The 144,179-nt window shown below is 48.0% G+C and overlaps 3 long non-coding RNA genes across 3 annotated transcripts; 1 reads left to right on the top strand and 2 right to left on the bottom strand.

The window, feature by feature from the left end:
- Window positions 1-75,278: 75,278 nt before the first annotated feature.
- LOC127481342 (uncharacterized) lies at window positions 75,279-79,526 on the bottom strand. Its single transcript, XR_007908197.1, has 3 exons — window positions 79,442-79,526; window positions 76,066-76,103; window positions 75,279-75,482 (listed from the first exon to the last, which is right to left on the bottom strand). It is a non-coding gene; the product is annotated as an uncharacterized LOC127481342 (long non-coding RNA).
- A 6,853-nt stretch (window positions 79,527-86,379) lies between these two features.
- On the top strand, window positions 86,380-131,653 carry LOC127481341 (uncharacterized). The gene is made up of 2 exons (XR_007908196.1): window positions 86,380-86,963; window positions 130,781-131,653. It is a non-coding gene; the product is annotated as an uncharacterized LOC127481341 (long non-coding RNA).
- Window positions 108,330-115,761, bottom strand: LOC127481338 (uncharacterized). Its single transcript, XR_007908193.1, has 3 exons — window positions 115,460-115,761; window positions 114,878-115,350; window positions 108,330-108,917 (listed from the first exon to the last, which is right to left on the bottom strand). It is a non-coding gene; the product is annotated as an uncharacterized LOC127481338 (long non-coding RNA).
- Window positions 131,654-144,179: the final 12,526 nt, after the last annotated feature.

The raw sequence follows: 144,179 nt of genomic DNA, 5'->3' as shown, positions 1-144,179 counted from the left end.
AGGGCCCCTACCCCACCCTTGGGGTCTTTTCCTGCCCCTCCCCCACCCTCAGGGACCCTCCTGCCCCTCCCAAACCTTCGAAGTCCCTCCCCCCCTCCGTGTCCTCGGGGTGACCTTGCGGGGGGAAGGGGATTGGCTCCTCCCAGTGGCTCCCAGTAGCTCCCAGTAAACCCAGTGACCCCCCCAGGAACCCCAGTTACTCACCTCAATCCCCCCAGTAACTCCCAGTAACCCCAGTGACCCCCCCAGTAGTTCCCAGTAACCCCAGTAACCCCAGTAACACCCCCGTATCTCCAGTGACCCCCCAATAACTCCACTGACCCTCCCAGTAACCCCAGTGACCCCCTCAGTAACCCCAGCGATCCTCCCAGTAACCCTAGTAACCCCCCCAGTAACCCCAGTTACTCCTCCAGTAGCTCCCAGTAACCCATGACCCTCCCAGTAACACCAGTAACCCCCTCAAACACCCCTCCAGTAGCTCCCAGTAACCCCCAGTGACCCTCCCAGTGACCCCCAGTGACCCCCCCAGTAACCCCAGTGACCCCCCCCAGTAACCCCAGTGACCCCCCCAGTAGCTCCCAGTAAACCCTCAGTGACCCCCCCTGTAGCTCCCAGTAACCCCAGTGACCCCCCCAGTAACTCCCAGTTACTCCACAAGTAGCTCCCAGTAACCCCAGTGACCCCCCCAGTAACTCCCAGTTACTCCACAAGTAGCTCCCAGTAACCCCAGTGACCCTCTCAGTAACTCCCAGTAACCCCAGTGACCCTCCCAGTAACTCCCAGTAACCCCAGTGACCCCTCCCAGTAACCCCAGTGACCCTCCCAGTGACCCTCCCAGTAGCTCTTAGTGACCCTCCCACTAACCCCAGTTACCCCTCCCAGTAACCCCAGTGACCCCCCCAGTAACCCCAGTGACCCCCCCCAGTAGCTCCCAGTAGCTCCCAGTAACCCCAATGTCCATCCCAGTAGCTCCCAGTAACTAGCAGTAACCCCAATGTCCATCCCAGTAGCTCCCAGTAACTAGCAGTAACCCCAATGTCCATCCCAGTAACTCCCAGTAACCCCAGTGTCCATCCCAGTAGCTCCCAGTAACTCCCAGTGTCCACCCCAGTGCCTCCCAGTATCTCCCAGGGCTCCCAGTAGCTCCCAGTAACTCCCAGTAACCCCCCAGTAGCTCCCAGTAACCCCCGTGTCCATCCCAGTGTCCATCCCAGTAACTCCCAGTAACCCTCCCAGTAGCTCCCAGTAACTCCCAGTAACCCCAGTGACCCCCCAGTATCTCCCAGTAACCCTAGTGTCCATCCCAGTAACCCCAGTGATCCCCCCCCCAGTAGCTCCCAGTAACTCCCAGTGTCCCCCCCAGTGCCTCCCAGTATGTCCCAGTTTAACCCAGTTCCCCCCCTGCGGGCCCTGGGCCGGGTGGGGGAGAGGTGGGCTCACGTTTCCATGGCAACGGCCCTTTCCCTCTGGCCCAGTTTCTCCCAGTTCCTCCCAGTTTAACCCAGTTTTTCCACATTTTTCCCCATTTTCCCAGATTTTTTCCCCATTTTCCTGGATTTTTCCCAATTTTCCCACATTTTCCCATTTTTTCCCTTTTCTCCCACTATCCCCGATTTTCCCCACATTTTTTCCACATTTTCCCACATTTTTTCCCACATTTTCCCACATTTTTCCTCATTTTTCCAAGAATTTCCCCATTTATCTGTTTTTTTCCCCATTTTCCCAGATTTTTTCCCATTTTTCCCACATTTTCCCACATTTTTCTCCAGATTTTCCCAGATTTTTCCTCATTTTTCCCTGAATTTCCCCCATTTTTCCCCCATTTTCCCAGATTTTTCCCATTTTTCCCCCATTTTTCCCAGATTTTCCCATTTTTTCCCCATTTCCCCCCCGATTTTTCCCCATTTTTCCCAGATTTTCCCACATTTCCCCCCATTTTTCCCCAATTTTCTGCATTTTTTCCTAATTTTTTCCATGTTTTCCCAGATTTCCCCCCATTTTTCCCAGAATTTCCCTCACACCAACTGCACCACAAAACCAAAGCTGGTAGGTTTTCTTTCCTGGCAATAAGGATGGTTGTTTCCTGTTTTCAGCCTTGCCTCCCATCTTCAAGCTCGACTCCCAAAATTGCATACGTACGAAGATCTTTCCCAAACCGAAGGTGCCAGCACAGAAAGCTCTTGCTGCCCAAGGAGTCCCCAGGTTGGCAAACCAACTGCACCACAAACCCAAAGCTTCCAGGCTTTCTTTCGTGGGGATAAGGGCTGGTGTTTTCTGTTTTCAGCCCTGCCTCCCAACTGCCAGCGCGACCCACCAAAATTGCATAAAAAGAAAGATACCTCACAGACGAAAGTTTCCAGCACAGAAAGCTTTTGCTTCTCGTGGTGTGCTCAGCGTGGCCCACCAACTGCACCACACAGCCAAAGATTCCAGGCTTTCTTTCTTGGGCATAAGGGCGGTTGTTTCCTGTTTTCAGCCCTGCCTCCCAAATACCAGCCAGACTCCCAAAACTGCATACGGACAAAGATTTCTCCCACACCAAAGGTGCTAACATGGAAAGCTCTTGCTTCCCAAAGAGTCTCCATACTGAAAAATCCACTACACCACAAAGTAAGTTTACAGGTTTTCTTTCCTGGTCAGAAGGGCTGTTGTTTCCTGTTTTCAATCCTGCCTCCCAGCTACCAGCCAGACTCCCAAAACTGCATATGGAATAAGATTCCTCCCACACGAAAAAAGGTGGCACCACAGAAAGCTCTTGCTGCTCGTGGAGTCACCAGGTGGACACACCAACTGCACCAGAAAGCCAGAGCTTCTAGTCTTTCTTTCCTGGCCAGAAGGGCTGTTGTTTCCTGCTTTCAGCCCCACCTCCCAACTCCCAGCCCTACCCCCAAAATTACATACGGAAGAAGATCTTTCCCACACCACTAGTGCCAGCACAGAAAGGTCTTCCTGCTCACGGAGTCCCCAGGTTGACACACCTTATGACCAGGAAAGAAAGACTGGAAGATTTTGAATTTGTTGCAGTTGGTTTGCCAGCCTGGAGACCCCTTGGGCAGCAAGAGCTTCCAATGTTGGTAACTCTGGTATGGGAGAAATCTTTGTCCGTATGCAGTTTTGAGAGTTGGGTTGGCAGTTAGGAGGCAGGGTTGAAAACAGGAAACAACAGCCTTTATCCCCAGGAAAGAAAGCCTGGAAACATTAGCTTTTTGTTGCAGTGGGTTTGTCAGCCTGGGCACTCATTGGGCAGCAAGAGATTTCCGTAGGACACTTTTCTTGTGGGTGGAATCTTTGTCCATATGCAAGTTTGGGAGTCTGGTTGGTAGTTGGGAGGCAGGACTGAAAAAAGGAAACAACAACCCTTATGGCCAGGAAAGAAATACTGGAAGATATGGTTTTGTTGTGCAGTGGGTGTGTCAGCCAGGGGACTCCATGATCAGAAAGAGGTTTCTGTGCTATCGCCTTTGATCTGGGAGGAATCTTTTTCTGTATGCAATTGTGGGAGTCGAGCTGGCATTTGGGAGACAGGGTTGAAAAGAGGAAACACCAGCCCTTATGGTCAGGAAAGAAAGCCTGAAAACTTTCGCTTTGTGTTGCAGTTGGTGAGCAAGGCTGGGCATTTTATGAGCACCAAGAGTTTTCTGTGCTATGACCTTTTTTCTGTGAGGAATCTTAGTCCGTATGCAATTTTGGGAGTCGGGCTGGCAGTTGGGAGGTGGGGCTGAAAACAGGAAACAACAGCCCTTATCCCAAGGAGAGAAAGCCTGGAAACATTAGCTTTTTGTTGCAGTGGGTTTGTCAATATGGAGATTCTTGGGAAGCAAAACCTGTCTGTGCTGGTACCTTTCTTGTGAAAGGAATCATCGTCTGTATGCAATTTTGGGAGTCTGGCTGGCAGCTGGGAGGCTGGGTTGAAAACAGGAAACAACAGCCCTTCTGGCCAGGAAAGGAAACCTGGAAACTTTGGCTTTTTGGTACAGTGAGTTTGTCAGCCTGGAGACCCCTTGGGTAGCCAGAGTTTTCTGTGTTATCACCTTTGTTCTGAGAGGAATCTTAGTCCGTATGCAATTTTGGGAGTTGGGCTGGTAGTTGGGAGGCAGGGCTGAAAACAGGAAACAGGAGCCCTTACTCCTAGGAGAGAAAGACTGGAAATTTTGGCTTTGTGTTACAGTGGGTTTTTCAACCTGGAGACCCCATGAGCATCAAGAGCTTTTTGTGCAGGCATCAGTGGTGTGGGAGGAATCTTTGTCAGTATGCAATTTCGGTTGTTTTGTTGGTAGTTGGGAGGCAGGGCTGAAAACAGGAAACAACAGCCCTTATCTCTAGGAAAGAAAGACTGGAAGCTTTCGCTTCGTGGTTCTGTTGGTTTGTCAGCCTGGAGACTCCATGGGCAGCAAGAGCTTTCAGTGGTGGCACCTTTGTTGTGGGAGGAATCTTCGTACGAAAGCAATTTTGGGAGTCTGGCTGGGAGTTGGGATGCAGGGCTGAAAACAGGGAACAGCAGCCCTTATCCCCACGAAAGAAAGACTGGAAGTTTTGGCTTTGTGTTACTGTTGGTGTGTCAACCTGAGACCTCCATGGGCAGCAAGAGCTTTCTGTGCTGGCACCTTTGGTGTGGCAGGAATCTTTGTTTGTATGCAATTTTGCGAGTCGGGCTGGGAGTCGGGAGGCAGGGTTGAAAACAGGAAACAACAGCCCTTATCCCCACAAAAGAAAAACTGGAAGCTTTTGCTTGGTGGTTGGGTTTGTTTGTCAACCTGGGTACTCGATTGACAGCAAGAACTTTCTGTGCTGGCACCTTTAGTGTGGGAGGAACGTTTTATTCAATTTTCTGAGTCAGGCTGGCATTGGGAGGCACGGTTGAAAACAGGAAACAATAGCCCTTATGCCAAGGAAAGAAGAACTGGAAACTATGGTTCTTTGTTGTAGTTGGGTTTTTCAGCCTGAAGACTCCATGGGCAGCAAGATCTTTCTGTGCTGGCACCTTTGGTGTGGCAGGAATCATCATCTGTATGCAATTTTTCAGGGTCTGGCTGGCTGTTGGGAGGCAGGTCTGAAACCAGGAAACAACAGCCCTTATCCCCAGGAAAGAGAGCCCGCAAGGTTTTGCTTGGTGGTCCGGTTGGTTTGTCAGCCTGGGTACTCTATTGGCAGGAAGAGCTTTCTGTGCAAGCACCTTTGGTGTGGGAGGAATCATCATCCGTATGAAATTTTTGGTGTAGGGCTGACATTTTAGAGGTAGGGCTGAAAAGAGAAACAGCAGCCCTTAATCCCAGAAAAGAGAGCCTGGAAGCTTTGGTATTGTTTTGCACTTGGTGAACCAGCCTGGAGACTCCATGGGCAGCAAGAGTTTTCTGTGGTGGCACCTTTGGTGTGGTAGCAATCTTTGTCTGTTTGCAATTTTTGGAGACAGGTTGGCAGTTGGGAGGCAGGGTTGAAAACATGGGAGAACCCTGATTCTTAGTCTTAGGAGAGAAAGAATCCAGGAGACTTTGAAGTTCAACTGATGTTTCTACAGTCTCCCAGCTTTCCTCACATTAATGAAAATTGGCTTATTGAGGATAATGAGGATGCAACTTCTGCTATGGGGAATTCTAAGCATTCTGGGATCAGTAAGACAACCTGGTAAGTAACACTTGAGCCAATGGGGGGTTGTCTTGGGGGCTTGTTTCCCTTCTTTTTTCTGTCTCTCGGTTTCTCATTTTGTTTGCTACTTTCTTTGGAATAAATGTTGTTTTGTTCAGCTTTCAACTGTGTACTGGTTTCAGTTTTGGCAATCTCCCTGCCACATGCAGACATAACAAACAAATGACAGCATCAACAGATGCCTTTCCATTCCTCTTTCCCTTCCCATTCCCCGTTCCTCTTCCCTTCCCATTCCCACAACCAACACACTATTTCACACTTTAACAAAGCTTTTTTCTCCTTCAAGGCCCTCAAAGGCGCCAAGGCCACATAGGAGGCCACACACAAACTGTACTCCTCTTCCCACTTGACTACACCTTCTCCCTCACTGTTCTACAGGGAACACCAGGAATCTGCTCGCAGAGGCCTCTCCTTTCCCATCAGTAGCTCAGCATAAGGAGCTAAAGGAGCTCAAGCCTTAGGCCACAAGAGCTGACAGCGAGGAAACTTGGGGAGCAAACTAATGCTGCTAACACGGACCCAGCTGAATCCAGCACACGATCACAGAATCCAAGAGTCCTTCAGCTTGGAAAAGACCTCCAAGCTCACTGAGTTTTGTGCAGCCCCTTCCTGACCACCTGCAGGGAGGGGATGATGCTTTGCACAAGCACCGAAAGGAATACTGTGAAAGCCATGACCTGCAGGAGGACACAGAGAAGGGCTTGGTTGGGGCTGGGAAGGAGGGAGCTGGCGCTAGGGGAGCGGGGATGGAGCCTCGGAGATGTGGTGCAGCAAGGACAGGGGCCCAGGCAGCTGGCAGGCGGCAAGGCCTCACCTCCTGCCCCAGCAGCAGCACCAGGCCCTGCCCAAGGCACTCCTGCCAGGGGCTGGGCCCTGCAGACAGGGGCGGAACCCACTCCCTGGGGCGGCCTTGCTGCCCTGGCCCTCGTCCGGCCCAGCCTCTCCCTGTGTGCGTGCTCCCCACAGCACAGGCTGCACTGACCAGCATCCCCTGATGGGCCCTGCCGAGCTGCCCCATGGGGACACTTCCCTTTAATGTCACAGGTGCCACAGCCTGTCCCAGTCAGCCCTGCCCATTGTCCCCACCCCGGCTCAGTGACTCACAGTGGCCCCTGGCAATCAAAGAACCAAAGCCCCACACCCCCAGAGTGCAGCCCCACCCATCTGCAAGGGGCCCCCAAGGCTTCCCTGCACAAAGCAGCCCCTCCAAACACTTGTCAGATAGAAAACTGGGGGACGTGACCCTTGGATGCTTTTAGTACAGAGATACAAGCTTTTCTTGAATAATGGAGGGGTTCACTTTTTTATTATTCATATTTACAGTTATCCATTTGGGGACAAGATGTCCTACAGACTAATGTGGTGTCACATTTGGAGTGAAAAGTACTTTTCAAAGAAACCCAGGGTGCATGGGTGATGCAGAGGAAGCTACCAAGTCACCCAATGTGAAGCTCAACACTGCTTTGCACCAACACTGCCCTTTCACACACATCTTTGGCAAAGGCAAAGATGTCAGGGTTTAGTTTCTAAATCAGTAACACTTGACAAGACCTCTTTATGAACTGACAGCAAGAGAACTTGGGAGCAGCTTAGGGTTGGCAAGTGTAGGAGCCCAGAAGAGAAGGGGCTGATGGGTATGTCGTGATTACTGACAGCTGGGTGGTCGTGGAGCCGACCAAGGACTGCTGGTAAAATAGAAAGAACAACATGTGACTGGGGAAGGGGCCATGTTTGGGAGCAGGGCAGCATCCTAGGGCAGCACTTTTCCTGGACAAACATCCTTGTTCCAGTTCCGACAGACACAAAAACAAGTGACAGCATCAGCATCAGCATCAGCTCCTCTTTGCCTTGCCTTGCCAGACACAAAAGACATCACCTGCTGGACTCTGCCCAAACACCAGCCCCCTCCTTACCCTTCTCAACCACAGCCTGCACACACCCACACCTGCCAGGGCCAACTGGCTGTTTCTCTTCTCTTTTCTGCCTGGGGGTGAAGGAAGGACAGGGAGGGCATTTGCCTTCAGGCCAGAGGGAAGGGGAAGGAGATCCCCCCAAATCCATCCCTGGTAGGATGGGGGCTGGGGGGGACATTGGGGGACCCCCAAGAGTATTTTCGAGGGGGGGAAGGATGGGGGCACCCACAGGGGGTTGGGGGGGAGGGACCCAGGAATCTCGTGGTGGGACACTGGGGGGTTCCCAGTAGTTTCTTGGGGGGGTTGACCCTCAGCAGTCCGGGGGGGAGAAATGGATGGAGGAATCCACCGTAAAGGCTTGGGGAGACCCAAAAGATTCTAGGATGGGGTCGGGAGGGACCCAGGAGTCCTGAAGAGGCTTTGGGGGTCCCCAGGAGGGAGTTTGGGGGTCTGAGGTGGTCCTAGGAGATTTTGAAGGGTTAAGGGGATGCACAGGAGATTTGGGGGGGAGGGGGAAAGGCGGAGGGCCAGCCCCCAGGAGGGGGGCTTTTGGAGGGTCCCCAGGATTCTTGGGGGGATCTGGGCAGTTCCTGAGAGTCTTGGGGGAGATTTGGAGGGGTCACCAGGAGCCCCCGAACTCACCCGACACCACCATGGCCTCGTTGGGGCCGCAAGTGAAAAACATCGAGGTGGGGGGAGACCCTGGGACCGGGATCGATCGGGACCGATCGGGGTCAATCGCGATCCTCCCCTCCCCTCCCCCCCCCCCGCCCCGCTCCCGGCAGCCCCCGCGGAAGTTTCGACGTTCTATTGGGTGACTCACCGGCACAAGGACAGGGGCCCAGCAGAATTTGGCAATGACGTCATTCCAGCAGAGCCGTTCTATTGGCTACGACCCACGAGGGAGCCCCAAAACCTGTCCGTGGCTTGAGGTCGAAGGAGAGCCGGCACGACTGGGATTGGGGGTGCAGAGGGTGTTCCAATGCCCAGGAAAGGGCAAAAAACTTTCCCCTCTCTCTCCCAGTGCCCCCCCAGTCCATCCCAGTGTCTCTCCCAGTGCACCCTCAGCCCATCCCGGTCCCTCCTCTCTCTCCCAGTGCCCCCTCAGCCCATCCCAGTGTCTCTCCCAGTGCCCCCTCGGCCCATCCCGATCTCTCCCCTGCTCTCCCAGTGCCCCCTCAGCCCATCCTGATCTCTCTCTCCCCTGCTCTCCCAGTGCCCCCTCAACCCATCCCAGTGTCTCCCCTCTCTCCCAGCGCCCCCTCAGTCCATCCCAGTGTCTCCCCTCTCTCCCAGTGCCCCCTAGGCCCATCCCAGTCTCTCCCCTGCTCTCCCAGTGCCCCCGTCCATCGAGGTCCGAGCCCGGCCCTGCCCCCTGCTCTGCTCCGGCCTGGATTTCTCCCCTGCAGGGGCAGCTGAGGTGACTCCAGGGCGGGCGGGAGCTTTCGGGGCAGGGGGTGGCTCCTGACATGCTGCTGGAACCGCCCCTGTCTGGGCGGGCCCGTCAGCCTGGGGCACCTCCTCACCCGAGCCTGGGGGACGGGCCGGCAACTGGGAGGGGCTTTGGGAAGGAATGGGGAGGCTGAGAAGGGCTTGGAGGTCGTGGAGGTAACTGGGAAGGTGTTTGGGGGAGTTTGGGGGTTTGGGAGGGAGGTTGGGGAGATTGGGGCAGGTGTGAGGGGTTTTGGGGAATCGTCGGGGATGTGGGAAGGAACTGGGAGAGAGTTTGGGGGCATACTCAAGGGGAAGGGGGCAACTAGGAGAGGGTTTGAAAGGTCCTGGGAGGGCTGGAGGTAACTGGGAGGGGTTTGGGGGCATCTTGTGGGGTTTTGTGGGTCTGGGAGGCAGTCTGGGGGCCTCGGAGAGTTTGAGGGCAAGTTGGGAGTGTCCTGTGGGACCGGGATGGGATTTGAGGGCTCCTGGAGGGGCTGGGATGGTTTTATGCCTTTATACGGCGGGCATTGTCTAGTATTGATGGGGGTAATCGGTGAACTGACTCTTTCATAATCATCCAAATTTTAACAAGACTTTGAAGGTGGTCAACCTCAGTTTGAAGCAGCTCATTTTTAGCAACAAGTTTATCCGATTTTTCTCCCGTTTCCCTCTCAAAGGCTAACCATGACTTCAACACCACATTTTCTGATTTCAAAACAGTAGACTCAACATCAGAAATCCATTCATGACTTCCCTGTCACCACTCCATCCGAATGTCTGTGCACTCGGCCTTAGAGAAACCTGCCTGTTTGCAGCGCACTGACTGGGCAACTTTTCTCTTTGCAGGTGGAAGAGGGCAGATCAAGAAAAAACAGATGGGTCCAGCAGAAGTGATGTTGCTTCTGTCAAAAGCAGAGCAGAGGCCGAAAGCACTTAAGGAAGTTGCTTGCAGAAGCACTGTGCATTCCAAGTTACAGCTCAGCAGTCTCAGTGACTTGTCCAACATGAGAGCTCCTTTTCCATTTCTCAACCCCCCGATTCCTCAGGAGTAGGAAACTGAAAACACTGACTCGGAAAAGCTCCTTTCCTTCCAAATAATTGTGCTTTGCCCTTCCCATTTGACAGTGCTCTTGGAAATGTGCTGGTGTGATCTGGATCTGGGAGCAGCCCTGACCTCCCACAGCATTCATCCAACGGCAGGAAGAACCTGCCTGGTTCCTGCTGGGGTTCTCGCCACCCACCGACAGCTTCTCCTTGCAGAGGTGTGGGCAACTACCGAGACAGGATGAGACCTGACCCCGGCAGGCAGCAAAGTCCCTGACACGACAGGAAGAACCCTGGAGCACAGGGACCCTGCTCTGCAGGACAGCCCCGGGCATCCCTGGCTGCACCCCCACCTTCCCAGCCCGCAGCCATCCCTGGGAGAAGGAGCCCACCTGCGCTGTCCCTCTGACGGTGCTGCAGGGAAGGCCTGCCCTGGAGAACATCCTCCTCCTGTGCAACAGAGAAACTGGGAGAGTCCTGACAGATGTGCAAGGTTGTAGGATGGGGTAGCTTTAGGAGATTCCTCCAGGAACACAAGCGACATTGCCCTGCACCTGTAGACTCACTCTGCAGAGGAGTGTGAAGTTGTGTCCCCTGGGGAAGTCTCAGCTGAACACCTCCCATCTTTCTGCTGCCTTAAAACTCTCTCTGCCTTGCTTCTCTTCTCTCATGCCCTTGGCCCTGCTGGCCTATGCAGAGGAGCTGCTCCTGGGCAGAACTGTCTCTCTGCTGTGCTGCCCGCTTGCCAGGAGCTCCCTGTGTGCCAGGAGCCCGACCCAGCTGAGCAGCACAGCAAGAGCCAAAGGCAACCCTTTCTCTGCCCCCCTGGGTTCCCCGCAGGTGTCCCTGGGGCTCCAGGGGAACCTGCTGTGGAACAGACTGAAGGAAACAATGATGTTCTCTCTTCTCCCCTCTTCACTGACACTTCTTTCCAGCAGTGAAATTTCTCCTCTTAGAAAATTAACGGGGTATGATGATCACCTTTTCTAGTTTCATCACTACACAGGACACCAGGAGGGTGACAGCAAAGGATCTGGTAACTCCCTGGCACAGTGGGGTTTTTCCTGGAGTCACACACAGAAATGTGTCAGGGCTCTGAGAGGTGTCCACTCCTGAACTAGACTGATACACGGCTCACACACACTGGGGTGTTCAGAGACACGAGTCCTTCCCTCGCACACACACAGGCAGTTCATTGCAGCAGGGACAGTGTCTCCCTGGGCTCCTGCTGCCACTCCCAGAGCCTGGAGCCACCTCAGCCCTGGAGTGCTCCCACCCTGCCCACTCCTACATTTCAGATGAACATTGGGGTTTTCTACTCACTGGAACTGCCCAGTCCAGCTCCTTCCCAGTCCCCCCATCTCCCTACCCCGCCCCAGCCCAGCAGAGCAGCACAGTCGTTTCTGGTCGTGCAACAAGAAAGGGAGGAAATAGAGGACAGGGACAGTGACTGCGTGTCTGGACTGCTCAGGAGATCATCAGCTCAGGCGATAGCTCCTGCAGCCCCAGGGCCAGACCCTCTTCCTAGTGGCCCAGCCAGCTGCTGCCAAGTGGGCACAAGCTCTGCTGCCCAGGAGGGTCCTGTAGTGCAGGGCTTTGCAGATGGACATGTAGCAGTCGTAGGACATGATGGTGAGAAGGGCAAGCTCCACTGTGATCAAGAAGAAAAGCAAAAAACACCTGTGCAGCTCATCCTGAGTAGGAGTTGCCCCTGGTGTTCCAGAGGGAATTGGCCATGGCTTTGGGGAGAGTGGTGCAGATGCAGCCCAGGTGCGTGGGGGAGAGGTAGAGCAGGAAGAAGTCCCTGGGGGTGTGCAGGTGGTGGTGACAGGCTACGGCGCTGAGGATGAGGCTGCCCAGGAGGGCAGCCAGGGAGATGCCCAGGAAGAAGCAGAAGTGCAAGAGCTGCAACCCTCGCGTGCCAGGAGGAGGAAGTGGGGGATGGAGCTGCTGTTGGACATGAGCTTCCTCCGGGCATCAGGAAGTGTCCAAGGAGGAAAAGGCAGTGAAAACTTTGGGGACAGATTTCCTAGAACAAAACCCACGAATTCCTCTGAGCATCTGCCCTCATCCCAAGTATCTGCAGTCACACGTGTAGATTCTGGACTGTAGAAGACAGGCTTAGCATGACTTTAAGATGATTTCTTCTGAAATTTTTGATTTATTTTTCTACTGCCACGTCTGAGAGCTGTATCACGGTGACACGGGGGCATCGTGGAACCAAACGAACCCTGAGACATTCCAGAATCCCACATGTGTTGGGTCTGTCTGAGGTGGAGTTCATTTTCTCACTGCAGCCATCACAGTGCTGTGCTTTGCATTGGGAGCTGCAAAGGGGTTAATCACACCAGTGCTTTGGCAACTGCTGAGCAGGGCTGGCACAAAATCCGCACTGTCAGATTCCTCCCTTGAATTGGGGGCAAGATCGTGGGAGGGGATACAGACAGGTCAGTTGAACCAAATGGACCAAAGGGATATTGCAGAATATATAGCATCAGCTGAGCTACAAGAGCTCAGGAAAGGAACAGGAAAGGGGGAATCCATTTTTTTACAATACTTGCCTTCTGAGTGGCCTCTCTGTGTGGTGAAACCCTGCTTCCCGTGAAGTGGCCAGGCATGGCTACTGACGGGAAGTAGAGAATAAATCTCTTTACTTTCCTCTTCACTTATGCATGCACAAACTTTGGCTTTTGCTTTAGTAAAGTGCCTGATCTTAAGGTAGAAGTAATTTTCCATCTTCTTCTGTCTCTCCTGTCTGACTGGGAAGGGCAGCGATAGAGCGGCTTGGTGGGCACCTGGCATCCAGACAAGGTCAACCCACTGCAACATGGCAGGGTCTCATGGAACCAAAGGACAGCTAGGACTCTGGGGAACTCATGGAATCAAGCGGCCGTCGTGACGCTGCCCTGCATCACGGAAGCAAATGTTCCCTGGGAATCTACAGAAAACCAGAGAATTAAGGGACGTCATTGGAACGTGCGGGACCTCATGGAATTAGACAAACCCTGGGATATCTTTGGAACTTCATGGAATCAAAGGGATAAAACAAAAAAATTAAATCCAATGACCAAAAATCATTGGATGGAACATTTCTTTAAGATGCCAGCTGGGGAATCATGGGGTACTCTGCCATGCATGAATCAAAGAATCAGTATAACTTTTGGAATATAAATACAGTGATACTTGAAAGACCCCCCCTTCACAAGCAGTCTATACTTATGATTTTGGGGTCAAATAGCATCTGGGATTTTATTCGTGGAGCAAGACTGCCATCTAGCGTCCATTTTTTTTTTTTTTCCGGGAGGGGCAGTCATTTTCGCAGAGTTGTCTTCTCGTTTAGCCAGGCCCCGTAAGCATCTCTGTTTGATCTATCCGACTCCTAACCCCTAAACTAAATGTTATAGGACCAGTTAAGACCTGTCTTAGAACTTCCCATTTGCTTAAACAATGTATAATTGACTTTCTTCTTTGCAGAACAATCTCTTATTAGAAAAGTTTTCTGAGGCATGTAAGCTAATTTCTTGAAGATGGGCATACGATACACTCTCTATTATATTCCATGTATCCTCTACATTCTCTCTCCTAAAATTAATTGTAGTCTTAAAAACTGCTACCATGCCAAGAAAGTAAATCCCTTTTTTGATTAGGATTTTTATCTAAGAAAAAAAATTCTGAATTACGAAGTCGTTTAGAAAGGATATCCTCTCTCATTTTTGTGCCTTGGTGACAATATGGGGCCTCATGTAACAAATGGAACACTGAACACTGCAGATTCCCATGGAATCAAGGGACCATTGTGACATTCTAGGACCTCATGGAAGAGGGAGGCCCTGCAGAGAGACCTCAAAGCAGAGGTTTGGGCAATCATCAACCAGAGGAAGTTCAACAAGGGGAAGTGCCGGATTATGTCCCTGGGATGGGGTAACCCCGGATGCACAGGCAGACTGGGAATGACATTCTGCATAGCAGTGCTGGAAAATGGCATCTGGGGTCCTGGTGAATGGTCAGTTGGCCAAGAGTCAATGGTGCCCTGGGGGGGCTCAGTGCTCAGTCACACGAGGGTTTTCAGGCACACTATTCCTTCGCTTGCACACACACGCAGAGTGTTCAGGGCAGCAGGGGCAGTATCTCCTGGGGTTGGGGTGCGGGTTGGTATCGCGGAGCTCAACATTGACAGCTCCTGTCACCGCCACCCTCTCATCCTTCACATCTCTTATCTTTGGCAGGTGGAGACACCTGAATTGTCCTCCAGGGCACGGGCTTGTGAGAATGGTCGAGGGGCACAAAAGGAAGAACATCCTTCCGGGCTCAGCGCCCCAGGTTTAACCTCTCCTGGCCTATCCCGGGGAGCATTCCTTCTGGCAGTAGGAGCACTTTTGCTGCGGAAAAAGACTACTTGGGGTTTTCTCGGGTGCTGTGGCGCCAGTGCTACGGCAAGGCAGTGCATGGGAGAAGCACCATCCCCACAGAAAGCTCGGACGTGGCGTGCCATCTCCCTCCTACTTTGGACTTCATGGAGATACAGTCTCCGTAAGTGAGCACTGTTGTGTCCCTCCTCCTGCTCCTCTTGCTCAGAGGACCAGGGAACAGCCTGTCACACCTGAAATAGAGGTGCTGGAACAAGCATATCTGCAGCAGGTTGAGGGGCACTCAGATGCACAGCCCAAAAGTTCATTCTCTTTCCCATCTCTGTCACCTCCGTAGGAGGACATGAAGGACCACTAGGACAGGGTGTGATCAATTGCCATGTGCACAGGAAAACCCAGGTCAACTCTCCAGGGCATGCGTTCCACACCTACCAACCACTCTTGGTTGGCACTCACAATAGAACCACTACTTCCAGCACTGGCTTCTCACCCAGCCCACAGAGGTTCGTTAACCTTCCTTGGAGAGACACTGAACTACTAAAGAGGGTGTCTCTGTTTGCATTGCAAAGACTAGTCTTGAGCACACACCTGGTGTTGGTGTGGGGAGATGACCCTGAACAAGTACAAATGCCATCAACCTCCTGGAGGTACCTTGAAGTTATGTGGGACAAAGAGTGTCATGGTGTCACTTTGCATTTATGGTACTAAATCCTGGCCGAGCCCCTGCATGCAACTGTGGGATGTGCTTCTCTGGACAGAGCTCCCCGTTTCGACCCCTGAAGCCTTGGGGCATCTCAGTAGCAGAGCAGTTGGCACCCCACAAGGGGTGAGGTGCATCCAGGTTCCGGGCGTGGCAGCAGAAGCCCCAGGAGATACTGCCCCTGCTGCCCTGAACACTCTGCGTGTGTGTGCAAGCGAAGGAATAGTGTGCCTGAAAACCCTCGTGTGACTGAGCACTGAGCCCCCCCAGGGCACCATTGACTCTTGGCCAACTGACCATTCACCAGGACCCCAGATGCCATTTTCCAGCACTGCTATGCAGAATGTCATTCCCAGTCTGCCTGTGCATCCAGGGTTACCCCATCCCAGGGACAGAATCCGGCACTTCCCCTTGTTGAACTTCCTCTGGTTGATGATTGCCCAAACCTCTGCTTTGAGGTCTCTCTGCAGGGCCTCCCTCTTCCATGAGGTCCTAGAATGTCACAATGGTCCCTTGATTCCATGGGAATCTGCAGTGTTCAGTGTTCCATTTGTTACATGAGGCCCCATATTGTCACCAAGGCACAAAAATGAGAGAGGATATCCTTTCTAAACGACTTTGTAATTCAGAATTTTTTTTCTTAGATAAAAATCCTAATCAAAAAAGGGATTTACTTTCTTGGCATGGTAGCAGTTTTTAAGACTACAATTAATTTTAGGAGAGAGAATGTAGAGGATACATGGAATATAATAGAGAGTGTATCGTATGCCCATCTTCAAGAAATTAGCTTACATGCCTCAGAAAACTTTTCTAATAAGAGATTGTTCTGCAAAGAAGAAAGTCAATTATACATTGTTTAAGCAAATGGGAAGTTCTAAGACAGGTCTTAACTGGTCCTATAACATTTAGTTTAGGGGTTAGGAGTCGGATAGATCAAACAGAGATGCTTACGGGGCCTGGCTAAACGAGAAGACAACTCTGCGAAAATGACTGCCCCTCCCGGAAAAAAAAAAAATGGACGCTAGATGGCAGTCTTGCTCCACGAATAAAATCCCAGATGCTATTTGACCCCAAAATCATAAGTATAGACTGCTTGTGAAGGGGGGGTCTTTCAAGTATCACTGTATTTATATTCCAAAAGTTATACTGATTCTTTGATTCATGCATGGCAGAGTACCCCATGATTCCCCAGCTGGCATCTTAAAGAAATGTTCCATCCAATGATTTTTGGTCATTGGATTTAATTTTTTTGTTTTATCCCTTTGATTCCATGAAGTTCCAAAGATATCCCAGGGTTTGTCTAATTCCATGAGGTCCCGCACGTTCCAATGACGTCCCTTAATTCTCTGGTTTTCTGTAGATTCCCAGGGAACATTTGCTTCCGTGATGCAGGGCAGCGTCACGACGGCCGCTTGATTCCATGAGTTCCCCAGAGTCCTAGCTGTCCTTTGGTTCCATGAGACCCTGCCATGTTGCAGTGGGTTGACCTTGTCTGGATGCCAGGTGCCCACCAAGCCGCTCTATCGCTGCCCTTCCCAGTCAGACAGGAGAGACAGAAGAAGATGGAAAATTACTTCTACCTTAAGATCAGGCACTTTACTAAAGCAAAAGCCAAAGTTTGTGCATGCATAAGTGAAGAGGAAAGTAAAGAGATTTATTCTCTACTTCCCGTCAGTAGCCATGCCTGGCCACTTCACGGGAAGCAGGGTTTCACCACACAGAGAGACCACTCAGAAGGCAAGTATTGTAAAAAAATGGATTCCCCCTTTCCTGTTCCTTTCCTGAGCTCTTGTAGCTCAGCTGATGCTATATATTCTGCAATATCCCTTTGGTCCATTTGGTTCAACTGACCTGTCTGTATCCCCTCCCACGATCTTGCCCCCAATTCAAGGGAGGAATCTGACAGTGCGGATTTTGTGCCAGCCCTGCTCAGCAGTTGCCAAAGCACTGGTGTGATTAACCCCTTTGCAGCTCCCAATGCAAAGCACAGCACTGTGATGGCTGCAGTGAGAAAATGAACTCCACCTCAGACAGACCCAACACATGTGGGATTCTGGAATGTCTCAGGGTTCGTTTGGTTCCACGATGCCCCCGTGTCACCGTGATACAGCTCTCAGACGTGGCAGTAGAAAAATAAATCAAAAATTTCAGAAGAAATCATCTTAAAGTCATGCTAAGCCTGTCTTCTACAGTCCAGAATCTACACGTGTGACTGCAGATACTTGGGATGAGGGCAGATGCTCAGAGGAATTCGTGGGTTTTGTTCTAGGAAATCTGTCCCCAAAGTTTTCACTGCCTTTTCCTCCTTGGACACTTCCTGATGCCCGGAGGAAGCTCATGTCCAACAGCAGCTCCATCCCCCACTTCCTCCTCCTGGCACGCGAGGGTTGCAGCTCTTGCACTTCTGCTTCTTCCTGGGCATCTCCCTGGCTGCCCTCCTGGGCAGCCTCATCCTCAGCGCCGTAGCCTGTCACCACCACCTGCACACCCCCAGGGACTTCTTCCTGCTCTACCTCTCCCCCACGCACCTGGGCTGCATCTGCACCACTCTCCCCAAAGCCATGGCCAATTCCCTCTGGAACACCAGGGGCAACTCCTACTCAGGATGAGCTGCACAGGTGTTTTTTGCTTTTCTTCTTGATCACAGTGGAGCTTGCCCTTCTCACCATCATGTCCTACGACTGCTACATGTCCATCTGCAAAGCCCTGCACTACAGGACCCTCCTGGGCAGCAGAGCTTGTGCCCACTTGGCAGCAGCTGGCTGGGCCACTAGGAAGAGGGTCTGGCCCTGGGGCTGCAGGAGCTATCGCCTGAGCTGATGATCTCCTGAGCAGTCCAGACACGCAGTCACTGTCCCTGTCCTCTATTTCCTCCCTTTCTTGTTGCACGACCAGAAACGACTGTGCTGCTCTGCTGGGCTGGGGCGGGGTAGGGAGATGGGGGGACTGGGAAGGAGCTGGACTGGGCAGTTCCAGTGAGTAGAAAACCCCAATGTTCATCTGAAATGTAGGAGTGGGCAGGGTGGGAGCACTCCAGGGCTGAGGTGGCTCCAGGCTCTGGGAGTGGCAGCAGGAGCCCAGGGAGACACTGTCCCTGCTGCAATGAACTGCCTGTGTGTGTGCGAGGGAAGGACTCGTGTCTCTGAACACCCCAGTGTGTGTGAGCCGTGTATCAGTCTAGTTCAGGAGTGGACACCTCTCAGAGCCCTGACACATTTCTGTGTGTGACTCCAGGAAAAACCCCACTGTGCCAGGGAGTTACCAGATCCTTTGCTGTCACCCTCCTGGTGTCCTGTGTAGTGATGAAACTAGAAAAGGTGATCATCATACCCCGTTAATTTTCTAAGAGGAGAAATTTCACTGCTGGAAAGAAGTGTCAGTGAAGAGGGGAGAAGAGAGAACATCATTGTTTCCTTCAGTCTGTTCCACAGCAGGTTCCCCTGGAGCCCCAGGGACACCTGCGGGGAACCCAGGGGGGCAGAGAAAGGGTTGCCTTTGGCTCTTGCTGTGCTGCTCAGCTGGGTCGGGCTCCTGGCACACAGGGAGCTCCTGGCAAGCGGGCAGCACAGCAGAGAGACAGTTCTGCCCAGGAGCAGCTCCTCTGCATAGGCCAGCAGGGCCAAGGGCATGAGAGAAGAGAAGCAAGGCAGAGAGAGTTTTAAGGCAGCAGAAAGATGGGAGGTGTTCAGCTGAGACTTCCCCAGGGGACACAACTTCACACTCCTCTGCAGAGTGAGTCTACAGGTGCAGGGCAATGTCGCTTGTGTTCCTGGAGGAATCTCCTAAAGCTACCCCATCCTACAACCTTGCACATCTGTCAGGACTCTCCCAGTTTCTCTGTTGCACAGGAGGAGGATGTTCTCCAGGGCAGGCCTTCCCTGCAGCACCGTCAGAGGGACAGTGCAGGTGGGCTCCTTCTCCCAGGGATGGTTGCGGGGTGGGAAGGTGGGGGTGCAGCCAGGGATGCCCGGGGCTGTCCTGCAGAGCAGGGTCCCTGTGCTCCGGGGTTCTTCCTGTCGTGTCAGGGACTTTGCTGCCTGCCGGGGTCAGGTCTCATCCTGTCTCGGTAGTTGCCCACACCTCTGCAAGGAGAAGCTGTCGGTGGGTGGCGAGAACCCCAGCAGGAACCAGGCAGGTTCTTCCTGCCGTTGGATGAATGCTGTGGGAGGTCAGGGCTGCTCCCAGATCCAGATCACACCAGCACATTTCCAAGAGCACTGTCAAATGGGAAGGGCAAAGCACAATTATTTGGAAGGAAAGGAGCTTTTCCGAGTCAGTGTTTTCAGTTTCCTACTCCTGAGGAATCGGGGGGTTGAGAAATGGAAAAGGAGCTCTCATGTTGGACAAGTCACTGAGACTGCTGAGCTGTAACTTGGAATGCACAGTGCTTCTGCAAGCAACTTCCTTAAGTGCTTTCGGCCTCTGCTCTGCTTTTGACAGAAGCAACATCACTTCTGCTGGACCCATCTGTTTTTTCTTGATCTGCCCTCTTCCACCTGCAAAGAGAAAAGTTGCCCAGTCAGTGCGCTGCAAACAGGCAGGTTTCTCTAAGGCCGAGTGCACAGACATTCGGATGGAGTGGTGACAGGGAAGTCATGAATGGATTTCTGATGTTGAGTCTACTGTTTTGAAATCAGAAAATGTGGTGTTGAAGTCATGGTTAGCCTTTGAGAGGGAAACGGGAGAAAAATCGGATAAATTTGTTGCTAAAAATGAGCTGCTTCAAACTGAGGTTGACCACCTTCAAAGTCTTGTTAAAATTTGGATGATTATGAAAGAGTCAGTTCACCGATTACCCCCATCAATACTAGACAATGCCCGCCGTATAAAGGCATAAAGCCCTCCCAGCCCCTCCAGGAGCCCTCAAATCCCATCCCGGTCCCACAGGACACTCCCAACTTGCCCTCAAACCCTCTGAGGCCCCCAGACTGCCTCCCAGACCCACAAAACCCCACAAGATGCCCCCAAACCCCTCCCAGTTACCTCCAGCCCTCTCAGGACCCCTCAAACCCTCTCCTAGTGGCCCCCTTCCCCTCGAGGATGCCCACAAACTCTCTCTCAGTCCCTTCCCAGACCCCCGACGATTCCCCAAAACCCCTCACAGTCGCCCCAATCTCCCCAACCTCCCTCCCAAACCCCCAAGCTCCCCCAAACCCCTTCCCAGTTACCCCCACGACCTCCAAGCCCTTCTCAGCCTCCCCATTCCTTCCCAAAGCCCCTCCCAGTTGCCGGCCCGTCCCCCAGGCTCGGGTGAGGAGGTGCCCCAGGCTGACGGGCCCGCCCAGGCAGGGGCGGTTCCAGCAGCATGTCAGGAGCCACCCCCTGCCCCGGAAGCTCCCGCCCGCCCTGGAGCCGCCTCAGCTGCCCCTGCAGGGGAGAAATCCAGGCCGGAGCAGAGCAGGGGGCAGGGCCGGGCTGGGACCTCGATGGATGGGGGCACTGGGAGAGCAGGGGAGAGACTGGGATGGGCTGAGGGGGCACTGGGAGAGACACTGGGATGGGCTGAGGGGGCACTGGGAGAGAGAGGAGGGACCGGGATGGGCTGAGGGGGCACTGGGAGAGACACTGGGATGGACTGAGGGGGCACTGGGAGAGAGAGGGGAAAGTTTTTTGCCCTTTCCTGGGCATTGGAACACCCTCTGCACCCCCAATCCCAGTCGTGCCGGCTCTCCTTCCCCCCCAAGCCACGAACATGTTCTGGGACTCCCTCGTGGGTCGCAGCCAATAGAACGGCTCTGCTGGAATGACGTCATTGCCAAATTCTGCTGGGCCCCTGTCCTTGTGCCGGTGAGTCACCCAATAGAACGTCGAAACTTCCGCGGGGGCTGCCGGGAGCAGGGCGGGGGGGGGGGAGGGGAGGGGAGGATCGCGATTGACCCCGATCGGTCCCGATCGATCCCGGCCCCAGGGTCTCCCCCTGTCGCGATATTTTTCACGTGCAGCCCCAACAAGGCCATGGTGGTGTCGGGTGAGTTCGGGGGTCCGGGGGCTCCTGGTGACCCCTCCAAATCTCCCCCAAGACTCTCAGGAACTGCCCAGATCCCTCCAAGAATCCTGGGGACCCTCCAAAAGCCCCCCTCCTGGGGGCCGGCCCCTGCACCTTTCCCCCTCCCCCCCAAATCTCCTGTGCATCCCCTTAACCCTTCAAAATCTCCTAGGACCACCTCAGACCCCCAAACTCCCTCCTGGGGACCCCCAAAGCCTCTTCAGGACTCCTGGGTCCCTCCCGACCCCATCCTAGAGTCTTTTGGGTCTCCCCAAGCCTTTACGGTGGATTCCTCCATCCATTTTTCCCCCCCGGACTGCTGAGGGTCAACCCCCCAAGAAACTACTGGGAACCCCCCAGTGTCCCACCACGAGATTCCTGGGTCCCTCCCCCCAAGCCCCCTGTGGGTGCCCCCATCCTTCCCCCCCTTGAAAATACTCTTGGGGGTCCCCCAATGTCCCCTCCAGCCCCCATCCTGCCAGGGATGGATTTGGGGGATCTCCTTCCCCTTCCCTCTGGTCCGAAGGCAAATGCCCTCCCTGTCCTTCTTCCTTCACCCCCAGGCAGAAAAGAGAAGAGAAACAGCCAGTTGGCCCTGGCAGGTGTGGGTGTGTGCAGGCTGTGGTTGAGAAGGGTAAGGAGGGGGCTGGTGTTTGGGCCAAGTCCAGCAGGTGATATCTTTTGTGTCTGGCAAGGCAAGGCAAAGAGGAGTTGATGCTGATGCTGATGCTGTCACTTGTTTTTGTGTCTGTCGGAACTGGAACAAGGATGTTTGTCCAGGAAAAGTGCTGCCCTAGGATGCTGCCCTGCTCCCAAACATGGCCCCTTCCCCAGTCACATGTTGTTCTTTCTATTTTACCAGCAGTCCTTGGTCGGCTCCACGACCACCCAGCTGTCAGTAATCACGACATACCCATCAGCCCCTTCTCTTCTGGGCTCCTACACTTGCCAACCCTAAGCTGCTCCTAAGTTCTCTTGCTGTCAGTTCATAAAGAGGTCTTGTCAAGTGTTACTGATTTAGAAACTAAACCCTGACATCTTTGCCTTTGCCAAAGATGTGTGTAAAAGGGCAGTGCTGGTGCAAAGCAGTGTTGAGCTTCACACTGGGTGACTTGACAGCTCGCTCTGCATCACCCATGCACCCTGGGTTTCTTTGAAAAGTACTTTTCACTCCAAATGTGACACCACATTAGTCTGTAGGACATCCTGTCCCCAAATGGATAACTGTAAATATGGATAATAAAAAAGTGAGCCCCTCCATTATTCAAGAAAAGCTTGTATCTCTGTACTAAAAGCATCCAAGGGTCACGTCCCCCAGTTTTCTATCTGACAAGTGGTTGGAGGGGCTGCTTTGTGCAGGGAAGCCTTGGGGGCCCCTTGCAGATGGGTGGGGCTGCACTCTGGGGGTGTGGGACTTTGGTTCTTTGGTTGCCAGGGGCCACTGTGAGTCACTGAGCCGGGGTGGGGACAATGGGCAGGGCTGACTGGGACAGGCTGTGGCACCTGTGACATAAAAGGGAAGTGTCCCCGTGGGGCAGCTCTGCAGGGCCCATCAGGGGATGCTGGCCAGTGCAGCCTGTGCTGTGGGGAGCACGCACACAGGGAGAGGCTGGGCCGGACGAGGGCCGGGGCAGCAAGGCCACCCCAGGGAGTGGGTTCTACCCCTGCCTGCAGGGCCCAGCCCCTGGCAGGAGTGCCTTGGGCAGGGCCTGGTGCTGCTGCTGGGGCAGGAGGTGAGGCCTTGCCGCCTGCCAGCTGCCTGGGCCCCTGTCCTTGCTGCGCCACATCTCCGAGGCTCCATCCCCGCTCCCCTAGCGCCAGCTCCCTCCTTCCCAACCCCAGCCAAACCCTTCTCTGTGTCCTCCTGCAGGTCATGGCTTTCACAGTATTCCTTTCGGTGCTTGTGCAAAGCATCATCCCCTCCCTGCAGGCGGTCAGGAAGGGGCTGCACAAAACTCAGTGAGCTTGGAGGTCTTTTCCAAGCTGAAGGACTCTTGGATTCTGTGATCGTGTGCTGGATTCAGCTGGGTCCGTGTTAGCAGCATTAGTTTGCTCCCCAAGTTTCCTCGCTGTCAGCTCTTGTGGCCTAAGGCTTGAGCTCCTTTAGCTCCTTATGCTGAGCTACTGATGGGAAAGGAGAGGCCTCTGCGAGCAGATTCCTGGTGTTCCCTGTAGAATAGTGAGGGGGAAGGTGGTGTCAAGTGGGAAGAGGAGTACAGTTTGTGTGTGGCCTCCTATGTGGCCTTGGCGCCTTTGAGGGCCTTGAAGGAGAAAAAAGCTTTGTTAAAGTGTGAAATAGTGTGTTGGTTGTGGGAATGGGAAGGGAAGAGGAACGGGGAATGGGAAGGGAAAGAGGAATGGAAAGGCATCTGCTGATGCTGTCATTTTTTTGTTATGTGGCAGGGAGATTGCCAAAACTGAAACCAGTACACAGTTGAAAGCTGAACAAAACAACATTTATTCCAAAGAAAGTAGCAAACAAAATGAGAAACCGAGAGATAGAAAAGAGAAAGGAAACAAGCCCCCAAGACAACCCCCCATTGGCTCAAGTGTTACTTACCAGGTTGTCTTACTGATCCCAGAATGCTTAGAATTCTCCATAGCAGAAATTGCATCCTCGTTATACTCATGAGCCAATTTTCATTAATGTGAGGAAAGCTGGGAGACTGTAGAAACATCAGTTGAACTTCAAAGTCTCCTGGATTCTTTCTCTCTTAAGACTTAGAATCAGGGTTCTGCCCTGTTTTCAGCCCTGCCTCCCAACTGCCAGCCTGACTCCCAAAATTGCATACAAACAAAGATTCCTCCCAGACCAAAGGTGCCAACACAGAAAGCTCTTGCTGCCTATGGAGTGCCAAGCCAGGTTCACCAAGTGTACCAGGAAGCCAAAGCTTCCAGGCTTTCTTTCCTGGGGGCAAAGGTTGTTTTCAGACCTACGTCCCAAATGCCATCCCGACTCTCAAAATTGCATTCGAATCAAGATTCCTCCCAGAACAAAGGTGCCAGAAGAGAAAACTCTTGCTGCCAATGGAGTCCCCAGGATCATACACATACTGCCCCAAAAAGCCAAAGCTTCCAGGCTTTCTTTCCTAGCAATAAGGGCTGTTGTTTTCTGTTTTCAGCCCTACCTCTAAACTGACAGCTCGACTCCGAAAACTGTATACAAAGATTCCTCCCACACCAAAAGTGCCAGGACAGAAAGCTCTTGCTGCCAATGGAGTTTCCAGGCTGACAAAACAACTGAACCACCAAGCCAAAGCTTCCAGACTTTCTTTCCTGGGGATATGGGTTCTTGTTTCCTGCTTTCAGACCTACCTCCTAGCTGCCAACCCTATTCTCAAACTTGCATACAGATGAAGATTCCTCCCAGAACAAAGGTGCCAGCACAGAAAGCTCTTGCTGCCCATAGAGTGCCCAGACTGACCCACCAAGTACACCAGAAAGCCAAAGCTTCCAGTCTTTCTTCTGTGATGTAATGACTGTTTTTTATTTTTCAGATCTGCCTCCCAACTGCCAGTCGAACTCCCAAAAATGCATACAAAGATTTCTCCCACACTAAAGGTGCCAGCACAGAAAGCTCTTGCTGCCCATAGTGTCCCCATGCTGTCCCACCAACTGCACCAAAAAGCCAAAGCTTCCAGTCTTTCTTTCCTGCAGATAAGGACCCTTGTTTACTCTTTTTGCTGTGCCTTCAAAATGACAGCCTGACTTCCAGAATTGAATACAAATGAAGATATCTCACAGACTAAAGTTTCCAGCACAGAAAGCTCTTGCTGCTCATGCAGTGCCCAGCCTTGCCAACCAAGTGCACCACAAAGCCAAAGCTTCCAGGCTTTCTTTCCTGGGGAGAAGGGCTGTTGTTTCCTGTTTTCAGACCTACCTCCAAATGCCAGCCTGACTCCCAAAATTGCATACAAACAAAGATTCCTCCCACTCAAATGTGCCGTCACAGAAAGCTCTTGCTGCCCATGGAATGCCCAGGCTGACAACCCAACTAAAACAAAAAACCATAGCTTCCAGGCTTTCTTTCCTGGAGATAAAGGCTGATGTTCCCTGTTTTCAGCCCTGCCTCTCAACTGACAACCAGAATCCCAAAATTGCATACAAACAAAGATTCCTGCCACAAAGGTGCCAGCACAGAAAGCTCTTGCTGCCCATGGAGTCTCCAGGATGAAAAACCCAATTACAACAAAAAACCATAGCTTCTAGTTGTTCTTTCCTGGGGATAAGGGCTTTTGTGTGTCTAGCCCTTATTCCATACCATTTACGTCATGCCTGCTCCCACCTTTTTCCAATACATTCCATCACCACCTTTCCTGTAATTTGATATAAACTCACAGATCTCATTGTTTAGTGTATGAACTATGTCTATAAAACTCTGTTGAGTTTGGGCTCCATCTGACAATACTCTGTCAGGACTGGAAAAATGGTGTCTGGTGTTGGATTCCTCCATGTTGAAAGCAGTTCTTGTTCCATCACCATTCTACTTCTCTGGTCACATCAAAGTTCATTGTTCATTACTCTCAGTGATTTTTATTGTAATACCCGTGACATGGCAAACAGCCAGCACAGAATTGAGAATGCATAGTGTTATTAACATTATACAGTTGTATGCATTGACTATTCTCACCCAAAATCAAATCCCCTTGAGGCACACACTGCATTTCCTATTCTCCTGAAATATCCACCAAGTGGACCCATGTCCTTGAACAACATCAATCCCATGGGTGGGTTTGCTTTTGCCTGAGGCAGGAATAACCCAGACTGTTTTCCCCAACATGTTTTTAATGTGCACTGCAGGAACTTTATCCCTTTATACGGTACATAAAAGTTTTGGCTGGCAGAGCCAGCTCAATGGCCAGATCCCCCAGAGTTGAGTGATCAGGTGGCCTTTGCTAAATGTGGATCCCAATGTTTGCAAGTCCCACCACCCACTACTCTCAGTCTCCTCTTTACCAGTCCACTGCATTATTCCATCTTTCCTGAGGCTGGTGCATGACAGGTGTGCTGGTTTTAACATCAGCAGGAAATTAAAATTCAAATAAGTCACTCCCCTTCTCCCACTCCTTTTGGTAAGGGATGGACAAAAAAGGAGAGACTGTGGGTTCAGATAACAATTTTCTGAAAGCACACAGCAATGGAATAAGACACACACAGTAACAACAGCAATATTAAGAGCAAAAGTATACAAAAAAAGAAAGTGTTTCACCCCCAAAATGTATTCACCACTGGGCACACAAACAAGATGGCAGGTGCTCCTCGTGGGATCTGTCTGCGTAGTGTCCCCAGACAAAGGCAATGTGGTGGGGGAGCTCCCGCATGCTGTGCCAAGTGGTATTTGGGAAATTAAGGCAATGTGCTCAGGGAGTTAACACAGCAATGTGCCAAGACTAACATTTCCCATCCCCTCAACCTGAAAACAACGAAAACAAGGACAAACCAAACCCCAGGAGCTGGGCCATCCTGGTAGTGCCACACAGCCGCGCAGGTCTCCTTTTCTCTCGCTTGAGAAGCTCAGTCTGAGGGGGGATCACCTTGTCACCACTCCATCCCTGCTGGCAGCTTCTCCACAGGAGCTGTTGGTTCAGCACTGTTGTCGATTATGTTTATCCTCTCTGTCCCTTTCAGCATCAGAGGTCCGTTGTCATGCTCTGGAGAAAGTGGGAGGGGGAACCAGTGGGGCAGAGGACAGGAAGCACAGGTCTGGTGCTGACAGTCCCTCCACCAGAGAGAGCAAAGCAGGATGGGGCACTTTGTGTCCAGAGCCCTGGCTTTTCCTGCCCAAACCACATTCCCAGCGATGACATGGATGTGGAATAAATACCTGGTCATCCCCACACTGCACTAAACTCCACCCCCTTCTCTGTAAGCAGGACACTGCAGTAACTGACCTTAGCAATGAGAATTTAGGATGGTTGCCATGGTAACTGACCTTCGCAATGAATCTCAGTGTCATTGTCCATGGCAATGGGCTGTAGTAAAGGGTTTGATGATGGTTGCCATGGCAACCAACCATAGCAACAGATGGAAGAGCAAGCTGTGATAGCACCAAGATTTTGTAATGGGGCTTTATGACAGTTGCCATGGTAACCAATCTGCATCAAGAAATTCAGTGCAGGTTGCCTTGCCACCCAACACCAGCCCTGGGTCTTTGTGCAGGTTGCCATGGCAACCACCCCTTGTAATTGGACCCAGTGGAACTCTCCGTAACAAAAGTCCTCAGCAACTAGAACTGGAGGAAGTTACCATGGCAAACCACCATCGTGACGGGTCATTTGCTGGTTGCCATGGAGACCACTGCCATAGCAATGGGTCTCTGTTTAATTGTTCATGGAACCAGTTTCCAGCAACAAGTCTTCTAATGGTTGCCATGCCAACTGATCATATCAAAGGGTTTCAGCTCACATCTCCATGGAAGTAGTTCCCAGTAATGGGTTTTAACTATGCCATGGCATAGTTGCCACGTTTAACTATGCCAGCTATAGCCACCAATCTCAGTGAATGTTCCCACAGTAACCCAACTCCAGTAACTGGACTGTGATTGTTTCTGACCTCAGCAACCAACTCGTGGGAATGTTGTCACAGCAACTGCCATAGCTATGGGTCATCAGATGGTTTCCATAGAAACCAACCACAGAATGGACCTGTATGGTGGTTGTCATGGCAACTGGCCCTGGCCATTGGTCTCAGTGCAGGTGTTCATGGAAACAGTCCCTGGCAATGGACTGAGGGATGGTTGCCATGGCAACAGTCCTAGGTCACGAGAAATGGTTCTGGTTGCCATGGCAAGAGTCCCTGGCAATGGACTGATAGTCCAAGTGCTGGTTGCTATGGCAACAATCCCTACCGATGTCTCTCTGTTTCTCCAGCACTGCCCCTCTGATATGGTTTGAAGCTGGCTCCCTGCCAAGTCTCCAAACCTTACCACCAGAGTTCCCCCCCCCACCCTCAAACCTCAGGGAGAAGAGGGAAAAAAAAAATGAAAGAAAACCCGAAACGAGAGAGAGACAACCAAAGTGAGATATATAAATATATTTGCACTTATATACAATTAAAAATAAGGGAAAGGGAAGGGGGAAGGGAAAAGGAACAAAACCAAAATATTATATATATATAAATATCCCAATTAGCAGCCCAATATCTATCCACTAAAAGAGTTAGCAAAGAAATAGCTCACTACTCTCCTGGGACAACCGAGGGTTGCTCCGGAAAGATCGCCGGCAACCTCTGTCTCCCAAGGTCGACAAGGCCTAACCAGGCCTCGCTCCCCAACACGGCAGACTCAACAGCAGGGAACCTGCACCTCCAAGCCGCCGGAAGGAAAGAGCCCGAAGGCCTCTCCTCCTTTCTTCTTATAGCCCAGCTTACGTAAAAATCGTAGGGAATACTGGGTAAATCTGGACCCTTCCTTGGTTACAAACTAGTCACCAAGGAAGGCCTAGCCCAAACCACCACATTCTCCACCCCTTATTCCATACTATTTTTACGTAACACCTATGTCTCACGTTCGCCTACATCCCGCGCGTATTTATACACATATACATATATATATATATATATAGTCCTTGTTGGTCTCTCAGCGCAGTTGTCTCGTCGTTGGAAAAATCAATACCAATGTCAGTTCAGTTCAGTCCAGATTTTTGGTCTCCTCAGTCACAATTACAGTTCTGATTTATGGCTGTTTCATCACTGGACTGTCTCATCACTGGATACCAGCATCAGCTTAGTTCAGGTCTCTCTCTCATCTGGTGACTGGCTTCCTGTAAAAACACAACTCAGGACATACAATTAGTTTTTCCCCAAGGCTAAATTTCCTTGAGGCACACACTGGATGACTCCATCCTTCCTCATTATCCACCACGTATTTCCTGGCCCTTGAGCAAAGACAATCCCACGAATGGGTTTGTCTTGGCCTGAGGCAGGGGTAACCCAAACAGCTTTCCCTAGCATTCCCCTCAAATGGATTGCTGGAACTTTATCTCCATCAACAATGTGAAGGGATTCTGCTTGTGCGGGGCCAGCTCGATTGACAGAACCCCTGGTGTTAACTAGCCAGGTAGCCTTGGCTAAGTTCTTGTCCCAGTTTTTATAAGTCCCCTCACCTAATGACTTTAGAGTTGTCTTCAACAGTCCGTTATATCTCTCAACCTTCCCAGCAGCTGGTGCATGATAAGGAATGTGGTACACCCATTCGATACCATGTTCTCTCGCCCAAGTGGTGACTAATTCATTTTTGAAATGAGTCCCGTTGTCTGACTCAATACGTTCTGGGGTCCCGTGTCTCCACAAAACTTGCTTTTCAAGGCCCAGAATGGTATTCTGGGCCGTTGCGTGGGGCACTGAAAAAGTCTCTAACCATCCGGTTGTTGCTTCCACCATGGTAAGTACATAGCACTTACCTTGGCGGGTCTGTGGCAGTTTGATATAATCAACCTGCCATGCCTCTCCATACTTATACTTATCCCATCGTCCACCATACCACAGGGGTTTCAGTCTTTTCGCCTGCTTAATAGCGGCACAAGTCTCACAATCATGGATAACTTCAGAAATTACATCCATGCTTAAATCCACCCCTCGATCTCGTGCCCATCTGTGGGTGGCATCTCGGCCCTGATGACCGGAAGCATCATGGGCCCATCGAGCTAGAAACAATTCTCCTTTCTGCTGCCAGTCTAGGTCTACTTGTGACACCCCTATCTGTGCAGCTCGGTCCGCTTCTCTGTTGTTATCGTGTTCTTCATTAGCTCGCTTCTTGGGCACGTGGGCATCTACATGGTGGACTCTCACATTCAGATTCTTCGCTCTGGCAGCGATGTCCTGCCACAAGTCAGCAGCCCAGATGGGTTTTCCTCCACACCTCCAGTTCATCTTCTTCCATCGATCTAACCATCCCCATAGAGCATTGGCTATCATCCATGAGTCAGTGTAGAGGTAGAGCCTTGGCCATCCTTCTCGTTCAGCAATGTCCAGGGCCAATTGGACAGCTTTGAGCTCTGCAAATTGACTTGACTCGCCTTGACCCTCAGCAGCTTCTGCCACTCGTCGGGTGGGACTCCAAACGGCCGCTTTCCACTTCCGGTTCCTTCCTACAATTCGGCAAGAACCATCAGTGAAAAGGGCATAACGCCTTTCTTCATCTGGCAGCTGATCAAATGGCGGAGCTTCTTCAGCTCGGCTCACTGGTTCTTCCTCTTCTTCTGCCAGGCTGAAGTTCCCACCTTCAGGTCAATTTGTGATAACCTCCAGAATTCCAGGGCGATTTGAGCTTCCCAATCGTACACGCTGCGTAATCAAGGCTATCCACTTGCTCCATGTAGCATCCGTGGCATGATGCGTAGGGGGCACCTTCCCTTTGAACATCCAATTTAGGACTGGTAGTCGGGATGCTAGGAGGAGCTGTGTTTCCGTGCCAACCACTTCTGAGGCTGCTTGTATGCCTTCATAGGCTGCCAGAATTTCCTTTTCCACAGGAGTGTAGTTGGCTTCAGAACCCCTGTAGCTTCGGCTCCAGAAGCCAAGTGGTCGCCCTCGCGTCTCACCAGGTACCTTTTGCCAGAGGCTCCAGGAGGGACCTTTATCTCCAGCTGTAGTGTAAAGTACGTTCTTTACGTCTGGTCCCGTTCGAACTGGTCCAAGAGCCACGGCATGTGCAATCTCTTGTTTGATCTGTTTAAATGCCTGTTGCTGTTCAGGACCCCATTGAAAGGTATTCTTCTTACGGGTCACAAAGTGAAGAGGGCTCACAATCTGGCTATACCCAGGGATGTGCATTCTCCAGAAGCCTATGGCCCCCAGGAAAGCTTGCGTCTCCTTCTTGTTGGTGGGTGGAGCCATGGCTACAATCTTATTGATGACATCTGTTGGTATCTGACGTCGTCCATCTTGCCATTTCACCCCTAGGAACTGGATCTCTCTGGCGGGTCCCTTGACCTTATTTTTCTTAATGGCGAAACCGGCATCAAGGAGAATCTGGATGATTTCCTCTCCTTTCTCAAAAACTTCTTCCGCTGTGTCCCCCCATACAATGATGTCATCGATGTACTGGATATGTTCTGGGGCCTTACCCTTCTCCAGGGTGGCCTGAATCAGTCCATGGCAGATTGTTGGACTGTGCTTCCACCCCTGGGGCAGTCGGTTCCACGTGTACTGCACACCTCTCCACGTGAAAGCAAACTGCGACCTGCACTCCGCTGCTAAGGGAATGGAGAAGAATGCATTGGTTATGTCGATGGTGGCATACCACTTCGCGGTCTTGGACTCCAGCTCATATTGGAGCTCCAACATGTCTGGTACAGCAGCACTCAATGGTGGCGTGACTTCATTCAAGCCACGATAGTCCACCGTCAGTCTCCATTCGCCATCGGACTTGCGTACAGGCCAGATGGGGTTATTGAAGGGTGAGTGTGTTCTACTGACCACCCCTTGGCTTTCCAGCTTACGAATCATCTTATGTATGGGAATCACAGCATCTCGATTAGTCCGGTACTGTCGCCTATGCACTGTCTTAGTGGCTGTTGGACCTTGCTGGTCCTAGACTCGCAGTAATCCTACAACAGAAGGATCTTCTGAGAGGCCAGGCAGGGCAGATAATCGTTTGGATTCCTCTTCAATCACCGCGGCTATACCAAAAGCCCATCGGTACCCCTTCGGGTCTTTGAAGTATCCTCTCCTGAGGTAATCCATGCCCAGAATGCAAGGGGCTTCTGGCCCTGTCACAATGGAATGTTTTTCCCACTGGTCTCCTGTCAGGCTTATTTCAGCCTCTACCACTGACAGCTCTTGAGACCCTCCTGTCACCCCAGAAATTGAAACAGTCTCTATACTCTTATGTCCTGAGGGCATTAATGTACACTGCGCGCCAGTATCTATTAGAGCTTGGTATCTCTGAGGATTCGATGTGCCAGGCCATCGAACCCACACAGTCCAGTAAACCCTGTTGTCTTTCTCGTCCCTCTCCTTCTCCTGGCAGAAGGCAGGGCCCCTCTATTGGCTCTGGTCGGAACATTCACTGTCGGATCTTTGCTTTGGCTTGGCAGAGGCTTTCCTGTCGTCCTGGAAACGGACTCCAGACCCTCTGCGTCTAGAAGATCTCAATTCCTTTTCAAAGAAGTCTGCATCTACTACGTAGACAACTTTCTTATCAGCTTCCTTGCGTTTTAGTTCTTTCACTCTGGCCTCAAGTCTAGAAGTAGGTTCACCATCCCACTTCCTCATGTTTTCTCCATGGGCACGCAGATAGGACCACAGTTCATTGCGCTTAGATCTACGCTTAGGGTTTTCGCTCCTTCTGCGTGTGACAGAAGGAGATCGTGAGCGGGACCGGGACCAAGATCGAGATTGTGGTCGAGACCGGTCTGCTGATCTATTTCTGTAGCGTCTGTCCCTGTGGTCTCCGTAGTCATCTTCATAATCAAAGCACCCGTAAGGCTCATCTCTCTCAGGTCTTTGTCTGTAACTAGGATCAGAATAGTCTCTAGAAAACTCATTCCTAGATTCTATTGTTTCTTTCATATGTCGCAGAACCGTACACAACATGCTCACAGGTGTTTCTGGCATGTTTGGAAGCATTACTCCTGTCAAGGTATGGACATATGATGCAGGAGCACCCTGGATTATCTTCTTCCACATGGGCATTGTGCAAATGGCAACCTCTGGGTCATCAGTGACGGGATCGTAATGAGGGTCCTCATACATAAGTTCCAACAATGCCAATTCTCTTAGGTACTGGATGGCGTCTTCTAACTTGGTCCACTTCCTCACGGGGCACGGTAAATAGTCTTTAAATGGAAACCTTTGTCTCACACTTAAGAGAAGTCGCGCCCAAAGACTGAGGTCGGGTTTCTCCTCTGCGAATAAGCGATCAAGTTCACGATCTCCGGAGATGGAAGCTAGTTGTTCTGCTTCAGCAATTGACAACATGTGACCTCTAGCCCCACGGTCTCGGCATCGGAGCAACCACGATAGAATTCGCTCACCAGGCCGACGAGTGTAATCTTTTTGTAAGTCCCGGAGTTCTGATGGGGTCATTGACCGCAACTCTGTAGTTTCCATTTTTCGGGGTGTTGCTGCTCGTGGAGGTGGAGTTCTGGCACTGGCATCAGTATCAGTTCCCTCTCCGTCATCTCCTGACCTGTTTTGCTCTCCGTCTGGTCGTAGGCTTAAAGTGTCGGGCGCTGGTACCCACGACTTCCTTTTCACTACAGGGGCGAGTGGTATCTCAGGTGGCAGGGTTTGAGTTTCTGCCTCAACCTTAGTCTTCCGAGCATAATCCACAGCAGCTCGATAGGCACTCGCCAGGCCCCAGTACAAAGCAAAAACTGCATATTTGGGTCCTCGTAAGAAAAACACCCTTCTGCCAGACGATGTGCCACCTCATCAGGATCAAACACCTGCTCTGGTGTGAAATCCCAATTAATGGGAGGTGTCACACGCCCTACCAATTTACCAAAGTTGACCCAGATTCCTTGCCATCCAGGGACTGGTTTTTTTCAAGGCCCTTCCCAAAGTTCCAGCAAATCCCTTTGAGTTTCGACGTTTCCTGCAACAAGAAAAGCAGTACCACACCACCTTTCCAATGTTAAACACCACTTCCATGGCTTTTAGAAATAGTAGAACTGTTGCCAAACAATTTAGGTAAGGATTGGGGACAATTTTGATCCCAGGGACCTCAGTCACTAGGCCTTTGATGTCATAATTGAGGAAAGGCAGGTATTGGTAGATGCTTGTTGGGTTAGTTCTCACTGGATACCCAGCAGCATATATAAAAACGGCCAAAATAACCAAGAAAATGAATAAAAAGGCCATGTTTATATATTTTTTCTCTCTTTGTTCCCAAACAAAGCTATATTTATATAAACAATAGGCTCTTGGCAGCTCTCCCGGTAGTGTTCCCAAACAATGGGCAGTGTTTGCACCAACTTGGCTCCCTTCCCAGACTTGTTCCTAAACAACTGTGGCAAAACCAAAACAAACCGGAGATAACCAGAGATAAACCGGGCAGAAACACCAAATAATGTGATATGGTTTGAAGCTGGCTCCCTGCCAAGTCTCCAAACCTTACCACCAGAGTTCCCCCCCCCCCTCAAACCTCAGGGAGAAGAGGGAGAAAAAAAACGAAAGAAAACCCGAAACGAGAGAGACAACCAAAGTGAGATATATAAATATATTTGCACTTATATACAATTAAAAATAAGGGAAAGGGAAGGGGGAAGGGAAAAGGAACAAAACCAAAATATTATATATATATAAATATCCCAATTAGCAGCCCAATATCTATCCACTAAAAGAGTTAGCAAAGAAATAGCTCACTACTCTCCTGGGACAACCGAGGGTCGCTCCGGAAAGATCGCCGGCAACCTCTGTCTCCCAAGGTCGACAAGGCCTAACCAGGCCTCGCTCCCCAACACGGCAGACTCAACAGCAGGGAACCTGCACCTCCAAGCCGCCGGAAGGAAAGAGCCCGAAGGCCTCTCCTCCTTTCTTCTTATAGCCCAGCTTACGTAAAAATCGTAGGGAATACTGGGTAAATCTGGACCCTTCCTTGGTTACAAACTAGTCACCAAGGAAGGCCTAGCCCAAACCACCACACCCTCACACCGGGTTCCATCGCTAATTGTGGTGACATCTGAGCACCTGCGGGACAGGGTACAACCCAGAGAGCAAAAGGGACCAAACTCCTGGGCTGAGGCACAGACAGTTCGATGGGAGCAGCAAAAATCAGGAACTCCCTCCCTGCTTCCCACAGGCAGGAGAGTGTTCAGCTTCCCCACGGGAGCAGGGCTCCACCTCAGGGAATGGTGACTTTGGGACACAAACACCATCGTTCCCAGTGTTCCCTCCTTCCCCAGTCTGCCCTCCTTTCCCACACCTGACAGTGATGCCACATGGTCTGGGACATTGCTGGGGTCAGTTGGGGTCACCTTTCCTGGCTGTGTCCCCTCCCAACTCCTGGTGCACCTCCAGCTCCCTTTGCTGGCAGGACAGGATGAGGAGCAGGAAAGGCCTTGGCTCTGGGCAGAATTTTCCCCCTGTTCCCAGCCCAGTCCCAGAGAAGCCCCCTGGAAGGAAACTTACTCTCTCCAAGCCCAAACCATCTCCCAATGCCCATTCCCCAGCACAAGGTCTCACAGGGTCAGTGCTGTGCCCCTGCCCCAGCAACAGGGCATTGGGATGGTTACCATGACAACCAACCTTAGCAATGGATTCTTATATTGCTTGCCATGGCAACCAACCTTTCAATAAGATTGTGGGATGGTTTCCATGGCAAACAACTCATGGAAGTGCCCAGGAGTGAGGTCCCTGGCAATAGATTTATTAATGGTTGCCATGGAAACTGCAGCAACGGTCTCCCTGCAGGTTGTCATAGCAACCGACATAGCAATGGGTCTTTTTGATGGTTGCCATGGCAACCAGACTTAGTAACAGGTCTCAGTGCAAGTGGCCATGACAACAGTCTCTGGCAATGGGTTTCTATGATGATTGCCGGGACAGCTGACCCAAGCTGCCACAGAAACGTCACAGACCCAGAATTCCATGGCACAAGCCCATAGCAATGTACCCTAATGCAGGTTTCCATGGTAACCAACTACCACAACTGGTCCAAATCTTGGTTGCCATGGCACCACACTTAGGAAGGGGTCCACTGATGGGTGTTGTGGCAACTGACAAGCGGTATAGGATCGTAAATCGCTGCCATAGCAACAGACTCTGGCTACAGGACTCAGCTTGTTCCCATGGCAACCACCCCAGGGTGGTTGCATCTCCATGGAGCTGCCATGGGCCATGCATGAGCAACATGTCCTGGTGATGGTTGTCATCAGGAGCAACAGGAAATTGTGATGGAGCCAATTTACCACAGCACTCACAGAGGCTTCACAGTGACAACAGAGGTGTCTATGCTGCTAAAGAGCTGTGATGTCCCATGCAGTGACAGGGTTTCCACGGTGATATCCCAGGGATCTGGACTACAAACCAGGTATATTTATATAAATATATATAGGATTTATTATGATAATGATTAAGTAAAAATATCTTAATCAGAATTATTTACTACCCAGTATAGCAGCTATAACAATTGTTGTAATATAGTGCACTAGGAAGCAATATTGAAGCAACTGTACTAAAGCAATTGCATTTAACCAAAACCAATTATTAAGTAGAGATTGATGTCACTCACCCAGACCAAAGACCTTAGGCAAATCTCTTTGGCTTAGCCTTGAGGAGTGACTTTGAGGGGCGTCCCCACTCCAGGCAGGAATCTCCACACACAATCCCAAGAAGGGATATGTCAGAAGACCCTGCCTTTAAAATCTGGGACTGAACTTTTTTAGTATAAAGTGCTGGACTGTCAGTCAGGTGTGTCCAGGCTATGCCAGCTCAGTAGCTGTGGAGAAGTTCTTAGTGGTGTCACTTGTTTATTCCTTTATATCCAGATATTTTACAAGGTCTACCAAGTATTCTCTCACTCTCAGGATGTTTAACCTAGGGATTGATGAGTCAGGCTGGTTTCAGCTTTGTTCAGTCCCCAAAACAACATGACAACCTCCTACCCAGCCTTCTTAATTTCCCACTGAGGGCTTTTCAAACAGGGTCTTGCTGGAGTTGTTTTACCCCATTCCAGGCAGAGCATCCTGCTACAGGACCCCCATGGGACCCCTGTGCCCGCTCTTCCAACTTTTCCTCACTGTCTCACCCCTTCCTCATCATCCTCACAATCCCCAACTCCCCCGGTAGCTTGGTATCCCCCCTCACCTTGCTTGGATTTGGTGACCTAGCCCCTCTCAGCTCATTTTGATGGTCCAAAACCCCATCTTTTCCTCTCTCTTCTCCCCCTTTCCAATTGTCCACAATCCCCAGCCATCACTGATCTTGGTTTGGGTTGTCGCACCCCTGTCCCACTTGGTTTGGGTGTCCCACTCCCTCTTTCCTCCTGCTTTCCCACTGTCTCTCCCCTTCCTGCTCCCCCGAGTTCCCCTTGCCTGCAGCCGGGGGGTTTCCCAGCACCACCAGTCCGGCCCCAACTCCTCCCACACAGCCCATCCCCAGCGCTGCGCAGGTACTGACACCCCAAAAGCAGCCGGGCAGTGCCGGGGGGGTCCCCAAAAGCGACCCGACCCACACAGCACTGGGAGTACCAGTCCAGCCCAGTTTGGAGCAGGCAGGTGGCATCACCGTCCCGGGCAGGGTCAGGCCCCTGTCGCAGTTGCCACCATGCTAAACTGAGCCTGAACTTGATCAACAGTTTATGCCTAGAGGCCCAACAGCACTTAACTTAACAACACTTAACTGATAACTGAAGTCAAATAATTTAGCAAAGCATTCATATAGAATTTACAACACCATAACAGTAACTCACAGGCCTGACCGACTTACAAATCCAAAGTGCTGAAGAATCCAGGAGAGCAGTGTTCCCGGGACATTTGTTATGGCAGATTCACACTCACACAGACAGAAAGAGTCTGGACAAGGTACCTGGGAACAATTCCCTTGGGATTCAGGAAAATCCTCCCTTGGGATGCCATTGCACATTCTCAGAAGAACGGCTGAGCTTCGAGGAGTGAGAGGGATCAGCCCCAGATCTGCTGTCGGTCAGGATCCTCTGAGTGCAGCAAATGGGAGAGTTGGGGGCTCTGAGAGGCCCAAGCAAAGGGAGGTTGCTGTCACAGCTGCTGTGACCTCAGAGAGCTCAAAGGGTCTCAATCAGCACCGCTGGTTATGGGACCCGCGCAGAGGGGGCTTTAAGGCACAGGAACTGTCCATCCTGGTCCCAGTTCAGGTTAGGGACTTTCTCTGAAAGTTGGAGAACAAAAATACGATTCCACTTGGGTTGTTCTTTGGGCAAGAAAAACAAGTTTCCAAGGCCGTTGGTTAAGAAAAGCAGGAGCTCATTAGACAGTATCAGTTCCTATGAGCAGACAGTGTTTCTGAGCAGCTCAAAAGCAGCTCAGCCCAGGGGCTGTTCACCAAGGTCGAGACCTAACGAGCATGTCTCAGATCATAGCGAGGCCTGGGGGAGGGGGTAAAGCACTACCACAGTGGGTTACAAGGAACATGGGTCACCAGAAACGTTGGTCAACAGGTCTTTACCCACCAGGTCACTGCCCAATGTGAGTCACCATGGATCATCCAACATGGGTCCTCTGATGGTGTTCCTGACCCAGGAACACCAACACCCACTGTGGGGGGGAACATGCATCCTCCTGCCCACTGCCGGGACTCTGCCGGCAGGTTTTTGGGGACCCTCAAAAAACACCTATTGGGAACCTCAATATCCCCCCAAGGGGCATTTGCGGCTCATTTTGGAGTCTTCAAAGGTCCAAACGTCTCCCTCAAAAAACCCCCAGAAATCCCCCAAGACATTTGGGGTGAGCTCCCCCTCCCCAGTCACTTTTGGGATGCAGGAGGGAGGGGCGATGCTCCCGGGGATGGGAGGGCTGCGGATACAGTCAGCAGCAGAACAGCAACGTTCCTGCTCTTCCTGCTCCTTTTCCTCTGCTATCCCTGCTCTTCCTCCCACTACTTCTCCTCCTGCTGCATTCTTTCTCCACTTGCTCCTCCTCCTCCTCCAGGCAACTCTGGCTGTGTGTCTAGACTGGGAACAAGAGGCTGGAGAACAGCTGCAGGAAAGGGCCCTGGGAGTCCTGGTTGGTGACCAGTTGACCATGAGTCAGTAGTGCCCTGGCAGTCAGGAGGGCCAACCCTGTCCTGAGGGGCATCAGGCCCAGCGTTGCCAACAAGGCCAAGGAGGGGATTGTCCTGCTCTGCACTGGGGCGGCCTCACCTCAAGTTCTGAGGCACTTTGGGGCACCACAATATAAAAAAGACATGAAACCATAACAGAGTGTCCAAAGGAGGCCATGAGGATGGGGAAGGATCTGGAGGGAAGGCCTTATGAGGAGCGGCTGAGGGCACTTGGTTTGTTCAGCCTGGAGAAAAGGAGACTGAGGTCAGACCTCAGTGGGGTCTTCAACATCCTCCTGAGGGGCAGTGGAGTGGTAGGTACTGATCTCTTCACTCTTGTGACTAGTGGCAGGACTCTACAGCTGGAGCTGAGTCAGGGAGATTTAGGTGGGATGTTAGGAAAAGGTTTTTTCCCCCAGAGGGTGACTGAGCACTGGACTAGGCTTCCCGGGGAAGTGGTCACAGCACCAGGCCTGTCTGAGCTCAAGAAGCATTTGGACAATGCTCTCAGGCATAGGGTGGGATTCTTTGTGTGTCCTGTGCAGGGCCAGGAGTTGCACTCGATGATCCTGACCCTCCCAACTCAGCCCATTCTCTGGTTCTATGAACTCCCTGTTCCACCTTGAGACAGGTTCAACCCACCCGACTCACTCCCTGGGGAAGGGCCGGATGTGCCCAAGGGAACAAAACACCCCAGAAGTCTGTTTAACGAGAAAAGGGAGTGGATCGGGTCCCCTCGCTTTCGTTGTTCTCTCTCTTTCCTCTGCCTCTTCCCTCTTTCTCTTCTCTCTTTCCCGGCCCTGTTTCCCAGCTCTGGCCCAGTCCCGCAGCAGCACCAAAGCGGGATCCAAGCCCCGGGGCCGTTCTTTGTTCCCTTCCCGGCCTCTACCCGGGCCCAGCCCGGCTCTCCTGTTCTATCCCACCCCCGCACCGAACTTTGTGGGGCACGGCGGGGATTGGGGGGTTGTGCTGGGCCTTGCGAGCCAGTGCCTGGCAGGACTTTGGGAATGTGGGGGGAACTCCTGGAAGTGTTGGGGACAAGAAAACACAAGAGCTCCTGACACGGGAGCGGGTCTTTGTTCAACCTGACGGGAATTCAGAATGAACAGCACGGCCCCGACCCCTGGTTCGAGACAGGGGGCTCGGGGGTCTCCTCTCTCCAGGCTCCCCCCTCTCCAGGGCCCAAGGGATGGAGACACGGAGGGGCCCCAATGGAACCCCTTTCCCGCCGTCCCACCTCCCCTTATTCCCCCTCTCCCACCCCCTTCCCATCGTTCCCCCAAACCCCGACTGCCCCCCAGCTCCCTCTGGGGGTGACCCACCCCCTTTCTTGCTCAGTTTGGGAGTCTCACCCGCTCTTTTCCCCCTCTCCCCTCTTTCCCATCGTGTCCCCCCCGCTGCTCACCCAAGACCGCCTCGCCCGGGCGGAATGAACAGGAGGAGGAGTTGGAGGAAGAGGAAGAGGAAGAGGAAGAGGAAGAGGAAGAGGAAGAGGAAGAGGAAGAGGAAGAGGAAGAGGAAGAGGAAGAGGAAGAGGAAGAGGAAGAGGAAGAGGAAGAGGAAGAGGAAGAGGAAGAGGATCGCCCCCCCCCCCGCCCTGCATCACGTAGGTGACTGGGGAGGGGGAGTTTGCCGCAGATATCTTGGGGGTGTCTGTTTGGTTTTTTCCTGGGGGGCGGTTGGGGATGTTTGGATCTTGCAGGACCCCAAAGCTGAGCCGCAGATGGGGGTCCTGGGGGTAACTGAGAAGGGGCTTGGGGGAGGTTTGGGGCAACTGGTACAGACTTTGGGGATCCTGGAGGCAACTGAAAGGGAGTTTGTGGGTCTTGGGGGTACCTGGGAGGGAGCTGAGGGGAGCCAGGAGGGGGACTAGGGGTGTGATTTGAGCAAATGGGGAGGATGAGAAAGGGATTTGGGGGCTCCTGGGCCGTCCGAGAGGGGACTGGGGGAGGGTTTGGGGACTCCTCAGGGGACCGGGGACAACAGGGAGTGTGGTTGGATGGTCCTGGTGGGGCTAGGAGGGGGTTTGGAGATTCCTAGGGGAACTGGGTAGGGATGTGAAAGAGGTTTCAGGAGTCCTGGGTGGGCTGGGGGTGACTAGGATGAAATTTAGGAGGTCTTGGGGGGCTCTGTGAGATGTTTTGGGGGCTCCTGACCCCCCCGGGCCCCAGACATGCTTCTGGACACCACCCACGGCAAGACGCTGACGGGGGTCGGGGGCTTTGTGTTGGGCTTCGTCTTCCTGGCACTGGGGCTCAGCTTCTACCTGCACCAGAAGGTGAGGAGGGTCCCCAGGGGTCATGTCCTCCTCTCCCTGGAGTGTGTGTGCCCCCTGGGGGACTCCCCAACCCTGGTGTCACCCCCTTTTCTCTCTGCCCAGAGATCCTGAGCCAGCGGTGGCCACAGTCCCTCCCCATGGCCTCAGGCCCAGACCGGACAACCCCTGTCCCCCTGATGATTTTGGGGGGTATCATGTGTCCCCCCCTCCCCGTTGTCTCTCTGCCCCTGCCCAGCTGCTCCCAATGACCCCAGTAAAGCTTCCAAGTTCTTCCCAGTCCCATTTTTTGGGGGGTAGTGAGGGGGCCTTGGGGCAAACAAATAATGCCAATATCACCATGGGAGTCTCCTCTAGACCTCCCAGCCAGGACAATGATACCGATGGATTATTCTTTGAGGAGCTAAAGGACACTTCCAAGTCAACTGCCCTTGTCCTCATGGGGGACTTCAACTTGCCAGAAATTAATTGGGAGCATCACACAAATGATACAACCCAGGCCAGAAGATTCCTTAAAAAACCTGGATGACAACTTTATGGAACAGGTCCTAGAGGAACTGACTTGGAAAGATGCCCTCCTTGATCTACTGCTTGTCCACAGAGAGGATCTTGTGAGCAAAGTGGAGATTGGGACCATCTTGACCACAGTGACCTCAAAGTGATCAAGTTAAAAATCTCTGTTAACAGGAGAAAAAGTGCCAGCAAAACCTCAACTCTGGCCATGAGGAGAGCAGACTTCAGGCTGCTCGGGGAATTAGGAAGGAAGGTCCTCTGGGAAAATGCTTTTGCAGGTGCTGGGGGCCATCACTGCTGGTCACTTCTCAAACATCACCTCCTAAGGGCACAGGAGCAGCAATTCCCAAATGTTGGAAGTCAAGCAGGTAAGACAGAAGGCGGCTTGGCTGAGCAGGGATCTTGTCTTGGAGATAAGGCAAAAAAGGAAGGTGTGTGCCCAGTGGAAGCAAGGTCAGGTGACATAGGAAGAATTCAGAGATGCTGTTTGGCACTGTAGGGAGAAAAACCATGTGGCCAAAACTCCCCTCCCCTTCAAACCACCAGGAGCCCACTCACTCCCCCTGCACTCACCACCCTTTGCACAACTCCCAGAAAGACTCCTGCCAAAGCCAAGGCCTGCAGGGCACACGCATACAGGGCCTTGCCTGGGGCTGGCACACAGGGAGCTGACACTGCTTTGGGGCAGTGGGGACGGGAGCCTCAGGGATGTGGTCCTGCAAAGACAGGGGCCCAGGCAGCTGGGACTGGCCCTGCAGGGTCAGAACTCCCTCCCTGGGGCAACCTTTCTACCCCGACCCTGTGAATCCGAAAAATCGGTCCAAGAAACTGCTCAGAGACTTTTTTATTTTTAAGCAGCAAGGTATTTGTTTATTCAACGTTGGGAGCAAACCAGCTCGCACTGGACAAACTTGCTCACCGGCTCCTCAGAAAATCAACACTTTTATACAATTTTCAGATGTGATTAAATGCATATTCAAGTGATTACGACATGTATCAATGCATATTAATAATAGGTGGAGTATAGGTGGAGCTCAGGCAGGGCTTGGGGTTGTGCTTCTCTTGTCTCTCCATTTCGGAGGGTAGTTCCCATCTTCCTCCATGTGGCAAGGGGCTTCAACTCATCTTCCTCAGCTTGACCCTTCTTCTTTTCCATTGTTCTTGACTCGCTCACTGAAGCTTGGAAAAAGCCCTGGCTCCAAGCCTATTTCTCCTATTCAAATGTCTACCTGATCCTGTTATATTTCTAATTTGTTGCTTCTAGGCCTATTACATGTTCTTGTACTTCTCTGAAGTTTTGGTCCAGTAAGTAGAACAGAACGAGCACAGATCGTTTTGGATGTTGGTAAATTGTTTGCAGGCCCAAATTTCTTAGTTAACTCTTTTGGACCTAGCCTCCTGTTTCATTCCCCCCCTTTTTGTTTAGAATTTACGAATTCTTTCATCAAGTTCTAATGGATTTTGATAGGTATTCATCACAGCCCACATTATCTGCATCCTTCTAAACATGATACTTGATTTGTACCATAGCCAAACAATTAGGACCAGTAGTAGAATCATGCTAGCTCCTAATACCAATATTGGATGTATCAAATAGTGGAACACTTGTGATGCTGTAGGGGAGTATCCTGTAAAGATGTCCCACCAGTGGTGCTCTCCCACTTTTTCTACTTTGGTTAGAACAGTTTTTATGCTCTCACTGTCATGTTCTACTTGCCAGAGCATTTGTTTAGTCGTTCTGTTTACTTCCTGGACCAGTTTTTCTATATCAGGGTGTTTAAGCACTGCTTTAGAAGATTAATGTTCATTCCTATCTGTAACTTTGTCACATCATGGTACATTATATAATCAGCTTCAATCACTTGTCTAGTAGTCACTGGAACAGTATAATCAAAGTCACAGCCTGTGATTCGAGTAAAGTTACATACACAAAAATTGGTACCATTCGTGATTTCATGACAAGCATCTATAGTAAAATTAGCACAAAAGGTCCTAACACATGCACATCCATTTCCTACGTAATAGACTTGTGATTGGGCTTTAGCATGGGGAAGCATCTCAAAGGAGCACAGACTATTCTCAGTATCTAAGCATAAATCTTTATTTTCTACTACAGCATTTTCACAGATATATCCTAATTGTCCTTTAGGAATACATGCCTCAGTACTGACTGATTGCCACTTTTTCTTGGTGTGATCATAACTTGCCCAAACATTATGGTCTATGGGTCTGACAATTACATTTTGGCATATGCCTCCTAATGTCAGGATAGGAAAGATGGTCTTTTCTTTAGCTGCACTGATAGTGAGTACATAAGCTTCAATTTGTTCATGCTGAGGGTTGTAAGTGAAGTTCCCTAACTGCCACCACGCTTGGTAATTTTTTCTCAAACTGTGTAGTAGAACTGTTTCTAACTATTATTTCTCTTACCTCCTGTGGTAATATTCCTGAAGTTCCTTCTCTTAATATTCCTGCGGCTACAGATTGTATCCACTGTTGAGTTTGGAAACATTGTATTGCAAGTGCAAACCTTTTATGGATGACACCAGCATAGTCAATAATCTTGGTGAAATCTTTTGCAGTGTGGTTTAGCTACTAATGTTAACAATTTAACTGCCAATGACTGTGTTTCTGCAAAAGTGAGCAAAGATGGCACTTTGAATTAAAGGGACTTTGAATTTTCCTAGATCAGATGTGACAGCACTTAGTTTATTCACTAATACTTCTTGATCTATGGTGTTTAATACACCTAATCCTGTGCCAAACCATCCGGTTACATCTCTTTGAATTCTGGTATGAGGGGATCTATGCATGTCAGCCTTTAAGGCTTTGTTGAATACAGGGCTGACAATCTTTTTGTATGTTTGATATGTTTACTTGAAGGTTTATTCGAACCCTCTTCAGTGAATATGTGGGATCTAACAACAGCTTCTGCTCATTTGAGTGTCTAATCATTTGAGTGTCCAGCATAAGTTAAATTGTGGACACTCTCACAGGCTAAAGAAGGAGTTGTAAAACTGGTGGTGGTCTTAGTCAATGGGGTGGTAGGAGATTTGCTGGTTGGAAATCTCCTGGTTATATTTCCTTCCCTGAATGTCCACTGACACATCACAGAAACTGATTTATCTAGAGTGAAGGTGTGCCAACACTGATCAGCCACTAATTACATTTCACAGTAACGTCAGTTCTGGGTGACCATCTAATCTGTGCCTATTAAAACACTTGCATTGTATGGGGTACCAGGATTTTACCAATTATTCAGTACCCTTGTTCCTTGGAGGACTATAACAGATGAATTGTATTGGTTCAGCTTGCCTGGGTGAACCAGAAGTTCTGGGTCTCTATAAAATTGTAGACCAGAACTCTCGTTGTAGGCTTGAGACCATAATGATTCTTGGGCAAGAATTTCATCAAACACCAATGTACTTATCAGTTCAAAGATCAGCATTGAGGAGGCTTGATAGTAGATGATTCTTCTCCCAAGGTCCATGCTTCCTCTGGATCTCTCTTGACTCGAGAGTAGTGGATCCATGTGGGTTTCTCTTTCACTCGGATCGTGTGGAGGTGGTCATCAGCACCTGGTAGGGTCCATCCCACTTCTCCCGTAGTGGATCTCCTGAAAGATTCTTAACATATACCCGATCACCAGGATTGAATGGATGTAACTTACAGTCAGGCTGCTTGGGTTGGTGTTCTAACACCACTGTAGCATTTTTCTGCAATTGTTTTCCTACAGCCATAACATAATCATATACATACTGATTACTGATTTGATCTACAGCTTCACTCTTCACAGTTTACATCATGTAGGGTCTGCCAAGTAGAATTTCTGTTCCCCCTTTCCCTTTCCCTTTCCCTTTCCCTTTCCCTTTCCCTTTCCCTTTCCCTTTCCCTTTCCCTTTCCCTTTCCTTTCCTTTAAAAATTCCAGGTATTGGGAAACACATAAATAGCCAGGAGACAGAGAAGCTAACTAAAAAAATAAACTTTTATTTGAATAAAAGGGAGCGGTCACTGAAAAAAATCTCAGTGAGATCCATCAACTCAGTGGAGGCATCAACCTCTTTTATCCCCTTTGCCCCGAGCACTGGTCCCTCCCCGTTTCTCCATGGGCTGGGATGCTCGGGGGTTACAGGCTTCCCGACACACCTCCTGTATGTCCCCCGTTATGGGCTTATTAGGTGGTCCTGAAGGTCACTGACATGGTTCAAGACAGAGGCCACAGCACTTCGGACTGCAGGACATGGTCACAGGATCCTTCTGTGCTGCTGGTTGGTGCCCCTGTCTCAGGGCAAACTGTGCCTCTGTGACTGACAACTGAGCAACCGGGAACTTGTCACTTCTTCTGTGAACTGTGACTGCACTACAAACTCTGCAGGAACACCGACTGTTCCTAATACGGGGGAGGGAGGAGGGTTGGGCTCACGAGCACCGGGCACTGCCACTACAGAGACCCAGGGCTTGCAGGGGGGCAGGAGCTGCTGCTGGGACACCAGAGTGTTCCCTGCTCGGGGGCAGCAGGAAGGAACCCTCTCGGCAGGGACAGCCCTGCTGACTCTGAGCCCCTTTGCATTGTGGTGGGTGTGAGAGTCCCTTTGTGAGGGTGACTCAGGTGACACCACAGAAGAGGGAGGAGCAGGGCAGCCCCGCTTCCAGCAGCTGCCTGAGGGCAGCGTTCAGGCAGCAGGAGGGTGTGGGGGTGGCGTGGGACAGGAGACCCCTAAAATGCGTACACAGCTCCAGCTCCCTCTCAAAACCACGGGCACGGTTTTGAGCTGCCCCTGCCCAAAAAGATACAGAACAAAGGTTGAGGTGCCTTAGGTGATCTGGCTTAATTAAAATGCTGCAAAAGCTGAACTAAAGGCTGCAAAACACGATCTACTTGGTTGAAAAAGTGCAAGAAGCACGCTACAGGAGTCAAGCTGCTTTAAGTGAAAACCTACTGGAGGGAGGTTGCTTTAATCAAAACTAACCATGTTTTTTAAAACACGATGATCTATTTTTAGCAAGAAAGAGGGCCCTTCAATATAAAAAGTGTTATAGAAAAATGACCTTAATTAAACATGTCCCTTTTATAGAAAAGCACTGCCACACAGCAAGGCTTTATCCTCCCGAAGAAGGTAAAGACTGGCAAACCAGCCGATGGGTTTTCAGACCTCACCTAGGCTTTAATTAAACCCTGTTACACATTTCATACCAGCTACCAGGATATTTATGGGGTGCCCAGTGTGGCATCTTGCTGCTGCTGCTGCTGGAGGAGCTGCTGCTTCCCTGTTCCTCTGTTCCTCTGGCCCTCTACCTGCCAGTTTGCTCACCTGAAATTGTGGTCCTACAAGCTCCTGTGCCCGCTTGGGTGCTGTAGGCTGTGCCAGCCCACACCGCTGACCTTGATTGACCCAAAGAATCCAAAGTCTTGTCACATTCCTACTGCTTTACTTCCCATGGAAGGGAACTGCCTTTTGAGGGTGTTGGCACCAAAATCCTGCTCTTGAGGGGGGTGCAGGGACACAGGGGACATGAGACTTTAAGGGGCTGGGCCGGATGGTGTGCAGGGGTCGGTGGCAGCAGTGGCATTTCCTCATGGTGGTCGTGGTATGGCAAAAAGGGCCAAGGAACCACATATGTCAGCAGGAAGGGTGACTGATGTCCGCGTGGACATCTCAACACTGCCCAGACTTCGGGTTAGGGTTAGGGTTAAGGTTAGGGTTAGGGTTCGGGTTAGGGTTTGGGTTAGGGTTAAGGTTAGGGTTAGGGTTCGGGTTCGGGTTCGGGTTTGGGTTCGGGTTCGGGTTTGGGTTCGGGTTCGGGTTCCGGTTCGGGTTCGGGTTCGGGTTAGGGTTCAGGGTTTGGGTTCAGGGTTCGGGTTAGGGTTTGGGTTAGGGGTTAGGGTTAGGGTTAGGGTTAGGGTTAGGGTTAGGGTTAGGGTTAGGGTTAGGGTTAGGGTTCGGGTTCGGGTTCGGGTTGGGGTTCGGGGTTAGGGTTTGGGTTTAGGGTTTGGGGTTAGGGTTCGGGTTAGGGTTTGGATTAGGGTTCGGGTTCAGGGTTCGGGTTCAGGGTTCAGGTTGGGTTCGGGTTCGGGTTCGGGTTAGGGTTTGGGTTCGGGTTCGGGTTCGGGTTAGGGTTAGGGTTCGGGTTCGGGTTAGGTTTTAGGGTTCAGGTTAGGGTTCGGGTTCGGGTTCGGGTTCGGGTTAGGGTTTGGGTTCAGGTTAGGGTTCGGGTTCGGGTTAGGGTTCGGGTTCGGGGTTAGGGTTAGGGGTTAGGGTTCGGGGTTAGGGTTAGGGTTAGGGGTTAGGGTTAGGGGTTAGGGGTTAGGGTTAAGGGTTAGGGTTAGGGGTTAGGGTTCAGGGTTAGGGTTAGGGTTAGGGTTAGGGTTAGGGTTAGGGTTAAGGGTTAGGGTTAGGGGTTAGGGTTAGGGGTTAGGGGTTAGGGTCAGGGGTTAGGGTTAGGGTTTAGGGTTAGGGTTAGGGTTTAGGGTTATGGTTAGGGTTATGGGTATGGGTAAGGGTTAGGGTTAGGAAGAATTTGTCTCAGTGCGCGACCTAACAATCGCGGTTTTAGCCCATTCTGGACACGTAGCGGTGCCCAATAAGCCCCTCTCAGGCTATAAGCCCGATTCATTGCCCACCGCTGTCAGAATCTTTTGCTTTTTCTCTTGGGTCTCTGCTTTTGCTGTTGCTGTTCAGTTGCGTGTCTGGCAGAATACCCACCGCCGTCCAGTATGTACTCTGCTTCTATAGAGCACTGTCTCCTAACCCCAACATTAAAAGAGAGACTGGAAGCTATGCGCAAACCCTGTTCCCTAACCCTAACCCTAACCAAGAGACTGCAAGCTATGCGCAAACCCTTTTCCCTAACCCTAACCCTAAAAACGAGAATGCAAGTTATGCGCAAACCCTCTTCCCTAACCATAACCTTAAAAAAGAGACTGCAAACTATGCGCAAACCCTGTTACCTAACCCTAACCTTAAAAAAGAGACTGCAAGCTATACGCAAACCCTTTTCTCTGAACCTAACCTTAAGAAAGAGACTGCAAGCTATGTGCAAACCCCATTCCCTGACAATAATCCTAAAAAAGCGAATGCAAGCTATGTGCAAACCCTGTTCCCTAACCTTAACCTTAAAAAAGAGACTGCAAGCTATGCACAAAACTAGTTCCCTAACCCTAACTTTAAAAAAGAGACTGCAAGCTACTAGGGTTAGTGTTAGGGTTAGGGTAAGGGTTAGGGTTGGGGTTAGGGTTTAGGGTTAGGGTTAGGGTTAGGGTAAGGGTTCGGGTTCGGGTTAGGCTTTAGGGTTAGGGTTTTGGTTCGGGTTAAGGTTAGGGTTAGGGTAAGGGTTAGGGGTTAGGGTTGGGGTTAGGGTTAGGGTTAGTCAGAATCTGTCTCAATGCGCAATCTTAATATCACGGGTTTACCCCATTACAGGAACGCAGTGGTGCCCAGTAAACCCCTCTCGGGCTATAAGCCTGATTCAGTGCCCACCGCTGTCAGAATCTTTTGCTTTTTCTCTTGGGTCTCTGCTTTTGCTGTTGCTGTTCTGTTGCGTGTCTGGCAGAATACCCACCGCCGTCCGGTATGTACTCTGCTTCTATAGAGCACTGGCCCCGCCCACTGGGTGGAGTCAAGAGGTGGAGTCCATGTTGATTGTTCTGCGTCACTAGCTCCGCCTACTGGGCGGAGTCAGTGCTGATTGGTGTTGCAACCCGCCCCAGGAAAAGGGGAGAGGGGGTAACTCAGGTTTTTATTAATAATTCCCTTGGGGTGGATTAAAGTGAAACGACACTAAATAATCGGTGTCTGAAAACATATACTGGCAAGGTTTATTTTAACAATTCTGTATCAACAGGCATGCTAGCACTTTGGGTGCTGTCATACCACAATGTGACACCGACAAAGATTCCTCTCACACTGTAAGGGGGGTACTTTTGAATTAGATGATCAATGAAGCATAGAAGCGTGATAACGGAATCATATTAGGATGTGAAACCAGCTAGAGTATGGTACAATGCAACTTCATGGCACAAGCTAATTGTAAGGTCCATTGTGCTTTTTAGCAAGTCAGCCTGATATCCCCTATTATCAGAGCTGAGTTCTTCCTTGGTTTTGCTACATATTGCAAGATAGAGACATCTACCCTTGAAACACAATGGTAGAGGTCATCCATAGGGGTGAGAAAGATGATGATGGGAGGAAGATTATGTGGGCAGGGGTCGCTCGCCCCTTGCCCTACAAGTAGGGCATGCGCAGACTGCTGCCATGAGGTAATGATCAGGCGGTGTTTGGCTACTATTCAGGCATCACCTTATACTGCGTACTGGCCCTACATAGTGTAATGTGGAACTGATAAAAATGGGGTGTAGGAGCTGCTGAGTTGAGCGATACTCATCCTACCACCGAGACTGTGTTGCTCCACGGGGACGCCCGCTAAGCATGGGTACCGACCAGCTGCTGCAGATCCTGACAGCCCTGGCCTGTCTGTGTGGGTAAGCACAGTTTTTTGATAGGAAGCAACTGAGAGAACAAACTTTTTAAATATCCTTTTAGTGTTCCTTTAATTCCCCTTTTATGTTTGTAGTATTTTTCCTTTAGTTTCCCCTTTTACTAACCAATATCGTGTTATCCATAATATTGTGTTAAGATCCTACTTTGGTATCCCTTTTTCACTAGTTAATACTGTATTAAATGCTGTTCGTAGTATTTGTTTTAATGCCACCCGATAAGATAGTTATTTTGTATCCCTTTTTCTTTTTAGTTTTTAATCCCTCTTGTGAAGTTTATTACTAGTATTATTATTCTCACTGTAATAAAAGATATTTTGTGTGCTTGAGTATTTTTGGCACTTGTCTTTATTCCGGACATGTATCCGAACGTACTGCTACATAAATTGGCGTAGTCGGTAGGATACATGGAGAAATAAGCAGTGCCCCAGGGAATTCATTGGTGGAGTGCTCAGCTGACGTGTCCCTGTGTATTGGTGGGAGATCTTCAGGTGGAGTGCACAGCCTGGAGAGCCGTGTCCTCGTGTGTGTTGTGTAAAAGGGAGATTCTCAGGTGGAGAGCATAGCCTGGGAAGCCGCGTCCCTGTGTGTGTGGTGAACTCTGTGTGGGTGCCGTGAGTGCCAGTGTCTGGGTTCATATCTTATAATTGTTTTGTTTTAAAGTGGTTTTTGTTGTTCTTGTTGATTAAGTTACTATATGGGTGGCAATGCTTGTGTTTTATATGCTTTGTTTGTTTTTTGCATATGGGAGGTAGTTCTGAGCAATTAACTGTGAGTATACCACACTTCTTGAGACCTAGAATTAAGATTTGTCCTTTTTTGCAACTGTTGTTTATATGAACAACTTTGTTGTATTAATTGTAATAAATATATCTTGGGACGTAGAGGCAGCCAGGAGATAAAGCTAGATCGGACTTTAAATTTTTATTGTATTCGGTGTGGAGCGAATCAAAGCCTAGAAGATACCCAGTGGATTAGGTTTTATTGTTGTTTCACTCATAGATATGTCTTTCTGAGGATTCATTTAGAGTTACTGTAGAGTGTGTATTTTGTGGTTGGTATATAAAGATTTTAGATTTGATGTGTATGTGTAGTTAGGCTTGTTTGTGATGTAAGAGCCATAGTGTGTGGATTAGTGTGTCTCATTGTGTTTAGCTTAAAAATCGAGAATCTTTTGTCATTGTTCTGTTAGTGAGAACATTAGTAGATTAAGATGAAAAAGTGGTTAGGAGGGTCAGTCGCAGGCGGCAATGAACCTAAGAAAGCTCCTCCCCGTGAATTAATAGAATTGGGGCAGGAGCCATAGATTACTTTGTAGAATAAGTGGGAAGCATGTACAAAGATTCCTCTTGAGTATTGGGGGCAGCAGACCCCAATGGAGGTATTGCAATACTGGGAGCAGTTTACCCCTACTACTAAATCAAGCAGTCATCTGGAACAGGCTGGACGAATGGGGGGTGCACTGCTTACTGCATACAAGTTAACTGTGGAAAAATGCAAAAAACTGCAGGAGCAGCTGAATGCTCTAAGAGCCACTCAGCTGGTACAACGCCAGACTTTACTTGACCTTCAGGCCTAAAAGAACAGGGTAGAAGATAAATGTGTTACTTTAGCTGAGAAATATGCTGTGAGAACTGTTCGGCACAGGCAAAGGAAAATAGACCCAAGTGATCGGGGACCAGGGGTGCGAGCTATAATCACTTCCCCTGATTGAGATCCAGAGAAGTGGGATAGTAACATATAGAGTAGTAGTGATGATTCTGATGAGGACGATTTTATAGAAAATTCAGAGAAGTTATCAACATCAGATGAGTTGGCACACAGAGCAAGGGGCTGACTCTGTGATAATAGACGATGTTGATGCCACGAAGTTTTTAGGGTTAACTAATGATGTATATGTACAAAATGCCCTTCGGCATTTAAGACGAACACCAGGAGTTGATAGAACTTTGGTTTCAGTTATTGCTGAAGGTCTCAGTGACCGTTTTACTAATGATGGATCATGGCAGGATGGAAGTTCATCCTGGGTAACTCTGCATCAAGCAATCAAAATATTAAAGGGGGAAGAAATGAAAATAGCTATTGAGCTGCAAAGCCCTGAACTTTACATGCAACAGCCTTTAATTCCAGTAATGCGAAACAAATTGTTAGAAGGCTGTCCTGTACCCTGGAAACCATACATTATTCCACTGTTAGTGTCTAACTCAGGGGCACCCATAGAAGAGATCATAGAGAGGTTGCAGCAACTTGGTGACCTTCCAGGCCTCCCACCCACAGAACAAAACCTTAACTTGATACTGTTGTAATGAGGAGGGGTAATATGATACCTCAAGTAACTATTAAGTTGTTAGTATTTGGAAGGGGGGAGTTGTTTGTGTTTTGTCTCCCACAGGACCCTGCTGGCTTCCAGCATGTTTGATGAAACCTTATCATGAGCGGCAAGAATTCTGGACAGAGATCAGTGAATGCTGAGCAGCACAAGACCAGCCCGAATATCACATGGAAGAAAAACATATCCTAAATATAATTAATTGTGTCTACTAACTTTTGCTAACTGGTGTAATGACTCAGTTATCGTGTACCTGTCTCTCGTGTGTCTTGTCCACACCTGATGTTGTGATTTATGTAATGAACAATGTCCTGGCCAGAGGCTGGGAGGCTATAGCTACCAAAGCCATGATTACTCCCGCATTAGCCTATTCAGTGCAGGTCATGTATCTTGAATAACAAGATGGATTGGTTATTCTTTCCTGCATAGCAAGTCTCGTGTCCCAATAGATCCCTGGATCTACTGCTCCAGAGATAAGAAGGTTTATATTTCTTAGATGAGTTGCACCAACAATCTGTATGCTTCGTTTTGTATTACTGGTAAGCAACAATCAGAATTGGAATATTATTCCTGAACAGTGTGCTGCCAAGTTGTTCTGGCAGCAGTGTTAAAGGTAAAGGCTAAAGCTAAGCCCTGGCTTCAAGAAGTGAAGGACATATGTGATGCCGTGTGCAGAGGGACTGCAATTGTACTTGGTTTTGTCTCCTGGGATGGGGCAGACGTGCCATTAAGGGGGGAAAGAAGACAATAGAAAACTATAAAACTTGTAACATCCTGAAGTCTAATGGTCATCACTGTATAGAATGATCTGTTTCTGTGCTATTCATGCCACACCAATGATGTTTGTGAAGATCAGGCAGAACGGTGTGGTTTGGGAATTCTAAATCAGACACTGATTGTTTTGCAGTGCTCATATTTGTATGTGTTTCATCCCGGTAGTGTTACAGCAGGTGGCAAGAATTATTTGGAATCAACAAATGACAGAAACCTTTTGGCTTACGAGTCTATACAAGAATATATGTGATTGTGAAATAACCATGTGTGAGGTGCTGGGCCTGGCAGAAGAAAAGCTTATGTTGAAAAGCTGGTTGGTAAGACTGCAAATGAAGGACTGATGTTTGTGGACCTCCCTATGGGCTCTGGCTCGCATCATGTTTACAATTTTCTTATGATGAACTGGTAATATTCTAGTTAAGTACAGAAATGATTTCACACTCAATGGTATAGTTAATGTGAAGATGGATAAAATTCTTTTATAGCATGGAGGCAAGAGATAACCTGTACTATCACTCCATGAGGTGAAGGGGGATTGACTGCAGTCAGGGGTAAACTGGGGCAGGACGGTTTGCTCCCGATGAGGCCTGGAATCTGTACAGAGAGTGCAAGCTTTCTGTGGGAGCGGTTGGTGAGACCAGGATGTTGTCTGGTGTAGCATCAAACTCCAGATAAACATTGCCTGTGATAGCGCCTAACAGACCTATAAACGTGTGACTGGCAGTCAACCACTTCATACTATAAAAGATGAATCCAGACTATAAAATTCTGAAATGAGAAGTTCTGTTGTACTAGACTTTCTATTTTGCAGAAATTCCTGAGATTCATTGTGTTGTCCGGGCCCATACGATTGGACACACCTGTTCACCTGTCCAAACTTGGAAACTAGGTCTGCCAACCGGGAAAAGATTATCTCAAGTACTGTTGACTCCAAGTAAATGACCACTGTAATCCACTTAGATCACCTGACTGGGGATGGACATGATTATATTATTGTCTGTATTTTCACTGTTACTCAGTTGTTATGTTGTTTACATTTTTAGAAATGACACTTCATCAATACACTGTTCGAGTCATTCACCAGTGTCATGGTCCAACCATGGACCACGCGGTGGGATGGAATCCAACAGCCCCCAGGAGCTGGTTTCTCCCCTGAGGGTGCAGAGCAACAGGGCCTTTTCCAGACCCAACTGTACCTTCCAGAAAGATATCAGCTATACTTTGCTTCTTTGCTGACTTCTGTTTTAGATGTCAATGTGTGGACCACCCTGGCCAACGTGACGAAGATGGACGTGATATGTGTGTCCATGGTAACTCCCACGAGTCCTTTTCGCACCTGTCTGGTTGGAATACCCATTGATAACTACTGGTGGGGAACTCTATATAATGAGACCGTGTTAGCAAACTGCACATATCCAGGAGTTGACATTTTTTCTTAGAGATATTTACCAGAACGCATCAGCTTGGTGCAATGAGACTCTGCAAAAACAATTTATTCCTGGATCTGATGCAATAGGTCTCCCAAATGATCTGTTTCTCATTTGTGGACAAAGAGCATGGAAAGGTATTCCGGGAAAGGCTGTAGGAGGCCCTTGTACCTTTGGACGATTAACCTTTTTTCATCCTCACAGCGTAACCTTGCCTAAACTAAGAAGACGCAGACGTAGCACACGGCGATTTATTCCAGACTGTAACTCTGATGTAGAGTTTTGGAATAAGGCTGAAAGAATAACTGCTAGTGTAATATCTCAGATAGGGACTGCTCATGCTTTGGCTTCTCTAAATAAACTAGGATGCTGGTTGGCTAAAGAAGCTAATGCTACTTCTGCTGCTTTGAGTGCATTGCTCACAGATGTAGACTCTGTTAGACATGCAAGTTTACAAAATAGAGCTGCTATTGATTTTTTTTTTTGTTGTTAGCCCAGGGACATGGCTGTCAAGATTTTGAGGGCATGTGCTGCATGAATTTAAGTGATCATTCTGAATCTGTTCATGCTAGCATCCAGAAATTAAAAGCCCTTACTCAACAATTACATGCTCATGATGAATGGAACCTCTTTGGTGATTGGAAATGGGGATGGCCCTGGTTACGAAAAGCGTTAATAGGCTTGTCAATAGTTGGATGCACAATAACATGCATATTGTGTATGATTCCCTGTATACTAACATGCGTACGTCAATTGATAAACACCAGGCTAAATGCGTTGCAATTTTGAGTAGTTCGTTATCACCCTCTTGCTACCATTGATCACACGGTGGTATGTAAGGGGGGTACTTTTGAATTAGATGATCAATGGAGCATAGAGGCGTGATAACGGAATCATATTAGGATGTGAAACCAGCTAGAGTATGGTACAATGTAACTTCATGGCACGAGCTAATTGTAAGGTCCATTGTGCTTTTCAGCAAGTCAGCCTGATATCCCCTATTATCAGAGCTGAGTTCTTCCTTGGTTTTGCTACATATTGCAAGATAGAGACATCTACCCTTGAAACACAATGGTAGAGGTCATCCATAGGGGTGAGAAAGATGATGATGGGAGGAAGATTATGTGGGCAGGGGTCGCTCACCCCTTGCCCTACAAGTAGGGCACACGCAGACTGCTGCCATGAGGTAATGATCAGGCGGTGTTTGGCTACCATTCAGGCATCACCTTATACTGCGTACTGGCCCTACATAGTGTAATGTGGAACTGATAAAAATGGGGTGTCGGAGTTGCTGAGTTGAGCGATACTCATCCTACCACCGAGACTGTGTTGCTCCGCGGGGACGCCCGCTAAGCATGGGTACCGACCAGCTGCTGCAGATCCTGACAGTCCTGGCCTGTCTGTGTGGGTAAGCACAGTTTTTTGATAGGAAGCAACTGAGAGAACAAACTTTTTTAATATCCTTTTTGTGTTCCTTTAATTCTCCTTTTATGTTTATAGTATTTTTCCTTTAGTTTCCCCTTTTACTAAGATCCTTCTTTTTTTTGGTATCCCTTTTCACTAGTTAATACTGTATTAAATGCTGTTCGTAGTATTTGTTTTAATGCCACCCGATAAGATAGTTACTTTGTATCCTTTTTTAGTTTTTAATTCCTCTTGCTAAGTTTATTACTATTCTTATTATTCTCACTGTAATAAAAGATATTTTGTGTGCTTGAGTATTTTTTGGCACTTGTCTTTATTCCGGACATGTATCCGAACGTACTGCTACACACAGAGATAACCTTTGGGGGGGGAAAGAAAATGCATAGGGGAGAGAAAGGCAGGATAAGAGCAAGGGAGAGTAAGAGAAAGAAAAGCTGAGAGTGGACAGATGTATATAGTCACCGCCCACGGGGTCCAGCGATGCTTCCATGTCTGTCAGTTGAAGTGGTGGCCTTGATCTGCCGGGGGTGAAGGAGGGAAGTCCCCATACTCCAAGAAGTTATGAGTTATAGCCATGATTAGTGTCACGGACCATGCCTCGAGCCTCCAACATCTCGAGGGTTGCAGTCTCTCTTCTAAGGTTAGGGAAGAGGCTTTGGGCTTAGCTTGCAGTTACTGTGTGGACCAATTGTCAGAGACTGAAATGGTTAATGATTTATGCATTCTAGGGGACTTTTCAGGCTTTTGACTTGCATGATACCTCTGATGAGCAGTCGGGCCCCTCCCTCCCTCCAGTGCTGACGGTGTGAAGCCCTGAAAAGGCAAGAGCTGAGCTTACAGGCTTTTGACTGTTGATATATCTGATGAGGAATCAGGCCCCTCCCTCCCTCTGCTATGAGATGTTAGGGTTAGGGTTAGGGTTAAGGTTAGCAAGGGTTAGGGTTTAGGTTTTAGGGTTTACGGTTTGGGGTTTAAGGTTGGGGTGTGGTTTTGGGTTAGGGTTTAGTGTTAGGGTTAGGCAGAATCGGTCTCAATGCGCGATCTAACAATCGCGGACTTAGCCCATTCCAGACACGCAGCGGTGCCCAATAAGCCCCTCTGGGGCTATAAGCCCGATTCAGTGCCCACCGCTGTCAGAATCTTTTGCTTTTTCTCTTGGGTGTCTGCCATTGTTGTTGCTGTCCTGTTGCGTATCTGGTAGAATACCCACCGCTGTCCGGTATGTACTCTGCTTCTATAGAGCACTGGCCCCGCCCACTGGGTAGAGTCAAGAGGTGGAGTCAGTGCTGATTGGTCCGTGTCACTGGCTTTGCCTACTGGGCGGAGTCAGTGCTGATTGGTCCACACAGTAACTGTAAGCTATGAGCAAACCCTTTTCCCTAACCCTAACCCTAAAAAAGAGACTGCAAGCTATGCGCAAACCCGGTTCCCTAACCCTAAAAAAAACCTGCAAGCTATGCGCAAACCCTTTTCCCTACCCCTCCCCTTAAAAAAGAGACTGCAAGCTACTAAGGTTAGATTTAGGGTTAGGGTTAGGGTTACGATTAGGGTTAGGGTTAGGGTTAGGGTTAGGGTTAGGTTTTGAGTTAGGGTTAGGGTTAGGTCTAGGGTTAGCAAAAGACAGGGTTACTGTTAGGGCTAGGGTTAGGGTTAGGGATATGGGTAAGGGTTAGGGTTAGAAAGAATTTGTCTCAGTGCGCGATCTAACAATCACGGTTTTAGCCCATTCCGGACACACAGCGGTGCCCAATAAGCCCCTCTCAGGCTATAAGCCCGATTCACTGCCAACCGCTGTCAGAATCTTTTGCTTTTTCTCTTGGGTCTCTGCTTTTGCTGTTGCTGTTCTGTTGCATGTCTGTCAGAATTGGCCATGCCTTTGGGCAAGTGGTGCAGATGCAGCCCGGGTGTGTGAGGGAGAGGTGGAGCAGGAAGAAGTCCCTGGGGAGTGTGCAGGTGGTGGTGGCAGGCTACGGCGCTGAGGATGAGGCCGTTGCCCAGGAGGGCAGCCAGGGAGATGCCCAGGAAGAAGCAGAAGTGCAAGAGCTGCAGCCAGGAGGAGGAAGTGGGGGATGGAGCTGCTGTTGGCCATGAGCTTCCTCCGGGCATCAGGAAATGTCCAAGGAGGAAAAGGCAGTGAAAACTTTGGGACAGGTTTCCTAGATCAAACCCATGAATTCCTCTGAGCATCTACCCTCATCCCAAGTATCTGCAGTCACACATATATAGATTCTGGACTGTAGAAGACAGGCTTAGCATGACTTTAAGATGATTTCTTCTCAATTTTTGGATTTATTTTTCTACTGCCAGGTCTGAGAGGGGCATCGTGGAACCAAAGGAACCCTGAGACATTTCAGAATCCCACATGTGTTGGGTCTGTCTGAGCTGGAGTTCATTTTCTCACTGCAGGCGTCACAGTGCTGTGCTTTGCATTGGGAGCTACAAAGGGGTTAATCACACCAGTGCTTTGGCAACTGCTGAGCAGGGCTGGTGCAGCATCTGCATTGTCGGCTTCGTCCCTTGAATCGGGGGCAAGATCATGGGAGGCGATACAGACAGGTCAGTTGAGCCAAATGGACCAAAGGGACATTGCAGAATATATGGCGTCAGCTCAGCTACAAGAGTCAGGAAAGGAACAGGAAAGGGGGAAAATCCATTTTTTTACAATACATGCCTTCTGAGCGGTTTCTCTGTGTGGTGAAGCCCTGCTTCCCATGAAGTGGTCAGGTATCGCTGCTGACAGGAAGTAGAGAGAAAATCTTTTTTTTCCCACTTCACTTATGCATGCACAAACTTTGGCTTTTGCTTTAGTAAAGTGCCTGATCTCAAGGTAGAAATAATTTTCCATCTTATTCTGTCTCTTCTGTCTGGCTGGGAAGGGCAGCAATAGAGCAGCTTGGTGGGCACCTGGCATCCAGGTAAGGCCAACCCACTGCAACATTGCAGGGTCTCATGGAACCAAAGGACTGCCTGGAGACTGGGGGAACTCACGGAATCAAGTGGCCGTCGTGGCACTGCCCTGCATCATAGAAGCAAATGTTCCCTGGGAAACTACAGAAACCAGGGACTTAAGGGACATCATTGGGATGTGCGGGACCTCATGGAATTAAACAAACCGTGGGATATCTTTGGAACTTCATGGAATCAAAGGGATAAAACAAAAGAATTAAACCCCATGACCAGAAACCATTGGATCGAACATTTCTTTAATATGCCAGTTGGGGATTCATGGGGGTACTCTGCCATGCATGAATCAAAGAATCAGTATAAATTTCGGCGTATAAATACAGTGATACTTGAAAGACCCTCCCCTTCACAAGCAGTCCAAAATTCTCTTATGATTTTAGGGTCAAATCGCCTCTTAGATTTTATTCGTGGAGCAAGACTGCCATCCAGCGTCCATTTCTTCTGGGAGGGGCAGTCATTTTCACAGAGTGGTCTTCTCCCTTAGCAGGCCTCGTAGTATCTCTGATTGAATCAAAGAATCAGTATAAATTTCAGAGTATAAATACAGTGATACTTGAAAGACCCTCCCCTTCACAAGCAGTCCAAAATTCTCTTATGATTTTAGGGTCAAAAGCCTCTTGGATTTTATTCGTGGAGCAAGACTGCCATCTAGCGTCCATTTCTTCTGGGAGGGGCAGTCATTTTCACAGAGTGGTCTTCTCCCTTAGCAGGCCCCGTAGCATCTCTGATTGATCTATCCGACCCCTAACCCCTAAACTAAATGCTTTAGGACCAACTAAGACGTGTCTTAGAACTTCCCATTTGCTTAAACAATGTATATTTGACTTTCTTCTTAACAGAACAATCTCTTATTAAACAAGTTTTCTGAGGCCTGTAAACTAATTTCTTGAAGATGGGCATATGATACACTCTCTATTAGTTTCCATGTATCATCTACATTCTCTCTCCTACAACTAATTGTAGTCAAAGAAAAGAAAAGACTGCTACCATGCCAAGAAAGCAAACCCCTTTGTTGATTAGGATTTTTATCTAAGAAAAACTTGTGATTTACGAAGCCATTAAGGATGGAGATCCTCTCTCATTTCAGTGCCATTGTGACAATATGGGGCCTCATGTAACACATGGAACACAGACCACTGCACATTCCCAAGCAATCAAGGGGCCATTGTAACACTCCAGGGCCTCATGGAAGACGGAGGCCCCGCAGAGAGACCTCAAATCAGAGGTTTGGGCAATCCTCAACCAGAGGAAGTTAAACAAGGGCAAGTGCCAGATTCTGTCCCTGTGATGGGGCAACCCCGAATGTCTGGATAGACTGGGAATGATATTCTGCATAGCAGCACTGGAAAATGGCCTCTGGGTTCCTAGTGGATGGCCAGTTGGCCAAGAGTCAGTGGTGCTCTAACGGGGGCTCACTGCTCGGTCACAGGAGGGTTTTCAGACACACAAGTCCTTTGCTTGCACACAGACACAGACAGTTCTTGGCAGCAGGGTTAGTATCTCCTGGGGTTCTGCTGCCGCACCAGGAGCCTGGATGCACCTAAGCCCTTGTGGGGTGCCACCTGCTCTGCCACTATCTGAGATGCCCCACCGCCTGAGAGATGGAAACGCGGAGCTCTGTCCAAGAGAAGCACATCCCAGAGCTGCACGCATGGGCTTTGCCAGGATTTAGTACCGTAAATGCAATGTGACACCGAGACACTCTTTGTCCCACATAACTTCAAGGTCTCCCCAGGAGGTTGATGGCAATTGTTCTTGCTCAGGGTCATCTCCCTACACCAACAGCAGGTGTGTGCTCAAGACTTGTCTGTGCAATGCAAACAGATACACCCTGTCTAGTTCTTCCGGTCTCTCCAAGGAAGGTAAAAGAATCTCTGTGTGCCGGGTGAGAAGCCAGTGCTGGAAGTTGTGGTTCTATTGTGAGTGCCAAGAGCGGATGGCAGGTCTGTGATGAATGCCCTGAGGAGATGACCTGGGTTTTCCAGTGCACATGGCAATAGATCACACCCTGCTTTGGTGGTCATTTATGTCCTACGGAGGTGACAGAGATGGGAAAGAGAATGAAATTTTTGAATGTGCCTCTGAGTGCCCCTCAACCTGCTGCAAATGTGCAGATTCCAGCACATCCAGTTCAGGTGTGAGAGGCTGTTCCCTGGTCCTCTGAGTAAGAAGAGCTGGACGAGGGACACAGTAGAACTCGCTTCCTGAGACTGCATCTCCATGAATCCCAGAGCAAGTGCGAGTTTTCTCAGGGGAAGGTGTTTCTCCCATGCACTGCCTCCCCGTGGCACTGGTGCCAGAGTCCCCGACAAAATCACAAGTGGTCTTTGTCCCTAGCAAAAGTGCTCCTGCTGCTAGCCGGGATGTTCCACGAGAAAGGCCAGGAGAGGTTGAACCCGGAGGGCACTGAGCCCGGAGGGATGTTCTGCCTCTCGTGCCCCTCGACCATTCTCGCAAGCGCTTGCCCTGGAGGAAAATTCAGGAGACTCCACGTGCCAAAAGAGAGATGTGAGGGAAGAGACGATGGCGGTGTAAGAAGCACATGGCCTGTCAATTTGAAGATCCTCGATACCAAACACCAACCCCTGCCACCCTGTCCGGCCCCGCCGGTTCTACGGTGCAGAACACGGACCGCTGCCGCGCTGCCGCCGCTGTCGCCTGGCCTCCGCCTCCAACAGCACCCGAGGAGAGCCCGAGAGGCACCGGCACCTGTCCCAGCCCCGGGGCGGATTTGTCGGAGGGGGACAGGGGAGGAGGGAGAGGAAGGCAGAGGAGGCGGAGGCGACCCGCTAGGAGCAGAGAGTCGGGGCTCGCGGGGGCAGCGAGGCGCCGGGAAGCGGATCGGCGGCTGCGGCGTTGTCGGAGAGCGGGGCTGGTGGCGCTGACCGCGGTTTTGATCTGTGCACAGGGCTGGCGGCCGGAGACCGTAGGGACCGGGGCAGCCTCCTGGGGTGGACGTTCATATTCCTCGAGGCTGCCCTCCTGTCTGGTAGATTCTTCACAAAGCTCTTCTCCCGAACTATCTTCCCAGCCCTCCCTCCCTCTGGTCCATAAAGTATTCCCTGGGAACACTCATCTTTTTTTCTTTGTCGAGCCGTTTTTCTTTCCTTGCTTTACTCTCTGTCCTTCAGTGAATTCGTGCAGTCTGTCCTTCCCCTTTCCTACTTTTCTTCCTCTCTTCCCTTGGCTTAATCCCGCAGCTTTCCATTCTTCTGTGACTTCACCAATCCACTTTTCTTTTCCGCTCACCTCTCTCCAGCAAATATTAATGGACATTTCAGCTACTACACACTTTTATATCCTCTTCAAATTCTTCTCCGTATTGGCTTGACTGCTGCTGTGCCCTTTGTTTTGGGAAAAAACATTCAGTGCAAAACCACTTCCGACGGCTTTTCTTCATCTCCCTGCCAGTGTCTGCAGGTAGAGCCCAGGTGCAGCAGGACCCATTGGTAGAGACCAGCGAGAGCAGTGAAATCACCAAGTGCTCACACGCCAACAAACGAAACGGTGATTTTATCCATTCCTACAGCAGCTCCCGGGTCACAGCCCCGAACTCCTCGTACGCGCTGCTAAATGGTCCAGAGAGCTGCTGGCACCAACGGGCTGGCTGTTGGTGACGGGAGACGGTGTTTCCACCGTCCTCTGGCTCTCTGGGCCCAATCATGGGAACGCGGCTCTGTATTCCTGGGCCCTGACGGACACGGACTCATTGACACTGTCGTCTTCAGAGATTTCAGGGGATTCTCTTAGAAACAAAACTCGGTTAATTGGTTCTACGGCAGAGCAAATTAACACCCTTATGAAAACATGGTTTTTCATTCCTACACAGAGCGAAGGCTTGCGACAGAATGCCTGAATGCAAAGTGGTTTATACAGCACAAGGCAACGCAAATCTGGGCGTCCTGCAGTCAGCTGCCATGTGTGTCCCTTGCTTCTCATGAGGCATCGTCTCCTGGTTACTCTGATCCACTCCAGGCAGGAACCGTGATTCTCTTGTTCATGAAGATCTTTCTCTTTGGATAGGAGGAGGGGTTCTTGCCTTGACTGGAGTGTGGAAAAGACAGAGAGAAAGGGTCCGCAAGATTTGGAGTGTCACTCGTCAAGGATCTGAACACTACATCTCGGACGTGTTCTGAAGAAGCTGTGAAGGCAGACAGTGCGAAGGAGCGAGGTGCAACCAAGCCAGACCAAGCGTTAGAGGTGGTGAGAGAGGAAAGCAAAGCAGTAAGAAAGGAGAGACCTCCAGCAATGTGGCCCTGGCCTAAGGAAGGATGGTTGCAGGACCATCCTTCATTAGCCTCTCAGTAAAAATGCAGAATTCTCAGCTTCCTCTAAATGTGTTATCTCTCCTCTGACACTTAAGATGGTAGAAAATTTTCAGGAGCACACAGGCATAAGGAGGGTGAACTCGATAATGCTCTTCCACCTGGGAAGCATGTGAAAGCCTCTGTTTCCTGTGGTGTGATGGGTGCCTGGGATCCCTCTGGACTTGGTTTTGGGAAGGGGTTGGGTGTAAGGGTCTCGATCTGCCAAGCCCCCAGACCTTCAACTGCCCTGGGTGGGCCAGGGCTCTCCTAGCCCCACCACTCGCAAGCAGCACTCTGGTAGTTGCCCCATGTGCTCCCTGCATGTGCGTCAGGGTCTTCATCCTGTTCCCTGCTCATCCCTCAGTACATTCCCTAGAGCATATGCTCTCCTTGCCATCGCTGGAGCTGGGATATCCAGCAGTCCTGCTGGAGCCACGTTCCTCTCAGACTTTGCGTTTTCGCAGAAGAGAAAGGCAAATCTAGAGACACTGGGCTGCTGCCCAGCAGGGCTCATCTCCCTTTCCCGGGGAGCTGGGAGAGAGGCATTCTTCCCAGGCAGATGAAGAAGGACAGGGGAAAAGCCACAGAAGCGGAGGAGACACGTGTTCCCCGAGGAAGCTGCAAGCAGCCCAGAGAGCTGAGGACAGCACGGGAAGATGTGAAAGGTGCAGAAGGGTAGAAGCCGGGAGCTCCCAAAAGCACATCAGCGGGTGTGCAGCAGAGCAGGTGATTGTAACTGGGGATGGGAGGACTGCACTGCGAGCTGACCGGGAACAATCTCTGCTCATGAGTGAGACCCCAGAGCCAGGCAATGCTCAGAATGCCATCGGCTGGGGGAGCCAGACGAGTTGTTGCTTGGGGAGGGAGAAACCCAAAGAGAGCATTTGAGGTACTGAAAGTACAGTTCATTTCTCGGCCCTCCTGCTTCCTTTGCTCCCCCTCTAAGAGATTCGTTTCTGGCAGCTCTCTTCTCTCGGCACAGGGTGGATATTTCTGACACTCTCGGCAAACAGGCACGTTCGTCTCAGCATGAATTTTGGCTACCTCGACGTCACTTTCTACCTGGTACACCTCCTCTCTATATCCCAGCTTTTCATAAATGCATTCTTTTTCCTCCCAGGAAATAGTCAACTGCCTTTTCAGGCCCCGTGGGGGAATACAACTGAATAGAGAAACATCGCTGCAGATCATGTACTTGCTGTCCTTCATGTGTTCACTCCAGGAGATCTTACTTCTCTAAAGAAATAAAGAGGGAAAGAAGTGAAAGCTCAGGCCTCCTTCTCTCTCTGCTCGCCACTTCAACTTCACTATCCCTCTCCGTCTGTCCTCTCCTCCACATGCTACCACCAAAAGATATCTCGGCTCTCTCTGCAGTCACACATTTCTCCTTTTCTAAAGAAAATCAGGAGATCATTCCAAAGCTGCTCCCGGTCTATCAAACTCTCATCTCACTAACTTTATTAATGCATCCCTTTCAACCTGTAGGCTGCCTCTGGCACGACTTCCAGTTTTCCCCGGCTGGTAACATATTCAAATCTCTCTGTTTGCAGTGGGCCATGGCTTACGGGGGCTGCGATACACCGGGAGACCGATCGACGCCTGTGGGGAGCGGAACTGTCAGCAGGAGCATTTCTGCTGGAGACAAATAGCACCTTAGTTTTAGACTTGGGCTGTGGCACCAGTTCTACGCTGAAGTAGTGCATGGGTGAAGCACCTGCCCATGAGAAATCATGGCATGGCATCTCCCAGCCGCTTTGGACCAATGGAGATACAGTCTCCGTGATGAGATCCCAGTTTTGTCACTTCTCCTGCTCAGAAGACTAGGGAACACCTGAAATATGTATGCTTGTCCTGAAAACAGAGAGCTCTAACTATTTGGGCAGCCTGGAGAAAACTGGAGGTCGTGCCAGAGGACCCCTGGAAGCAGAATCTGACGCATTATTAAGTTTAGTGAGATGAGGATTTGATAGGCCAGGGCTAAATTCAGTGTTCTAGCACTGGTGCCTCTTGCACTGCGCTGTGTTTTTTACATCACTTAGCACCCAGGTACTCAAGCCTGTTCTCTTTGTATGGCTGAAAACCCTGTTTTAATAGAAGCGCTAATACCCAACTCGTCTCCATGACGGTGCCCGGAGAGCCAGAGGATGGCGGAAAGACCATCACCCGTCACCCACAGCCGCCCCGTTGGCACCCACAGCTCTCTGGACCATTTAGCACCGAGAAACTCGGGGCTGTGACCCGGGGGCCGCCGGTAGGAATGGATAAATTCACCGTTTCGTATGTTGGCGTGTGAGCACTTGGTGATTTCACTGCTCCCGCTGGTCTCTACCCATGGGTCCTGCTGCACCTGGGCTCTACCTGCAGACACGGGCAGGGAGCTGAAGAAAAACCGTCGGAAGTGGTTTTGCACTGGATGTTTTTGCCCAAAACAAAGGGCACAGCAGCAGTCAAGCCAATACGGAGAAGAATTTTAAGAGGATATAACGGTGTGTAGTAGTTGAAATGTCCATTAATATTCGCTGGAGAGAGGTGAGCGGAAAGGAGAAGTGGATTGGTGAAGTCACAGAAGAATGGAAAGCTGCGGGATTAAGCCAAGGGAAGAGAGGAAGAAAAGTAGGAAAGGGGAAGGACGGACTGCACGAATTCACTGAAGGACAGAGAGTAAAGCAAGGAAAGAAAAACGGCTCGACAAAGAAAAAAAGATGAGTGTTCCCAGGGAATACTTTATGGACCAGAGGGAGGGAGGGCTGGGAAGATAGTTCGGGAGAAGAGCTTTGTGAAGAACAAACGAGACAGGAGGGCAACATCGAGGAATATGCACGTCCACCCCAGGAGGTTGCCCCGGCCCCTACGGTCTCCGGCCGCCAGCCCTGCGCACAGATCAAAACCGCGGTCAGCGCCACCAACCCCGCTCTCCGACAACGCCGCAGCCGCCGATCCGCTTCCCGGTGCCTCGCTGCCCCCGCGAGCCCCGACTCTCTGCTCCTAGCGGGTCGCCTCCGCCTCCTCTGCCTTCCTCTCCCTCCTCCCCTGTCCCCCTCCGACAAATCCGCCCCGGGGCTGGGACAGGCGCCGGCGCCTCTCGGGCTCTCCTCGGGTGCTGGTTGGAGGCGGAGGCCAGGCGACAGCGGCGGCAGCGCGGCGGCGGTCCATGCTCTGCACCGTAGAACCGGCGGGGCCGGACAGGGTGGCAGGGGTTGGTGTTTTGTATCGAGGATCTTCAGATTGACAGACCATTTACTTCTTACACCGCCATCGTCTCTTCCCTCACATCTCTCTTTTGGCACGTAGAGACTCCTGAATTGTCCTCCAGGGTAAGTGCTTGCCGGAATGGTCGAGGGGTACGAGAAGCAGAACATCCCTCCGGGTTCAGTGCCCTCCGGGTTCAACCTCTCCTGGCCTTTCTCGTGGAACATCCCGGCTAGCAGCAGGAGCACTTTTGCTAGGGACAAAGACCACTTGTGGTTTTGTCGGGGGCTGTGGCACCAGTGCCACGGGGAGGCAGTGCATGGGAGAAACACCTTCCCCTGAGAAAACTCGGACGTGGCATAACCCCTCGCACTTGCTCTGGGATTCATGGAGATGCAGGCTCAGTAAGCGAGTTCTACTGTGTCCCTCGTCCAGCTCTTCTTGCTCAGAGAACCAGGGAACAGCCTCTCACACCTGAACTGGATGTACTGGAATCTGCACATTTGCAGCAGGTTGAGGGGCACTCAGAGGCACATTCAAAAATTTCATTCTCTTATCTCTGTCACCTCCGTAGGACATAAATGACCACCAAAGCAGGGTGTGATCTATTGCCATGTGCACTGGAAAACCCAGGTCATCTCCTCAGGGCATTCATCACAGACCTGCCATCCGCTCTTGGCACTCACAATAGAACCACAACTTCCAGCACTAGCTTCTCACCCGGCACACAGAGATTCTTTTGCCTTCCTTGGAGAGACCGGAAGAACTAGACAGGGTGTATCTGTTTGCACTGCACAGACAAGTCTTGAGCACACACCTGCTGTTGGTGTGGGGAGATGACCCTGAGCAAGAACAATTGCCATCAACCTCCTGGGGAGACCTTGAAGTTATGTGGGACAAAGAGTGTCTCGGTTTCACATTGCATTTACGGTTCTAAATCCTGGCAAAGCCCATGCATGCAGTTCTGGGATGTGCTTCTCTTGGACAGAGCTCCGCGTTTCCGTCTCTCAGGCGGTGGGGCATCTCAGATAGTGGCAGAGTAGGTGGCACCCCACAAGGGCTTAGGTGCATCCAGGCTCCTGGCGTGGCAGCAGGAAACCCCATGAGATACTGCCCCTGCTGCCATGAACTGTCTGTGTGTGTGCAAGCGAAGGACTCGTGTGTCTGAAAACCCTCCTGTGACCGAGCAGTGAGCCCCCGCCAGAGCTCCAATGACTCTTGGCCAACTGGCCATCCACCAGGACCCCAGAGGCCATTTTCCAGCGCTGCTATGCAGAATATCATTCCCAGTCTGTCCGGACATTCGGGGTTGCCCCATCACAGGGAAAGAATCTGGCACTTGCCCTTGTTGAACTTCCTCTGGTTGAGGATTGCCCAAACTTCTGATTTGAGGTCTCTCTGTGGGGCCTCCGTCTTCCATGAGGCCCTGGAGTGTTACAATGGCCCCTTGATTGCTTGGGAATGTGCAATGGTCTGTGTTCCATGTGTTACATGAGGCCCCATATTGTCACAATGGCACTGAAATGAGAGAGGATCTCCATCCTTAATGGCTTCTTAAATCACAAGTTTTTCTTAGTGAAAAATCCTAATCAACAAAGGGGTTTGCTTTCTTGGCATGGTAGCAGTCTTTTCTTTTCTTTTAAGACTACAATTAGTTGTAGGAGAGAGAATGTAGATGATACATGGAAACTAATAGAGAGTGTATCATATGCCCATCTTCAAGAAATTAGCTGACAGGCCTCAGAAAACTTGTTTAATAAGAGATTGTTCTGTTAAGAAGAAAGTCTTACATTGTTTAAGCAAATGGGAAGTTCTAAGACACGTCTTAGCTGGTCCTAAAGCATTTAGATTAGGGGTTAGGGGTCGGATAGATCAATCAGAGATGCTACGAGGCCTGCTAAGGGAGAAGACCACTCTGTGGAAAGGACTGCCCCTCCCAGAAGAAATGGACGCTAGATGGCAGTCTTGCTCCACGAATAAAATCCAAGAGGCTATTTGACCCTAAAATCATAAGAGAATTTTGGACTGCTTGTGAAGGGGAGGGTCTTTCAAGTATCACTGTATTTATACTCCGAAATTTATACTGATTCTTTGATTCAATCAGAGATACTACGAGGCCTGCTAAGGGAGAAGACCACTCTGTGAAAATGACTGCCCCTCCCAGAAGAAATGGACGCTGGATGGCAGTCTTGCTCCACGAATAAAATCCAAGAGGCGATTTGACCCTAAAATCATAAGAGAATTTTGGACTGCTTGTGAAGGGGAGGGTCTTTCAAGTATCACTGTATTTATACTCTGAAATTTATACTGATTCTTTGATTCATGCATGGCAGAGTACCCCCATGAATCCCCAACTGGCATATTAAAGAAATGTTCGATCCAATGGTTTCTGGTCATGGGGTTTAATTCTTTTGTTTTATCCCTTTGATTCCATGAAGTTCCAAAGATATCCCACGGTTTGTTTAATTCCATGAGGTCCCGCACATCCCAATGATGTCCCTTAAGTCCCTGGTTTCTGTAGTTTCCCAGGGAACATTTGCTTCTATGATGCAGGGCAGTGCCACGACGGCCACTTGATTCCGTGAGTTCCCCCAGTCTCCAGGCAGTCCTTTGGTTCCAGGAGACCCTACAATGTTGCAGTGGGTTGACCTTACCTGGATGCCAGGTGCCCACCAAGCTGCTCTATTGCTGCCCTTCCCAGCCAGACAGAAGAGACAGAATAAGATGGAAAATTATTTCTACCTTGAGATCAGGCACTTTACTAAAGCAAAAGCCAAAGTTTGCTCATGCATAAGTGAAGAGGGAAAAAAAAAGATTTTCTCTCTACTTCCTGTCAGCAGCGATACCTGACCACTTCATGGGAAGCAGGGCTTCACCACACAGAGAAGCCGCTCAGAAGGCATGTATTGTAAAAAAATGGATTTTCCCCCTTTCCTGTTCCTTTCCTGAGCTCTTGTAGCTGAGCTGACGCCATATATTCTGCAATGTCCCTTTGGTCCATTTGGCTCAACTGACCTGTCTGTATCGCCTCCCATGATCTTGCCCCCGATTCAGGGGACGAAGATGACAATGTAGATGCTGCACCAGCCCTGCTCAGCAGTTGCCAAAGCACTGGTGTGATTAACCCCTTTGTAGCTCCCAATGCAAAGCAGAGCACTGTGACGCCTGCAGTGAGAAAATGAACTCCAGCTCAGACAGACCCAACACATGTGGGATTCTGAAATGTCTCAGGGTTCCTTTGGTTCCACGATGCCCCTCTCAGACCTGGCAGTAGAAAAATAAATCAAAAAATTGAGAAGAAATCATCTTAAAGTCATGCTAAGCCTGTCTTCTACAGTCCAGAATCTATATATGTGTGACTGCAGATACCTGGGATGAGGGTAGATGCTCAGAGGAATTCATGGGTTTGATCTAGGAAACCTGTCCCAAAGTTTTCACTGCCTTTTCCTCCTTGGACATTTCCTGATGCCCGGAGGAAGCTCATGGCCAACAGCAGCTCCATCCCCCACTTCCTCCTCCTGGCTGCAGCTCTTGCACTTCTGCTTCTTCCTGGGCATCTCCCTGGCTGCCCTCCTGGGCAACGGCCTCATCCTCAGCGCCGTAGCCTGCCACCACCACCTGCACACTCCCCAGGGACTTCTTCCTGCTCCACCTCTCCCTCACACACCCGGGCTGCATCTGCACCACTCTCCCCAAAGCCATGGCCAATTCCCTCTGGAACACCAGGGGCATGTCCTACTCAGGATGAGCTGCACAGGTGTTTTTTGCTTTTCTTCTTGATCACAGCGGAGCTTGCCCTTCTCACCATCATGTCCTATGACCGCTACGTGGCCATCTGCAAAGCCCTTCACTACAGGACCCTCCTGGGCAGCAGAGCTTGTGCCCACGTGGCAGCAGCTGCCTGGGCCACTGGGAAGCGGGTCTGGCCCTGGGGCTGCAGGAGCTGCCGCCTGAGCTGATGATCTCCTGAGCAGTCCAGACATGCAGTCACTGTCCCTGTCCTCTATTGCCTCCCTTTCTTGCTGCACGACCAGAAACGACTGTGCTGCTCTGCTGGGCTGGGGCGGGGCAGGGAGATGGGGGGACCAGGGAGGGGCTGGTCTGGGCAGTTCCAGTGACTAGAAAACCCCAATGTTCATCTGAAGTGTAGGAGTGGGCAGGGTGGGAGCATTACAGGGCTGAGGTGGCTCCAGGCTCTGGGAGTGGTAGCAGGAGCCCAGGGAGACACTGTCCCTGCTGCAATGAACTGCCTGTGTGTGTGCCAGGGAAGGACTCGTGTCTCTGAACACCCCCGTGTGTGCATCAGTCCAGCTCAGGGTTGGACACCTCTCAGAGCCCTGACACATTTCTCTGTGTGACTCCAGGAAAACCCCCACTGTGCCAGGGAGTTACCAGATCCTTTACTGTCACCCTCCTGGTGTCCTGTGTAATGATGAAACTAGAAAAGGTGATCATCATACCCTGGTAATTTTCTAAGAGGAGAAATGTCACTGCTGGAAAGAAGTGTCACTGCTGGAAAGAAGTGCCACTGAAGAGGTGAGAAGAGGGAACATCATTGTTTCCTTCAGTCTGTTCCACAGCAGGTTCCCCTGGAGCCCCAGGGACACCTGTGGGGAACCCAGAGGGGCAGAGAAAGGGCTGCCTTTGGCTCTTGCTGTGCTGCTCAGCTGGGCCGGGCTCCTGGCACACAGGGAAATCCTGGAAAGCGGGCAGCACAGCAGAGAGACAGCTCTGCCCAGGAGCAGCTCCTCTGCACAGCCCAGCAGGGCCGAGGGCACTGCCTGTAGGCACGAGAAAAGAGAAGAAAGGCAAAGGGAGGTTAAAGGCAGCAGAAAGATGGCAGGTGTTCAGCTGAGACTTCCCCAGGGGACACAACTTCACACTCCTCTGCAGAGTGAGTCTACAGGTGCAGGGCAATGTCGCTTGTGTTCCTGGAGGAATCTCCTAAAGCTACCACATCCCACAACCTTGCACATCCGTCAGGACTCTCCCAGTTTCTCTGTTGCACAGGAGGAGGATGTTCTCCAGGGCAGGCCTTCCCTGCAGCACCGTCAGAGGGACAGCGCAGGTGGGCTCCTTCTCCCAGGGATGGCTGCGGGCTGGGAAGGTGGGGGTGCAGCCAGGGATGCCCGGGGCTGTCCTGCAGAGCAGGGTCCCTGTGCTCCGGGGTTCTTTGTGCCAGGGCAGGGACTTTGCTGCCTGCTGGGGTCAGGTCTCATCCTGCCTGGGTAGTTGCCCACCCCTCTGCAGGGAGAAGCTGTCGGTGGGTGGTGAGAACCCCAGCAGGAGCCAGGCAGGTTCTTCCTGCCGTTGGATGAGGTGTGTGTGGTCAGGGCTGTGGGAGGTCAGGGCTGCTCCCAGATCCAGATCACACCAGCACATTTCCAAGAGCACTGTCAAATGGGAAGGACAAAGCACAATTATTAGGAAGGAATGGAGCTTTTCTCAGTCAGTGTTTTCAGTTTCCTACTCCTGAGGAATCTGGGGGTTGAGAAATGGAAAAGGAGCTCCCATGTTGGACAAGTCACTGAGACTCCTGAGCTGTAACTTGGAATGCACAAGTGCTTCTGTAAGCAACTTCCTAAAGTGCTTTCGGTCTCTGCTCTGCTTTTGACAGAAGCAGCATCACTTCTGCTGGACCCATCTGTTTTTTCTTTATCTGCCCTTTTCCACCTGCAAAAAGAAAAGTTGCCCAGTCAGTGCGCTGCAAACAGGCAGGTTTCTCTCAGGCCACAGTGAGTGCACAGACATTCGGATGGAGTGGTGACAGGGAAGTCATGAATGGATTTCTGATGTTGAGTCTACTGTTTTGAAATCAGAAAATGTAGTGTTGAAGTCATCGTTAGCCTTTGAGAGGGAAACGGGAGAAAAATCGGATAAATTTGTTGCTAAAAATGAGCTGCTTCAAACTGAGGTTGACCACCTTAAAAGTCTTGTTAAAATTTGGATGATTACGAAACAGTCAACTCACGGATTACCCCCATCAATACTAGACAATGCCTGCAGTATAAAGGCATAAAGCCCTCCCAGCCCATCCAGGAACCCTCAAATCCCATCCCGGTCCCACAGGACACTCCCAACTTCCCCTTAAACCCTCCGAGGCCCCCAGACTGCCTCCCAGACCCACAAAAACCCACAAGATGCCCCCAAACCCCTCCCAGTTACCTCCAGCCCTCCCAGGACCTTTCAAACCCTCTCCTAGTTGCCCCCTTCCCCTTGAGTATGCCCCCAAACTCTCTCCCAGTTCCTTCCCACATCCCCGACGATTCCCCAAAACCCCTCACAGCTGCCCCAATCTCCCCAACCTCCCTCCCAAACCCCCAAACTCCCCCAAACCCCTTCCCAGTTACCTCCACGACCTCCAAGCCCTTCTCAGCCTCCCCATTCCTCCCCAAAGCCCCTCCCAGTTGCCGGCCCGTCCCCCAGGCTCGGGTGAGGAGGTGCCCCAGGCTGACGGGCCCGCCCAGGCAGGGGCGGTTCCAGCAGCATGTCAGGAGCCACCCCCTGCCCCGAAAGCTCCCACCCGCCCTGGAGCCGCCTCAGCTGCCCCTGCAGGGGAGAAATCCAGGCCGGAGCAGAGCAGGGGGCAGGGCCGGGCTGGGACCTCAATGGATGGGGGCACTGGGAGAGCAGGGGAGAGACCGGGATGGGCTGAGGGGGCACTGGGAGAGAGGGGAGACACTAGGATGGGCTGAGGGGGCACTGGGAGGGAGAGGGGAAAGTTTTTTGCCCCTTTCCTGGGCACTTGAACACCCTCTGCACACCCGTTCCTGGCCGTGCCGGCTGTCCTTCCCCCCCAAGCCATGAAGAGGTTTTGGGGCTCCCTTGTGGGTCGCAGTCAATAGAACGGCTCTGCTGGAATGACATTGCCAAATTCTGCTGGGCCCCTGTCCTTGTGCCGGTGAGTCACCCGATAGAACGTCGAAACTTCCGCGGGGGCTGCCGGGAGCAGGGCGGGGGGGGGAGGGGAGGGGAGGATCGGGATTGAACCCGATTGGTCCTGATCGATCCCGGCCCCAGGGTCTCCCCCCGCCGTGCTGTTTTTCACGTGCGGCCCCAACGAGGCCATGGTGGTGTGGGGTGAGTTCAGGGGGTCCGGGGGCTCCTGGTGACCCCTCCGAATCTCCCCCAAGACTCTCAGGAACCGCCCAGATCCCCCCCGAGACTCCTGGGGACCCCCTGCCTTTTCCCCTCCTCCCCCAAATCTTCTGTGCATCCCCTTAACCCTTGAAAATCTCCTGGGACCACCTCAGACCCCCAGACTCCCTCCTGGGGACCCCCAAACACTTTTCAGGACTCTTGGGCCCCTCCCGACCCCCTCCTAGAGTCTTTTGGGTGTCACCAACCCTTTACGGCGGATTCCTCCGTCCATTTTTCCACCCCGGACTGCTGGGGGTCCACCGCCCCAAGAAACTACTGGGAACTCCCCAGTGTCCCACCACGAGATTCCTGGGTCCCTTCCCCCCCCCAGCCCCCTGTGGGTGCCCCCATCCTTTCTTCCCCTCAAAAATATTCCTGGGGGTCCCCCAATGTCTCTTCCAGCCCCCATCCTGCCAGGGATGGATTTGGGGGGATCTCCTTCCCCTTCCCTCTGGCCCGAAGGCAAATGCCCTCGCTGTCCTTCTTCCTTCGCCCCCAGGCAGAAAAGAGAAGAGAAACAGCCAGTTGGCCCTGGCAGGTGTGGGTGTGTGCAGGCTGTGGTTGAGTGGTTGAGAAGGGAGAGGAGGGGGCTGGTGTTTGGGCCAAGTCCAGCAGGTGATGTCTTTGGTGTCTGGCAGTCCTTGGTCGGCTCCACGACCATCCAGCTGTCAGTGTTCATGACATACCCATCAGCCCTTCTCTTCTTGCCAACCCTAAGCTGCTCCTAAGTTCTCTTGCTGTCAGTTCATAAAGAGGTCTTGTCAAGTGTTACTGATTTAGAAACTAAAGCCTGACATCTTTGTCTTTGCCAAAGATGTGTGTGAAAGGGCAGTGCTGTTGCAAAGCAGTGTTGAGCTTCACATTGGGTGACTTGGCAGCTTCCTCTGCATCACCCATGCACCCTGGGTTTCTTTGAAAAGTACTTTTCACTCCAAATGTGACACCACATTAGCCTGTAGGACATCCTGTCCCCAAATGGATAACTGTAAATATTAATAATTAAAAAGTGCCCCCCTCCATTATTCAAGAAAAGCTTGTATCTCTGTACTAAAAGCATCCAAGGGTCACGTCCCCCAGTTTTCTATCTGGCACATGGGTAGGGCTGCACTCTGGGGGTGTGGGGCTTTGGTTCTTTGGTTGCCAGGGGCCACTGTGAGTCACTGAGCCGGGGTGGGGACAATGGGCAGGGTTGGCTGGGACAGGCTGTGGCACCTGTGACATAAAAGGGAAGTGTCCCCGTGGGGCAGCTCTGCAGGGCCCATCAGGGGATGCTGCCCAGTGCAGCCTGTGCTGTGGGGAGCACGCACACAGGGAGAGGCTGGGCCGGACGAGGGCCAGGGCAGCAAGACCGCCCCAGGGAGTGGGTTCTGCCCCTGCCTGCAGGGCCCAGCCCCTGGCAGGAGCGCCTTGGGCAGGGCCCGGTGCTGCTGCTGGGGCAGGGGGTGAGGCCTTGCTGCCTGCCAACTGCCTGGGCCCCTGTCCTTGCTGCGCCACATCCCCGAGGCTCCATCCCCGCTCCCCCAGTGCCAGTTCCCTCCTTCCCAGCCCCAACCAAGCCCTTCTCTGTGTCCTCCTGCAGGCCATGGCTTTCACAACATTCCTTTTGGTGCTTGTGCAAAGCATCATCCATTCCCTGCGGGCAGTCGGGGAGGGGCTGCACAAGACTCAGTGAGCTTGGAGGTCTTTTCCAAGCTGAAGGACTCTTGGATTCTGTGATTGTGTGCTGGATTCAGCAGGGTCCGTGTTAGCAGCATTAGTTTGCTCCCAAAGTTTCCTCGCGGTCAGCTCTTGTGGCCTAAGGCTTGAGCTCCTTTAACTCCTTGTGCTGAGCTACTGATGGGAAAGGAGAGGCCTCTGCGAGCAGATTCCTGGTGTTCCCTGTAGAACAGTGAGGGAGAAGGTGTAGTCAAGTGGGAAGAGAAGTACTGTTTGTGTGTGGCCTCCTATGTGGCCTTGGCGCCTTTGAGGGGCTTGAAGGAGAAAAGAGCTTTGTTAAAGTGAGAAGTGAAATAGTGTGTTGGCTGTTCTCTCTGCAGGGAGAAGCTGTCGGTGGGGGAGGGGTCACAGAATGGGGGAGAGGCTGTAAAGTGGGGGAGGGGTCACAGAGTGGGAGAGGGGTCACAGAATTGGGGAGGGGTCACAGAGTGGGGGAGGAGCCACAGAGTGGGGGAGGGGCCATAAAGTGGGGGAAGGGTTTGAGAGTGGGGAAGGGGCCATAAAGTGGATGAGGGGCCATAGAGTGGGGGAGGGGTCAGAGAGTGGGGGAGGGGCCATGAAGTGGGAGAGGGGTCACAGAGTGGGGTAGGGGCTACAGAATGGGGTAGGGGCCACAGAATGGGGAAGGGACCATAAAGTGTGGGAGGGGCCACGGGGTGGGGGAGGGGTGACAGCCTGGACTCGGGGGGTCTGGGCAGTGACCTCGGGGAGGGGGAGGGGTCAGGGCATGGGGTAGGGGTCTCACCTGATCCCGGGGCTATCGAGGCCATGGCGGGGCCGAACCTGGTGGGGACACCCAAGTTTTTCCCAAATTTCCCCTCATTTTTCCCAGTTTTTCATCCATTTCTCCCAAATTTCCCACTCTTTCCCCAATTTTCCCCCCATTTCCCCAATTTTTCCCAAATTTCCCCATTTTTCTCAATTTTTCCCCATTTTTTTTCCAAATTCCTTCCATTGTTCCCAAATTTCCCCCATTTTTTCCCATTTTCCCCAAATTTCCCCCCATTTTTCCCAACTTTCCCCAATTTTTCATCCAATTTTACCCAAATTCCCCCATTTTTTTCTCAATTCACCCCATTTTTCCCAAATTTCCCCATTTTCCCCAAATTCTGCCATTTTTCCCCAATTTTTTCCTAAATTTCCCCTAATTTTTCCCAATTATCCCCCATTTTTCCTGATTTTTCACCCATTTTCCCCAAATTTCTTACTTTTTTCCCAGTTTTCCCTCCATTTCCCCTCAAAATCCCCCATTTCCCCAAATTTCTGACTTTTTCCCCAAAATTTCCCCCGTTTTTCCACATTTTCCCGGATTTCCCCCCAGTTTTCCTAAATTTCCCCCCATTTTTCCCCATTTTTATCAATTTTCCCCAAATTTCCCACTTTTTTCTCAAATTTTCCCCCATTTTTCCCAATTTTTCATTCGTGTTCACCAAATTTCCCACTTTTTTCCCCAATTTTTCCCCATTTTCCCCCAAATTCCTGGTTTTTTCCCCCCATTTTTTCCCACTGGGGAAATTTGGGAAATTTGGAAAACTGGGGACCCAAAAATCCAAGAAAATGTGGGGGAAAAATGTGGGGGAAATCTGGAGAAAAATCTGTGAAAATGTGGGAAAAATGGGGGGAAAATCAGGAAAATGGTGAAAAAATCTGGGAAAATGTGGGCAAATGGGGAAATTGCGGAAAATTCTGGGAAAAATGTGAGAAAAATCCAGGGAACTGGGGAAAAATGGGGGAAAATGTGGGAAATTCTGGGGAAAATGGGGAAAAATATGGGAAAATATGGAAAAATGAGGGAAAAAAGGGGGAAAATGGGGAAAAATGTGTGAAAATCTGGGAAAATGTGGGAAAAATGGGGGGAAATCTGGGAAAATGGGGGGAAATGGAGAAAAAATCCGGGAAAATGGGGAAAAAATTGGGAAAAAACTGGGAAAATGGGGAAAAATTGGGAAAAACCCTGGGAAATTCTGGGGAAAATGGGAGAAAATCTGGGAAAAATGTGGAAAAAATGGGGGGGGAAAGGGGAAAAAATAGGAAAAATCTGGGAAAATAGGGAAAAAATGGGGGGAAAATGGGGAATATTCTGGGAAAATCTGGAAATATGGGGAAAAAAATCTGAGAAAAATGGGGGAAAATGAGGAAAAATCTGGGAAAATGTGGAAAAAATGTGGGAAAAATCATGGCAAATGGGGGGAAATTGGGAAAAAATCCGGGGAAATGTGGGAAAAAAAGGGGGGAAATCTGGGAAAATGGGGAAAATAATTGGGAAAAAATCTGGGAAAAAATGGGAAAAATGAGGAAAAATCTGGGGAAATAGGGAGAAAATCTGGGAAAATGTGGGAAAAAATTTGGGAAAATGTGGGAAAATGGGGAAAAATCTGAGAAAATGGGGGTGAAATGGGGAAAAATCTGGGGAAAATGGGGAAAATGGGGAAAAATCTGGGAAAATGTGAAAAAATTGGGAAAAACTGTGGGAAAATGGGGGAAATGAGGAGAAATCCGTGAAAATGGGGGAAAATGAAGAAAAATGTGTGAAAATGGGAAAAAATGGGAAAAATCCGGAAAAATGGGGAAAATCGGGAAAAATCAAGAAAAATGGGGGAAAATCTGGGAAAATCTGGGAAAATCTGGAAGAAAATCTGGAGAAAAATCTGAGAAAATGTGGGAAAAATGGGAAAAAATGTGGGAAAAATCTGGGAAAATGTGGGAAATTCTGGGAAAAGTGGAGGACAAATCTGGGGAAAATCCGGGAAAATGGGGAAAAAATAGGGAAAAATCTGGGAAAATCTGGGAGAAATCTGGGAAAATGGGGACAAACTGGGGGGGGAAATGCTGGAAATTCTGGGGAAAATGAGGGGAAATGGAGAAAAATGGGAAAAAATCCCAGAAAATGAGGACAAAAGGGGAAAGATTTAAAAAAATGGGAAAAAATCTTGGGAAAATCTGGGAAAAATGGGGAAAAATCTGGGAAAATCTGGGAAAAATGAGGAAAAATCCGGGAAAATGTGGAAAAAATGGGAGAAAATCCAGGAAATGGGGAAAAATGGGGAAAGATAAAAAAAATTTTGGAAAAATGGGGAAAATATGGGAAATTCTGGGAAAAATCCAGGAAAATGGGGGAAGAAATCTGGGCAAATCTTGGAAAAATGTGATAAAAAATCGGGGAAAATGTGGAAAAAATGGGAAAAAAAATCTGGGAAAATCTGGAGAAAAATGTGTGAAAATCTGGGAAAATGTGGGAAAAATGTGGAAAAAATGGGGAAAAATGGGGAAAATGGGGGGAAAATCTGGGAAAATCTGGAGAAAATGGGGAAAAATCTGGGAAAATGGGGTAAAAATGGGAAAAAATCAAGGAAAATGTAGGAAAATTGGGAAAAATCTGGAAAATGGGGGGGAAAGGGGGAAAAATTCAGGAAAATGTGGAAAAATGGGGGAAAATCTGGGAAAAATGGGGGGAAATGTGGAAAAATGGGGAAAAATATGGAAAAACTGGGTTAAACTGGGAGGAACTGGGAGAAACTGGGCCAGAGGGAAAGGGATGTTGCCATGGAAATGTGAGCCAGCCCCTCCCCCACCCGGCCCAGGGCCCACGGGGGGGGAACTGGGTTAAACTGGGACATACTGGGAGGCACTGAGGGGGACACTGGGAGTTACTGGGAGCTACTGGAAGCTACTGGGGGGGTCACTGGGGTTACTGGGATGGACACTGGGGTTACTGGGAGCTACTGGGGGGGTCACTGGGGTTACTGGGAGTTACTGGGAGCTACTGGGGGGCTTACTGGGAGTTACTGAGAGCTACTGGGGTGGACACTGGGGTTACTGGGAGTTACTGGGGTGGACACTAGGATTACTGGGAGTTACTGGGAGCTACTGGGATAGACACTGGGGTTACTGGGAGCTACTAGGAGCTACTGGGGGGGTCACTGGGGTTACTGGGGGGGTCACTGGAGATACCAGAGGCATTACTGGGGTTACTGGGAGCTACTGGGAGCCACTGGGAGCGGTCCATCCCCCTCCCTCCCCAAGGTCACCCCAAGGACACGGAGGGGGGGGAGCGGGGGAAGCCCTGCCCCCTCCCAGTCCCTCCCAGTCCCTCCCAGTTCCCTCCCAGTCCCTCCCGGTACCTGAACTGGTCACACTGGGAGCGGCTCCAGGTCCCCCCTCCAGTTTGGGCCCCCGGGGCTATTTTTGGGACCCGGTGATGTCACGGGGGGGAGGGGCCTCGAGGGGGCGGCCCCTCCCCTCTCCCTTCCCAGTACAGACCAGTAAGGGACCAGTAACGGCCCCAGTGGGGGGGGGGAGGGGAAGGAGGGAACACTGAGGGTGGGGATGGAGCAGGATGGTCCTTGAACATGGGGGAAGGGCAGGAGGTTTCCTGAGGGTGGGGGAAGGGCAGGACCGTCCCTGAGGGTGGGGGAGGGGTAGGCGGGTCCCTGAGGGTGGTGGAGGGGCAGGAGGGACCCCGAGGTGGGGGGAGGGGCAGGAGGGTCCTGAGGGTTGGGGAGGGGCAGGGAGGGACCCCGAAAGTGAAGGAGGGGCCCTGAGGGTCCCTGAGGATGGGGGAAGGGTAGGAAGTTCCCCGAGGCTCGGGGAGGGGCAGGAGAGTCTCTGAGGTTGGGGGAGGGGTCCTGCGGGCCCCTGAAGGTGGGGGAGGGGCAGGGAGGGCTCCTGAGAGTGGGGGAGGGGTAGCAGGTTCACTGGGGGGAGGGGAAGGAAGGGACCCTGAGGGTGGGGAAGGGACAGGAGAGACCCTGAGGGTTGTGGAGGTGCAGGAAGGGGGGGAGGGGCTTTGGGGGGGCCCTTAAAGGTGGAGGGAGGGGCTGAAAGTGGGTCCATCATTGGGAGGGGACACGCCCACCCAAACCCCAGTAAGTCCCAGTTGAGCTCCCAGTTCAGGGAGGGGGAGAGGATGCAAAAGACACGCCCACTTGCAGAGGCTATGGCCACCTTGGGATGGGACACGCCCACCAGGGAGAGACCACGCCCACCTAAAGAAGGGACACGCCCACCCGCAAACCACTAAGTCCCAGCTGAGTTCTGCCTTAACTGGTCCTTACTGGTCCCACCACCCCATTCCGCGTTCCAGTGACCCGTACTGGTCCATACTGGTTTATACTGGTCTATACCGGTCTATACCAGTCCATACTGGTCTATACTGGTTTATACTGGTCTGTACTGGTCTGACCTTGATGGAGATGATGAAGCTCCCCCAACCCCCTTAACTGGTCCTTACTGGTCCCACCACCCCATTCCCTGTTTCAGTGACCCGTACTGGTTTATATCGGTTTATACTGCTCTACCCTGGTTTATACTGGTCTATACTGGTCCATACTGGTTTGTACCGGTCTGTACTCGTCTGACCTTGATGGAGATGCTGAAGTGCCCCCAACTCCCTTAACTGGTCCTTACTGGTCCCACCACCCTGCTCGCTGTTCTAGTGACCTGTACTGGTCCATACTGGTCCATACTGGTCCGTACTGGTTTTTTACTGGTCTATACTGGTCTATACTGGTCTATACTGGTCTACACTGGTCTATACTGGTCTATAATGGTCTGACCTTGATGGAGATGCTGAAGTGCCCCCAAGCCCCTTAACTGATCCTTATCAGTCCCACTGCCCCATTCCCCATTCCAGTGACCCATATTGGTCTATACTGGTCCATACTGGTTTATACTGGTCTATACCGATCTATACTGGTCTATGCTGCTCTGTACTGGTCTGACCTTGATGGAGATGCTGAAGTGCCCCCAACCCCCTTAACTGGCCCTTACTGGTCCCACCGCCCTGCTCCCCATTCCATTGACCCATACTGGGTCGTGGTGGCAAGAACCCCAGCAGGAGCCAGGTGGGGTATTCCTGCCATTGGATGAGTGCTCTGGGAGGTCAGGGCTGCTCACAGATCCAGATCACAGCAGCACATTTCCAAGAACGCTGTCAAATGGGAAGGGCAAAGCACAATTATTAGGAAGGAATGGAGCTTTTCTCAGTCAGTGTTTCCAGTTTCCTACTCCTGAGGAATCTGGGGGTTGAGAAATGGAAAAGAAACTCTCATGTTGGACAAGTCACTGAGACTCCTGAGCTGTAACTTGGAATGCACAAGTGCTTCTGTAAGCAACTTCCTAAAGTGCTTTCGGTCTCTGCTCTGCTTTTGACAGAAGCAGCATCACTTCTGCTGGACCCATCTGTTTTTTCTTTATCTGCCCTTTTCCACGTGCCTGAGGTTTCTCTCAGGTCACAGTGAGTGCACAGACATTCGGATGGAGTGGTGACAGGGAAGTCATGAATGGATTTCTGATGTTGAATCTACTGTTTTGAAATGTAGTGCTGAAGTCATCGTTAGCCTTTGAGAGGGAAACAGGAGAAAAATCGGATAAACTTGTTGCTAAAAATGAGCTGCTTCAAACTGAGGTTGACCACCTTCAAAGTCTTGTTGCGCCAGAGTGCAGAGAGAAAACTGTTGCTAAAAAAACAGGCTCCTGGTTTGGTCAGGCAACTTCATAAACCAGTGTCTTACCCTGGCATTGAGACTTGGGAAACCACAGAGAACCCTGATTCTAAGTCTCAGGAGAGAAAGAAACAAGGAGAATTTGAAGTTCAACTGATGTTTCTAGAGTCTCCCAGCTTTCCTCACATTAATGAAAATAGACTGAGTGATCCCTGTGATAATGAACAAAGGGAAGATTATTCTTTACCTCCCTCAATTTCCTTTGTACCTGATACTGAATCCACTAAAAAACCTTGGACTCAAAAAGAGAACCTGACCCAGAAAACAACTCAATTCATTCTGATTCAAGTGGTTAAAGAGCAGAAGCATTATGGCGATAAACCTGGACAAATTAAAAGCCAACCAGTGAAATCCTATCAATATATCACATACCTTGGGATTCCACTTTGTTCTCCTCAACAGTTAATACAATTTCCAATGGATATGGGGACAAAATGTTCACAGCAAAATGCCAAAGATGGGATTAAAACCCAGACGAAAAAGAATTAAAATCACTGGAGAAAAAGAAGAAACCAGTCTTCAACCAAGAGCTTCACCCTGTTACTGTTTTGTTGATATTACCTTTTTGCTTTTTATTCTAATAATCATATTGTATGTTAAAATTTGGATGATTATGAAACAGTCAGCTCACTGATTACCCCCATCAATACTAGACGATGCCCGCAGTATACACCCGTCCCAGCCCCTCCAGGAGCCCTCAAATCCCATCCTGGTCCCACAGGACACTCCCAACTTCCCCTCAAACACTCCGAGGCCCCCAGATTGACTCCCAGATCCAGAAAACTCTTGCTGCCTGCCCATGGAGTGCCCAGTGTGGCCCACCAACTGCACCACAAAGCCAAAGCTTCCAGGCTTTCTGTCCTGGGAATTAGGGCTGTTCTTTCCTATTTTCAGCCATGCCTCCCAACTGATAGCCCAACTCCCAAACTGCTAGCATGCCTGTTGATACAGAATTGTTAAAATAAACCTTGTCAGTATATGTTTTCAGACACCAATTATTTAGTGTCGTTTCACTTTAATCCACCCCAAGGGAATTATTAATAAAAACCTGAGTTACCCCCTCTCCCCTTTTCCTGGGGCGGGTTGTAACACCAATCAGCACTGACTCCGCCCAGTAGGCAGAGCAAAGGAAGTTTCCTTTTGGTTTAGGGTTTAGTGTTAGGGTTAGGGTTAGGGTTAGGGGTATGGGTAAGGGTTAGGGTTAGGAAGAATTTGTCTCAGTGCGCGATCTAACAATCGCGGTTTTAGCCCATTCTGGACACGCAGCGGTGCCCAATAAGCCCCTCTCAGGCTATAAGCCCAATTCATTGCCCACCGCTGTCAGAATCTTGTGCTTTTTCTCTTGGGTCTCTGCTTTTGCTGTTGCTGTTCAGTTGCGTGTCTGGCAGAATACCCACCGCCGTCCAGTATGTACTCTACTTCTATAGAGCACTGTCCCCTAACCCCAACATTAAAAGAGAGACTGGGAGCTATGCGCAAACCCTGTTCCCTAACCCTAACCAAGAGACTGCAAGCTATGCGCAAACCTTTTTCCCTAACCCTAACCTTAAAAGTGAGAATGCAAGCTATGCGCAAACGCTTTTCCCTAACCCTAACCCTAAAAACGAGACTGCAAGTTATGCGCAAACCCTCTTCCCTAACCCTAACCTTAAAAAAGAGACTGCAAACTATGCGCAAACCCTGTTACCTAAGCCTAACCTTAAAAAAGAGACTGCAAGCTATACGCAAACCCTTTTCTCTGAACCTAACCTTAAAAAAGAGACTGCAAACTATGCGCAAACCCGATTCCCTGACCCTAATCCTAAAAAAGCGAATGCTTTAGGGTTCGGGTTAGGGTTAAGGTTAGGGTTAGGGTAGGGGTTAGGGGTTAGGGTTGGCGTTAGGGTTAGGGTTAGTCAGAATCTGTCTCAATGCGCGATCTAACTATCGCGGGTTTACCCCATTCCAGGAACGCAGTGGTGCCCAGTAAACCCCTCTCGGGCTATAAGCCCGATTCAGTGCCCACCGCTGTCAGAATCTTTTGTTTTTTCTCTTGGGTCTCTGCTTTTGCTGTTGCTGTTCTGTTGCGTGTCTGGCAGAATACCCACCGCCGTCCGGTATGTAATCTGCTTCTATAGAGCACTGGCCCCGCCCACTGGGTGGAGTCAAGAGGTGGAGTCCGTGTTGATTGTTCTGCGTCACTGGCTCCGCCTACTGGGCGGAGTCAGTGCTGATTGGTGTTGCAACCCGCCCCAGGAAAAGGGGAGAGGGGGTAACTCAGGTTTTTATTAATAATTCCCTTGGGGTGGATTAAAGTGAAACGACACTAAATAATCGGTGTCTGAAAACATATACTGGCAAGGTTTATTTTAACAATTCTTTATCAACAGGCATGCTAGCACTTTGGGTGCTGTCATACCACAATGTGACACAGAGATAACCTTTGGTGGGGGGAAAGAAAATGCATGGGGGAGAGAAAGGCAGGATAAGAGCAAGGGAGAGTAAGAGAAAGAAAAGCTGAGAGTGGACAGATGTATATAGTCACCGCCCACGGGGTCCAGCGATGCTTCCATGTCTGTCAGTTGAAGTGGTGGCCTTGATCTGCCGGGGGTGAAGGAGGGAAGTCCCCATACTCCAAGAAGTTATGAGTTATAGCCATGATTAGTGTCACGGACCATGCCTCGAGCCTCCAACATCTCGAGGGTTGCAGTCTCTCTTCTAAGGTTAGGGAACAGGCTTTGGGCATAGCTTGCAGTTACTGTGTGGACCAATTGTCAGAGACTGAAATGGTTAATGATTTATGCATTCTAGGGGACTTTTCAGGCTTTTGACTTGCATGATACCTCTGATGAGCAGTCGGGTCCCTCCCTCCCTCCAGTGCTGACGGTGTGAAGCCCTGAAAAGGCAAGAGCTGAGCTTACAGGCTTTTGAATGTTGATATATCTGATGAGGAATCAGGCCCCTCCCTCCCTCTGCTATGAGATGTTAGGGTTAGGGTTAGGGTTAAGGTTAGCAAGGGTTAGGGTTTAGGTTTTAGGGTTTACGGTTTGGGGTTTAAGGTAGCGTTAAACCATCATTTTCTGGGTATAGGCCCGATAGCTTAATTAGCTGACCTTACTAGAAAATAATATAGAGGGAGTATAGAGGATTTTGATTCCTTTAGTGTAGGTTCGATTCCTACTTTTCTAAAATTAGGAAATGAGAGGATTGGTATACCTCTATGTTTACTTTATCATAGTAACCCTTTTGGATTCAGGCACATTTCCTTGAGTGTCTTAGGTAGGGGGGTAGGCCTGCATAGGAGATAGGAAGGCTGGTATGCCATAGGCATAAGACTAATGTTAGGGGTAAGAAGTTTTTTCAAAGCAAATGTATGAGTTGATCATATCGGAATCGAGGGTAAGAGGCGCGGATTCATAAGAATCCTGTGGAAAGGAGGAGGGGCTTTGTAGCTAAAGTAGGGGGAATGAGTTCTTGAGGGAGATTAAGTGAACTGGGGTTTAGGAATAGAATGGTTGTGAGTGCATTTATTAGTATAATATTAGCATATTCGGCAAGAAAAACCAAGGCGAATGGCCCTGCAGCATATTCTACGTTGAACCCTGAGACTAGTTCAGATCCTCTTTCTGTCAGGTCAAATGGAGGGTGGTTTGTTTCGGCAAGAGTGGAGATATATCATATTATTGCTAAGGGCCAGGAGGAGAAAATGAGGTAGAGAGGTTCTTGAGTTGTAGCTAGGGTATTGAGGGTGTAGTTACCACTAAGGATAATTACGGATAGGAGAATAATGGCCAGGGTAAGTTCGTAAGAGATAGTTTGTGCGACTGCTCGGAGGGCGCCGATTAAGGCATATTTTGAGTTAGAGGCTCACCCTGATCATAGAATTGAGTAGACTGCCAAGCTAGATAGAGCTAGAAGGAAGAGTATGCCAAGGTTTAGGTCAGTAAGGGGAAAGGGTAGGGGAAGTGGTGTTCAGATTGTAATTGCTAGGAGAAGGGCTAAGATAGGAGTAGATATAAATAAGTAAGGGGATGAAGTTGATGGACGAATTGGTTCTTTAATGAATAGCTTTACTCCATCTGCTATAGGTTGTAAGAGGCCAAATGGTCCTACAATATTAGACCCTTTTCGGGCTTGCATATAACTTAGAATCTTACGTTCAACTAGGGTAAGAAATGCTACGGCGATGAGGATGGAGAGAGCATAGGATATTGATATAATAAAGTAAGTGAGGGTTAAGTGAATTGTCATGTGGTTTGTGTTGGAGTTAGGGAGAGGATTTGAACCTCTGGGTAAAGGGCTTAAGCCTTCTGCATTTGCCAAGCTCTGCCACGCTAGCGGTCCTTTTCTAGGAGGGGGTTATGGTGGAGCTCTTAGTAATTTAGTTGGGTTCATTACTGGGTGCGAAGGCGTGCTTGTGGCATAGGCCTTACTTCTTCGATCCTTTCGTACTAGAAGGAGTTGTAACATAGATAGAAACCGACCTGGATTACTCCGGTCTGAACTCAGATCACGTAGGACGGTTAATCGTTGAACAAACGAACCCTTGGTAGCGGTTGCACCACTAGGATGTCCTGATCCAACATCGAGGTCGTAAACCTCCTTGTCGATGTGGGCTCTTGAAGGAGATTGCGCTGTTATCCCTGGGGTAGCTAGGTTCATTAATCAATTATATTGGGTCTGGTTACTATTAGCACGTTGATGGGTAGTTCTTGCTTAAGATGGATTGTCTGATATTTGGAGGTTAAGTTTGTCTCCAAGGTCGCCCCAACCAAAAAATGCACACCAGCAAAATCCCGGGGGAGTAGGCCCTGTGGGTGAGTATTGTTTATGGGAGTGGTAGCAGATTTTAAAGTTCCACAGGGTCTTCTTGTCTTATGGGGTTATTCCTGCTTTTGCACGGGAAGATCAATTTCACTGATTATCTGTAGGAGACAGCTAAGACCTCGTTAAGCCATTCATACAAGTGCCGATTTATGGGACAATTTATTGCGCTACCTTTGCACGGTTAGGATACCGCGACCGTTGAACGAATTGTCACTGGGCAGGCTTCACCTTTAATACTTGGTTTGCTAAAGGCTATGTTTTTGGTAAACAGTCGGGCCTTGGATTTGCCTAGTTCCTTTTACAGATTTTAATCGTCTTTGGGGGCGCTCCATAGGTGGGTTAACAGAGTTTTGGGTATAAGGTCTTGTTAAGGTTAAAAAATATCCTGTGGATTGTTAATAATGTTGTAATGTAAGCTTGCGCCATAGAGGGGATCCCTAGTTACTTATTTTAGCATAAATTCTCTTATTTAATATAAGTTGGCCTATTGGGGAAGAGGGAGTCATGAGGAAGTTTAGATTTTTTTAGGTGAGGAGCTTTGACGCATTCTTTAATGGTGGCTGCTTGAAGGCCCACAATTAAGCTGTAATTAAATTTATCCGCTAGGGGAGAGTGTATTCTTTTTTAAAGGAGCTGTACCTCCTTTAAATAGCCCTTAATTCGCTTCATGTGGGTTGAGTGTAGTCCTGGGAGGTGAATTAAGAGGGAACTAAGATTCATTTCATAGGCAACCAGCTATCACCCAGCTCGATTGGCTTTTCGCCACTACTAACGAGTCTTCCCACTCTTTTGCAACAGAGACGGGTTTGCTCAGTAGATAGCTGCTCGTAAGTAGCTCGCTTGGGTTTCGGGGAAGCAAGCTTAAATTGGCGTTTTGCTTGGGTAGTTCTCGCTAAATCATGATGCAAAAGGTACAAGGGTTGGTCTTTGCTATTTATTGCTTGGTTTGTCATTACTATTTCATTCTTCCCTTACGGTACATGATCTCTATTGCGTCTTGAGTTTACCTTTCTATCGCCTAGACTAGGTTGAGTGAGAGAATGTTTTGATTTAATGGGTAGTATTAACTTAGTTTCTATGTAATCTGGTAGAAGAGTTAGAGTTAGGCTTCAAGGCGATCTGATATGGAACAGATATCTTTCAGGTGTAAGCTGAATGCTTTAGTTATAGCTACGTCTTGGTAGACTAAGTGCACCTTCCGGTACACTTCCCTTGTTACGACCTGCCTCATCTCTAGCTTAGGGGTTTATTATAAATAAAATTAATCCTAGCTTGTGAGGAGGGTGATGGGTGGTATGTACGTGCTTCAGAGCCAACTTAAAGGAGGCATTATTATCCTGCTTTACTGCTAAATCCGCCTTTTAGGAGTGATTTCACACTCCTTGTCGTGAGTTATTCTATGCTAGAAAATGTAGCCCATTTCTACCATCTCATGAGCTATACCTTGACCTGTCTTATTAGTGGGATGTTGCTGTTGTGCCCACTGTTAAACCCTCAGTTTAGGGGTGGGCTGACGACGGCGGTATATAGGCTGATTTGGCAAGGGATGGTTGGGTGTATCGTGGGTTCTCGGTTATAGAACAGGTTCCTCTAGGTGGGTTTGGAGCACCACCAAGTCCTTAGAGTTTTAAGCGTTTGTGCTCGTAGTTCTCAGGCGGATGCTTAAGTGGTGAAAGCATCGGGATTTAGGGCCAGGCATAGTGGGGTATCTAATCCCAGTTTGTGTCCTGGCTTTCGTGGAGTTTTGTTGATCATGAAGCTAAGATCATTTCTATGGGAGTATTGGATGCATCTTGTGCTTATAACAGCTTGGTTACATTTCAGTCTTAGTTGAAGTGATAATGAAAAACCACTCTTTACGCCGTATAAAGTTAATTTGGGTTTCTTGTGTGACCGCGGTGGCTGGCACAAGATTTACCAACCCTGGTAAGTTACTTTAACTAAGTCAAGTTTACACTTATTGCTTAATATTAATTACTGCTGAAAACCCGTGGGGGTGTGGCTAGGCAAGACGTTTTGGGCTACAATTGGAGTGGTGTGCCTGATGCCTGCTCCTGCTGTCTTTTTAAGGTGCTGAGGGCATTTTCACTGGGATGCGGATACTTGCATGTATATATTTGGCAAGAACTAACTGTAAGGTTAGGACTAAGTCTTTTTTGTCCTTGGGTATGTGTAATAGCCGTCTTAACATCTTCAGTGTTATGCTTTATTGTAAGCTGCAAGGACTAAGGCTGTTATAGGCATAGTGATTATTATTTGTGCTTGTTTTAGTTGTAGTAATAGTTGATATTGATTTAGGATTTGTTTAGTGGTTGGAGAAGTAGTTCTAGTGGATAACAAAAATGTGTTGTTGAGAAGTTAGAAGAGTAGAAAGGGGCAGGATTGTAGTGTTGTGGGCGGGTTTGTTAAGGTTTATGTTCTTGTAGTTGAAATTACAACGATGGTTTTTCAGGCCAAAGGTCTTGGATAGAGGTCAAGCAGGAATTGTTATGACGTGCTTTATACTATTTTTAAGTGTTAGTTTTATTTTGGGAGGACTAGCAGTTGCTTCCAATCCTTCTCCATACTATGCAGTAGTGGGGTTAGTGTTGGCGTCTAGTGTAGGGTGTGGATGGTTAATGAGTTTGGGGGTGTCTTTTGTATCACTAGTGTTATTTCTGGTATATTTAGGTGGGATGTTAGTGGGTTTTGTGTATTCGGTTTCATTGGCAGCAGATCCATTTCCTGAGACCTGAGAGGACTGGCAGGTTGTTGGGTATGGTGCTGGGTTAGTTTTAGTGTTGGGGGGTGGGGTGTTTATTATAGGGCTATCTGAGTTAGAGTGGTTAGGGATAAACACAGTGGATAGTGGGGGTGTTTTATCTATTCGGTTGGATTTTGAGGGAGCGGCTATGTTTTATTCTTGGGGGGTGGGACAATTTTTAATTGCGGGCTGGGGTCTGTTGCTGACGTTGTTTGTTGTGCTAGAACTTGTACGAGGGTTGTCTCGTGGGGCAATTCGGGTGGTTTAAGGAGGTGTGGTTCAGAGAATAGTTTAATGAAAATGCCAGCTTTGGGAGTTGGTGATAAAGGTTTGATTCCTTTTTTTCTGAAGGGTTGGAAAAAAGTTTGGGACCAACTGTTAAAGGTGTATGTGGGTGGAATATTAGTTAGAGTAGTGGGGGCGATTAATTGGGGAGGTAAGAGGGTGAAAGGAAATGATGGGGTAGATTAAAGTGTAAACAAACAAATGAAGAAATGAATGATGAAAGGAAATGATGGGGTAGGTTAAAGTGTAAACAAACAAATGAACAAATGAATGATGAAAGGAAATGATGGGGTAGATTAAAGTGTAAACAAACAAATGAAGAAATGAATGACGAAAGGAAATGATGGGGTAGATTAAAGTGTAAACAAACAAATGAACAAATGAATGACGAAAGGAAATGATGGGGTAGATTAAAGTGTGTTAAAAAAATTTAACAAATTGATGATGCAAATGTCTTAATTGGAAAATTAGGAGAATGGAAAGTTTGTAAAATTTGAAATTTTTGTTAAAAAATTTAAAAACAAAAATTAATGATGAATAGAGGGAAAGTCCCTAGATCATTGCAAAAAATGACAAAATTTTTGTCATTTTTTGTGAAATTGACGACAAAAAATATGTCTGGCGTACATTAATTAAATTGCAACTTGATGACAGACGTAATGGAAAAACCAAGCCAACAGCACGTGACAGTGCATCAGTGCAACAGTATGAGACCGAATAACACTTGAAACCATATCATTAATTTTCACGCGAAAGTGAGAAAACCGCTCGCCGACCATAAGGGGTACATGTCAACCATATGTGGGAGCCCCCTGGCAGAGCACTCTGAAGGGCTTATTGAGATCTACCCCAAAAAAAACCCCCAAAAGTTTAGAAGAGAGAAAATGCCGCGATCACGAGGTCCAGGTTGGCCGAACATCCCCAACCATTAGTAACGGAGCGCAAGTTTAGGAAAATTAAGCAAGTTATGGCCCTGACCGAGGAACCAGAGGCGACAAAGAGCAAGTTATGAGAGTGGGTTATTGGTGGAAAGGGAAAGAATACACCTGAAGCTGGACATGATAAACATTACTAACGCCGGGTTGCTGGTTTCTCGTGAGGAGTACGACTAATAAATAACCCAGCACTTCTTGGTTGGTACATAGAGCAAGGTTAAGTGGTGAGTGGTCCATGGACCATGGATTTTAGGTTCTGTGACGTTCCTCGTATTGAGAAGGATTTTATGCGAAAATTAGCAGCCTTAGGTTTTAGTTCGTTTGGCGGGATTATTCCTAGAACATGACATATTATGTCCTTGTGTGGGAATGTGCCTAGATCTGTGAATGACAAGTTTTGGATTGTATGGGAGATAGTATGGAAATTTGGATGGTTTTTGCAATAATAGTATGTCAGATTTTCCTACATGCATGTTATGTCTAATGTGGTGGAGGATGCTATGCAAAGTAATACATACCGTAGGGTATGGGGGGAGGGGGAGACCCCTCCCCTTGATGTACGTGTTGATTGGAAAGTTGGGGGGTGCTTGGATATTTTTTGGAAAACTCTAAGAAGGGGCGGCCTTCAGTCTTTGGTTTACAAGACCAACGTTTTTTATAAACTATTAGAGTGGTTAGAGGTTGAGTATCTTATTTTCTAGGAGACTAGTAATGGGGAATAAGATGAGAATGATTGTGAAGTAGGTAGTTGAGGCGAGTTGTCCAATGATAATAAATGGATGTTCGACTGGTTGGCTACCGATTCATGTAAGGATTAAAAGATTTGTTACTAGGATTCAGAATAGAAGTTGGGAGAGAGGTCGGAAGGTTATAGTTCGTTGCTTTGATATGTGGAGGAATGGGGCTAGAAATAGAATTAAGACGGAGGCGGCTAGGGCTAGGACTCCTCCTAATTTGTTGGGGATTGATCGTAGGATGGCATATGCAAATAGGAAGTACTACTCAGGTTTAATGTGGGGAGGTGTTACTAATGGGTTTGCAGGTGTAAAATTTTCTGGATCTCCTAAGAGGTTGGGTGAGAATATGGCAAGTGTTATTAGAGGAATGAGGAGGAACAAAAGGCCTAGAATATCTTTTATTGAGAAATAGGGGTGGAATGGGATTTTGTCGCAGTCTGAATAAATACCTAGGGGGTTGTTTGAGCCTGTTTTGTGTAAGAAAGTTAAGTGGATGAGGGTGAGACCTGCAATTAAGAATGGGAGGAGGAAGTGGAGGGCAAAGAACCGGGTAAGTGTAGGGTTGTCAACTGAGAATCCTCCTCAAGCTCATTCTACAAGTGTTTGGCCAATGTAAGGAATTGCTGAGAATAGGTTAGTAATTACTGTAGCACCTCAGAATGATATTTGGCCTCATGGGAGGACATATCCTACGAAGGCAGTTGCTATTAGAGTTAAGAGGAGAATAACTCCTGTGTTTCAGGTTTCTTTATATAGGTAGGAACCATAGTAGAATCCTCATCCAATGTGTAGGTAAATGCATATGAAGAAGAAGGAGGCGCCGTTTGCATGGAGGTTTCGGATTAGTCAGCCGAATTGAACATTTCGGCATGTATGGGAGACGGACGTGAATGCCAGGGTGATATCCTGTATAATGTATTGCTAGTAGGAGGCCAGTGGTGATTTGGATTGTTAGACAGATGCCAAGAAGAGATCCAAAGTTTCATCAGGCGGAAATGTTTGGTGGTGTTGGGAGGTCAATTAAAGAATTGTTGATTATTTTTAGAAGGGGGTGATGTTTTCGTAAGTTAGGGGCCATTAATTCTTAGTTCTGTGTAAATAAGATTATAATTAAGATAGATAGATAGAGCGAAGGATCCTAGATAGGTTTTGATTAGTCCGGAGTGTAGAGTAGTTGAAATTTTGGATACTTTGAGTTGAAGGGTCGCTAGTCCTTCTGGGCCTATTTTTTTATATCAGGATAGGTCGATTAAATGGGATGCAATGTTCTGGCCGTTGTTTAGGAGTTTAGTAGAGCTGAGGCGGTGTATAAGGGGGTTAAAATATCCTAGAGTGCTGGAGAAGTTTATAGTGATATTTTGTTTGGGGGCAGAGAAGGTATGTGTGAGTTTTGATAGTTCTAATGCCAGAATGATGCCTAATGTTGTAATAATGATAGCAGTGGTTTTTCTGACCAGTGGTATGGTTATAGGAGGGGTTTTTGTAGGGGAGATATAAGAGGTAATTAATAGACCAGCTATAATACTTCTGAGAGCGAGACGAGTAATTTGGTTTGTGACTGCTGGGTTGTTTTCATTGATGGGAGTAATGGAGGGAATCCGGGTGTAGTCAGTTTGTACTAGTAGGGCTATAGGTAGGCTGTAAGTTGCAGTAAAAGCTGTAGCTACGAGGGTTAGGAGGAGTGCTCAGGTGTTTAGATAGGAGGTGTTAAGACTTTGGATAATGAGATCTTTTGAGTAAAACCCTGCTAAAAATGGTGTTCCTATGAGAGCTAAATTTCCGATTGTCAGGCATGAGGTAGTTGTAGGGAGTAGTTTCTGTAATCCTCCTATTTTTCGAATGTCTTGTTCACCGTTAAGGCTGTGAATGATAGACCCAGAGCAAAGGAAGAGTATGGCTTTAAAGAATGCATGCGTAGAGATGTGTAGGAAGGCTAGTTGAGGTAGATTTAGGCCAATAGTGACTATTATTAGTCCTAGTTGGCTGGATGTAGAGAAAGCAATAATTTTTTTGATGTCGTTTTGGGTAAGAGCGCATGTAGCGGCAAATAGGGTGGATAGGGCACCTATACAAAGGCACATAGTTAGGGCAATTTGGTTGTTACATAATATGTGGTGAGTGCGAATAAGTAGAAAGATTCCGGCAACTACTATTGTGCTGGAATGGAGTAGGGCAGATACAGGGGTTGGCCCTTCTATAGCTGCTGGGAGTCATGGATGCAGGCCAAATTGGGCAGATTTACCTGTGGCGGCTAGGATGAGCCCTAAGAGAGGGAGAAGGGATATTTGGTTTGGGGAGGATTGCTGTTGAATTTCTCAAGTGTTTATTGAGGATGCTAGTCATGCTATGCAGAGGATTAGTCCAATATCCCCAGTATGGTTGTAAAGTATGGCTTGAAGTGCAGCGGTGTTGGCTTCTGCTCGACCGTGTCACCATCCAATCAGGAGGAAGGATATATTTCCGACTCCCTCTCAGCCGATAAATAAGAGGAATATGTTATTAGCGATGATTAGGATGAGTATTGCAATGAGAAAGATTAGAAGGTAAAGAGAGAATTTTGTGGTGTGGGGTTCTGAGGCTATATATCATGTTGTAAATTGAAGAATAGATCATGTTACGAATAGTGCAATAGGAAAAAACGTTAAGGAGTATTGGTCTATTTTAAGGCTAAAAGGGATTTTGAAGTTGGCAATAAATTTTCATTCTCAATAGAAAGTGGTATTTTCCATATTTAAGTAGATGGAGAGGATTATGGGAATTAAACTAACTATGAAGGAAGTTTTAACAGTGTGTATGATGGTTGTTGGAGAGTTTAGGTAGTTTTTGGATAGGAGGGGGAGTAGGATGGGTATAGAGAGGGTAGCCAGGGTCAAGAATATAGAGGTGTTGAGGATTAATGGGAAGTCCATTACTTTTACTTGGACTTGCACCAAGATGAATGGCTCCTAAGACCAGTGGATTGCTATTATCCTTTAAAAGTAAGGGGGCTGAGGTCTTAGGCTCAGATGCAAGAGTTAGCAGTTCTTGGTTTAAAACTATGCTTGCATGTGGGAATTCCTGAGATTAGCTCTGGTTTTAGGATGAGGAGGAGGGAGGGTAGGATATGAAGTGTTGTAAGGAGATGTTCTCGTGTATTTGAATTTTGGGTGGTTGTAATATAGGTTGGAGTTGGACCTCGTTGGGTTATAAGGAGTATGTAGAGGGTATAGGCTGCAGTTAGTAGAGTTGCGGCTCCGGTTAGGATAATGGTGAAGGTAGATCAGTTGAAGAGTGCAATTATGATAGTTAATTCAGCTATCAGGTTAGTGGTAGGAGGAAGGGCTATGTTTGTTAGGTTGGCTAGGAGCCATCAGATTCCTGTTAGAGGTAAAAGGGGTTGTAGGCCTCGTGTTAGAAGGAGAGTACGACTATGTATGCGTTCCTAGTTTGTATTAGCTAGGCAAAATAGTATGGAAGAGGTGAGTCCATGTGAAATCATTAGGATTATGGCCCCTGAAAAGGATCAGTGGGTTTGGAGTATTGTTGCGGCAATGACTAGACCTATGTGGCTAACTGAGGAGTAGGCGATTAATGACTTAAGGTCGATTTGGCGTAGGGAGATGGAGCTTGTTATTAGTGCCCCTCATAAGGCTAGGGTTAAAAATGGGTAGTAGAGGTAGTCTAATAGGGAGTTTGTAATTATTGAGGTACGCATAATGCCGTATCCCCCAAGTTTGAGGAGGAGTGCAGCGAGAAGTATGGATCCTGCGATTGGTGCCTCTACGTGGGCTTTTGGGAGTCATAGGTGTAGTCCGTAAAGGGGAGCTTTCACTATGAAAGCGAGCAATAGGGCTAGACTTGATATGAGGCCTGTTCAGGAGTTTGTAAGAGATGAGTGTGAAAGTTTTATTATAGTGATGTGTATAGTTCCTGTTTGGGTGTGAAGATAGAGGATCACTACTAATAGGGGAAGAGAACTAATTAGTGTATAAAATAAGAGGTAGATTCCAGCACTTAAACATTCTGGTTGGCTACCCCATTGTGTGATTAGAATTAGGGTAGGGATTAGGGTAGCTTCGAATGCGATATAAAATAATATCAGGTTTAAGGCTGAGAAGGCCAAGATAATGAATGGTTGGGTGAGGATTATGGTTATGGTAAAAATATATTTTCGTGTGGGAGGTTCTTGTTGAAGGTGATTTTGGCTTGCCAGGATTATAAGAGGTAGAAGTCAACAAGATAGAACTAATAAGGGGGATGAAATTTGATCAGTTCCAAGTCATGGTGATAGGCTTTTGCTAGGGTAATAGGTTGAAGGAAGTCATTGTAAGCTAGCGGTTGCAATTAAGAGGCTGTGCGAGGTGACATTGAGTCATAGGAATTTTGGAGGAGATAAGAGGGTCATGGGGAGTAATATGACTGTGGGGAGAATAATTTTTAACATTGTAGAAGGTTTAGATTGTGTAAATGATCCGATCCGTGAGTTCGGGTGGAAGCTACTAGGACTGCTAGACCGGTGCCTGCTTCACAGGCTGAGAATGCTAACATAAGAATGGGCATTAAGGTGGGGGATGTTGTTTGGGTTTGAATAGGTCATATGGAGAGGGCAATGTATATTGATAGTATTATGCTTTCTAAGCATAGCAGGGCAGAAATTAGGTGTATTCGGTGAAAGGCTAGTCCTAGACTACTTTGGGTGAAGGCAGAGTAGAAGCTTAAATGCAGAAAGGTCATTGAGAAAGTCACGGGGTAGGACTGTGGTTTGTTGAGCCGAAATCAACTGTCTTTGCTAGACTAACTTTCTGAAGTTATTCTGCTCATTCTAAGCCCCCTTGAATTCATTCATAAATTAGCCCTAGTGCGAGGAGGAGAATGACTGTGGAGGTTCATGTTAAGGTAGTGAGGGGGGAGAGGAGTTGAGTAGCCCATGGGAGGGGCAGTAGGAGGGCAATTTCTAGGTCGAACAAGAGGAATAAGATTGCGACAAGGAAGAATCGGATTGAAAATGGGAGGCGGGCAGAGCCCAGTGGGTCAAAGCCACATTCGTATGGGGATAATTTTTCTGAATCTGGATTTATTTGAGCTAATCAAAGGTTTAGTGAAGATAATACATAGTGATAGAGAAATTGTGAATATAAAGAGGATGATGTTAATTGCCTTTCTCTGGTTTTGATCCAGATTTTAGAGATTGGAAGTCAATTGTAATTAATATACTAGAAGGGCAAGATCCTCATCAATGGATTGTTATGTAGAGGAACAGTCAGATAATGTCAACAAAATGTCAGTATCAGGCCGCTGCTTCAAAGCCAAAGTGGTGGTTGGATGTGAAGTGGAATTTTACGAGGCGGAGGAGGCAAATCAAGAGGAAGGAGGATCCAATGATTACGTGGAGACCATGAAATCCTGTGGCGACGAAAAAGGTTGATCCATAGACTCCATCGGCAATTGAGAATGGAGCTTCATAATATTCTATTGCTTGAAGTGCTGTAAAGTAGAATCCTAATAGGACGGTTATAAGTAGGGCTTGGGTAGCTTGGTTCCGATTGCCCTCTGTAATGCTGTGATGTGCTCATGTGACAGTGACTCCTGAGGCTAGGAGGATAGCAGTGTTTAGTAGGGGGACTTCTATTGGATTGAGAGGTTTGATTCCTATAGGAGGTCATTGTCCTCCGAGTTCTGGAGTGGGGACTAAGCTGGAGTGGAAGAATGCTCAGAAGAATCCTAGGAAGAAGAATGCTTTGGATGTAATAAATAAAATTATTCCGTAACGTAAGCCCTTTTGGACTGTAGGGGTATGGTGGCCTTGGAACGTGCTTTCTTGTACGATGTCACGTCATCATTGGAGTATCACTAGGATTATAGAGAGTAGGCCTAGGAGTAAGAGTTGGATAGAGTTGTGGTGAAATCATATGGTTAACCCAGAGGTAGTGAGGAGGGCGGCTGCTGCTCCAAAAATGGGTCAAGGGCTTGGGTCTACTATGTGAAATGAGTGGGCTTGGTGTGTCATTAAGGGTTAAATGTTTTCTTGTAAGTAAAGGCTTAGAAGAAGTACAAAGACATACGCTTGGATTATTGCCACGGCCACTTCTAGAATTGTTAAGAGGAGTAGAATTGTTAGAAGGGACACGGTAGGTATAAGGAGGATGGTAGTGGCTGTTGAAATGAGTTGGATGAGTAGGTGTCCTGCTGTGAGGTTGGCTGTGAGGCGAACTCCTAAGGCTAAAGGGCGAATGAGAAGGCTTGTTGTTTCAATCATGATGAGGGCAAGAATTAGAGGCGTTGGGGTTCCTTCTGGTAGGAGGTGTCCAAGGGAAGCTGAAGGTTGGTTTCGTAAGGCCTGTTAGCAGGGTGGCAAGTCATAGAGGGAAGGCGAGGGCTAGGTTTATTGATAGTTGGGTAGTAAGTGTGAATGTGTAAGGTAGGAGGCCTAATAGGTTAATTGTTAGAAGTATAATTATGAGTGATGATAGGATTAGGGCTCATTTATGGCCTTTTTTGTTTAATGGGGTTATTAGTTGTTTTGTGATTAAATGGAGAAATCAGAGTTGAAGAGTTGAAAGACGATTTGTAACTCATCGATTGCCAGGAGAAGGAAGTAATAGGGTTGGGAATAACAGTGAGATGAGGATAAGGGGGATTCCGAGGAGGGTTGGGTTTATGAATTGATCAAAGAAGCTTAGGTTCATGGTCAGTTTCAGGAATGGGTTTTTATAGTGGGTAGTGTTTTGTTGGAGGGTGAGTTAGTTGGGGTAAATAGTAAGAGTTTAGGTTGAAGGATAAGAGAAAAAGTGAATCATGAAGTTAGTATGATAAAAAGTCAAGGTGCGGGGTTTAGTTGGGGCATGTCATTAAGGAGGGTGAATAATCCTCTTTCTCTAGCTTAAAAGGCTAGTGCTGGTTCATAGCTTCTTAATGATTAGGATGTTAGAAGTGAAGATCAGTTTTCGAAGTGTGTTAGAGGGGCTGATTCTACTACGATAGGTATGAAGCTGTGGTTGGCTCCACAGATTTCTGAGCACTGACCGTAGAAGATTCCAGGACGGGTTGTGATAAAGGAAGTTTGGTTCAGTCGTCCTGGAATTGCATCGGTTTTTACACCAAGGCTAGGAACAGCTCAGGAGTGGAGAACGTCATCAGTTGTAACAATAATTCGAATCGGGGATTCTATTGGAATGACGATGCAGTTATCAACTTCTAGGAGGCGGAAATGACCAAGTGGTAGATCCATAGTTGGTAGTATGTAAGAGTCAAAAGATAAATCTTTAAAGTCTGTATATTCGTAGGATCAGTATCATTGGGGGCCAATAGCTTTGAGGGTGAGGTCAGGTTCATCGATTTCGTCTATCATGTAGAGGATTTGAAGGGATGGGAGGGCTAGTATAATTAGGACAATGGCGGGTAAGATTGTTCAGACAAGTTCTACTTCTTGTGCGTCGACGGTGTTGGAGGATAGTTTTTCTATAAGTATAAGAGCTAGTAAATACAGGACTAGGCTACAAATGGCTAGTGCGACTATTAGGGCGTGGTCGTGAAATTCAATAAGTTCTTCTATAATAGGGGATGAAGCGTCTTGAAAACCAAATTGAGAGTGGTTGGCCATGGAGTTGGGATGGGATGTACTGGGTTTTCACCTGTGATTTAGTCTTGATTTTACTAACAACCCATAAGAAAGAAGCATGAGTGGTTTGATGCGGTTGGCTTGAAACCAGCTTATGAGGGTTCGATTCCTTCCTTTCTTGTACTTGGACAAAAGCTGGTTCTTCAAAGGTATGGTAGGGAGGAGGGCAGCCGTGAATTCATTCAATGTTTGTGGAGGTAAGTTCTGGTTGCACTACTTTCCGTTTGGATGCGAAGGTTTCTCAGATAATGAACATTAGTATAATTACAGCTACTATGGAGATGAGGGAGCCGATGGAGGATAGGGTGTTTCATAGGGTATAAGCATCTGGGTAGTCTGAGTATCGTCGTGGTATACCAGCTAGGCCTAGGAAATGTTGTGGGAAGAATGTTAGGTTGACCCCAAAGAATATTACTCCAAAGTGGGCTTTAGCTCATGTAGAGTGAAGGGTGTAGCCAGTGAACAGTGGGAATCAATGTGTGAAGCCAGTAAAAATGGCGAATACTGCCCCCATAGATAATACATAGTGGAAATGTGCAACTATGTAGTAGGTGTCGTGCAGGGCGATGTCTAGGGAGGAGTTGGCAAGAACGATGCCTGTTAGTCCACCAATGGTGAAGAGGAAAATAAAGCCTAGGGCTCATAGTATGGGCGGGTCTCATTTGATTGTTCCACCGTGTAGGGTTGCTAGTCAGCTGAAGACTTTAATGCCAGTGGGGATTGCAATAATTATGGTGGCGGATGTGAAGTAAGCTCGGGTATCTACGTCCATTCCAACTGTGAATATGTGGTGAGCTCATACAATAAAGCCCAAGAAACCAATGGATAATATGGCTCAGACTATGCCTATGTAGCCAAAGGGTTCTTTTTTACCGGCGTAGTAGGCTACAACATGGGAAATAATTCCGAATCCTGGTAGGATAAGGATGTAGACTTCTGGATGGCCAAAAAACCAGAATAAGTGTTGATATAAAATTGGGTCTCCACCTCCTGCAGGGTCAAAGAATGTAGTGTTTAGGTTTCGATCTGTTAGAAGCATTGTAATGCCAGCAGCGAGGACTGGTAGGGAGAGGAGAAGTAGAACTGCAGTAATTAGGACGGATCAAATGAATAGAGGGGTTTGGTATTGTGAGAGAGCAGGTGGTTTTATATTGATTACTGTGGTGATAAAGTTGATTGCCCCAAGGATGGATGAGACACCTGCCAGGTGAAGGGAGAAGATGGCAAGGTCTACTGATGCACCGGCGTGGGCTAGATTTCCGGCTAGGGGTGGGTATACTATTCATCCTGTTCCGGCCCCGGCTTCTACTGTAGAAGATGCTAGAAGAAGTAGGAAGGATGGAGGAAGTAATCAGAAGCTCATGTTATTTATTCGTGGAAATGCTATGTTGGGGGCACCAATTATTAATGGTACTAATCAGTTACCAAACCCTCCGATTATAATAGGCATTACTATAAAGAAAATTATAACGAAGGCATGTGCGGTGATGATTACATTGTAAATTTGGTCATCACCTAAAAGGGTGCCTGGTTGTCCTAGTTCTGCTCGAATGAGGAGACTAAGGGCTGTGCCGATTATACCAGCTCATGCGCCAAAAATAAGGTAAAGTGTGCCGATATCTTTGTGGTTAGTGGAAAATAGTCAACGGTTGATGAAAGTCATAGGTAAGATGGTTGAGTGTAGAAGCGTTAGGCTGTAGTCCTTTTTACAGAGGTTTGATTCCTCTTCTTATCGATTCTGTAGTGAAGTTCATGTTGAGTTGCAAGCTCATTGATGTGCATTAAACATGCGCCGGGATCTAGTAGACAGAAGCCTGTTGGTTGGGGCATTTAGCTGTTAACTAAAATTTTATGGGATCAAAGCCCATCTGTCTAGGGGGAGGTTCTAGCTTAATTAAAGCATCTGAGTTGCATTCAGGAGATGCAGGTTAGTATCCTGTGTACCTTAACAGAAACTAAGAGGGATTAGCCCTTGTTTAAGGCTTTGAAGGCCTTCGGTTTAAATAACCTAAGTTTCTAAGGGATTGCGAGTACTATGGGAGATAGTGGTAGGAGTATAATTGATAAGGAGGTAAAGGTTGTGGTTAGGGTGTTAGTTGGTTTGTTAGTTTGTCATTGTTTTATGTAGTTAGTGAAGTTTGGGGGTAGTGTGATGGTTGCACAGTAGGCCAGTCGTAGGTAGAAGAAAAGTCCAAGTAAAGAGAGTAGGGTAATAGCTGTGGCTACTACTGTTAGTTCTTGTTTTGTGAGCTCTTGAATAATTAACCATTTGGGTAGGAATCCCGTTAGGGGAGGAAGACCTGCAAGGGAGAGGAGAGTGAGCATAAGGATTGTGGTTAGTGATGGAATTTTGGTTCATGTGGATATAACAGTGGATAGTTTTAGGGTATTGGTTGTGTTAAGGATGAAGAAGATGGCGGAAGTTGTTACAGTATATAGATAGAATGTAATTAAAGTCAGATTTGGGTTATAGTTGAGAATAATAGTTATTCATCCTAGGTGTGCGATAGATGAGAAATAAAAAGATTTTCTCTCTACCTCCTGGCCACTTCATGGGAAGCAGGGCTTCACCACACAGAGAAGCCGCTCAGAAGGTATGTATTGTAAAAAAATGGATTTTCCCCCTTTCCTGTTCCTTTCCTGAGTTCTTGTAGCTGAGCTGACGCCATATATTCTGCAATGTCCCTTTGGTCCATTTGGCTCAACTGACCTGTCTGTATCGCCTCCCATGATCTTGCCCCCGATTCAGGGGACGAAGATGACAATGCAGATGCTGCACCAGCCCTGCTCAGCAGTTGCCAAAGCACTGGTGTGATTAACCCCTGTGTAGCTCCCAATGCAAAGCACAGCACTGTGACGCCTGCAGTGAGAAAATGAACTCCAGCTCAGACAGACCCAACACATGTGGGATTCTGAAATGTCTCAGGGTTCCTTTGGTTCCACGATGCCCCTCTCAGACCTGGCAGTAGAAAAATAAATCAAAAAATTGAGAAGAAATCATCTTAAAGTCATGCTAAGCCTGTCTTCTACAGTCCAGAATCTATATATGTGTGACTGCAGATACTTGGGATGAGGGTAGATGCTCAGAGGAATTCATGGGTTTGATCTAGGAAACCTGTCCCAAAGTTTTCACTGCCTTTTCCTCCTTGGACATTTCCTGATGCCTGGAGGAAGCTCATGTCCAACAGCAGCAGGCGACCCTTGTATAACAAGGAATGAATGATGCTCCTCGTGCGGTGGTGAGACAAAGAGAAGTTTATTCAAAATTCCCACTCTTAAATCCCTGCGTACCATGTGACTTCTTCAGCCAATAGAGTTATATGTGACTGCGCATGTCCCCTCGGGCCCATCGCCCTGGCACATCCCCTGTGCATCCAGACACGCCTCCCACATATCCCCTCTCTCTAATATCTTAAAGAAGTCACAAAAAGCAGTGCAAAAAACAGTGCAAACAACCAGAACATTGTAAACTACCAAGCTTCGCAGCGACCCAGCGCATTGCTTCGCTTAGCTTCTTAACTCTAATATAAACCTTTTAAAACCTTATATTCCTTTAGGGTAGTGCAACTTGGATAATTATTAACTTGGGGCCTTTAGCCCAACTGTGTGTAAACTATAACTTTTATTAATCTGAGGGTTTTTTAATAACTGGGGATTTCAAACTTTATTCAAGAAACAGGGTAAGCATATCAAAACTCAATTCTTTCAAGGTGACCTTGTGGTGTAGGTAATGTGGTCTTGTGAGGTATTCTGTGTTTTTATGTTTTCCAGTCACACAGCTCTCTTATTCATTCACTCATCTCACACACGACGGCCGTCATCATTCACGCATACACATACACACACCAATATTTGCAGTTTGCTTGTCACCACATTGGTCATTAATATAAACTGAAACATAACATAACTGTTTTTAAACTCCTGAGTTATCTGGTTCCTGCAGCTGTGATTGTGTATCCAAATAGGGCTTTACACACCTGGAGGGAATCCACTTCAGTTCTTTTCCTGTTGCCACACAAGCGTAACCTCTCCCCCAAGTCAGAAGATCTAAAGGTCCTGTCCATTGTCCTGAGATCAAATCTTTTACCATGACTAATGGCCTGGGAGAGGCAAACGCCTGAGATTTGTGCTGCTTCTCATATCTGCTTCTTTCAGCACTGTCACAATTTAAAAAAATGATAACATATGTGGCTTTCCACAAACGTTCTTGTGGACTGTATAGCTTCTCCCCCCCTCTTTGTTTTATTAGCATCTCTTTCAGTGTGCGGTGTGCCCTTTCTACAATTGCTTGTCCCGTAGGTGAGTGTGGAATTCCTGTAATATGTGAAATTCCCCATTCTGATAGGAAATTCCTTACCTTTTCAGAGACGTATGCTGGTCCGTTATCGGTCTTAATCTGTTGTGGAGTGCCAAGGGTAGCAAAACAGCTTAGCCAGTGTCTTATTACATCCTTGGCTTTCTCACCTGTGTGTGCTGTAGCAGTGATGTACTGTGAATGTGTGTCTACAGTTACATGTACATATTTCAAGGGGCCAAATTCTGGGATGTGTGTAACATCTGTTTGCCATATCTGATTGGATATTAACCCTCTGGGGTTAACACCTTCCTGAGATGGCATGAGGGTAATTTTTTGACAGTCTGGACAAGTCAATATGATATCTCGGGCCTGATTGATAGTAATTTTGAATTGTCTCTTTAGAGAGCGTGCATTCTGGTGGAAAAATGAATGGGACAATTTTGCTTGCTCAAGGGTCCTAGGTACTGTGTTGAACATTGCTGCTTTGTCAGCTTCTCGGTTCCCTTCAACTATTGGCCCTGGCATGTCAGTGTGAGACCTGATGTGCATTATATAAAAATCAAACCTTCTGTGATTGACAAGGAACCAAATACAATGCATTTCAAACAACAAATGAGGGTTAGAAACATCCCGAAGAAATGAACATTCTAGACGTGAAACTAGCCCTGCAGCATAACAAGAATCAGTGACAATATTAACAAGTTGTTCAGAAAACTTTTCCAAGGCAATACAAATGGCAGCCAGTTCCAGAACCTGCACAGAGCATTGGTTCATGGTCTGTACTTTTTGTTCCCATTGTCCGGTATCAGGATTTATCCAAGTCACTGCAGCTTTCTGTGATCGCCCAGATGCATCTGTAAAAACTGTGAGGCCTTTTACTGGCTCACTTCTGCATCTAGTCGTGGTTCTTAAAGGCAAATTACCGATTTCTGCCCAAAGTTTGTGCTTAGGGAGATTAACTGAAATGTTACCATCAAAACCTGCTAAGGTAGCCTGGAACTTGGTGTCCTCAGCTAGCATCCAAGCTAAATTGTCCTTCGTGGCTGGAATGTAGATGACCGCTGGATCCCTTCCATCTAGTTCCTGTAATCGAACTCTGCCTTTAATAACAAGCTTAGCAAACATTTCATTAATTGTCCATACAGTTTTAGGTGGGGTGTGGGGCAGAAATAGCCATTCTAGAACCAGCAGTGGGTCCTTTTCAGTCTGGTCCCACTGGAATAAGACTGCAAATGGCTGGTACCTGCTGGGAATTAAGGCCAGGCAGATTTGCAGTTCAGGATCTCTCCTTCTGCTCTGCCTAGATTCGATCGCCTTGGCATAGATGTCTAACGCCTGTTTGGCCTCTGCTGTCAGAGCCCTATTAGACGTCAGATCAGAGTCCCCCTTTAGTAACACAAAGAGAGGGTGTAGCTCCTCTGTGGTTAAGCCTAGAACAGGCCTTAACCAATTAATAGCTCCCAGGAGTTTTTGCAACTCATGTAAGGTTAAAGTGTCTTTTACCTCGAGCTGCAGCGGCTGTGGGGAAATCTGTTGTTGCGTGATTCTCCGTCCAAGATAGCTCCAGGGTTGCGATCGCTGGATTTTCTCTTCTGCAACCTGTAAGCCTGCTTCTTGGACAGCATCAGTTAAAGCAGTAACAACAATTTGCAGTTCATTTTCTGTGGCCATGCTTATTAAAATATCATCCATGTATTGGTAGATTATTGCAGAGGGAAAACGTTTTCTGACGGGTTGAATAGCATTTGCAACTACTGTTTGGCATATGGTTGGACTGTTCTTCATCCCCTGAGGGAGAACAACCCAGTGATACCTTTGCATAGGCTGTGAGTTGTTTAATGCTGGAATAGAAAATGCAAACCTTGGGGCATCCTCGGGGTGCAGGAATATGGTGAAAAAGCAGTCCTTTAAATCAATTATTGTCAGAGGCCAGTTCGCTGGGAGCATAGCAGATGAGGGTAATCCTGGTTGCAATGCCCCCATAGACTCAATGACTGCGTTTACTGCTCTGAGATCCTGAATCATCCTCCATTTGCCAGTTTTTTTGGGAATGCAAAATACAGGAGTGTTGCAGGGACTATTTGTTGGCACAATGTGTCCTGCTTCCAATTGTTCCTCTACAAACATCTTTAAATGTTCAAGCCTTTCTTTTTTCATGGGCCATTGGTCTACCCAGACCGGCTGGTCACTTTTCCAGACCAGCTTAATCGGTGCTTGGGACGGCTGACCAATGGCCCCTATTGAAAAACCTGGTTGCTTGCAGGAGGAATTTGCATTACTGTGCCAAACTGGGAAAGTATATCACCGTCCCCACAGAGAGCAAGGGATCGGGGCTATGAATGGAGCTACCTTTGCTACTTGCCCCTCTGGTCCCAAGACAGTGAGTACTTGAGCACTCTGTCTGGGTCTTTGTGTACCTCCCACCCCTTGAATGGTTGCAGCTGGGCAAACAGTAGGCCAGTCAAGTGGCCATTCGGAGTCCTTTATGATGGAAACATCGGCTCCCGAATCCAAAAGGCCTGTAAATCGGTGCCCATTAACCTGGCACGTCATGAGCTGTTGTGCTGCTGTGATGGCTGCTGCCCAGTAAACTTGTGGTTGTCCCGTGCTGCCAAAGGCCCCTGAACCCCGCTCTCTCCCCCCCTCCCCTGCAGGCAACGTACTGTAGAAGGGGATTAACTGAGCAAGCTTCTGTCCTTTCGGGATGAAGCAGGGGGGTGAAGGGGTCCATGCCATTATCAGAATCTCGCTATGAGAATCCGAGTCTATTACACCTGGTAGCACAAACAAACCCATTCTGGTGGTAGAGGACCTTCCAATCAGCAGTGCATGTACCCCTGGATTAAGGGGACCCCGATGTCCAGTCGGGATTAGCACCACCTCAGTGGAAGTTATGAGGACTGTGTCCCTGTTGGATAAGTCCAGCCCAGCGCTGGCTGATGTGGCGGGGCACAGATCGCTGGCTGGGGTGCAGGGGCACAGAGCGCTGGCTGACCTGGGGGGGCACAAATCGCCAGCCTGTTCCCCTGTGTCGCATGTGATTGCTGTACCGGGGCGTGCGACAGCGCCCCTCGCCTCCAGTTTTTTGGCATCCTCCTTGCTTTGGGTTGCTTTCGAGGTGCCAATGCTAGAGGTTTCTGAGGGCAGTCCCTTTGGAAATGGTCAGGGGCCCCACAAATGAAACAACCATCTTTGGGTCTGGCCCCCTGCTGTGTCCTTAACTGAGTACTCAGTGCTACTGCTAGCAAATCTGATTGATGTGTTAAAGAACCCACCTCTTGGCAGGCACGAACTAATTCTGAGATACTGCAAGTTTCCCTCTTAGGAAGGGTTTGCAGAACTCTTTTACAATCCACATTAGCATTTTCGAAAGCCAGTCTTCTACTAAGGATTTCCCTGGCTTCCTCATTTTCAATCTGCCTATCCAGAGCAGATTGCAGCCGATCTAGGAATTTTGTGTAAGGTTCTGTTGGGCCCTGTATTATTTTGGTGAATGACAAGTTTGCATCTCTGTCTGATGTAGGTAATTTTCTTATTGCCCGCATGGCATGTTTTGCTATTACCTCGTATACCTCTCTATTGTAACCGGTTTGAGCATCTATGGAACGATAGTTCCCATCCCCTGTGAGTTGGTGTGCTGATACCCCTGCTTGTGGGTCATTAGCATAAGCAGAACAGATTTCTCTAAAATCGTTCAGCAATACATTGTATTGTGTGTTAGAAAGGCTTATTTGTAACAAGGTTCTCCAGTCATGAGGCATGAAGATGTATGTGGAACTTAGTGACTCTAAAAATGCAAGCGTGTTAGGGGATGATACACCAGTTTCTCTCATTAACTGTCTTAGTTCTTTGGTTAGTTCATGTGGTAATGGTTGGAACCTGCGGCTTTGACGTGGACCGATAATTACTGGACATGCTTGTATAACTTGTAAGTCCCCAGTACGCAATGCCTCTTCTCTGCATAAAGCCCACCTATCAATTGTACCTTCTCGGTATGTTGCTTCATCCCTTGCCGGCGGAGCTATCCCAAAATCCCCCTCCTCCTCCCCCCATTCCTCCCATTCCCCCACCCCTGCAGCTCCGGCGAAAGCGACTGTCTGTGGATGGGTGGTGGTGGTGGTTGGGGAGTACGGCGCGGGGGCGGGGAAGGACGGGTCGGTGTCCGAACCGCGTGGCAGGCGAGATGGTGGTGCCCGCTCCTGGGCGCGTACTCGGCGTTCATGCGCGGGATGGGTTGGCGAGTAAGCTGGGCTAACCCCCCCACTCCCGTCACGGGACCCCCTGCTGCTGTCCCACTGACTGGAACCTCGCATCTGGGGCCCCGCTCCCTCCCGCCGGTCCGTGTCCCTTGGGCTCCCGGTTCCCTTCCCCGGAGTTGAATTGTGAACGGCTCCACCCCCTACCCCCGCGGAGCTTTGTGAGTTCAAACTGCGGCGCGTAAAAGTGGGGCTGCTGCTTGCAACCTGAGTGGGGGTGTATGTGTTCGTCGTTCTTTGGTGGGATCTGCTTAATGCAGTCATTATAGCTTGCCAGGCTGGGTAAGCATTGTTTGCTTGCGAATCCCCTCTCTGAGCCTTGAGTTTGATAAGATTGCCTATTTTGTCCCATATGTGAATGTTGAGGGCTTCAACCAGAGGTAGTTCTGGTACAACTGCTTTAATGAGCCGCACCAACTCTGATAATTCAACCCTTGTAACCTGAACATAGTAAGGATTCAGCAGAGCAGCCAGTGCTTCTGTGTCCCGTGATACTTCGGTAGGGAAAAAGTTTCCCATGTTACCTTTGTGTCTCGGCGCTGCTGGGGTGCGCTGCTGAAGAGGGTCTGTCGGTTTGTTGATTTGTGTTGGCTCACTGTCGGTTGGGCTGTGGCGTCCCGTCGGCGGCGGCTGATGTCCCGGTGCAGGCGGCAAGTGGCAAGCGGCGGCGGCAGGCACGGGCAGCTGTAGCGACGGACGCGGGGGTTGGTTGTAGAGGCGGCGGCTTGGGGCTGCGGCGATCGGCGTGTGCGGGTTGCAAAGCGGCGAACGAAGCGGCGGCGCTGGCGGCGGCGTCTCAGTCACGTGGCGGCGGCTCGGCGTGGTCCCGGCTCCGTCTCCGCTGAGCGCGGTGTTCGCAGCGGCGGCAGCGGCGGCTCCGGGGCTCCCGCGGTTCACTGGGCGGCGCGGGGGTCGGGGGCGCGCTGTGTCGGAAGGCGCGGTGCGGCGCCTCGGTGAAGCCCGCGCGGTCTGAATACGGTGCAGGGGCTTTTTGCTGGCAGTGCTTTTTAAGCACGCCGCAGGGTCAGTCGGCAGCGGTGAGCAGGTGGGGAGCCACGGCCAGTTTCTGCTGGACAGAAAACTGGAGCGGGGGCTCCGCGGGGGTCAGCGCCCAGGGAGCAGTCTTAGACGTGCGGGGTGTGTCCCAGTCACTCACCGCTTTCGATGTTGCGTTGACCCTCTCCACTCTCTCCAGTGGCTGCTTTGACCTCTCGGTTTCTTCCTTAACTCTTTCTTCTCTTCTTCCGTGCACTATCAGAGTTACAGTCTGGAATAAATCGCCGTGTGCTACGTCTGCGTCTTCTTAGTTTAGGCAAGGTTACGCTGCGAGGATGAAAAAAGGTTAATCGTCCAAAGGTACAAGGGCCTCCTACAGCCTTTCCCGGAATACCTTTCCATGCTCTTTGTCCACAAATGAGAAACAGATCATTTGGGAGACCTATTGCATCAGATCCAGGAATAAATTGTTTTTGCAGAGTTTCATTGCACCAAGCTGATGCGTTCTGGTAAATATCTCTAAGAAAAACTGTCAACTCCTGGATATGTGCAGTTTGCTAACACGGTCTCATTATATAGAGTTCCCAACCAGCAGTTATCAATGGGTACTCCAACCAGACAGGTGCGAAAAGGACTCGTGGGAGTTACCATGGACACACATATCACGTCCATCTTCGTCATGTTGGCCAGGGTGGTCCACACATTGACATCTAAAACAGAAGTCAGCAAAGAAGCAAAGTATAGCTGATATCTTTCTGGAAGGTACAGTTGGGTCTGGAAAAGGCCCTGCTGCTCTGCACCCTCAGGGGAGAAACCAGCTCCTGGGGGCTGTTGGATTCCATCCCACCGCGTGGTCCATGGTTGGACCATGACACTGGTGAATGACTCGAACAGTGTATTGATGAAGTGTCATTTCTAAAAATGTAAACAACATAACAACTGAGTAACAGTGAAAATACAGACAATAATATAATCATGTCCATCCCCAGTCAGGAGATCTAAGTGGATTACAGTGGTCATTTACTTGGAGTCAACAGTACTTGAGATAATCTTTTCCCGGTTGGCAGACCTAGTTTCCAAGTTTGGACAGGTGAACAGGTGTGTCCAATTGTATGGGCCCGGACAACACAATGAATCTCAGGAATTTCTGCAAAATAGAAAGTCTAGTACAACAGAACTTCTCATTTCAGAATTTTATAGTCTGGATTCATCTTTTATAGTATGAAGTGGTTGACTGCCAGTCACACGTTTATAGGTCTGTTAGGCGCTATCACAGGCAATGTTTATCTGGAGTTTGATGCAACACCAGACAACATCCTGGTCTCACCAACCGCTCCCACAGAAAGCTTGCACTCTCTGTACAGATTCCAGGCCTCATCGGGAGCAAACCGTCCTGCCCCATTTTACCCCTGACTGCAGTCAATCCCCCTTCACCTCATGGAGTGATAGTACAGGTTATCTCTTGCCTCCATGCTATAAAAGAATTTTATCCATCTTCACATTAACTATACCATTGAGTGTGAAATCATTTCTGTACTTAACTAGAATATTACCAGTTCATCATAAGAAAATTGTAAACATGATGCGAGCCAGAGCCCATAGGGAGGTCCACAAACATCAGTCCTTCATTTGCAGTCTTACCAACCAGCTTTTCAACATAAGCTTTTCTTCTGCCAGGCCCAGCACCTCACACATGGTTATTTCACAATCACATATATTCTTGTATAGACTCGTAAGCCAAAAGGTTTCTGTCATTTGTTGATTCCAAATAATTCTTGCCACCTGCTGTAACACTACCGGGATGAAACACATACAAATATGAGCACTGCAAAACAATCAGTGTCTGATTTAGAATTCCCAAACCACACCGTTCTGCCTGATCTTCACAAACATCATTGGTGTGGCATGAATAGCACAGAAACAGATCATTCTATACAGTGATGACCATTAGGCTTCAGGATGTTACAAGTTTTATAGTTTTCTATTGTCTTCTTTCCCCCCTTAATGGCACGTCTGCCCCATCCCAGGAGACAAAACCAAGTACAATTGCAGTCCCTCTGCACACGGCATCACATATGTCCTTCACTTCTTGAAGCCAGGGCTTAGCTTTAGCCTTTACCTTTAACACTGCTGCCAGAACAACTTGGCAGCACACTGTTCAGGAATAATATTCCAATTCTGATTGTTGCTTACCAGTAATACAAAACGAAGCATACAGATTGTTGGTGCAACTCATCTAAGAAATATAAAACTTCTTATCTCTGGAAGAGTAGATCCAGGGATCTATTGGGACACGAGACTTGCTATGCAGGAAAGAATAACCAATCCATCTTGTTATTCAAGATACATGACCTGCACTGAATAGGCTAATGCAGGAGTAATCATGGCTTTGGTAGCTATAGCCTCCCAGCCTCTGGCCAGGACATTGACATTGTTCATTACATAAATCACAACATCAGGTGTGGACAAGACACACGAGAGACAGGTACACGATAACTGAGTCATTACACCAGTTAGCAAAAGTTAGTAGACACAATTAATTATATTTAGGATATGTTTTTCTTCCATGTGATATTCGGGCTGGTCTTGTGCTGCTCAGCATTCACTGATCTCTGTCCAGAATTCTTGCCGCTCATGATAAGGTTTCATCAAACATGCTGGAAGCCAGCAGGGTCCTGTGGGAGACAAAACACAAACAACTCCCCCCTTCCACATACTAACAACTTAATATTTACTTGAGGTATCATATTACCCCTCCTCATTACAACAGTATCAAGTTAAGGTTTTGTTCTGTGGGTGGGAGGCCTGGAAGGTCACCAAGTTGCTGCAACCTCTCTATGATCTCTTCTATGGGTGCCCCTGAGTTAGACACTAACAGTGGAATAATGTATGGTTTCCAGGGTACAGGACAGCCTTCTAACAATTTGTTTCGCATTACTGGAATTAAAGGCTGTTGCATGTAAAGTTCAGGGCTTTGCAGCTCAATAGCTATTTTCATTTCTTCCCCCTTTAATATTTTGATTGCTTGATGCAGAGTTACCCAGGATGAACTTCCATCCTGCCATGATCCATCATTAGTAAAACGGTCACTGAGACCTTCAGCAATAACTGAAACCAAAGTTCTATCAACTCCTGGTGTTCGTCTTAAATGCCGAAGGGCATTTTGTACATATACATCATTAGTTAACCCTAAAAACTTCGTGGCATCAACATCGTCTATTATCACAGAGTCAGCCCCTTGCTCTGTGTGCCAACTCATCTGATGTTGATAACTTCTCTGAATTTTCTATAAAATCGTCCTCATCAGAATCATCACTACTACTCTATATGTTACTATCCCACTTCTCTGGATCTCAATCAGGGGAAGTGATTATAGCTCGCACTCCTGGTCCCCGATCACTTGGGTCTATTTTCCTTTGCCTGTGCCGAACAGTTCTCACAGCATATTTCTCAGCTAAAGTAACACATTTATCTTCTACCCTGTTCTTTTAGGCCTGAAGGTCAAGTAAAGTCTGGTGTTGTACCAGCTGAGTGGCTCTTAGAGCATTCAGCTGCTCCTGCAGTTTTTTGCATTTTTCCACAGTTAACTTGTATGCAGTAAGCAGTGCACCCCCCCATTCGTCCAGCCTGTTCCAGATGACTGCTTGATTTAGTAGTAGGGGTAAACTACTCCCAGTATTGCAATACCTCCATTGGGGTCTGCTGCCCCCAGTACTCAAGAGGAATCTTTGTACATGCTTCCCACTTATTCTACAAAGTAATCTATGGCTCCTGCCCCAATTCTATTAATTCACGGGGAGGAGCTTTCTTAGGTTCATTGCCGCCTGCGGCTGACCCTCCTAACCACTTTTTCATCTTAATCTACTAATGTTCTCACTAACAGAACAATGACAAAAGATTCTCAATTTTTAAGCTAAACACAATGAGACACACTAATCCACAAACTATGGCTCTTACATCACAAACAAGCCTAACTACACATACACATCAAATCTAAAATCTTTATATACCAACCACAAAATACACACTCTACAGTAACTCTAAATGAATCCTCAGAAAGACATATCTATGAGTGAAACAACAATAAAACCTAATCCACTGGGTATCTTCTAGGCTTTGATTCGCTCCACACCGAATACAATAAAAATTTAAAGTCCGATCTAGCCTTATCTCCTGGCTGCCTCTACGTCCCAAGATATATTTATTACAATTAATACAACAAAGTCGTACATATAAACAACAGTTGCAAAAAAGGACAAATCTTAATTCTAGGTCTCAAGAAGTGTGGTATACTCACAATTAATTGCTCAGAACTACCTCCCATATGCAAAAAACAAACAAAGCATATAAAACACAAGCATTGCCACCCATATAGTAACTTAATCAACAAGAACAACAAAAACCACTTTAAAACAAAACAATTATAAGATATGAACCCAGACACTGGCACTCACGGCACCCACACAGAGTTCACCACACACACAGGGACGCGGCTTCCCAGGCTATGCTCTCCACCTGAGAATCTCCCTTTTACACAACACACACGAGGACACGGCTCTCCAGGCTGTGCACTCCACCTGAAGATCTCCCACCAATACACAGGGACACGTCAGCTGAGCACTCCACCAACGAATTCCCTGGGGCACTGCTTATTCCTCCATGTATCCTGCCGACTACACCAATTTATGTAGCAGTACGTTCGGATACATGTCCGGAATAAAGACAAGTGCCAAAAATACTCAAGCACACAAAATATCTTTTATTACAGTGAGAATAATAATACTAGTAATAAACTTCACAAGAGGGATTAAAAACTAAAAAGAAAAAGGGATACAAAATAACTATCTTATCGGGTGGCATTAAAACAAATACTACGAACAGCATTTAATACAGTATTAACTAGTGAAAAAGGGATACCAAAGAAGGATCTTAACACAATATTATGGATAACACGATATTGGTTAGTAAAAACGGAAAACTAAAGGAAAAATACTATAAACATAAAAGGAGAATTAAAGGAACACAAAAAGGGTATTTAAAAAGTTTGTTCTCTCAGTTGCTTCCTATCAAAAAACTGTGCTTACCCACACAGACAGGCCAGGGCTGTCAGGATCTGCAGCAGCTGGTCGGTACCCATGCTTAGCGGGCGTCCCCGTGGAGCAACACAGTCTCGGTGGTAGGATGAGGATCGCTCAACTCAGCAGCTCCGACACCCCATTTTTATCAGTTCCACATTACACTACGTAGGGCCAGTACGCAGTATAAGGTGATGCCTGAATGGTAGCCAAACACCGCCTGATCATTACCTCATGGCAGCAGTCTGCGCATGCCCTACTTGTAGGGCAAGGGGTGAGCGACCCCTGCCCACATAATCTTCCTCCCATCATCATCTTTCTCACCCCTATGGATGACCTCTACCATTGTGTTTCAAGGGTAGATGTCTCTATCTTGCAATATGTAGCAAAACCAAGGAAGAACTCAGCTCTGATAATAGGGGATATCAGGCTGACTTGCTGAAAAGCACAATGGACCTTACAATTAGCTTGTGCCATGAAGTTACATTGTACCATACTCTAGCTGGTTTCACATCCTAATATGATTCCGTTCTCACGCCTCTATGCTCCATTGATCATCTAATTCAAAAGTACCCCCCTTACATACCACCGTGTGATCAATGGTAGCAAGAGGGTGATAACGAACTACTCAAAATTGCAATGCATTTAGCCTGGCGTTTATCATTTGACGTACGCATGTTAGTATACAGGGAATCATACACAATATGCATGTTATTATACATCCAACTATTGACAAGCCTATTAACGCTTTTCGTAACCAGGGCCATCCCCATTTCCAATCACCAAAGAGGTTCCATTCATCATGAACATGTAATTGTTGAGTAAGGGCTTTTAATTTCTGGCTGCTAGTATGAACAGCTTCAGAATGATCACTTAAATTCATGCAGCACATGCCCTCAAAATCTTGACAGCCATGTCCCTGGGCTAACAACAAAAAAAAAATCAATAGCAGCTCTATTTTGTAAACTTGCATGTCTAACAGAGTCTACATCTGTGAGCAATGCACTCAAAGCAGCAGAAGTAGCATTAGCTTCTTTAGCCAACCAGCATCCTAGTTTATTTAGAGAAGCCAAAGCATGAGTAGTCCCTATCTGAGATATTACACTAGCAGTTATTCTTTCAGCCTTATTCCAAAACTCTACATCAGAGTTACAGTCTGGAATAAATCGCCGTGTGCTACGTCTGCGTCTTCTTAGTTTAGGCAAGGTTACGCTGCGAGGATGAAAAAAGGTTAATCGTCCAAAGGCACAAGGGCCTCCTACAGCCTTTCCCGGAATACCTTTCCATGCTCTTTGTCCACAAATGAGAAACAGATCATTTGGGAGACCTATTGCATCAGATCCAGGAATAAATTGTTTTTGCAGAGTCTCATTGCACCAAGCTGATGCGTTCTGGTAAATATCTCTAAGAAAAACTGTCAACTCCTGGATATGTGCAGTTTGCTAACACGGTCTCATTATATAGAGTTCCCCACCAGTAGTTATCAATGGGTATTCCAACCAGACAGGTGCGAAAAGGACTCGTGGGAGTTACCATGGACACACATATCACGTCCATCTTCGTCACGTTGGCCAGGGTGGTCCACACATTGACATCTAAAACAGAAGTCAGCAAAGAAGCAAAGTATAGCTGATATCTTTCTGGAAGGTACAGTTGGGTCTGGAAAAGGCCCTGCTGCTCTGCACCCTCAGGGGAGAAACCAGCTCCTGGGGGCTGTTGGATTCCATCCCACCGCGTGGTCCATGGTTGGACCATGACACTGGTGAATGACTCGAACAGTGTATTGATGAAGTGTCATTTCTAAAAATGTAAACAACATAACAACTGAGTAACAGTGGAAATACAGACAATAATATAATCATGTCTATCCCCAGTGAGGAGATCTAAGTGGATTACAGTGATCATTTACTTGGAGTCAACAGTACTTGAGATAATCTTTTCCCGGTTGGCAGACCTAGTTTCCAAGTTTGGACAGGTGAACAGGTGTGTCCAATCGCATGGGCTCGGACAACGCAATGAATCTCAGGAATTTCTGCAAAATATAAAGTCTAGTACAACAGAACTTCTCATTTCAGAATTTTATAGTCTGGATTCATCTTTAACTCCTTCCCTTACTAATGAATCCCCAAGCTAAACTAATCTCCACAATAAGCTTACTCCTAGGAACCTCAACCACAATTTCGAGTAACCACTGAATAATAGCATGAGTCGGCTTAGAAATTAACACTTTAGCTATTCTTCCATTAATCTCTAAAAGCCACCATCCACGAACCATTGAAGCCTCTACTAAATACTTTCTAACTCAAGCAGTCGCATCTACGCTACTTTTACTCTCCAGCATGACCAATGCATGATTCTCTGGCCAATGGGACATCACTCAACTAACCCACCCCATATCATGTATACTACTAACTATTGCAATTTCAATTAAACTAGGCTTAGTCCCATTTCATTTCTGATTTCCAGAAGTTCTTCAAGGCTCAACTATAACAACATGCCTCCTACTAGCCACAGTCACAAAATTTCCACCAACCACACTATTCTACCTAACATCCCCCTCACTCAACCCAACTCTCCTATCTTCGATCGCTATTGCTTCCGCAGTCCTAGGTGGCTGAATAGGACTTAACCAAACCCAAACTCGCAAAATTTTAGCTTTCTCATCTATCGCACACCTAGGACGAATAACTATTATTCTCAACTATAACCCCAATCTGACTTTAATTACGTTCTATCCATATACTGTAACAACTTCCGCCATCTTCTTCGTCCTTAACACAACCAATACCCTAAAACTATCCACTGTTATATCCACATGAACCAAAATTCCATCACTAACCACAATCCTTATGCTCACTCTCCTCTCCCTTGCAGGTCTTCCTCCCCTAACGGGATTCCTACCCAAATGGTTAATTATTCAAGAGCTCACAAAACAAGAACTAACAGTAGTAGCCACAGCTATTACCCTACTCTCTTTACTTGGACTTTTCTTCTACCTACGACTGGCCTACTGTGCAACCATCACACTACCCCCAAACTTCACTAACTACATAAAACAATGACAAACTAACAAACCAACTAACACCCTAACCACAACCTTTACCTCCTTATCAATTATACTCCTACCACTATCTCCCATAGTACTCGCAATCCCTTAGAAACTTAGGTTATTTAAACCGAAGGCCTTCAAAGCCTTAAACAAGGGCTAATCCCTCTTAGTTTCTGTTAAGGTACACAGGATACTAACCTGCATCTCCTGAATGCAACTCAGATGCTTTAATTAAGCTAGAACCTCCCCCTAGACAGATGGGCTTTGATCCCATAAAATTTTAGTTAACAGCTAAATGCCCCAACCAACAGGCTTCTGTCTACTAGATCCCGGCGCATGTTTAATGCACATCAATGAGCTTGCAACTCAACATGAACTTCACTACAGAATCGATAAGAAGAGGAATCAAACCTCTGTAAAAAGGACTACAGCCTAACGCTTCTACACTCAACCATCTTACCTATGACTTTCATCAACCGTTGACTATTTTCCACTAACCACAAAGATATCGGCACACTTTACCTTATTTTTGGCGCATGAGCTGGTATAATCGGCACAGCCCTTAGTCTCCTCATTCGAGCAGAACTAGGACAGCCAGGCACCCTTTTAGGTGATGACCAAATTTACAATGTAATCATCACTGCACATGCCTTCGTTATAATTTTCTTTATAGTAATGCCTATTATAATCGGAGGGTTTGGTAACTGATTAGTACCATTAATAATTGGTGCCCCCAACATAGCATTTCCACGAATAAATAACATGAGCTTCTGACTACTTCCTCCATCCTTCCTACTTCTTCTAGCATCTTCTACAGTAGAAGCCGGGGCCGGAACAGGATGAACAGTATACCCACCCCTAACCGGAAATCTAGCCCACGCCGGTGCATCAGTAGACCTTGCCATCTTCTCCCTTCACCTGGCAGGTGTCTCATCCATCCTTGGGGCAATCAACTTTATCACCACAGTAATCAATATAAAACCACCTGCTCTCTCACAATACCAAACCCCTCTATTCATTTGATCCGTCCTAATTACTGCAGTTCTACTTCTCCTCTCCCTACCAGTCCACGCCGCTGGCATTACAATGCTTCTAACAGATCGAAACCTAAACACTACATTCTTTGACCACGCAGGAGGCGGAGACCCAATTTTATATCAACACTTATTCTGGTTTTTTGGCCATCCAGAAGTCTACATCCTTATCCTACCAGGATTCGGAATTATTTCCCATGTTGTAGCCTACTACGCCGGTAAAAAAGAACCCTTTGGCTACATAGGCATAGTCTGAGCCATATTATCCATTGGTTTCTTGGGCTTTATCGTATGAGCTCACCACATATTTACAGTTGGAATGGACGTAGATACCCGAGCTTACTTCACATCCGCCACCATAATTATTGCAATCCCCACTGGCATTAAAGTCTTCAGCTGACTAGCAACCCTACACGGTGGAACAATCAAATGAGACCCGCCCATACTATGAGCCCTAGGCTTTATTTTCCTCTTCACCATTGGTGGACTAACAGGCATCGTTCTTGCCAACTCCTCCCTAGACATCACCCTGCACGACACCTACTACGTAGTTGCACATTTCCACTATGTATTATCTATGGGGGCAGTATTCGCCATTTTTGCTGGCTTCACACATTGATTCCCACTGTTCACTGGCTACACCCTTCACTCTACATGAGCTAAAGCCCACTTTGGAGTAATATTCTTTGGGGTCAACCTAACATTCTTCCCACAACATTTCCTAGGCCTAGCTGGTATACCACGACGATACTCAGACTACCCAGATGCTTATACCCTATGAAACACCCTATCCTCCATCGGCTCCCTCATCTCCATAGTAGCTGTAATTATACTAATGTTCATTATCTGAGAAGCTTTCGCATCCAAACAAAAAGTAGTGCAACCAGAACTTACCTCCACAAACATTGAATGAATTCACGGCTGCCCTCCTCCCTACCATACCTTTGAAGAACCAGCTTTTGTCCAAGTACAAGAAAGGAAGGAATCGAACCCTCATAAGCTGGTTTCAAGCCAACCGCATCAAACCACTCATGCTTCTTTCTTATGGGTTGTTAGTAAAATCATTACATAGTCTTGTCAAGACTAAATCACAGGTGAAAACCCAGTACATCCCACCCCAACTCCATGGCCAACCACTCTCAATTTGGTTTTCAAGACGCTTCATCCCCTATTATAGAAGAACTTATTGAATTTCACGACCACGCCCTAATAGTCGCACTAGCCATTTGTAGCCTAGTCCTGTATTTACTAGCTCTTATACTTATAGAAAAACTATCCTCCAACACCGTCGACGCACAAGAAGTAGAACTTGTCTGAACAATCTTACCTGCCATTGTCCTAATTATACTAGCCCTCCCATCCCTTCAAATCCTCTACATGATAGACGAAATCGATGAACCTGACCTCACCCTCAAAGCTATTGGCCCCCAATGATACTGATCCTACGAATATACAGACTTTAAAGATTTATCTTTTGACTCTTACATACTACCAACTATGGATCTACCACTTGGTCATTTCCGCCTCCTAGAAGTTGATAACTGCATCGTCATTCCAATAGAATCCCCGATTCGAATTATTGTTACAACTGATGACGTTCTCCACTCCTGAGCTGTTCCTAGCCTTGGTGTAAAAACCGATGCAATTCCAGGACGACTGAACCAAACTTCCTTTATCACAACCCGTCCTGGAATCTTCTACGGTCAGTGCTCAGAAATCTGTGGAGCCAACCACAGCTTCATACCTATCGTAGTAGAATCAGCCCCTCTAACACACTTCGAAAACTGATCTTCACTTCTAACATCCTAATCATTAAGAAGCTATGAACCAGCACTAGCCTTTTAAGCTAGAGAAAGAGGATTATTCACCCTCCTTAATGACATGCCCCAACTAAACCCCGCACCTTGACTTTTTATCATACTAACTTCATGATTCACTTTTTCTCTTATCCTTCAACCTAAACTCTTACTATTTACCCCAACTAACTCACCCTCCAACAAAACACTACCCACTATAAAAACCCATTCCTGAAACTGACCATGAACCTAAGCTTCTTTGATCAATTCATAAACCCAACCCTCCTCGGAATCCCCCTTATCCTCATCTCGCTGTTATTCCCAACCCTATTACTTCCTTCTCCTGGCAATCGATGAGTTACAAATCGTCTTTCAACTCTTCAACTCTGATTTCTCCATTTAATCACAAAACAACTAATAACCCCATTAAACAAAAAAGGCCATAAATGAGCCCTAATCCTATCATCACTCATAATTATACTTCTAACAATTAACCTATTAGGCCTCCTACCTTACACATTCACACCTACTACCCAACTATCAATAAACCTAGCCCTCGCCTTCCCTCTATGACTTGCCACCCTGCTAACAGGCCTTACAAAACCAACCTTCAGCTTCCCTTGGACACCTCCTACCAGAAGGCACCCCAACACCTCTAATTCCTGCCCTCATCATAATTGAAACAACAAGCCTTCTCATTCGCCCTTTAGCCTTAGGAGTTCGCCTCACAGCCAACCTCACATCAGGACACCTGCTCATCCAACTCATTTCAACAGCCACTACCGTCCTCCTTCCCATTATACCTACCGTGTCCCTTCTAACAATTCTACTCCTCTTAACAATTCTAGAAGTGGCCGTGGCAATAATCCAAGCGTATGTCTTTGTACTTCTTCTAAGCCTTTACTTACAAGAAAACATTTAACCCTTAATGACACACCAAGCCCACTCATTTCACATAGTAGACCCAAGCCCTTGACCCATTTTTGGAGCAGCAGCCGCCCTCCTCACTACCTCTGGGTTAGCCATATGATTTCACCACAACTCTATCCAACTCTTACTCCTAGGCCTACTCTCTATAATCCTAGTGATACTCCAATGATGACGTGACATCGTACGAGAAAGCACGTTCCAAGGCCACCATACCCCTACAGTCCAAAAGGGCTTACGTTACGGAATAATTTTATTTATTACATCCGCAGCATTCTTCTTCCTAGGATTCTTCTGAGCATTCTTCCACTCCAGCTTAGTCCCCACTCCAGAACTCGGAGGACAATGACCTCCTATAGGAATCAAACCTCTCAATCCAATAGAAGTCCCCCTACTAAGCACTGCTATCCTCCTAGCCTCAGGAGTCACTGTCACATGAGCACATCACAGCATTACAGAGGGCAATCGGAACCAAGCTGCCCAAGCCCTACTTATAACCATCCTATTAGGATTCTACTTTACAGCACTTCAAGCAATAGAATATTATGAAGCTCCATTCTCAATTGCCAACGGAGTCTATGGATCAACCTTTTTCGTCGCCACAGGATTTCATGGTCTCCACGTAATCATTGGATCCTCCTTCCTCTTGATTTGCCTCCTCCGCCTCGTAAAATTCCACTTCACATCCAACCACCACTTTGGCTTTGAAGCAGCGGCCTGATACTGACATTTTGTTGACATTATCTGACTGTTCCTCTACATAACAATCCATTGATGAGGATCTTGCCCTTCTAGTATATTAATTACAATTGACTTCCAATCTCTAAAATCTGGATCAAAACCAGAGAAAGGCAATTAACATCATCCTCTTTATATTCACAATTTCTCTATCACTATGTATTATCTTCACTAAACCTTTGATTAGCTCAAATAAATCCAGATTCAGAAAAATTATCCCCATACGAATGTGGCTTTGACCCACTGGGCTCTGCCCGCCTCCCATTTTCAATCCGATTCTTCCTTGTCGCAATCTTATTCCTCTTGTTCGACCTAGAAATTGCCCTCCTACTGCCCCTCCCATGGGCTACTCAACTCCTCTCCCCCCTCACTACCTTAACATGAACCTCCACAGTCATTCTCCTCCTCGCACTAGGGCTAATTTATGAATGAATTCAAGGGGGCTTAGAATGAGCAGAATAACTTCAGAAAGTTAGTCTAGCAAAGACAGTTGATTTCGGCTCAACAAACCACAGTCCTACCCCGTGACTTTCTCAATGACCTTTCTGCATTTAAGCTTCTACTCTGCCTTCACCCAAAGTAGTCTAGGACTAGCCTTTCACCGAATACACCTAATTTCTGCCCTGCTATGCTTAGAAAGCATAATACTATCAATATACATTGCCCTCTCCATATGACCTATTCAAACCCAAACAACATCCCCCACCTTAATGCCCATTCTTATGTTAGCATTCTCAGCCTGTGAAGCAGGCACCAGTCTAGCAGTCCTAGTAGCTTCCACCCGAACTCACGGATCGGATCATTTACACAATCTAAACCTTCTACAATGTTAAAAATTATTCTCCCCACAGTCATATTACTCCCCATGACCCTCTTATCTCCTCCAAAATTCCTATGACTCAATGTCACCTCGCACAGCCTCTTAATTGCAACCGCTAGCTTACAATGACTTCCTTCAACCTATTACCCTAGCAAAAACCTATCACCATGACTTGGAACTGATCAAATTTCATCCCCCTTATTAGTTCTATCTTGTTGACTTCTACCTCTTATAATCCTGGCAAGCCAAAATCACCTTCAACAAGAACCTCCCACACGAAAATATATTTTTACCATAACCATAATCCTCACCCAACCATTCATTATCTTGGCCTTCTCAGCCTTAAACCTGATATTATTTTATATCGCATTCGAAGCTACCCTAATCCCTACCCTAATTCTAATCACACAATGGGGTAGCCAACCAGAATGTTTAAGTGCTGGAATCTACCTCTTATTTTATACACTAATTAGTTCTCTTCCCCTATTAGTAGTGATCCTCTATCTTCACACCCAAACAGGAACTATACACATCACTATAATAAAACTTTCACACTCATCTCTTACAAACTCCTGAACAGGCCTCATATCAAGTCTAGCCCTATTGCTCGCTTTCATAGTGAAAGCTCCCCTTTACGGACTACACCTATGACTCCCAAAAGCCCACGTAGAGGCACCAATCGCAGGATCCATACTCCTAGTTGCGCTCCTCCTCAAACTTGGGGGATATGGCATTATGCGTACCTCAATAATTACAAACTCCCTATTAGACTACCTCTACTACCCATTTTTAACCCTAGCCTTATGAGGGGCACTATTGACAAGCTCCATCTGCCTACGCCAAATCGACCTTAAGTCATTAATCGCCTACTCCTCAGTAAGCCACATAGGTCTAGTCATTGCCGCAACAATACTCCAAACCCACTGATCCTTTTCAGGGGCCATAATCCTAATGATTTCACATGGACTCACCTCTTCCATACTATTTTGCCTAGCTAATACAAACTAGGAACGCATACATAGTCATACTCTCCTTCTAACACGAGGCCTACAACCCCTTTTACCTCTAACAGGAATCTGATGGCTCCTAGCCAACCTAACAAACATAGCCCTTCCTCCTACCACTAACCTGATAGCTGAATTAACTATCATAATTGCACTCTTCAACTGATCTACCTTCACCATTATCCTAACCGGAGCCGCAACTCTACTAACTGCAGCCTATACCCTCTACATACTCCTTATAACCCAACGAGGTCCAACTCCAACCTATATTACAACCACCCAAAATTCAAATACACGAGAACATCTCCTTACAACACTTCATATCCTACCCTCCCTCCTCCTCATCCTAAAACCAGAGCTAATCTCAGGAATTCCCACATGCAAGCATAGTTTTAAACCAAACATTAGACTGTGATCCTAAAAATAGAAGTTAAACTCTTCTTGCCTGCCGAGGGGAGGTTTAACCAACAAGAACTGCTAACTCTTGCATCTGAGCCTAAGACCTCAGCCCCCTTACTTTTAAAGGATAATAGCAATCCACTGGTCTTAGGAGCCATTCATCTTGGTGCAAGTCCAAGTAAAAGTAATGGACTTCCCATTAATCCTCAACACCTCTATATTCTTGACCCTGGCTACCCTCTCTATACCCATCCTATTCCCCCTCCTATCCAAAAACTACCTAAACTCTCCAACAACCATCATACACACTGTTAAAACTTCCTTCATAGTTAGTTTAATTCCCATAATCCTCTCCATCTACTTAAATATGGAAAATACCACTTTCTATTGAGAATGAAAATTTATTGCCAACTTCAAAATCCCTTTTAGCCTTAAAATAGACCAATACTCCTTAACGTTTTTTCCTATTGCACTATTCGTAACATGATCTATTCTTCAATTTACAACATGATATATAGCCTCAGAACCCCACACCACAAAATTCTCTCTTTACCTTCTAATCTTTCTCATTGCAATACTCATCCTAATCATTGCTAATAACATATTCCTCTTATTTATCGGCTGAGAGGGAGTCGGAATTATATCCTTCCTCCTGATTGGATGGTGACACGGTCGAGCAGAAGCCAACACCGCTGCACTTCAAGCCATACTTTACAACCATACTGGGGATATTGGACTAATCCTCTGCATAGCATGACTAGCATCCTCAATAAACACTTGAGAAATTCAACAGCAATCCTCCCCAAACCAAATATCCCTTCTCCCTCTCTTAGGGCTCATCCTAGCCGCCACAGGTAAATCTGCCCAATTTGGCCTGCATCCATGACTCCCAGCAGCTATAGAAGGGCCAACCCCTGTATCTGCCCTACTCCATTCCAGCACAATAGTAGTTGCCGGAATCTTTCTACTTATTCGCACTCACCACATATTATGTAACAACCAAATTGCCCTAACTATGTGCCTTTGTATAGGTGCCTATCCACCCTATTTGCCACTACATGCGCTCTTACCCAAAACGACATCAAAAAAATTATTGCTTTCTCTACATCCAGCCAACTAGGACTAATAATAGTCACTATTGGCCTAAATCTACCTCAACTAGCCTTCCTACACATCTCTACGCATGCATTCTTTAAAGCCATACTCTTCCTTTGCTCTGGGTCTATCATTCACAGCCTTAACGGTGAACAAGACATTTGAAAAATAGGAGGATTACAGAAACTACTCCCTACAACTACCTCATGCCTGACAATCGGAAATTTAGCTCTCATAGGAACACCATTTTTAGCAGGGTTTTACTCAAAAGATCTCATTATCCAAAGTCTTAACACCTCCTATCTAAACACCTGAGCACTCCTCCTAACCCTCGTAGCTACAGCTTTTACTGCAACTTACAGCCTACCTATAGCCCTACTAGTACAAACTGACTACACCCGGATTCCCTCCATTACTCCCATCAATGAAAACAACCCAGCAGTCACAAACCAAATTACTCGTCTCGCTCTCAGAAGTATTATAGCTGGTCTATTAATTACCTCTTATATCTCCCCTACAAAAACCCCTCCTATAACCATACCACTGGTCAGAAAAACCACTGCTATCATTATTACAACATTAGGCATCATTCTGGCATTAGAACTATCAAAACTCACACATACCTTCTCTGCCCCCAAACAAAATATCACTATAAACTTCTCCAGCACTCTAGGATATTTTAACCCCCTTATACACCGCCTCAGCTCTACTAAACTCCTAAACAACGGCCAGAACATTGCATCCCATTTAATCGACCTATCCTGATATAAAAAAATAGGCCCAGAAGGACTAGCGACCCTTCAACTCAAAGTATCCAAAATTTCAACTACTCTACACTCCGGACTAATCAAAACCTATCTAGGATCCTTCGCTCTATCTATCTTAATTATAATCTTATTTACACAGAACTAAGAATTAATGGCCCCTAACTTACGAAAACATCACCCCCTTCTAAAAATAATCAACAATTCTTTAATTGACCTCCCAACACCACCAAACATTTCCGCCTGATGAAACTTTGGATCTCTTCTTGGCATCTGTCTAACAATCCAAATCACCACTGGCCTCCTACTAGCAATACATTATACAGGATATCACCCTGGCATTCACGTCCGTCTCCCATACATGCCGAAATGTTCAATTCGGCTGACTAATCCGAAACCTCCATGCAAACGGCGTCTCCTTCTTCTTCATATGCATTTACCTACACATTGGATGAGGATTCTACTATGGTTCCTACCTATATAAAGAAACCTGAAACACAGGAGTTATTCTCCTCTTAACTCTAATAGCAACTGCCTTCATAGGATATGTCCTCCCATGAGGCCAAATATCATTCTGAGGCGCTACAGTTATTACTAACCTATTCTCAGCAATTCCTTACATTGGCCAAACACTTGTAGAATGAGCTTGAGGAGGATTCTCAGTTGACAACCCTACACTTACCCAGTTCTTTGTCCTCCACTTCCTCCTCCCATTCTTAATTGCAGGTCTCACCCTCATCCACTTAACTTTCTTACACAAAACAGGCTCAAACAACCCCCTAGGTATTTATTCAGACTGCGACAAAATCCCATTCCACCCCTATTTCTCAATAAAAGATATTCTAGGCCTTTTGTTCCTCCTCATTCCTCTAATAACACTTGCCATATTCTCACCCAACCTCTTAGGAGATCCAGAAAATTTTACACCTGCAAACCCATTAGTAACACCTCCCCACATTAAACCTGAGTAGTACTTCCTATTTGCATATGCCATCCTACGATCAATCCCCAACAAATTAGGAGGAGTCCTAGCCCTAGCCGCCTCCGTCTTAATTCTATTTCTAGCCCCATTCCTCCACATATCAAAGCAACGAACTATAACCTTCCGACCTCTCTCCCAACTTCTATTCTGAATCCTAGTAACAAATCTTTTAATCCTTACATGAATCGGTAGCCAACCAGTCGAACATCCATTTATTATCATTGGACAACTCGCCTCAACTACCTACTTCACAATCATTCTCATCTTATTCCCCATTACTAGTCTCCTAGAAAATAAGATACTCAACCTCTAACCACTCTAATAGTTTATAAAAAACGTTGGTCTTGTAAACCAAAGACTGAAGGCCGCCCCTTCTTAGAGTTTTCCAAAAAATATCCAAGCACCCCCCAACTTTCCAATCAACACGTACATCAAGGGGAGGGGCCCCCCCCTCCCCCCATACCCTACGGTATGTATTACTTTGCATAGCATCCTCCACCACATTAGACATAACATGCATGTAGGAAAATCTGACATACTATTATTGCAAAAACCATCCAAATTTCCATACTATCTCCCATACAATCCAAAACTTGTCATTCACAGATCTAGGCACATTCCCACACAAGGACATAACATGTCATGTTCTAGGAATAATCCCGCCAAACGAACTAAAACCTAAGGCTACTAATTTTCGCATAAAATCCTTCTCAATACGAGGAACGTCACAGAACCTAAAATCCATGGTCCATGGACCACTCACCACTTAACCTTGCTCTATGTACCAACCAAGAAGTGCTGGGTTATTTATTAGTCGTACTCCTCACGAGAAACCAGCAACCCGGCGTTAGTAATGTTTATCATGTCCAGCTTCAGGTGTATTCTTTCCCTTTCCACCAATAACCCACTCTCATAACTTGCTCTTTGTCGCCTCTGGTTCCTCGGTCAGGGCCATAACTTGCTTAATTTTCCTAAACTTGCGCTCCGTTACTAATGGTTGGGGATGTTCGGCCAACCTGGACCTCGTGATCGCGGCATTTTCTCTCTTCTAAACTTTTGGGGGTTTTTTTTGGGGTAGATCTCAATAAACCCTTCAGAGTGCTCTGCCAGGGGGCTCCCACATATGGTTGACATGTACCCCTTATGGTCGGCGAGCGGTTTTCTCACTTTCGCGTGAAAATTAATGATATGATTTCAAGTGTTATTCGGTCTCATACTGTTGCACTGATGCACTGTCACGTGCTGTTGGCTTGGTTTTTCCATTACGTCTGTCATCAAGTTGCAATTTAATTAATGTACGCCAGACATATTTTTTGTCGTCAATTTCACAAAAAATGACAAAAATTTTGTCATTTTTTGCAATGATCTAGGGACTTTCCCTCTATTCATCATTAATTTTTGTTTTTAAATTTTTTAACAAAAATTTCAAATTTTACAAACTTTCCATTCCCCTAATTTTCCAATTCAGACATTTGCATCATCAATTTGTTAAATTTTTTTAACACACTTTAATCTACCCCATCATTTCCTTTCGTCATTCATTTGTTCATTTGTTTGTTTACACTTTAATCTACCCCATCATTTCCTTTCATCATTCATTTCTTCATTTGTTTGTTTACACTTTAATCTACCCCATCATTTCCTTTCATCATTCATTTCTTCATTTGTTTGTTTACACTTTAATCTACCCCATCATTTCCTTTCATCATTCATTTGTTCATTTGTTTGTTTACACTTTAATCTACCCCATCACTTCCTTTCATCATTCATTTGTTCATTTCTTTGTTTACACTTTAATCTACCCCATCATTTCCTTTCACCCTCTTACCTCCCCAATTAATCGCCCCCACTACTCTAACTAATATTCCACCCACATACACCTTTAACAGTTGGTCCCAAACTTTTTTCCAACCCTTCAGAAAAAAAGGAATCAAACCTTTATCACCAACTCCCAAAGCTGGCATTTTCATTAAACTATTCTCTGAACCACACCTCCTTAAACCGCCCGAATTGCCCCACGAGACAACCCTCGGACAAGTTCTAGCACAACAAACAACATCAGCAACAGACCGAGCCCGCAATTAAAAATTGTCCCACCCCCCAAGAATAAAACAAAGCCGCTCCCTCAAAATCCAACCGAATAGATAAAACACCCCCACTATCCACCGTGTTTATCCCCAACCACTCTAACTCAGATAGCCCTATAATAAACACCCCACCCCCCAACACTAAAACTAACCCAGCACCATACCCAACAACCTGTCAGTCCCCTCAGGTCTCAGGAAATGGATCTGCTGCCAATGAAACCGAATACACAAAACCCACTAACATCCCACCTAAATATACCAGAAATAACACTAGTGATACAAAAGACACCCCCAAACTCATTAACCATCCACACCCTACAATAGACGCCAACACTAACCCCACTACTGCATAGTATGGAGAAGGACTGGAAGCAACTGCTAGTCCTCCCAAAATAAAACTAACACTTAAAAATAGTATAAAGTACGTCATAACAATTCCTGCTTGGCCTCTATCCAAGACCTTTGGCCTGAAAAACCATCCTTGTAATTTCAACTACAAGAACATAAAACCTTAACAAACCCGCCCACAACACTACAATCCTGCCCCTTTCTACTCTTCTAACTTCTCAACAACACATTTTTGTTATCCACTAGAACTACTTCTCCAACCACTAAACAAATCCTAAATCAATAGCAACTATTACCACAACTAAAACAAGCCCCAATAATAATCACTATGCCTATAACAGCCTTAGTCCTTGTAGCTTACAATAAAGCATAACACTGAAGATGTTAAGACGGCTATTACACATACCCAAGGACAAAAAAGACTTAGTCCTAACCTTACAGTTAGTTCTTGCCAAATATATACATGCAAGTATCCGCATCCCAGTGAAAATGCCCTCAGCACCTTAAAAAGACAGCAGGAGCAGGCATCAGGTACACCACTCCAATTGTAGCCCAAAATGCCTTGCCTAACCACACCCCCACGGGTTTTCATCAGTAATTAATATTAAGCAATAAGTGTAAACTTGACTTAGTTAAAGCAACTTACCAGGGTTGGTAAATCTTGTGCCAGCCACCGCGGTCACACAAGAAACCCAAATTAACTTTATACGGCGTAAAGAGTGGTTTTTCATTATCACTTCAACTAAGACTGAAATGTAACCAAGCTGTTATAAGCACAAGATGCATCCAATACTCCCATAGAAATGATCTTAGCTTCATGATCAACAAAACTCCACGAAAGCCAGGACACAAACTGGGATTAGATACCCCACTATGCCTGGCCCTAAATCCCGATGCTTTCACCACTTAAGCATCCGCCTGAGAACTACGAGCACAAACGCTTAAAACTCTAAGGACTTGGTGGTGCTCCAAACCCACCTAGAGGAACCTGTTCTATAACCGAGAACCCACGATACACCCAACCATCCCTTGCCAAATCAGCCTATATACCGCCGTCGTCAGCCCACCCCTAAACTGAGGGTTTAACAGTGGGCACAACAGCAACATCCCACTAATAAGACAGGTCAAGGTATAGCTCATGAGATGGTAGAAATGGGCTACATTTTCTAGCATAGAATACCTCACGACAAGGAGTGTGAAATCACTCCTAAAAGGCGGATTTAGCAGTAAAGCAGGATAATAATGCCTCCTTTAAGTTGGCTCTGAAGCACGTACATACCGCCCGTCACCCTCCTCACAAGCTAGGATTAATTTTATTTATAATAAACCCCTAAGCTAGAGATGAGGCAGGTCGTAACAAGGGAAGTGTACCGGAAGGTGCACTTAGTCTACCAAGACGTAGCTATAACTAAAGCATTCAGCTTACACCTGAAAGATATCTGTTCCATATCAGATCGCCTTGAAGCCTAACTCTAGCTCTTCTACCAGATTACATAGAAACTAAGTTAATACTACCCATTAAATCAAAACATTCTCTCACTCAACCTAGTCTAGGCGATAGAAAGGTAAACTCAAGACGCAATAGAGATCATGTACCGTAAGGGAAGAATGAAATAGTAATGACAAACCAAGCAATAAATAGCAAAGACCAACCCTTGTACCTTTTGCATCATGATTTAGCGAGAACTACCCAAGCAAAACGCCAATTTAAGCTTGCTTCCCCAAAACCCAAGCGAGCTACTTACGAGCAGCTATCTACTGAGCAAACCCGTCTCTGTTGCAAAAGAGTGGGAAGACTCGTTAGTAGTGGCGAAAAGCCAATCGAGCTGGGTGATAGCTGGTTGCCTATGAAATGAATCTTAGTTCCCTCTTAATTCACCTCCCAGGACTACACTCAACCCACATGAAGCGAATTAAGGGCTATTTAAAGGAGGTACAGCTCCTTTAAAAAAGAATACACTCTCCCCTAGCGGATAAATTTAATTACAGCTTAATTGTGGGCCTTCAAGCAGCCACCATTAAAGAATGCGTCAAAGCTCCTCACCTAAAAAAATCTAAACTTCCTCATGACTCCCTCTTCCCCAATAGGCCAACTTATATTAAATAAGAGAATTTATGCTAAAATAAGTAACTAGGGATCCCCTCTATGGCGCAAGCTTACATTACAACATTATTAACAATCCACAGGATATTTTTTAACCTTAACAAGACCTTATACCCAAAACTCTGTTAACCCACCTATGGAGCGCCCCCAAAGACGATTAAAATCTGTAAAAGGAACTAGGCAAATCCAAGGCCCGACTGTTTACCAAAAACATAGCCTTTAGCAAACCAAGTATTAAAGGTGAAGCCTGCCCAGTGACAATTCGTTCAACGGTCGCGGTATCCTAACCGTGCAAAGGTAGCGCAATAAATTGTCCCATAAATCGGCACTTGTATGAATGGCTTAACGAGGTCTTAGCTGTCTCCTACAGATAATCAGTGAAATTGATCTTCCCGTGCAAAAGCAGGAATAACCCCATAAGACAAGAAGACCCTGTGGAACTTTAAAATCTGCTACCACTCCCATAAACAATACTCACCCACAGGGCCTACTCCCCCGGGATTTTGCTGGTGTGCATTTTTTGGTTGGGGCGACCTTGGAGACAAACTTAACCTCCAAATATCAGACAATCCATCTTAAGCAAGAACTACCCATCAACGTGCTAATAGTAACCAGACCCAATATAATTGATTAATGAACCTAGCTACCCCAGGGATAACAGCGCAATCTCCTTCAAGAGCCCACATCGACAAGGAGGTTTACGACCTCGATGTTGGATCAGGACATCCTAGTGGTGCAACCGCTACCAAGGGTTCGTTTGTTCAACGATTAACCGTCCTACGTGATCTGAGTTCAGACCGGAGTAATCCAGGTCGGTTTCTATCTATGTTACAACTCCTTCTAGTACGAAAGGATCGAAGAAGTAAGGCCTATGCCACAAGCACGCCTTCGCACCCAGTAATGAACCCAACTAAATTACTAAGAGCTCCACCATAACCCCCTCCTAGAAAAGGACCGCTAGCGTGGCAGAGCTTGGCAAATGCAGAAGGCTTAAGCCCTTTACCCAGAGGTTCAAATCCTCTCCCTAACTCCAACACAAACCACATGACAATTCACTTAACCCTCACTTACTTTATTATATCAATATCCTATGCTCTCTCCATCCTCATCGCCGTAGCATTTCTTACCCTAGTTGAACGTAAGATTCTAAGTTATATGCAAGCCCGAAAAGGGTCTAATATTGTAGGACCATTTGGCCTCTTACAACCTATAGCAGATGGAGTAAAGCTATTCATTAAAGAACCAATTCGTCCATCAACTTCATCCCCTTACTTATTTATATCTACTCCTATCTTAGCCCTTCTCCTAGCAATTACAATCTGAACACCACTTCCCCTACCCTTTCCCCTTACTGACCTAAACCTTGGCATACTCTTCCTTCTAGCTCTATCTAGCTTGGCAGTCTACTCAATTCTATGATCAGGGTGAGCCTCTAACTCAAAATATGCCTTAATCGGCGCCCTCCGAGCAGTCGCACAAACTATCTCTTACGAACTTACCCTGGCCATTATTCTCCTATCCGTAATTATCCTTAGTGGTAACTACACCCTCAATACCCTAGCTACAACTCAAGAACCTCTCTACCTCATTTTCTCCTCCTGGCCCTTAGCAATAATATGATATATCTCCACTCTTGCCGAAACAAACCACCCTCCATTTGACCTGACAGAAAGAGGATCTGAACTAGTCTCAGGGTTCAACGTAGAATATGCTGCAGGGCCATTCGCCTTGGTTTTTCTTGCCGAATATGCTAATATTATACTAATAAATGCACTCACAACCATTCTATTCCTAAACCCCAGTTCACTTAATCTCCCTCAAGAACTCATTCCCCCTACTTTAGCTACAAAGCCCCTCCTCCTTTCCACAGGATTCTTATGAATCCGCGCCTCTTACCCTCGATTCCGATATGATCAACTCATACATTTGCTTTGAAAAAACTTCTTACCCCTAACATTAGTCTTATGCCTATGGCATACCAGCCTTCCTATCTCCTATGCAGGCCTACCCCCCTACCTAAGACACTCAAGGAAATGTGCCTGAATCCAAAAGGGTTACTATGATAAAGTAAACATAGAGGTATACCAATCCTCTCATTTCCTAATTTTAGAAAAGTAGGAATCGAACCTACACTAAAGGAATCAAAATCCTCTATACTCCCTCTATATTATTTTCTAGTAAGGTCAGCTAATTAAGCTATCGGGCCTATACCCAGAAAATGATGGTTTAACGCTACCTTAAACCCCAAACCGTAAACCCTAAAACCTAAACCCTAACCCTTGCTAACCTTAACCCTAACCCTAACCCTAACATCTCATAGCAGAGGGAGGGAGGGGCCTGATTCCTCATCAGATATATCAACATTCAAAAGCCTGTAAGCTCAGCTCTTGCCTTTTCAGGGCTTCACACCGTCAGCACAGGAGGGAGGGAGGGGCCCGACTGCTCATCAGAGGTATCATGCAAGTCAAAAGCCTGAAAAGTCCCCTAGAATGCATAAATCATTAACCATTTCAGTCTCTGACAATTGGTCCACACAGTAACTGCAAGCTATGCCCAAAGCCTGTTCCCTAACCTTAGAAGAGAGACTGCAACCCTCGAGATGTTGGAGGCTCGAGGCATGGTCCGTGACACTAATCATGGCTATAACTCATAACTTCTTGGAGTATGGGGACTTCCCTCCTTCACCCCCGGCAGATCAAGGCCACCACTTCAACTGACAGACATGGAAGCATCGCTGGACCCCGTGGGCGGTGACTATATACATCTGTCCACTCTCAGCTTTTCTTTCTCTTACTCTCCCTTGCTCTTATCCTGCCTTTCTCTCCCCCATGCATTTTCTTTCCCCCCACCAAAGGTTATCTCTGTGTCACATTGTGGTATGACAGCACCCAAAGTGCTAGCATGCCTGTTGATAAAGAATTGTTAAAATAAACCTTGCCAGTATATGTTTTCAGACACCGATTATTTAGTGTCGTTTCACTTTAATCCACCCCAAGGGAATTATTAATAAAAACCTGAGTTACCCCCTCTCCCCTTTTCCTGGGGCGGGTTGCAACACCAATCAGCACTGACTCCGCCCAGTAGGCGGAGCCAGTGACGCAGAACAATCAACACGGACTCCACCTCTTGACTCCACCCAGTGGGCGGGGCCAGTGCTCTATAGAAGCAGATTACATACCGGACGGCGGTGGGTATTCTGCCAGACACGCAACAGAACAGCAACAGCAAAAGCAGAGACCCAAGAGAAAAAACAAAAGATTCTGACAGCGGTGGGCACTGAATCGGGTTTATAGCCCGAGAGGGGTTTACTGGGCACCACTGCGTTCCTGGAATGGGGTAAACCCGCGATAGTTAGATCGCGCATTGAGACAGATTCTGACTAACCCTAACCCTAACGCCAACCCTAACCCCTAACCCCTACCCTAACCCTAACCTTAACCCTAACCCGAACCCTAAAGCATTCGCTTTTTTAGGATTAGGGTCAGGGAATCGGGTTTGCGCATAGTTTGCAGTCTCTTTTTTAAGGTTAGGTTCAGAGAAAAGGGTTTGCGTATAGCTTGCAGTCTCTTTTTTAAGGTTAGGCTTAGGTAACAGGGTTTGCGCATAGTTTGCAGTCTCTTTTTTAAGGTTAGGGTTAGGGAAGAGGGTTTGCGCATAACTTGCAGTCTCGTTTTTAGGGTTAGGGTTAGGGAAAAGGGTTTGCGCATAGCTTGCATTCTCACTTTTAAGGTTAGGGTTAGGGAAAAAGGTTTGCGCATAGCTTGCAGTCTCTTGGTTAGGGTTAGGGAACAGGGTTTGCGCATAGCTCCCAGTCTCTCTTTTAATGTTGGGGTTAGGGGACAGTGCTCTATAGAAGTAGAGTACATACTGGACGGCGGTGGGTATTCTGCCAGACACGCAACTGAACAGCAACAGCAAAAGCAGAGACCCAAGAGAAAAAGCACAAGATTCTGACAGCGGTGGGCAATGAATTGGGCTTATAGCCTGAGAGGCTTATTGGGCACCGCTGCGTGTCCAGAATGGGCTAAAACCGCGATTGTTAGATCGCGCACTGAGACAAATTCTTCCTAACCCTAACCCTTACCCATACCCCTAACCCTAACCCTAACCCTAACACTAAACCCTAAACCAAAAGGAAACTTCCTTTGCTCTGCCTACTGGGCGGAGTCAGTGCTGATTGGTGTTACAACCCGCCCCAGGAAAAGGGGAGAGGGGGTAACTCAGGTTTTTATTAATAATTCCCTTGGGGTGGATTAAAGTGAAACGACACTAAATAATCGGTGTCTGAAAACATATACTGACAAGGTTTATTTTAACAATTCTGTATCAACAGGCATGCTAGCAGTTTGGGAGTTGGGCTATCAGTTGGGAGGCATGGCTGAAAATAGGAAAGAACAGCCCTAATTCCCAGGAAAGAAAGCCTGGAAGCTTTGGCTTTGTGGTGCAGTTGGTGGGCCACACTGGGCACTCCATGGGCAGGCAGCAAGAGTTTTCTGGATCTGGGAGTCAATCTGGGGGCCTCGGAGTGTTTGAGGGGAAGTTGGGAGTGTCCTGTGGGACCAGGATGGGATTTGAGGGCTCCTGGAGGGGCTGGGACGGGTGTATACTGCGGGCATCGTCTAGTATTGATGGGGGTAATCAGTGAGCTGACTGTTTCATAATCATCCAAATTTTAACATACAATATGATTATTAGAATAAAAAGCAAAAAGGTAATATCAACAAAACAGTAACAGGGTGAAGCTCTTGGTTGAAGACTGGTTTCTTCTTTTTCTCCAGTGATTTTAATTCTTTTTCGTCTGGGTTTTAATCCCATCTTTGGCATTTTGCTGCGAACATTTTGTCCCCATATCCATTGGAAATTGTATTAACTGTTGAGGAGAACAAAGTGGAATCCCAAGGTATGTGATATATTGATAGGATTTCACTGGTTGGCTTTTAATTTGTCCAGGTTTATCGCCATAATGCTTCTGCTCTTTAACCACTTGAATCAGAATGAATTGAGTTGTTTTCTGGGTCAGGTTCTCTTTTTGAGTCCAAGGTTTTTTAGTGGATTCAGTATCAGGTACAAAGGAAATTGAGGGAGGTAAAGAATAATCTTCCCTTTGTTCATTATCACAGGGATCACTCAGTCTATTTTCATTAATGTGAGGAAAGCTGGGAGACTCTAGAAACATCAGTTGAACTTCAAATTCTCCTTGTTTCTTTCTCTCCTGAGACTTAGAATCAGGGTTCTCTGTGGTTTCCCAAGTCTCAATGCCAGGGTAAGACACTGGTTTATGAAGTTGCCTGACCAAACCAGGAGCCTGTTTTTTTAGCAACAGTTTTCTCTCTGCACTCTGGCGCAACAAGACTTTGAAGGTGGTCAACCTCAGTTTGAAGCAGCTCATTTTTAGCAACAAGTTTATCCGATTTTTCTCCTGTTTCCCTCTCAAAGGCTAACGATGACTTCAGCACTACATTTCAAAACAGTAGATTCAACATCAGAAATCCATTCATGACTTCCCTGTCACCACTCCATCCGAATGTCTGTGCACTCACTGTGACCTGAGAGAAACCTCAGGCACGTGGAAAAGGGCAGATAAAGAAAAAACAGATGGGTCCAGCAGAAGTGATGCTGCTTCTGTCAAAAGCAGAGCAGAGACCGAAAGCACTTTAGGAAGTTGCTTACAGAAGCACTTGTGCATTCCAAGTTACAGCTCAGGAGTCTCAGTGACTTGTCCAACATGAGAGTTTCTTTTCCATTTCTCAACCCCCAGATTCCTCAGGAGTAGGAAACTGGAAACACTGACTGAGAAAAGCTCCATTCCTTCCTAATAATTGTGCTTTGCCCTTCCCATTTGACAGCGTTCTTGGAAATGTGCTGCTGTGATCTGGATCTGTGAGCAGCCCTGACCTCCCAGAGCACTCATCCAATGGCAGGAATACCCCACCTGGCTCCTGCTGGGGTTCTTGCCACCACGACCCAGTATGGGTCAATGGAATGGGGAGCAGGGCGGTGGGACCAGTAAGGGCCAGTTAAGGGGGTTGGGGGCACTTCAGCATCTCCATCAAGGTCAGACCAGTACAGAGCAGCATAGACCAGTATAGATCGGTATAGACCAGTATAAACCAGTATGGACCAGTATAGACCAATATGGGTCACTGGAATGGGGAATGGGGCAGTGGGACTGATAAGGATCAGTTAAGGGGCTTGGGGGCACTTCAGCATCTCCATCAAGGTCAGACCATTATAGACCAGTATAGACCAGTGTAGACCAGTATAGACCAGTATAGACCAGTATAGACCAGTAAAAAACCAGTACGGACCAGTATGGACCAGTATGGACCAGTACAGGTCACTAGAACAGCGAGCAGGGTGGTGGGACCAGTAAGGACCAGTTAAGGGAGTTGGGGGCACTTCAGCATCTCCATCAAGGTCAGACGAGTACAGACCGGTACAAACCAGTATGGACCAGTATAGACCAGTATAAACCAGGGTAGAGCAGTATAAACCGATATAAACCAGTACGGGTCACTGAAACAGGGAATGGGGTGGTGGGACCAGTAAGGACCAGTTAAGGGGGTTGGGGGAGCTTCATCATCTCCGTCAAGGTCAGACCAGTACAGACCAGTATAAACCAGTATAGACCAGTATGGACTGGTATAGACCGGTATAGACCAGTATAAACCAGTATGGACCAGTACGGGTCACTGGAACGCGGAATGGGGTGGTGGGACCAGTAAGGACCAGTTAAGGCAGAACTCAGCTGGGACTTAGTGGTTTGCGGGTGGGCGTGTCCCTTCTTTAGGTGGGCGTGGTCTCTCCCTGGTGGGCGTGTCCCATCCCAAGGTGGCCATAGCCTCTGCAAGTGGGCGTGTCTTTTGCATCCTCTCCCCCTCCCTGAACTGGGAGCTCAACTGGGACTTACTGGGGTTTGGGTGGGCGTGTCCCCTCCCAATGATGGACCCACTTTCAGCCCCTCCCTCCACCTTTAAGGGCCCCCCCAAAGCCCCTCCCCCCCTTCCTGCACCTCCACAACCCTCAGGGTCTCTCCTGTCCCTTCCCCACCCTCAGGGTCCCTTCCTTCCCCTCCCCCCAGTGAACCTGCTACCCCTCCCCCACTCTCAGGAGCCCTCCCTGCCCCTCCCCCACCTTCAGGGGCCCGCAGGACCCCTCCCCCAACCTCAGAGACTCTCCTGCCCCTCCCCGAGCCTCGGGGAACTTCCTACCCTTCCCCCATCCTCAGGGACCCTCAGGGCCCCTCCTTCACTTTCGGGGTCCCTCCCTGCCCCTCCCCAACCCTCAGGACCCTCCTGCCCCTCCCCCCACCTCGGGGTCCCTCCTGCCCGTCCACCACCCTCAGGGACCCGCCTACCCCTCCCCCACCCTCAGGGACGGTCCTGCCCTTCCCCCACCCTCAGGAAACCTCCTGCCCTTCCCCCATGTTCAAGGACCATCCTGCTCCATCCCCACCCTCAGTGTTCCCTCCTTCCCCTCCCCCCCCCACTGGGGCCGTTACTGGTCCCTTACTGGTCTGTACTGGGAAGGGAGAGGGGAGGGGCCGCCCCCTCGAGGCCCCTCCCCCCCGTGACATCACCGGGTCCCAAAAATAGCCCCGGGGGCCCAAACTGGAGGGGGGACCTGGAGCCGCTCCCAGTGTGACCAGTTCAGGTACCGGGAGGGACTGGGAGGGAACTGGGAGGGACTGGGAGGGACTGGGAGGGGGCAGGGCTTCCCCCGCTCCCCCCCCTCCGTGTCCTTGGGGTGACCTTGGGGAGGGAGGGGGATGGACCGCTCCCAGTGGCTCCCAGTAGCTCCCAGTAACCCCAGTAATGCCTCTGGTATCTCCAGTGACCCCCCCAGTAACCCCAGTGACCCCCCCAGTAGCTCCTAGTAGCTCCCAGTAACCCCAGTGTCTATCCCAGTAGCTCCCAGTAACTCCCAGTAATCCTAGTGTCCACCCCAGTAACTCCCAGTAACCCCAGTGTCCACCCCAGTAGCTCTCAGTAACTCCCAGTAAGCCCCCCAGTAGCTCCCAGTAACTCCCAGTAACCCCAGTGACCCCCCCAGTAGCTCCCAGTAACCCCAGTGTCCATCCCAGTAACCCCAGTGACCCCCCCAGTAGCTTCCAGTAGCTCTCAGTAACTCCCAGTGTCCCCCTCAGTGCCTCCCAGTATGTCCCAGTTTAACCCAGTTCCCCCCCCGTGGGCCCTGGGCCGGGTGGGGGAGGGGCTGGCTCACATTTCCATGGCAACATCCCTTTCCCTCTGGCCCAGTTTCTCCCAGTTCCTCCCAGTTTAACCCAGTTTTTCCATATTTTTCCCCATTTTTCCACATTTCCCCCCATTTTTCCCAGATTTTCCCCCATTTTTCCACATTTTCCTGAATTTTTCCCCCTTTCCCCCCCATTTTCCAGATTTTTCCCAATTTTCCTACATTTTCCTTGATTTTTTCCCATTTTTACCCCATTTTCCCAGATTTTTCCCCATTTTCTCCAGATTTTCCCAGATTTTCCCCCCATTTTCCCCATTTTTCCCCATTTTTTCCACATTTTTCCCACATTTTCCCAGATTTTCACACATTTTTCTCCAGATTTTCCCAGATTTTTTTTCCCATTTTTTCCACATTTTCCCCGATTTTTTATCACATTTTTCCAAGATTTGCCCAGATTTCTTCCCCCATTTTCCTGGATTTTTCCCAGAATTTCCCATATTTTCCCCATTTTTCCAAAATTTTTTTTATCTTTCCCCATTTTTCCCCATTTCCTGGATTTTCTCCCATTTTTTCCACATTTTCCCGGATTTTTCCTCATTTTTCCCAGATTTTCCCAGATTTTTCCCCATTTTTCCCAGATTTTCCCAAGATTTTTTCCCATTTTTTTAAATCTTTCCCCTTTTGTCCTCATTTTCTGGGATTTTTTCCCATTTTTCTCCATTTCCCCTCATTTTCCCCAGAATTTCCAGCATTTTCCCCCCCAGTTTGTCCCCATTTTCCCAGATTTCTCCCAGATTTTCCCAGATTTTTCCCTATTTTTTCCCCATTTTCCCGGATTTTCCCCAGATTTGTCCTCCACTTTTCCCAGAATTTCCCACATTTTCCCAGATTTTTCCCACATTTTTTCCCATTTTTCCCACATTTTCTCAGATTTTTCTCCAGATTTTCTTCCAGATTTTCCCAGATTTTCCCAGATTTTCCCCCATTTTTCTTGATTTTTCCCGATTTTCCCCATTTTTCCGGATTTTTCCCATTTTTTCCCATTTTCACACATTTTTCTTCATTTTCCCCCATTTTCACGGATTTCTCCTCATTTCCCCCATTTTCCCACAGTTTTTCCCAATTTTTTCACATTTTCCCAGATTTTTCCCCATTTTCCCCATTTTCCCCAGATTTTTCCCCATTTCACCCCCATTTTCTCAGATTTTTCCCCATTTTCCCACATTTTCCCAAATTTTTTCCCACATTTTCCCAGATTTTCTCCCTATTTCCCCAGATTTTTCCTCATTTTTCCCATTTTTTCCCAGATTTTTTCCCAATTATTTTCCCCATTTTCCCAGATTTCCCCCCTTTTTTTCCCACATTTCCCCGGATTTTTTCCCAATTTCCCCCCATTTGCCATGATTTTTCCCACATTTTTTCCACATTTTCCCAGATTTTTCCTCATTTTCCCCCATTTTTCTCAGATTTTTTTCCCCATATTTCCAGATTTTCCCAGAATATTCCCCATTTTCCCCCCATTTTTTCCCTATTTTCCCAGATTTTTCCTATTTTTAACCCCTTTCCCCCCCCATTTTTTCCACATTTTTCCCAGATTTTCTCCCATTTTCCCCAGAATTTCCCAGGGTTTTTCCCAATTTTTCCCCATTTTCCCAGTTTTTTCCCAATTTTTTCCCCATTTTCCCGGATTTTTTCTCCATTTCCCCCCATTTTCCCAGATTTCCCCCCATTTTTCCCACATTTTCCCAGATTTTCCCAAATTTTTTCCCACATTTTCCCAGATTTTCTCCCTATTTCCCCAGATTTTTCCTCATTTTTCCCATTTTTTCCCAGATTTTTTCCCAATTATTTTCCCCATTTTCCCAGATTTCCCCCCTTTTTTTCCCACATTTCCCCGGATTTTTTCCCAATTTCCCCCCATTTGCCATGATTTTTCCCACATTTTTTCCACATTTTCCCAGATTTTTCCTCATTTTCCCCCATTTTTCCCAGATTTTCCCCCATTTTTCTCAGATTTTTTTCCCCATATTTCCAGATTTTCCCAGAATATTCCCCATTTTCCCCCCATTTTTTCCCTATTTTCCCAGATTTTTCCTATTTTTTCCCCTTTCCCCCCCCATTTTTTCCACATTTTTCCCAGATTTTCTCCCATTTTCCCCAGAATTTCCCAGGGTTTTTCCCAATTTTTCCCCATTTTCCCAGTTTTTTCCCAATTTTTTCCCTTTTTTCCCGGATTTTTCCCAGATTTGTCCTCCACTTTTCCCAGAATTTCCCCCCATTTTTCCCACATTTTCCCAGATTTTCACACATTTTTCCCCATTTTCCCCCTTTTTTTCCTCATTTTTCCATATTTTCCCATATTTTCCCCCATTTTCCCCAGAATTTCCCACATTTTCCCCCATTTTTCCCCAGTTCCCTGGATTTTTCTCACATTTTTCCCAGAATTTTCCGCAATTTCCCCATTTGCCCACATTTTCCCAGATTTTTTCACCATTTTCCTGATTTTCCCCCCATTTTTCCCACATTTTCACAGATTTTTCTCCAGATTTCCCCCACATTTTTCCCCCATTTCCCCACATTTTCTTGGATTTTTGGGTCCCCAGTTTTCCAAATTTCCCAAATTTCCCCAGTGGGAAAAAATGGGGGGAAAAAAACAGGAATTTTGGGGAAAATGGGGAAAAATTGGGGAAAAAAGTGGGAAATTTGGTGAACACGAATGAAAAATTGGGAAAAATGGGGGAAAATTTGAGAAAAAAGTGGGAAATTTGGGGAAAATTGATAAAAATGGGGAAAAATGGGGGGAAATTTAGGAAAACTGGGGGAAAATCTGGGAAAATGTGGAAAAACGGGAAATTTTGGGGAAAAAGTCAGAAATTTGGAAAAATGGGGGATTTTGAGGGGAAATGGAGGGAAAACTGGGAAAAAAGTAAGAAATTTGGGGAAAACGGGGAAAAATCAGGAAAAATGGGGGATAATTGGGAAAAATTAGGGGAAATTTAGGAAAAAATTGGGAAAAAATGGCAGAATTTGGGGAAAATGGGGAAATTTGGGAAAAATGGGGTGAATTGAGAAAAAAAAGGGGGAATTTGGGTAAAATTCGATGAAAAATTGGGGAAAGTTGGGAAAAATGGGGGGAAATTTGGGGAAAATGGGAAAAAATGGGGGAAATTTGGGAACAATGGAAGGAATTTGGAAAAAAAATGGGGAAAAATTGAGAAAAATGGGGAAATTTGGGAAAAATGGGGGAAATGGGGGGAAAATTGGGGAAAGAGTGGGAAATTTGGGAGAAATGGATGAAAAACTGGGAAAAATGAGGGGAAATTTGGGAAAAACTTGGGTGTCCCCACCAGGTTCGGCCCCGCCATGGCCTCGATAAGCCCCGGGATCAGGTGAGACCCCTACCCCATACCCTGACCCCTCCCCCTCCCCGAGGTCACTGCCCTGACCCCCCGAGTCCAGGCTGTGACCCCTCCCCCACCCCGTGGCCCCTCCCACACTTTATGGTCCCTTCCCCATTCTGTGGCCCCTACCCCACTCTGTGACCCCTCTCCCACTTCATGGCCCCTCCCCCACTCTCTGACCCCTCCCCCACTCTATGGTCCCTCATCCACTTTATGGCCCCTTCCCCACTCTCAGACCCTTCCCCCACTTTATGGCCCCTCCACCACTCTGTGGCTCCTCCCCCACTCTGTGACCCCTCCCCCACCGACACCTTCTCCCTGCAGAGAGAACAGCCAACACACTATTTCACTTCTCACTTTAACAAAACTCTTTTCTCCTTCAAGCCCCTCAAAGGCGCCAAGGCCACATAGGAGGCCACACACAAACAGTACTTCTCTTCCCACTTGACTACACCTTCTCCCTCACTGTTCTACAGGGAACACCAGGAATCTGCTCGCAGAGGCCTCTCGTTTCCCATCAGTAGCTCAGCACAAGGAGCTAAAGGAGCTCAAGCCTTAGGCCACAAGAGCTGACCGCGAGGAAACTTTGGGAGCAAACTAATGCTGCTAAAACGGACCCAGCTGAATCCAGCACACAATCACAGAATCCAAGAGTCCTTCAGCTTGGAAAAGACCTCCAAGCTCACTGAGTCTTGTGCAGCCCCTCCCCGACCGCCTGCAGGGACTGGATGATGCTTTGCACAAGCACCAAAAGGAATGTTGTGAAAGCCATGACCTGCAGGAGGACACAGAGAAGGGCTTGGTTGGGGCTGGGAAGGAGGGAGCTGGCGCTGGGGGAGCGGGGATGGAGCCTCGGGGATGTGGCGCAGCAAGGACAGGGGCCCAGGCAGCTGGCAGGCGGCAAGGCCTCACCCCCTGCCCCAGCAGCAGCACCGGGCCCTGCCCAAGGCGCTCCTGCCAGGAGCTGGGCCCTGCAGGCAGGGGCAGAACCCACTCCCTGGGGCGGCCTTGCTACCCTGGCCCTCGTCCGGCCCAGCCTCTCCCTGTGTGCGTGCTCCCCACCGCACAGGCTGCACTGGGCAGCATCCCCTGATGGGCCCTGCAGAGCTGCCCCACGGGGACACTTCCCTTTTATGTCACAGGTGCCACAGCCTGTCCCAGCCAGCCCTGCCCATTGTCCCCACCCCGGCTCAGTGACTCACAGTGGCCCCTGGCAACCAAAGAACCAAAGCCCCACACCCCCAGAGTGCAGCCCTACCCATGTGCAAGGGGCCCCCAAAGGGTTCCCTGCACAAAGCAGCCCCTCCAAACCCTTGTGAGATAGAAAACTGGGGGACGTGACCCTTGGATGCTTTTAGTACAGAGATACAAGCTTTTCTTGAATAATGGAGGGGGGCACTTTTTAATTATTAATATTTACAGTTATCCATTTGGGGACAGGATGTCCTACAGGCTAATGTGGTGTCACATTTGGAGTGAAAAGTACTTTTCAAAGAAACCCAGGGTGCATGAGTGATGCAGAGGAAGCTGCCAAGTCACCCAATGTGAAGCTCAACACTGCTTTGCAACAGCACTGCCCTTTCACACACATCTTTGGCAAAGACAAAGATGTCAGGCTTTAGTTTCTAAATCAGTAACACTTGACAAGACCTCTTTATGAACTGACAGCAAAAGAACTTAGGAGCAGCTTAGGGTTGGCAAGAAGAGAAGGGCTGATGGGTATGTCATGAACACTGACAGCTGGATGGTCGTGGAGCTGACCAAGGACTGCCAGATACAAAAGACATCACCTGCTGGACTTGGCCCAAACTCCAGCCCCTCCTCTCCCTTCTCAACCACTCAACCACAGCCTGCACACACCCACACCTGCCAGGGCCAACTGGCT

The sequence above is a fragment of the Manacus candei genome, unplaced genomic scaffold (genome assembly GCF_025592945.1).
Source record: "Manacus candei isolate 608988 ecotype Guabito, Panama unplaced genomic scaffold, ASM2559294v1 h1tg000078l, whole genome shotgun sequence".
NCBI lineage: Eukaryota > Metazoa > Chordata > Aves > Passeriformes > Pipridae > Manacus > Manacus candei.
The sequence above is the reverse complement of the archived record's forward strand: the minus strand, read 5'-3'. Positions and strand labels throughout refer to the sequence as shown.